Source organism: Vanellus vanellus (assembly GCF_965231255.1).
Source record: "Vanellus vanellus genome assembly, chromosome: 10".
In the NCBI taxonomy this organism is placed as follows: Eukaryota; Metazoa; Chordata; class Aves; order Charadriiformes; family Charadriidae; genus Vanellus; species Vanellus vanellus.
In genome coordinates this window covers 14,386,792-14,525,883 of record NC_138915.1, presented here as the reverse complement: position 1 = coordinate 14,525,883, position 139,092 = coordinate 14,386,792, and the positions used below count along the sequence as shown (strand labels likewise).

The 139,092-nt window shown below is 57.1% G+C and overlaps 1 protein-coding gene across 1 annotated transcript; it reads left to right on the top strand.

The window, feature by feature from the left end:
- Window positions 1-41,730: 41,730 nt before the first annotated feature.
- Window positions 41,731-92,944, top strand: EFNB1 (ephrin B1). The gene is made up of 5 exons (XM_082488166.1): window positions 41,731-41,903; window positions 72,387-72,664; window positions 89,615-89,707; window positions 90,399-90,527; window positions 91,535-92,944. The coding sequence occupies exons 1-5, from the start codon at window positions 41,788-41,790 to the stop codon at window positions 91,921-91,923; spliced, it is 1,005 nt and encodes a 334-aa protein (XP_082344292.1). The 5' UTR covers window positions 41,731-41,787; the 3' UTR covers window positions 91,924-92,944.
- The last annotated feature ends 46,148 nt before the right edge of the window (window positions 92,945-139,092 follow it).

The following is a 139,092-nucleotide window of genomic DNA, read 5'->3' as shown; positions in this document are numbered from 1 at the left end:
ATTTGGTACTTCTGCTTGTGTGTGTGGGTTTAGAGTTCCTTACTTTTTATTTGAATCCAGAACCAGAAGCATTGCTTCAGGGGAAGCTGTTGTGAAGGTTCACACTCACAGCTCTGCCCTGGAGCTGATGCGGTTGCATAGTAAGTATGGGAAATGTTTCCTTTCTCCTCACTTTCAGGTCAGGTGGGGTGGGGACCACTGTGGGGTGGGGAGCTGCAGCAGGCCTTGCTGCCAGGAGCTGCTGCTTGCATTAAAATTAAGGAAGAAGAAGAAAAGGGTATGGGAAATCCCCAGCCGTGGTGGTGTGGCAGGCACACAGCCCACACCGGGTGTCCCCCCAGGCAGCCCCCTGCTAAGCCACAGCCTGTCCCCACAGAGGTGGCTTACAGCTCTCCCCGGGAGCCGGCTCTGCTGCCCAGATCCCAGCTACAGCCAGAAAGTGCTTCCTGATGTTTAACCTCCACTTCACCCCATCCTCCACGTGGACGTGGGCAGCCACATCCTCCTGCACCAGCACGAGCCCATCCTCTTCCCGCACACACATCACATCCTCCCTCCTCTGCTGCTCTTGTCCCCAGGCTGCGCAGGTGACGGGTCCCTTGCCCCACTCACACTGTCCTACCGAGCATCTCCTTCCAGGGAAATCTGCTCATCCCCTCCTTCCGGCAAGGAAAGAGCCGAGGCTGGACCCACTGGATGGGCACCTCTTTAGGATGGCTCCTCGGGGCTGGGACATGCCTTCCTGTGCAGTCGGTCCCCTCTCCGGGGCAGGCAGCACCGCCCCAGCGCCTGCGTCCATCACACAGTGTGGGAAGCTGGGTGTCCCCTGCCCACGCTGCCACGCACTCTGGGGCTCAGGACTCCTGTGGGGTCTGGTCTGAGGCCCCCCTGTCCGGCCACTGCCCCGCACAGGCCCACGGGCATGTGGCCGCCCAGGCAGCACGTCCTCGCCAGCTCGGCATGGGGACCACCACGGGGCGGGCAGGGCGGGGGGCCGGGATGTGCGGACGCTGCTCGGGGTGAGCAGAGCAGCTGTGTTTACTTTCCATCTGCTGAAGGCAAAAACACGGGATTATTTTTTTTTTTTATTCCATTTTATTTTTTTGAGGCTTTGTGTGTCCTTCACTGGCCAGAAACCATCATGTAAACATCCTGCTGCTTCGCCAGGAGGAGAGACCGTGGTGATGGAGGAGGTGTCCTGCCTCCTGCTGGGCAAGGCTGTGCCTTTTGCACCTCCACACACACACGCACATACTCGCACACCCACCCACCATAGGGCCAGATAGCACAGGGGGGTGCTGACATCCCTCTCCTCAGGTCAGTGTGGTCCCTGTGGCAGTGGGGCCAGGCTGGTGAAGGGTGCGCAGGTGACCCCATAGGTCCCCAGGAAAGCATAAGACACCAGGGCAGCAGCCTGGTGATGCCGGTGCTAGCATCCCACAGCCAAATACTCTGCAAAAAGAGGTTCATGCTCTCCCTGCAGGCAGGGAAAGGGGTTTCTGGCCCTGCGCGACCTGAGGAAGGAGTTTGGAGGTCAAAAGGAACAAAATCCCCCCCCCCCGCCAAGCCTTGTTGCACAGGTCTGCCTCCCTCCATCCATCAGGAACACAGCCCTTGGCTGTGCAGGGCTGCTACCTCCTTGCTGCGCTCCCCACACCCCACTAACCTCCCCTCCACAGTGGAGCCAGGGCAGTGGCTCGCCATCACCCCCTGCGTGCCCTGTCCCTGTTGCTCCCGGGGCATGGGGGGACACGGGGGATGTGGGGGGACACAGGGCAGACAGCCGCAGCGCTGGTGGCAGACGGCTCCGTAAGAATGCAGTTAATCGCTTCAGAAAGATTTCTGAACCCCCGTGCTGTGCCCGTGCAGGAGGCAAAGGGAAGGCCCTGAGCACACACTGCCGCCTCTGCCAAGGCTTAATCAGCAGGTTTGTTCCGAGTTGTGGCCAGCCTGATTAATCCAGGCTGTCTCTGCTGGGATGCTGATTTCAGAGCCTGCCACTGAAAGCACATTTCTGGCTATTATGCACAGAAAATTGTTCAGGTTCTGGCTGAATTATTGGTGTCCAGGGAAACGGAGCAATACCTCGATGGGACTGATGCTAATGGCTTGCAGTGGTGCCAGTGCCCCTCTGCGGGTGTCAGAAGGGCTCAGGGGGCCTGGGACAAACCCTGAGGCTCAGAGGCACAACAGTCCTGCCCTGCCTGGGAGACAGGACACACTGATGGCCCAGAGCGTCATTGTCTCGAGTGAGGAGGAGAGGAAGCATCTGACTCTGAAGAAAACATTACCCTCCCGACCCCAGCGCTCGGGCCAACTGTTGACTCATTTAACATCATCCCCTCCTTGGCCAAGGAAACTTGGGAGAGTGCGGTCAGGCAATGCTGCAGCCCAGCTGCCTTCTCTCCTCGCAGCCTGGAGAGGGGCAGAGGCCGTGCGTGCCGCCCTGGGGCTGGGCAAGGATGCAGCTTTGCTGGATCCGGTGTCTGCTGCTGAGCCCATGCCCCGGGAGCGGTACCTTCCAGAGCATGCACAGCAATGCCAGCGCTGGGGGTGACACCGTAGCCATGGCAGCAGAGCATCACCGGTTAGGGCAGGTGGCATGTGGGAACACCTTTGGCGAGCACCCAGGGGCAGACCCGCAGCTGGGGGCCAGGACGATGGCTGTGGGACTGTCCAGCCACCGGTGGGACCGTTCAGCTGCCGGCGGGACCATCCAGCTGCTGGCGGGACCAGGAGCGCAGCCCCGGTGCCCGGGTGAGGCTTGGCGGCAGCGGCGGCTTTGCTTTGTTTACTCTGCAACTTTGGCTATGGCTGGAGTTTGTTAAGGGGTCAGGCTGATTGGGTTGTTTTCCTGTACTTTACAATTTCCTATGTGGTACTTTAATAGACGTTAGGGCGCCTACAGCTACAGAGAGGTACTTTAGTTTAGTTTAGAAATGGAAGTAAATAAAGAAATAAATGCACCCAGGCATTGCCTCCCCCTCCCCGTCCTCCTCGCTCACTTGCTATCTCTCCGCAGTCCCTCACCGGCTTCCTCTGGCTTGGGGGAACCTTGTTTAAACTAACCACAATATATTTTTAATGAGGACTGTTAATTAGCCCCGGCCCCAGCCCGCTGCGCATGGCTTCCTCGAAGTCGGGCTGGGGCTCTTTGGAGCAGCACAGATGCTCAGAGGTGGCTCTTTCCTTGGTGCAAACATCAAGATCTCGATAAGCACCAAGCAAGCGTCTTTAAGCTCTTCTCTAGAGGAGGCTCCTCTGGGAAATGTTTTCCTGGGATCGAGTGGAGGAGCCGATCGAGCGGATCGAGCGGAGGGATGGGGAGGACCCCAGCATGATGCTGGTGCATGGGATGCTCTCCCCTCTGCCACTGCGTGTTTAATCAGGGATGGCTGTGACCTGGCAGGTGCCAGCCCTGTCCCGTGCCCTGCCACAGTCCCTGGTCCTGCTGCCCGCTGCTTTCCCCTGAGACGAAGCTGTCACTGGGTCTGCAGCTCCAGCAGCACCTCCGAGGCAGTCAGCAATGGTGCTGCTCTGATGGATGGACTGGCCAAGCCTAACTAAAGGCATCGCTGCTCCAGTCACGCTGGTACTAACTGTGGTGATGAGCAGGAGGGAGATGGATCCCAGGGAGCTGCACACCCCACATCACATCACCTGTTGCCACCGCTCGGCTCTGCCACTTCTTCCCCTTCTTCCTCTGGCCAGGCTTAGGCACGGGGCTGCCCTGCACCCAGGGTGGCTGTGCAGTTGGAGGGCATTGCCACTGGGGTGGCATGCCCCCATGGCACAGCAGGTGCCCATGGAGTTGGTGGCAGTGCTGCACCCGCTGGCATCCTGCTGCGAGTGCGGGCAGCTGCTGCCCCAGGGACCTGTCGCTGGCACTCGCTTTTGCACAAACAGTGGGGCTGGTGTGTTGATAAGGTGCCAGCGGTGCCTTTCTCTGGGCCTTTCCCTGCTCTCCCAGGCCCTGAGGGCAAACATTCCTGGCATATTTGTCATGTTCGGCTCAATACAGCATCCTTCAGAAGAGAAAAAATACAAATAAAAGAAAATCCGGTTCTTCCACTGCTCCCTTTAGAGTTCTTTTACACTTAAGCTTTTTAATTCTAGCTCTGAATAACACTCTTTATAGGGAGGCCCGAAAAGCTGCAGCCTTCCCGCAGCCGGTGCAGGGGTGGAAGGGGAGCACAGCCGGCGGCCAGGCTGCCGAGGTGTGCGGGGGGAGCCCCGGCTCTCACCCCTGCTCCCGGCACCCACAGGGACCCTGCTGCCTCCAGCCCTGCGGCGTGGGGAGGAGGGAGCTGGAGGTGCCACGGGGCTGCTGCGGGGCTGCGGTGGGCAGGTGCCCGTGGAGCTTGCAGGTGGCAGGGACATGGGAAAGGTGGCACTGGGTGGCCTTAAACTAGACCTGGGGAGCAGGTACTGATAAATAAAAGGGCTTCACATGTGCATTTTTTATTGAGGTAAGCCAAAAGGTGCATGGATCCCAAGGATGCCACACGGGGCTGTGGTGGTGGCCCTGGACCTGTCACCCTGTGGACAACCACTCACAGGAGGTGTGTGGCTGTCTCCAACACAGCCACTCTCCTCTTCACCTTACCCCCTTGCCTTTTCACTTTTCTATCCCGTTCCTCTCCCCCCCTCACCTGCCACCATCCATTTGTGCCCTTTCTTCCACCAAAGCCCTAAAACCGCCATCCTGCACATTTATAAATGTTGGGTTTTGAGGCTGGGGCTTTGGCAGCAGGTGAGCCTCCGTGGCTTGGGGCGTCAGACAGTGGCATCACAAAGTTCTGTAGTAAATCACCTTTTCTGGCCACCCGTTCCCCGGCAGCCCGTGCACGCAGCCCACTCGCCCTGCCCTGCCGCGCGGGCGCTCCCCGGTGCTGCCCGTGCCGCGGCTTGCCGGGAGCCGGGGCTGCCTGCTCCCTTTCAAAGGACACCTGGGTACGGGGGCGAGCAACACGCGGCTTCAGAGAGCTCTCGGAGCTTGGGAAAAAGCCTCCGAGGCTCTTCCCCAGCTGTTTGCCTCCCCGAGACTGGTGGATTCGACCACGCCGCTGGCACGCTGCCTCCCTGCCATGCTCAATACCAACTCTGCAGCGGACACGCACAAGCCCGGATGCTGCCGGGAGCTGCCGCGGGGGCAGGCTGGGCTGGGGACCGCGACACATGGGATGGGCTCCGACGTGGCTGCCCCCCGTGCACCGGGGTCTGGGAGAGGGCAACGAGATTAAGCGGGTGATGGGGTGGTGGGAGCAGCCGGGAAGGGGCACGGGCAGAGCCCCCGCTCCCTGTGTGCAGCTGGCCGTGATGCGCTGCCGGGGGCCCAGCGATGCTCACTTCTTTCCCACTCCCTCCTCCTTGCCCCCCACCCCCCCGAGGAAAGTGATGTTTTTGGAGAAGAATGAAAGGAAAGCCGGGGAATGCTCGCTGTGCTAATTCTGTCAGGGAGCCAAGAAATATGAAGCACCTCTTTGTTTTTTTGAGCAATTATCCTCCACAGTTTGGCTTTTTGTATCTCCATGCGTGTAAAACTAGTCATTACATCCTCCCTTATCTGCAGGGAGCGCGCTGCCTCCTCTTCATGCCGCCCTGTGCTCCCACCCCTCTCCTCTCACCCACCTCCCGGGCAGCACCGGCTGCGTCACACGGGGCATGTGAGCCCAGCTCCCCCTGCCCTTGCTGTGCAGCAAGTCAGAAAGATGCAGAGCATCCCTAAAATTGGTCCCGAGCATGGGTGTTAGTTCTAACCTGAGCGTTGCAGACGTTTCCCCATATCCATCACATGCAGCACCCCCGGCAGCTCCCTGGAAGGGGTCCCCCTTGTCCCAGCTCTAGCCCAACCTGACCCTTGGATAACTTGCAGCAGCCTTTGGGCTGGTTTGTCCTACACCGACTGCCTGCGGCTCCATCAGCCTTTCCCCAAAATGCCCACTGCTCTGCTCATCCCAGGTGCAGAGCAACCAAAGGCACCCCTAAAACTGCTCTGCACATGGGGAGGGTGCAGGGGGCTCTGCCATCACCAGCCCCTGTGCAGCGCGGAGCGAGGGGAGCGGGACCGCCCACCCTGTCCTGGGCCAGGGCTGCCCCAGCCGCCCTCTGCCCTCGCTGCTTTAAAAGGAATTTACCCCACCCCAGCTTTTATAGCTGTTTAAACACACGAAGCTGCCACATGCCTCATCCACCCGAGCCGGACGTCATGCAGAGAAAGAGTGGCCATGTCCCACTTCACAATTTTGCCTCCCGAGGCTTTGTTTGATGGGGGATGCTCCCAGCTCCCCCCACCCTGCCGTTTCCCACAGCTGATTTCCCCTGCAACAGCTTCTCCCAGTGAGACTTGCTCCTTCCTTTGGCTTCTTATCAGCCCTTACCTGCCCCTGTCAGAGCCCTGCGGGCAGGTACGGCTGGGTTTGCCTGAGGGAGGCACAGGGGGATGAGGCAGGGGGGGACACCAAAGGGGGGCAGCTGCTTTTTGCCTCTCATCCAACAGCTCCAAATTCAGGACAGGGCTGCGCCATGAGCTGCGATGGCTCAGTGTGTTGTGTGTTTGCGTGTGTGTGTCTGTGCTGCCCTTTGGGTCCCATTCTGGAAACCAGTGATAAAGCAGCAGCCGTACCGCTCTGGGGGGGTCTCTGACGCTCTGGGACTGCCGGGGTCCCTCGATGGCCACAGTCCCACCCAGGGAGCTGCATGGGAGGGTGGCAGGAGCGCGGCTTCGTGCTCCGTGTGCTGTGCTAGATCCCACCATGCAGCTTTCCAAAAGAGCTTCAGAGATGGGGGTGGAGACTGGCAAAGGCTCTGCTGCGGCCCGAGAGCATCCCCCTCCTTTGGCTGCCCCCGCACTTGGCTCTCCATCACAGCGGCTCCCTCCGCAGCACCTTTCCGAGCCAAGGGCTCCCTGAGACACCGCTTATCTCTCTGCAGGGCTGGCAGATTTTACGAGGGGCTTTTCTTTAAGACGCAGAGCAAATCTGTTGCTTATAAATGCAGAGCCCGGTATGTTGCAGGTACAGCGGGTCCTGCAGGCGCCAGCCCTGGCTGGTGGCACAGGTCTGGGGTCCTCTCCACGATGCTACCAGTGTAAAATGTGGCATTGGAAATAGCTGCCAGATGAAACCATGCCTGGGTTTGCAGGCTGAAGGATCCGAGCAATGTTCCTGCCTTTAGCAGCCCTCATGTCCATCATTCTCCTGTGGAAGGGGCTTGAGACATCCACGTGCACAGGGATCACGGCAGCAAGCAAACGGGAGTGCTTTGTGCATCCCCATGCAGAGTTCAGCTGTAGGGTTTTGGCCGGGGAAGCCCCAGTGGGATAAACAAGGCTGCACTCCTCGGGCCGCCCGCACGCCCGGCTGCGGCGAGCATCGCAGAACCCCCCTCCCGCATCCCTCCTCCAGCTGCAGCTGCCTCCGGTTTGCAGAGGGTCCGGGCGGGCCGGTAAACACTGCCGGCGGTCCGTGAACAGGCTGGGGTCTAAACAGGACGTGAGCGATCGCATCCGTCCCTAGGCTGTGCCAGGGCAGGCAACGCCGGTGCACAGATGCGGCACTTCCCGGGGAGCCGGGCTGGGTGCCAGGGGTGCCGGGGGATGCTGAGACCCTGCTGGGTCGCAGGGCAGAGCACCCTGCCATGGCACCCTGCTCCCGCAATCCCGCACCCTCCCATTTCCCCCGCACAGGGGGACATGCCGATGCTCCGCGTTCACTGCACGTGCAGCCGGGACGGTTTGCCTCCGTTTTCTCACAAAGAAAGGCTGGAGAGCAGCAGCTGCAAAAGCTGCTGGTGAAAACCAAGAAACCTGTGGTTTAAATTTGATTTTCGCGTCTGTCCGAAGGTGCTCCGTACGGGCTTGGAGCTGGTGATCCTGTGCGAGCGCCAACGGGAGCTGCTGCGATTCTGGGAGAATTTGGTGGCAGTTATACATGACTTTTTGTCCCAAAGACAACAAGCAGCCAGCTCAGTGCTGACGGACGGACGAGCCCTGTAACTTGCTCTCGGAATACCTGGAGGAAGCAATGAAACCCATTCCGTATTGTGATGGCTGGGAAGAGCCGAAGGCCCTGCCCAAGGCAATGCCGGGCTCGTGCAAAGTCTGGGCAAATATTAGCCCGGTTGTTTAACGAGCTTCCCGCACGATGAGGACATGAGACGAGCTTGAGTTTCCAAGCCATGGAGGGGGAGCCAGCAGCACCGGTGGGTGCGGGGGGGTCCGGGCGCTGACGGGGCAGGGCTGGCCCCAGAAATCAGGCAGGGCTGCGCCCCGCACACCCCGCATCTGCACAAGGCAACTTATTTTCTTATCAGAAACGTCCTGGCAAAGCCCCAAGTGCTGGCGAACTGCTTCAGCTCAAACAAACGAGCTGACAGGTCGGTGAGACAGGGGTCTCCTGGCAGAGGGTGGCGGGGGGACAAGCCAGCCGCTCGAAACGGGTTTTGGCCGTTCCTCGGGAACATCTTTGCCTGAAGGCTTTAATGGCAAACACAAATGTGTGTGACTAGGTGTAAGCCAAGGAGCCTGTGCCAGGTCCTGCTACCTACTTAATACCTGGGGCCTGTTCAATTATGACGACTCCCTCCTGGGTAATGAATATTTTTAGCACTCTGCTATAGTGATTTTAGTGCCCGGAGAGGCCGGTTCCTGGCCGGCCTCAGAAGGCGGTGCTGGGGCTGCTTATGTTATTCCAAGGATGTCTTCCCCCTATACAGATCCCAAGGGACCTACAGAATATCCTGATCTCTTTCTCTTTTGTTGTTTTTTTTTTTTTTTTTTTTTTTTAAACTTTCTCTGATGTAAGCGGAAATAAATCTGCTGCTTTGGAAGCGGGGGAAACTGCCGGTCCCCTCACTGCTTCGGCACTGGGCTCAGAGCTTGGACAAAGGGCAGATCTGTCCCCCCTCACCCCCTCCAGAGCCTGAGGCCGAAGAAAAGGTCCGTGCTGAGAGCAGAGAGGGGGGTTCGCCCCGACCCTTTGCTCTGTGCGAGGGGCTCCATCTGGAAGCACTAAGGATGGAGGGGAAACTGAGTTTCTAATATTGTGTTTGGCTGCAATCTTGTTGTAGCGACTGCTGTTAATGCAAATCCCGTGTTGATTTTCTCCAGCTCACTTAGTTCGGTCGCAAGGCAAAAAGCAGGATTTCTCTCCAGCTGGAGACGGGAGCCAGGGCTGTGGAGGGGAGGGGGGGGAGCAATCAGGCAGGGACGAGGGCATCGGGGCATCGCAGCTGTCCCCAGCTTCACCCACGCGCTACCCCGGGCACTGTGGGGAGCATCCCGATGGGGACATCCCTCCGGTGTATTTCCTGGGCTCGGGAAAGCTTATTCCCAAAATTGCTGGCAGTTGCTCTGTCCAGGGGATAAATACCCACACTGTGCCCTGAAAAAGAGAGGGGATGGCCTGAGCTGCAGGCTGCACCCGAGAAAGGCTTTCTGAGATGTATCCCACCCAGCGGGCTCCTGCTCCCTTCAGAAGGTTCTGCTTTATTTATCACCGTTAAAGGACTATTTTTTCTTGCAGGCTTAAGTGGCAATATGGGATGGTCGATGACTCCTGAAGAGAAGCGTTGAGGATGAGCATGGGCAGCTCACCACGAGCACCCACAGCCATTTGTGGCGGAATCCGCTTTTCCAAAAGCAATCTGTGGCTCAGTCACCTGTTGATTAATACCACGGCTCTGCGAGGTTTCCTCGTGCCTGTGAGCCTCCCGGGCGATATCTCCTTGAGTCGCTTGAGTTACTCTCCTCTAATCCCTCAGCAGAGGTGAGCAGAGCCGATGCCGCTGGCAGCTCAGCGCAGAGGGATGTTTCCTGCTCTCCGGTGTCGGGTGTACGCATTGCTGATAACTTGGAGATGCTTTTGGGTGGGAAGTGGCCGAGTGCACTGAGCATTCATCTGGACTATGCTGAGGAGGGCACACGTGGCAGCCCTGGGGTCACTTCTCGCCTTGGACTGAGCTCTGGAGAGCTTCAACCAGGAATGAGAAAAATTCATCTGACGTGGGGAGTGAGCACCGACACCTCTCTTCAGCCGTGGTCTGGAGCTGCTGATTGCAGGTGAGGGTTTTCCTGCTCTCAGAAGGGACCTGCGCCGTGTGTAGCTGCCCCGCAGCCTCCCCTCCCCGCACTGAGGGTAGGGGCAGGGTCAGCAGGTGACAATTTGAGCAAAAACTGATCCCATTCCAGGTTCTTGAAGTCATTTTGCTTTTGTAATGTGCTAATTCCTGGGCCCAGAGAATAATTGATTCCAGATCCTAGAGCATTTTTGCAGGAGGGCGATGGATCTTGGCAGCCCTTCCCACCTCCAGCGCGAGTGGCGCGGGGAACCTGCAGCTGTGGCAGGACCACGTCACGGCCCTTACTGCGGGAGGGACGGCAGCGGGGAGGGCATCAGCTCCCCGTGCCGCTGCAGTTCTCGGTCCTGCCCGTAGCGGAGTGGCCGTGGGTGCCCATCATGCATGCCATGCCCTCCCGTCTACCCGCTGTGACTGTGGGTACACCCTTCTACTGACCCTACCCAACTCTCCCTGGCTGCTGCACGTGTCCCCTGCCATGGAGGACACCTGCTCGCGCTTTTCTCTCCCCCTCAGCTCTCCAGGCCGGAGGTGCAGCTTCAATCTTTCTGAGAGTTCGAGAAAGTCAAAGGCTTTTTCCAATGGTTCCCATCGGGCTGCATCTTCCCCAGATTGCATCAATGTGAGAAACTCTGCATTATCCGCCGTGTCCGACCCCGCGGTTAGCTCATTTCTTGGCCAGGATGTTCCCATCCCAGTCGGATTTATTCACCCATCTGCTGCTCCCGCAGCACACAGGTGCTGGGGGGCTGCCTTCGGATCTGCCCTCCTGGACACCCCAGGCCAGAGCACCTGCAGTGTGTATGGGAAAGCTCCCCCCATCCCCTGCCCACACGTCAGTGCCGGGGGGTCCCAGCAGCCCCTAAACTCCGGCTCTGTGCCCCCCCCGAGCTGGGCTGCAGAGCCAGTGGAAGCGCCCGGGGCTGCTCGTCCTGCAGCATCGACTGCAGCTCATCCCCTGCCCATCCCCAGGGGTGTCCCGTCCCCCGTGCAGGGGTGGAGGGACCAATGGCCATGGCCGGGAAAAGGGGCATGGGACTGATCGTGTGACAAAACCCATGCCTGCAGCCCCGTGGCTCCTGGGTGGCTGCTGAATTCCACCACGTCTCTTCCCTCTGTGCGACCTGGCAGCAGGGAAGTGGCTTTCCGCAGCTCGCCAGAGCCTGGGGCCAACATCTGGGTGCTCTCCTGGCTCCCAGCCAGGGAGAGGTGGGTGCCCTGCTGCAGCCCCTGCCTGCCATCGGCACCCGCTGCGCATCCTCAAGAGAGGAGGTGCGCACCCACAGCGCATCCTCCCCGGGCTGCAGTCCGTGACCTGGTCCCCGTGCTGTGGTCCCGGGGTGATGGGGGGGAGACTTGGGGTGGGGAAGCAGCCAGGCCCCCAGCGCTCAGAGCCCAAGGGGAGCCGCTGTGCAGCCAGGAGCTTTTCTGGTGAAGACTGTGCTCGAGCAGAGTCAGCTTACGTTTATTTTTTCCTCTAATAAAAAACTAATAAAGGAGAAAATGAAAAAATAATTTTCTGGAATTTGACTGTGTCTGCTCAGTTTCCTTTGTCCGATCAGCAGGGCTGCGGATGCGCCGGCGTGTGAGACGCAGGTCATTGTGGCGTGGGTGCTGCACTGCAGGGCACTGCGTCCTCTTCCACTTTCCCTTCCCCTTTTCCCTTCCCCTTCCCCTTCCCCTTCTCCTTTTCCCCAGTCCCCCTGCCCGGGCCCTCCCTCCTGCAGAGGGACAGGGTCAGCACACGGTGCTGTGCCAGAGCCCAGCGCCGCAGCATCCCCATCCCACCTGCACACCCTCTTCCCCGGCTGCCCGCTCCGGTGCCTCCTGCCTGCGCTGCCCGCTCTGCCTGCCCCGCCGGCACCCCTTCGCAGGGGACAAACCTCCCCTGTGCCTCCTTGTTGTTGTTTTGGGCTTTGTCTCTCTTTCTAAGAAAACCGCCCAGTGTAAATCTCTGCAAAGGGCCCATCCTGCATTATTTATGCTCGCAGCGGGACCCTTCGCGCTCTTTTATCCTGCCTCTTTAATACGAACCAGAGATTTTTTTGGCTTAAAAAAGTCTGCTGTGTTCCCGCTCCTTCCCCCGCCCAGCCCCGCTCCTTGGAAGTTCAGATAAGGGGAAGATTTATACCGGCGAGGAGGGAGGCGGTGAGCAGGGGGTTAAGAGAGAGTCGCTTTTGGGGGTTCTTTGAAGATAAATTTAACTTGTTCTTATCTGAGCTTCATGCACTCAAGAAAATGCTAGGGCTGGGGAGGGTGGCTGGGGCTGGGGAAGGTGGGGGCTGGTTTTAATCTTTAGCCTGTTCCATTTTGGGTTCATCACAGTGACATTCATCACTCTGGCCAGGTAAATAACTCGGGTCCTCGCTATCGCCCAGCATGGCAGCGGGGGCGCTCGGGGATGCGGGCAGACAAACGTGGGCTCTCCTGCCCTGGGTGGTTAATGGGGTGGTGCCGGAGAAGCCATAAGCACTCGCAGGATGCGTTTTTATTTCACATGTCATCTATTAGGGGGATGGTGGGCAGGAATGGGAGGCAGAGGGGTCCCGGCCCCGTGGGGCGCTAATCGAACACACACCCCCGTGTCCGCTGACAGCGGGCGGGAGCGCCGCCCCGGCCCCGCAGCTGGGGCTAATGAGCACCGGGGCTCATTAGTGACCCACGCGCTTACAGCGCAGGACGGCCAGGCTCGGCCGAGCTTGGCGCCAGGGGTTATTAACGCGCTGCCAGCCGGGGTGACGAGGGGATCCAGTCGGCAGGAGGGGGTTTTTACAGACCGGCTTGCCGGGAGCTTTCCACTTGCCTTCTCCGAAGCCGTGCCGCTGCCTTTGCCTGCAGGGTCTCTGCCCGCACCTCGGGGCTTCTCCCGGTGCAGATGTGCCCCAACACCTCCAGGGGAGCACACGCTTGTGGGGTGACCTGAGCAGCCCCAGGCGATACCCCGGGCGATACCCGGGGCGAGCTGTGCTCCAGCCTGGGCAGCCAGCAGCATGTCTGGGCAGAGGCTGTAAATGCTTTTTTGGGGTTGGTTGTTTGGTTTTTTATTTCACGCAGTTTCTTGTGGTGGGAAATTTCTGGTTAGAAGGTTGAAGGTTTCAGCAAAGAAGGGACACGTGTGAGCAAGGAAGGGACAAGGAAAAGAGTGTATATATGTCCATAGAAAACATTTACCTCTTTGCTGCCCAGCCTGTAGGAACAGGCAGACACGGGCTTGCCTTTCTCCAGTTCCCCGCAGGTTGCATCCCTTCCCAGGAGCCTGCCTGGCACCCAGGGACCACCCCGAGCCCGACGCCAGGGGGGTCCCGGGGCCCCAGCCCGGGCAGTCCCCCTCCTCCCCCCGAGCATGGCAGTGGTGCCTCGGGCGGCTGCGTGTCACTGCAAAGGCCACTTCCCCCAGCTCGGCGGGACGGTTTGGTGCCTGACCTGTGACCTCGGTGTCAGCAGGTATTAACGATCCCCTCATGCCTGGTGGGGGAGCGGGCGCCCAGCCTGCCGAGGAATTCGCTGTCTTTGGGGAGGCAAAGAGCATCCCCGCGCTGCCTCACCGGGGACGGGCACCCGCAGCATCCCGGAGCACTCCGCTCCTGGCCCCTCCGAGCCAAGGGCTGGCTCCTATCTCTGATTTCCATCACTAATTTATGTCCCCAGGGTTCAGCTGCCAGGGCTGCTTTAATTCACCCGAGGAGGGAGGGCAGGTCCCTTCAGCCCAGCCGTATATCTGCCTGGGGCTATCTAGGAATTCAGCCCCGCTATCGCGGCCCTATAAAGGGCTGAGCATCGTGGCGGTCATGCCCTCTCCTGCCAGGGACCCTCTCATCGCCCCGATGCACTCCAGGCTCGTCACTTCCCTCCCCGGGGTCGCTGGTTGTTAACCTGGCGCAGGGGTGTGGGGCACAGCTTTTGGGGCAGCAGCACATGCTTCTGCATGGGGACACGGGGAGAGAAAAGGTCCCAACAATGCCAGGGCTGGGCGAGGGTACTGGTGGTTTTGCTTTCTAACTGGTGTTTTCTATGGTGTTTCCATTGCATCTGTGGTGTGAAGGCTATTTAATCATGCTCCAACCAGCAACAAATGGTTAAAACCAGCCACAAGAGTTTAAAATCTAAATAGAAAGGACAAATGGTGAAAACAAAGGCTGAGGTAGAAAAGGATGAAATAAATGACTTTCCTAAGACCATACCAGCAGGTCTAGAAGGCGAATCAGTATCTTATCCGCAAAGCAATGATGTTTTCCATGTGCTTTGTGCTCCCTCCGTGCAGAGGGCTGGGTGGAAAGCACATAGGAAGCCATTTCCTCTCCTTTTCACTCCCCCTCAAAGGTAAATGCCACGCAGAGCAGAAGCGATTCATCAGGCTGAGGACCTGTATTTATGTTTCAATCAACTGGAAATGAGTAAGTACCTGGGTAACAGGAGTGGGTATTTTGCATCTGGCTGTTGAAAGGTCGGGGACCCTGGGGGTCTCTTTGCTTCTCCTGGTATACAGAGGCTGCGTGTTCAGATGCTGTCCATTGTCAGCTCCTCTCCACCTGGGAAAGAGATGGGGGCACCTTCCTGGAGCTGGCGCCGGGTCACCAGAGCATCACCCTGCGTGCATGAGAAGGGAGAGCGAAGGCATCCCCCTGCTGCTGCTCTCAGCAACCCCTCATTAAGGCAGCACCTGTGCTTAGGAGTCAAATCCCTGGTGAGGCAGGAAAAGTGCCGTGTCCCTACACCTAACGTGCTCACCAGCGACCTTGTTTTCCAAATCCTTTGCCACAGTGCTGGAGGCTGATGCCCTGCCTGAGCCCTGCTGCCTGAGCAGGCTGGGGTCCTGGGGAGCCCCGATGGGGGCTGAGGGTCTCGGCCCCGCAGCGATGAAGGACAGGCTGTTCTGTGGGAGCCCTCTCCCACTCACCAGCATCCTCCAAGCGTGACCCCGTGCTTTAACTGGTATGAGCCGTGACCACCCTGGTGTGCAGAAATGCCCCAGGCGGGATCTCGACAGCAGATTTTGGTGGTGGTGGCAGCGCTCGGGCAGGGTGCAGGCAGGAATGCTGAGAGCCACAACACTTTGGGAAAGGCAGAGTTCTTGAGCACCAGAGGGGTGGACGCGGGAAGCCCAAGACCAACTGGAGAGCAGGAGCTCCGCCGGCAGAGAGGGGATGCGAGCAGCAAAGGGAAAGGCAAGGAAGAGCCCAGGACCCCACAGGGATGTGAGCTAAAAAGGCTCCTTTCAGCATCGAGGAACCCAGCTTGCCTGAAGGCACGAGAAAGGAGCAGAAAATATGGTAGGTCAGTTGTAAGATGTGGCTTAGGGGGGGGGATACAGTGAGACTGGGGCAAGGGTAGGGAAAAAAGTGCTCCAGCACATCAGAGGGAGAAGGGCTGCAAGGGAATTCGTGCATCCACGAGAAACCCACAGGCAATAAAATAAAAAATGAAGGAGGCAAGGACATAGCAGAGGAGAGAGCGGATTTCTCTGCACCGGACTCCTTCAGAGCGAACACACATGCGACAGCGACGCCAGCCAGCCCAGCCACGGGCAGGGGCGAGGGAGCTGCCGCCAAAGAGGGCTCCCGAAATCACTGGCACATCAGGGAGCACCAAGGACGGCCAGCCTGCTCCAAGACTCCAGAAGGATGAAGCAGCTCAGCTGCTAGACTAGCTCAGGCTGGGAGCTGGCCAAGGAAAAAAAATTGCTATTAAAAATGCCGATTCATCAACTTTGTCATGAACAGATCAGCATTGTTTTCTTTTTTCACTGCAAAGAAGAGGAAAAACTCTCCAAATTACCGAATGTTTAGTTCTATTCTGTTTCAAAAATCCTGAAATTGAAGTTAATGATAGGAAAACACATTTAAAAATAAATGGCTATCATGACTGAAACAAAAGCTTATGAAAATATGGGGAGAGCACGTTTTGATTGTCCCGAGTTCTTCTTTGCAATTACTTTCCCTTGCTCCACTCCTTTTTTCTTTCTTTCTTTTTTTTTTTTTTTTTGAGATCTGATGTCCTCGCTGCCCAGCTCTGCAGCTGTGTGTGGATTCGGATGGAGATGGGTGAGAGGAGCGCTAGCCCTGGGAAGCAGCTGAGCCTCTGAGGATGGTAAGGATGGGGCCGGGGGGGCTGGGGATGCTCCTGCGAGGAGCTGCAGAGGGAAGCTCTGCCCCACCAGTGCTGCTGAAGCAGTGGCAGCAGCAAAGTGCCGCAAGGACGGAGGGCGGCAGGCACTCACGAAGGATGGACGCTGGCATGTTGGGTTGGGTGGATGGAGCTGCGAGCTGATAATTTTAGCTGCACCTCTTGACTAGTTTCAAGCCAACACTGAAGCCGTTTGGTATTCTGCCCCCACGACTTTTCAGAGAGGGATTACAAAGTCTTTGAGGCGTTACTAGGCGCTAAAGTTATAATTAATAATGTTTTAATTAAACTTGTGGTCCCTAAAAAAATACCTCAGTGAAAGATTGGAGAAAATACTGCAGCGGAAATATCTCCTGTACAAAGAGCAAGGCTGTGTGAAACCAGTAATGGGTCTAGCAGAAGTCCTCTCCGCTGGATATAGAGTGAGAAAAGATGTCTTAATTGCTAATCCAGAGAAATTTGGAGCAAAAGCCGAAATGTCCCCTCCCCAGCGCGAAGCGGATCTGCAGAGGATTCTCGGAAAGATTAATCATGGGACAAATTCATTATAAACATATAGATGAACCCAAAGACTTGAGGCACTTCTCAAGGCTCCTCTGGAAAAGGGATTTTTAGTGGAGGAGAGGAAGCTGAAGGAGCCGTTTGCACAGCTCCGAGCAGCAATTGCTCCCGGTGACCACGCTGGTGGCTGCGCAGGGCTGGCCGGAAGGAAGGGCAATGGTGGCATTTCCCGGCTGTCGCGGCACTGCTGTTGAGACTTGAGGACCATGCTGCTCCGAAGGGAAAATCCCTGCTGCAGCTCACCCATCCTGGGGCAGCAGGGATCGGGACTTGGGGGGCGGGTGGGTGCACAGCCGGCTGTGCCACTGCTCAGGAGAAGACCGCAGGGTGACTGCAGGGCTGTGAAACATCCCTTACAGCCAGACAGAAGTCCTTCATCTCTGCTGTCCCATGCAAGGGAGGGCATGTCCCTGAAGGACCCAGCTGTTGGGATGGCAGCATGCCACACACGCGCACCTCGGCTGGGTGCAGCACCCGCCTCCACTGGGGATGCTGGGGAAGGGGGCTGTGTCGGGGGGGAGAGGGCTGCAGGCAGAGGGGCAGGGAAACTCCAGTGGGGAACCTATCAGGGCTGAGGGACACAAGCCCAGAGGTCCCGTGCAGCATTGAGAGGCATTTCTGTGGCAGTGGTAGTGGCCAGTGACAAGCTGCAGTCCCTGTGGGAGTGTGGTGGATCCTAGCAGTTCCCTCCTCCCCAAAACGGCGTGCTCCCTCCCACAGCACCCCATCCTTTCCGCTGGGATGTCAGCCTCTCCGGGGAGCTGGCGGTGCTGCCGCTGGTGCCTGGCAGCACTTGCAACCCGGGCTTGCAGCACAGGGACCCCCAATCGCTGGGAGCCTGCAGCAGGGCGCGGACACTGCAGGCAGCATCCTGCCTCGCCAACCCACTCGCGCAGTGGCGATGACCCGACACTGAAGCACAGCCGGGTCAGGGGCTTGATTTCCCATCTCCGCAGCTGCCGGTGGGGAGCCAGGGAAGCCCCCCCGTGCCCTGAACTGTGTCTGGAAGCACTTGCACAGCCCCGGCTGGGAGGGGGCAGCCGGGTGCCCGAGAGGATGCGCGGGGCTGGGGAGGGAAGGGGCGATGAGCGGAGCAGCATGTGTGGTGGGGACGCACGATTTAGCGCAGCCGTCCTTCCCGCGCCGCTGCTGACAGGGCCCCGACCCGCGGGGGAGACCCGATGTTGGGGAGATTCATGCAGCTGTAAAGGTGATTAAACCACCCCACGCGGCCGTGTGCGCTCGGTGAGTGGGGAAGCGGCCATGCCCCGGCCCCAGGAACCACGCAGGGCTCATGTGGGACTGGGCTTCTTTTGGCACAGGGCTGTAGGACATTTGCACCATTGGACTTTGCTCCTGAACCAGGTGGATGCAGCTGGGGAGGATGCGGCCCCTCCTGCAGCTCCTGGGACTGCAGTGCCCTGGAAAAACGCCCCTTGCTCAGGCACCGGTGCTGACCCTGACACAGCCCTCGTACCGCCCGACAGGCGAAGCGTGAAACCAGGATCCGGCCCCTCCAGGGCAACTGATGAGCTTTGCGGGTTTGCACTTGTCCAGCACGAGCCCCACGCCATCGCCCGGTGCCGAACAAGGCGGGAGCCACAGCCCCGGCAGCCCCTCACCACAGGGCAGCAATGGGGAGAGCGCCAGAAACCTCACCCAGGAGCTGTGTAAATGCGGGGGGGGCATCCTGCACTCCCCAGCCACAGGCACATGGCAGCAGCCGCTTGCTCTGCCCCCTCAGGGGTCTCAACCATTTTCTTAAGCTGTCGAAATTTGGAAAAGCGGCTTGTTTCATGGGGCTGACATCTACAGCCAAACGCTCAGAGCTGCAGCCGCTGCTCCCAGCAGGACGTGCAAGAGCCCTTTGTGGCCCCATGGGGTGTCCCAGGAGAGGACCCGATTGAAGGGGGGTGGGATACCCCCACGTTTAAGCAGCTCTGGGTGCAGACAGTCCCTGCAGCATTGTGCTGAGCGCTGCCCTTGTGCACTGCCCCAGGGAGGCCGAGAGCCAGGGCCAGGAGGAGCAGGCAAAGGTCTTGATCAAAGATAGGTCACTCTTGTGAACACATCTGAAGCCACCCCACCGCTCCCCACCCCACAGAGCATCTGCTGGGTAATGTCTTTCAGGTGTCCCAGACGTGCATCTTGGGGGGGGGGGATGTTCAAAGGGAGGGCTCAGGCTCCACGTGCGAAGGGTGTAGGGGTGCAGTGGGGCTGGCAGTGGGGGGACACACGGGATGTTGCAGCATCTGGATGGGAAAAAGGGTGATGTTAAACATGACCATCCTCTGTGGGACTGCTGCACACACTCCTCCCCGCCTTGTACCAGACAGATGTTGAAACCTCTTTTTTGTCCGTCCTGACACAGAAGAGTTTGGGTTGAGAAAGAGAAAGTCTGAAAATGAGAATTTTGGGAGGAGTTTTTTCTTTTCCCTATTTCACTCCAAGAAACAAATTTCTGTTTGCTGTCTCCCTCAATTTCTATGAAAGACTGAAAAGACACTTTTTATTTTTTTCTTTCTTACATGTGGGGGAGGTGTTGGCTGTTTTACAACCAGTCCCACCCCCCCTGTTTTACCTCACCCTTTTTATTTGACTGAGTCACGAGTGCCCGTGGAAGCCCTGCCAGCGCCGAGGCGGAAACGGTGCGATGGCGTTATCATCACTTAACGAGTTACCCCACATCAGCAGGGCCGCGGCAAGGCCGTGAGCCGGCAGAGCCTGCGGCAAGCACGAGGTAAAGGAGGAGATGAAAGAGATTTCATCGCCCAGGATGGAAGCGAACATGTTTCGCCCCATGTTCGCCCTGGCCACAGATGCTGTGGCTGGTCGGGTCTGGGGTAAACACAAGGAAAGAGCCCATGGCAACGGGCACTCAGCACTGCCAAGGGAATGATGTGGATAAGCAGGATGGAGCTGTGGATGCCATTGGCCATTGTGGTCCTGCTTGGCCCGTGGAGACTTTGGCTGCTCCGGCATCCCCGGGGTGATGGGGCTGATCTCCGAGCAAACACCTGCAGGGCTCGGCACAAGGAAAACAAAGGCGATGTGTGGGTTGGAGGGAGAGGGGCTTGGCGGGTCACCCGGCCTCCTTATCTCCAGGGACTGTTTGCTCCAAGATTAAGTCAGAGCCTGCAAGATACAAAAGTCCAAGGAAAGCCAGCCTGGAGGAGGCCGGGTTGGGATGATCAGGGGACTCTCCCCCCCCTTCCCACCATAGGATTGCTGGGCACCTCCACCAAGGGCTGGCGTTTAAAGTCCAGGCAGATTGCTGGCGTGATTTACAACTCATTATTCTTTGGTGCAAGAGTTGGTTAATGAGCAATGAAGGGTTGGGCAGGCTGCGGGGGCCATGTGAGGAGGGGGCAGGCTGGGCGCACCCATGGGAGCCGCAGGGAAAGGGCTTCTCCCCCAGGCAAACACCGGCAGCTGCCCGGGCAGGGGGAGCAGGTGGGGGTAAGGCCATCCCCAGCTGCCACCCTCAGCCCAGGGACAGGGCTCTGGCACAGCAGCAGGGGGGCAGGCTGGCCAGAGACCCTCCCCTCCCCTAACCTGGCCAAAACCAGCTGGGCTATGGTTAAAACCTGGGTAAGAGGTACCCAGCTGTGCTCAATCAGCACAGTCAGCAAATCTGCCTGGTGGGGGGGCCTCACCCCAAACTTGGGTGCCCCGGGGGGGGGGGGGGGCAAAGGTTGGGGTGAGGAGGCTCCCTGCACCCCCCAGCCCTGGGGCTCCCGTGCCAGGAGTTGCCTCTGACCTGCCCTTCCCAACTTGGGCACAGAGCAGCATAAACATTAAGAGATAACAAAAATAATATATGTATATATAAAACTAACCCCCTGCTGAAACTAAAGCACTCCCCAGGGGGAGGGAAGGGAGAGCAAAGGTGAGCAAGGTCTGTCTCCAGGCACTGCCTCGGCAGGGTGCTGCAGGGCACCGCTGTGCCTGCACACTGCTCCCCCGCCTCGGGGCACGCACCCACACTGCTTCTCGCGCAGCGCCCGCATCCCGCGGCCATGCCCATCCCCAGGAGAGGCAGCCAGGCAGCCCCTGCCCGACCCCCAGCCATCCTACAGGACCGTGTATCTGACCGCCTGCATAGCCAGGGGACCCTGGGGCTCCCCCCACCCCCTCCATGGGTTTCTCTTAGGGCATTTCTGAAGGTTTGATTCATGCCTTCCAGCCTGCCTGGAAACAGCCCCTCACCCCAGCCCTGTCCCAGCAGGGTGGCGAGGTGGGACCGGGCTCTGCAAGCGGTCGGGCAGATGGTCTCTGCCTGCTCAAGGCAGAGAAGATCATAAATCATTGCCCGAGGAGGGATCTGGAGCCCAGAGCTCTCCGCAAAGCCGGGGCCGCTACGATGTGCTGCCCACAGGTCACTGGCTGCGGGCAAAGGGCACTGCCCGGGGTCTTCGTGTTTGCTCTGGGAAGTGGCTCTGCAATAACAACTTCTGCTTGACTCACACCACGTGTGCCTCCGCACCCCCCAGCATCTCACCCGCCAGGGAGACAGGCAGCGTAGCTGCGTATACAGCACAGAAGTGATGACAGCCCCAAATCTCCCATCCCACGCAGGATGGTTGTCACTCCTGCCGTGAAGTGCTTCACCCCTGGGTGCAGATGCTGTAGCTCTGTTCTACCCGTTGCAGGAGCCGAGCACCGGCCGGGGGAGAGCTTCCCCGCCTGGAGAGCTGCCCGCGTGGGATGCTCCCCTGCCTGCTGAGCCAGGGCCCGCAGGGAGCGGGGCTGTTTGTAGAGCGGCTGAGCGAGCGCTCCCGCCTTTCCCTTGAAACTGCGATTTCATTAAAGTGGTATTCAGCTGAAAGGTCAGCACAAAACCCTCGGCTGAGCTCACTGCTCCCTGCCCCCCCCCTCACGAGCCACCCCTGCAGAGCATCATCACTGTGGGGTGTGCACAGCCCATCTCCTTCTCGCCCCTGCCCACTGGCAAGGTGTCCTCTGCTCAGGGTGGGACAGGCAGGACAGCCTGCACAGCCCCGCACCAAGCCAGGGCTGGAGGCACATCTGCACCACAGCTCTGAAGCCCTCAGGAGCAAAGCCAAGGCTGGAAACGAACTGTGATGGGCATCCACTGCCCACCCCAGAGACACCCTACCTCTGCTTCACGGCTGAGGTCCACGCTGGAGGCAGGGCCAGAGATGGGCACGCCTGCAGTGAGGTGAGGAAGGGGCTGATGGCTCCAGGCTGAGCTTAAATAGATCCGTGGGTGGGTGTGGGGAGCCCCAGGTGAGGCTGCTCAGAGTGTGACAGCCCCGCAGTGCCCCCATGGCTCTGGCAACAGCTGGAGCTGTTGTGTCTGGGCTATAGCATCCTCAGCCCTGCAGGACTGCAGCCAAGGACCAAAAAGCCCATCCAAGCCACGGGGTGACCATGGTGACACCAGAGCTGCATCCACCCACTCTCACACTCTTCTGCAGGCAGCAAGTGACTGGTCCTGGGAGAGTGACCCCCAGCAAAGCCCGTTTCCCACAGTCTAAGTGAGCTGGAGAAAGCAGTCAACTCTGTCTCTCCAAATCCCTTCTGTTTTCTCTGTGATGCATATTTAGGGAAATGAGAAGAAGGTGGTGGAGAAGGGATGGAGGGTCCAAATCTAATTTCAGGCAGCACGTCAGGCCAGGGGCTTATTTAGCCCAAGGGCTGTTGGCTGCAAATGGGACCTCAGGGAAGGCACTTGGCATGGGGCGTCGGGAAGAGCTGCCGTTCCCGAGGCCTGGGTACAATATGCTGTAATTAATATCTGCGAGGAATTAGGGGGGATTTGGAGAGAAAATGGCCTTAGCTTAAGTTAAACAGCAACGTGATCTCAGCTTCATTAGACTAAATGGACGGGTGATTCCTTGCAGCAGTGGGGTGTGGTGGCCGGCAGCAACTGTCCCCTCTGTCCCTGTTTACCTGGGCAGCATCAGGGGAGACGACCCTAATCCTGCACCCGCAGCCCGAGGCATCATCCGCAGCATCAGGCCTCTGGGAAAGGCTCAGAGCTCTCACTTGGATGCTTCAGCCCTACTTAGTCGCTGGTCTTAAGTCCACTCTGAGGGGGGCAAAGGAATCCTCTCTTTCTCCCCAGGGATCGGATAGCAGGGGAATTAAGCAAGAAACAGGATCCAAATCCTCCAGTTCCTCTCTAAGCCGCTTCTTGTGCAAGCAGGTGCCTCCAGGTGGGTCCCGTGGGTGCAGCACCCCTCCGCCTGACCTGGCCCGGCCCCAGCCATGGCTGTCACCCCTCACCCGTGTCCCCCCGTGGGCTGGCAGCTTGAGCGAAACGCCCGGGTGCGGGAGAGTGGCTCTTCTCAGGGGTCAGAGAGCCAGTGCTGCTTTTGGGGTCCTTTGGGCCATTTTGCAATCAGGAGGGTTATTGTCAGCAGAAAGCCCAGACTGCGGGTCCAGCAGTGGGAGGGGAGGAGGAAGGTGGGCGCTGGGGCTGCTTCACTCAGAGAAAGCACCGTGTTTGCCCCTCATCCACCCCCGACCCCGCTGCCCTTTGGGGATTGCTGCAAACCACTTGGCTGCAGAATTAGCCCCGGGGAGGGAGGAGAGGCTCTTTCTGCTGCTCCAGCCCTTGGTCCCGCTTGTGCTCCCCGGGGCATCACCGCCTCAGTTCCCGCAAAATGAGGCAGCGGGACCTGTTTCCCCATCTCGCCCCTTACTCGTGCCCGCGTGCTCTCCCTGCAGCCCCTCTCCCAGGAGACCCAGAGCCAGCTCTCCCTCCCCTCCATGCTGCGGCTCTGCCCGCTTCTCCCTCGCCTCCTCTTCCTCGCCACACGCCGCTGCATGCAGCGGCAGCGCTGTGCATTCCACCCCGCGCAGGTTGGCCTGAGCTCTCCTTCCCTCTGCCAAAGTCAACACGGCACCGGCGACGCGCTCAGCCCAGTCCCGGTGCTGACGGTCCCCCAGCCTCCAGTCGACAGGTAGGAAATAAATAATGTCAGAAAGATAAACAGAGTAAATACAGCCTGGGCTATTTCATTTCAGAAAATATTTGCAGAAGAGGCGTGCCCATCCCGCCCGGCGTGAGTCAGCGGCCGGGCACGGTGCGGCTGGTGGGGGGACGGCGGCAGGACCCTGCCCGTGCCCATGGGGGGTCTCCAAAGCCGGTCCTGGGGGTGCAGCACCCACTTTGCCCTGGCACTTCTCCTCTGTGCCCTTAAAGGGACACCCGGTGCTTTCTGCCCCGTGGGCTGTTCATTTGCCCCAAAGCTCTTGGGCGGGGGGGGTGGTGGGCACCCATGGGTCCGTGAGAGGGGAGAGCTGCCCGCTCCTGCAGACCCTGCTCCTCCTCTCTGTGGGTCACCCCACACCAGAGTGGGTGTCAGCACCCTTGGGTGGCCCCCCAGCTCCCCGAGGAGTCCCTGGGAGACGCTTGCTCTGCAGCCCCCGGTGCAAAGCTGCAAAGAGAGGGGATGCTTGGTTTGGTGGTTGCTGAGTTTGTCGAACCAGGAACATGGAGCCCAGCTCCCAGGCCATCTGGGGGGGCTTGTGAAGAGCACTGCCCAGGACCACAGCGGGGGCTGACCACAGCAGATGGCATCAGGAGCAGCCAGAGCAGCTGGCATGGCCAGGAGATGTTCTGCAGTAATCCGGGTGCTTAGCACCGTGATTTATCTTGCCTTGCTCACAACTTTGCTTTTTCCTTCTCTCCTCGCCACATGTGCCCTGTGACGGCGCTGGCTGCCGCAGCACCCCCGTGCCTGCAGCCCATGTGCGCCCCGCTAATTGGCGGTGATGAATGAGGGAAGGAGCGGAAGTGTGGCTCGCATCTCAGAATACAGCTCTCGGCGTGACAGTGACAGATTGGCCTCCTCGGACCCGACGAGGAGCTCAGGCTGCGCTGCTTGCTCGGGCACAGCCTCTGGGGACTGGCAGAGGAGGTTCCAGGAGAGCACCGACCTGCCCCATGGCCCTGCTCGGGGCACACTGGGGAGGAATCCGATTTGCAAGGGCAGGTTGTGGATGCTGCAGAGATGCTTCCCCTGCTCCCTCCCAGCTCTGCGGAGCTTGTGGGTTTAACCCCTCCTTGTGCCACCGACACATGCATCGGGCAGAGCTGATGCAAGCTGGTGGGGCTGCACTGACACCCATGGAACGAGTCTGCTCTGCCGCAGCCTTTACTCTCCAACCAGAGGTCGGGATGGCTCAAGGGGGTGGGATAGCGAAGGGAGACTTCCCTTCCTCCTTGCTGACTTGGGCTGTCCGGGGAGGCTGGCACTCCAGCGGGCACGCTGCAGAAATCAGAGGGCTTGGGAAAAGTCCCACAAAGCAGGGGTGAATTCCTAAGAAAGCATTTGGGAAGTTGCTTGAAACATCGGGGGCGTTCCTGAAGCGCAGATGAAAAAATCCTGGAAAGCACGAAGATAATTTTTAGAAATCACCAGGAAAATTGCTAGAAAGGTCCTCATCTGAGGCATTTCTAGAAAGCAGTGGAAAAGTCTGAGAAAAGTCCTAGGCTGAGTTTTTCCTAGATGGGGAAGCTTCTGAAAAGCATTTGGAGAATTTCATAAAAAGATTCTAGAATGAGAAATTTCTTGAGAGCCCTTATGGGATTCTTGAAATGCATTGGGATACTCCTAGATAGGTTGTAGATAGGGAAATACCAGAAAACTCCTGAACAGCAGAGAACTCCCAGGAAAACTGGAAAATTCCTGGGAAGTTTCTAGATGGAGGAAGGTCAATGAAGCTCTTGGACATTCCTTGAAATGTTCCAGATTGAAGAAGTCCTATGAAGCCCTTGAATGTTCCCGGAAATGCTCTAGACACAAGTCATAGAAAAACCTGTGAAAAATGTAGAAAGGCTTTAGACTGAGGATTTCCTAGGAAGATATGGAATACTCCTAGAAAACAGTGGGGCATTGCAAGAAGGGAGCCAGATGAAGGATTTAAGAGGAACACCCCCTCCTCAAATTCATAGCCCTAAAAAAAAAAACTTCTAGAAACTGTTGACATGTGGATCTGTAGAAAGCTCCAGAAATTTTCTGGGAAGCTCCAGGTGAAGGACTCAAACATAGTTCTCAGCTTGACCCTCTTCACTTTTCTTTTCCTCACCCATAAGCTCTTCATCTTTCATGGAAAACTGTACAGAACTCGTGGGACATGACTTTCTTGTGTCACAGACCTCGACGTGTTGTTTGATTGCGATGGTCAAACAGACATGGCACATCAAAGGGCTCTGCCGGGGGAGGGAAGAGCTGCTGCTTGCAAGGGCCGGGCAAACCGTTGGGCCAGGTTCATCGCTCGGTGGAAGCACCAGCACGGATGGAGCCCCAGCAGGTTTTATTTGGAGATCATCCTGCGTTTGCTTGCTGCCCATTCTTGGGCTGCCGAGCTGACCCCAGGGAGCCATCAGGGTGGTGAGGGGTCTCTTCTGGTGATGAGTCCCACAGTTTGAAGAAGCCACTTCATGGGAAAAATATTTCTACTCCTTCGGATGAAAGCTTTTGTTTAAGGAGTGTGCTGTCAATTTTTCCATTCAATTTTCCATTTTGTAAACCTCCATAATTTTCCGTTATTTGTCTCTTCATCCTCTTTTCCAGGCTGTGAGGTCCTGGTCCATTTTAATGCTCTCCGTACAGGTGCTATACCAAACCTTTGATCTATGTTTCGATGCTTTTCTGTACCTCCTCTTCTGTTTATGGCGTGGGTCAGTTGGAGCGGAGCTGCAGGAGCTCCACAGCTCCAGATGAAGGAAAAATGACATTTTCTCTTTTGTTCTCTCTTCTGGCTCTAAGAGTTCTTAATATTCTACTTGCCTTTTTTGACTCTTACTAATGGTTGAAAGGATGTCTTCAAAGAGCTCTCTGCAATGTCTCCAAGATCTCTTTAAAGACCAGTAATTGCTGATATGGAGCCCGTCGCTGTGCGTGTACGGTGGGGGTAATGCTTTTCATGTTCATTACTTTGCAATTATGAATAGTGAAGTTCATCTGCCATTTTATTGCCCTGTTCTGCATGATCATTACATTTCTCTGCAATTCTTCAGTGTCAGCATTAGATTTGGCTGCCTGAATAATTTGGTGCCACGTACGAGCTCGCTGCTTCGCTGCGCTCTCCCCTCTCCCAGATCATTTCTGGGAGGGGACCAGCGGAGGTCCCTGGCCAGGTTCCTGCAGGACCTTGCTGCAAGTCCTCTCCGCGGCAGAAACAGGCTGTTCATGCTGAATCCTTGCCTGCTGTCTTTAACCAGTGATTAATCTGTAAGACCTTCTCATTTAACCCGGGGCAGCTCTCTTTCCTCACCAGCCTCTGCCGAGTGACCTTGTAGAAAGCTTTTAGAAAACCCAACTATTGCACAGCAACCTCTCTGCTCAGAATGTCTTCCAAGAGCTGAGCTCAATTACTCTAATTGCACTCACATTACAGCACGGTCGGACGCAGACAGACCTGCCCCGGCCCTGTGAGCTGCCGCGGGGCAGCCAGGCTCACCCAGGGGCCACCTCGCAGGGAGCAGAGCTGCTCGGGGACAACGCCATCCCTGCCAGGACTCAGTGTTCACCCCGCTTTCCTCCCAGAGTATCTAAAGCTGGAGACTTTGCAGGTCTCTGTCCGCAATGGTGCATGAGCTAAGTGGCCTGGAAATTCAGGGGATGGGTGCTGTGCTCCTCGGGGCTCTGCTAGCCCGGCCAGGGAGGAGCTGGGCTGGCCAAGAGGGATGCTCCTTCTTTAACAGCTTCCAGGAAGAGCAGCACAAGAGTAGCAGAAGGTAGAGAAAGGTAGAGGGGGCTTTTGGAGAAGCTCCTTGGGCTTGACAAAAGCTCGTGAGATGCTTCCCCTGCTGTCAATGGTACCCGCTCTTTCGGCCAACACCCCGCCGAGGTCAGACAGCTGGGAGGAAAGGGGTGGCTGAAGGGCCTCTTTTTTCCAATTTTTCTCTCTTCTTGAGTGAGGAGTTTGACAGGAATTGGCTTAAAGTAAACAGAGGAGTCCCTGGGGCGGGATGGCCAGCGCTTCAGAAGAGCTGGCAGAATTTGCTGAGGTTGGTGCTGCCATGGACAGGGAGGATTAAGCGTGGGATAGTTAGCTGGGCTTTCCCAGCATCCATAGGATGTTAGTTTTCGGACTTCATCAATAAGGCTCTTCTCCTGCGACTCCCAAAGATGTTTATGAAAGAGATACAGGAAGGGAGGAAGATCAAACCTGCTTTAGCGAGGCCTTTCTGGCTTTATCTGTGGTTTATGAGGTGACCAGACCTTGGCGGCTCTGTTTTAACTTGTTTTGATCTGGCTATGCTTTATGACTGTTATTCTGAAATGTTTTGACAGGAGCGAGCCTCACCCGTCTGGGCTCCTCCGCGGGAGCCGCATCTCCCCGCTGCGGGGAGTCTCGGGGCCACGCTCCCCGGCTGCGGCCGGGAAAGCGCTCTGACAGCCCGGCTTTTCCCTAAAAAAAGGCAAAATGCAGAGGGAGTCGCCGGGCAGATGATGCCAGCTCTGGCGATGCTGCAACCCGGGTCTGGTTTTGCCAGGGAGGACTCAGGTTGCTCGTGGCACTTCGCTTCCCCTCCTCGCTTGTGCAGAAGAGCAGAGGGTGCATCAGGCTTGTGCCAAATATCCGCTTTTAGGTTAGTTTAGCTTTTCTTCTCGGCTGCACTGGCAGTGGGGTGACTGCAGTTAGCGGGATTGAGTGATGCGGGAACGGCACCGAAGGGACTCGGGAGTCCTGGGTGCAGCAGCTCGGTGTTAGGGGTGAGCCCACCGTGGGTGCTGGGGGCCCTGGGGAAGGGACACGGGCAGGCTGCTGCTGCCCCGGCCCCTCTGCCCGGAGGCCACTCTGCCAGCAGTGAGTGTGCATGCCCTAACCCAGGGGTTTGGCAGCCTTTTGCTTCATGGTGCTTGTTGTTAGAGGGGCTTTCTGAACTTCCCAGCAATGAGTTTCCAACAGATATTTGGGCTTTCAAGTTGGGTCTTTTTTTTCCCCCAAATTGTTTTTTGTTTGCAGACATTGCATCCTTTTTTTTTTTTTTCAGTTGAAAAAATCTCCAGCTGCAAACCACATTTCTGTGAAGAAAAATCCTTTTTATTTTCAGTGAAAATTGGAATTTATTTTCAATAAATCTTTCTTGTTTTTATTTAATTCTTTTGCGGACAATACTCAAAGATGGCATCAGAGCTCCTGGCTGGCTCTGGAGAAAAGTCAGATTCACCCATCGGCAGAGGCAGCGGGGTGAGCTGTGCTGGGGTCTGCTGAGGCCGAGGGAGCTGCAGGGAAATGCCAGCGGCTTCCAGGGACCGTTGAGGTGACTTTAGTGGCAGACACCTTCCCCACCTCCTGTTTACAGTCGTCAAAGCACAGGCAGCCCAGCACAAACAACCGTATGCCACGCACAGCCAGTCGGCCAGCGCGCACCCCAGCTGTGTGTTGCACACCCGAGTGATGCGATGAATCCTCGTGGGTATCGAGCGGGTCCCCAGCTCAGAGGATGGGGTCCCTGGGGGATGGAGCCACAGGGGAAATAAAGTCCATCGTGCTTGCCCGTCAGCAAAGGCTGCTTATGGCAGCAGGCGGCATCCCGGCACGGGATGGAGGCAGGCAGCAGCGATGCTGGGGCAGCGGGGACCAGGCTGCAGAAGGGAGGCAGCCCGGACCAGCATCGTCCGAAGAAGCCGGGCCAAGGGAGGGCTGCGGGTGCGAGGGGGAGGGCAAGCTCCGGCACCGGGCGCTTGGCAGCGTGCTGCGGGGCTGGTCCTGCCCGGGGTGCGCACAGTCCTGTTACTAGAAAGCTGGCATTGGCTTATCCGGATCAAGTACCGGCTCCCTGGTAATTAAGGATGTGTTGACATTAAAAGCCCGATATCTCTATTTTGTTTAAGCATGCTTATGGACTAAAACCGCCCTGCTTTGTTATTAGCTTTGTGGAGCGGCGTGTGCAGCGGGTGATTAGAAGATGAGTGTAAAATTGCCTCCTGCTAATTTATGCAGATTTCCTCCCCTCTTTCTGGGCGCTGCCGCCTGCTCCCCTCCTGGCCGTGCTCGCTGCTGGCCCCCTCCAGCCCCCTGCCCACATGTGGCAACACCCTGCTTGGGGGATGCCTTGCTCTCCAGTGTCAGCCGCGGGCATAAGACCCACGACACGCGATTTGCAGTGACCTTTCTACATGGCGGGCACCCGTAGCAGCCGGCAGCCCCGCCGCCGGGGCGCTGCGTGCGGCTGCAGCGGGGCGGTTAGCCGCATCCCTGCATGAGGCAAGGTGGAAGGAAGATCGTCAGGCAGCAAGCTGCAGCTGCCGTTTACATCTCAGCGGGTGTTTTCTTCATTAAAATGCTGCGGGAAGAGGTTACCTCGCCTGCCTCGGTGTTTATTACCGCTGAGATGGAAGCAGAAGCCCTTTGTCAGAGAGAATGTAAAGTAGTTTTGGCTGCAAGGGCTTTCTGCGTGCCGGCGAGGGCACTCGGGCATCTGGCCGTGTGCGTGTCGGTGCCCGTGACAATACAAAGGCTTCCCCCTTCGGCAGGGGGAGGGCAGGGAAGGGGACCCTTCCAGCCCCCCATCCTGCCCACCCTCCCGGGGGCAGAGCCGGCTCCCTGCCCGCTGCCCTGGTCCCTGAGGTCTGCGCTGCTTCGCGCTTTTCTGCAGGTTTGGCTTTTGGACAGTCTGGTTTGAAGTGGGCTGCCCTGTATGAGAAGCTGAATGTCTCTTTTGATGGCCGAACCCCTGTCCCGTGTCTGTCACTTGTGTTTCTGAGCCACTCTCTCCAAGGACCCCTTCAGCCCCCCAATATCTCCCTCAGCATCGCTCCCCCGGCAGTGGCTGCAGGTAGATTATTGCCAGCAATTATCGTCTGCCTCGCAGATGCAGTTGCTTTTGATCTGCTGCTTCATTGGAAAAAAAACAACAACCAAACAACAAGATCTCTCTCTCTCTCTCTCTTTATTTTGTTTCAAGCATCGTTTATCGGAGGAGCAGCACCTTGTGGCGCAGGGGTGTGCGGGCAGGGTGCCGGGGCCGTGCCCCCCACCAGCCATCCACCCTCCCAGCAAAGGGCTTGGGGGCACCTGGGGGGGTGGGAGGGCTCGGGCCGGGGACAGCAGGGACCCCCCCCCCCGTTCCCCCCATGGTGTGGGGCTCTGCACAGCCTGGCACCCACCCGGGCTCCCCCTGCCCTCCTGCTGCCTTCCAGGCACAGCTTATCTGGGCTGGACATGCTTTAGAGGCACCGCTGAAATGGATGCTGCTCACTGAACTCCTTAATTGCTTTTAGTTGTCGAGTTATTAAGGAACAAGATTTAAATAATGTCAGAGGGGGGAAAAAAAAAGCGATATAAATGAGCTGAAGGAGCTAGCAGAGAAGCTTCCCGTAGTGCCGAGATGAGTCTTAGCAGCAGCAGAGAGTTACGGCGAGGAGTCTTCGGCAACCCCCCCCCCCTTTCAGAGGGCTGCAGCTTTCCTATTTTTCCTCCAAATCTGCTTCACGTTTAGGCAAATGCTCTGAAGATTGTCCATGAATAGTCATGCAAGAACTGCCTGCGCTTGTGAGCTGCCTGTGCATCGGCTGCCTTCGCTTCCCACAGGTATCCCAAAAAATGAGCTTCCTGACAGAAAGGAGATGAGAAAAAGTACAAGATTTTCCTTGAATATTCCTTATTATTCACCGAAGACTTGTAGACACTAGTCCGTGCTTGCGCTGAAGATCTGATAGGAAGAGCAGCGTTTGCCCAATTATGGAGTGGAAACGATACTGGGGGGTTCGCAGCCAACTGGAGCCAGCTCCCGCGGTTCAAACGGCAGAGCCTGGTAGAAAACACCCCGCCAGGCAGGGAGAAACCGCTGTCGGGCGCGGGACTGCCCTCGCTCTGCTCTTGGCAGCTCCTTTCTTCTGGTGTGTGTGTGGGTGTCTAAATCGGGCCTGGGGTGGGGGGGGATAAAATAAAAATCATGATTATCTGGGGGAAATCCAAGAGCAAAAAGAAGCCAAAATCCTTCGGAAAAACTTCCCTTGATCACAACTCGGCGCGCTCAGAGGGTCGGAGAATAGGAGATGAATTGCGGGTGTGCCTTGACTGATGGAGACAGATCATAAGATTCATACTAAGCAAACATGCTGAAAAGGGCATTAGAAGAAGCACTCATTATCTGCTTCTCTGGAGTGCTAATTGGGGTCACGGCGTGATTTTTGGAAGGTTGGTGCTGCGAAACCCGGCGCAAGACAATTGCTCTTTGCATAGCGAACAGTTGTGTCTGGGTGACGGGGGCTCTCCAGTGAGATGATAGATTTACCCAGGGCTTCAAATTCTTGCCGAAAATTGTCTCTCCCAGCAGAAAGGCGCTTGGTAGAACAGACATTTCCCCGCCCTGAGGTTTCTAGAAGTTTCTCTGGAGCTGGATGTCAATATTTCAAATATCAAGTGAACTCAAAGCAGTTGGCTGCACATTTCTGCCCACTGCATCCACCGGTCCTGCCAGCCATCCCGTTTCTGTGGCTCGCTTGATTAAAGTAAGGAACTCGATTCTTTTGGTGGAAACACAGGAAGAAAATGTCTCAAAGAGGAGGGAAATGGGAAAGAAATGGGAGAAGAGTGGGATGCTCGCAGGGCAGGAGCTCACAGGCCCTCGGTGTCTCGCCCATTTAGGAGCCAAATGTTCTGGGCTTGGGCCCCCCTTCCCCTGTGCTGAATAAACCCATCGCTGAACCAGAAACCGCCTGGCCTGATCCCAGAAATGCTGTCGCCCATCTTTGAAGCTGGGGAAAAACACCAACAGCAACAAAGACATGAGATCCCTGGAGAGAAAAACAAAACAAAACAAAACAAAACATCAACAGCTCTGCTGTTTCCTAAGATTATCTTTGCGTTTCCAGCAGCAGCCCAGCAAAATGTCCTCTATCCCTGGGCCCGCTGCCGCGGTTGGCAGGGCAGATGCAGCACCCCATGGCACCCCGGCGGCTCACAGCCCCCTGGCAAGGCTGCATCGGGGAAAGCCGTGGAGAGAGAGGAGCTGAGCACCGGGGGAGGGGGGGGGCAGCGGGGGTGTCCCCGGCTCACGGAGAGGCAGCGCCGGCGGGGTGCCGGCCATGGGAACCGCTGCCGGAGGCTGGCGGGGAAGGGGCTCCTCTGAACCGGGCTGGTACCTGCCATAGATGCAGCTCGTTAAACGACTGGCTGGAGGCGAGACAGACAGATCGCTTGATAAAGATGTAAAGCGAAATAGAGGGTAAATACAGTAATCTCCAGAACTTCCCACCAGGGTGTTAGCGTTGAGGTTGTAAATACACCGAAATCAAAGACTCATAAAACATGCAAATTGCTCTCTGTGTGTTTGTCTGTCTCCTTCCCATGTCTTTGCCCCTCAACCCTTTCCTCTGAATTTCTATCTTTCTATCTCTCTTCTTTCCATGTTCTCTTCTCCGCTCCTGATGAGCCTGTTAGGGCGAGGGAGGGAGTCTTTAAAAGACATTTTTGTGGTTCTGGGCAGCAAGTCAAAAAAAATCTGCCTTTTTTTTTTTTTTTCCCGCCACCCTGCCCCCTTTCCCGTTCCATACTCAGGGACACGTCACCCCAAACCTACACAGCCATCAAAATAAACATTAATTAAGATATTTTCAGTGATGTTCACTGTCACAAATTACCAGCCCCACAAAAGAAACGCTGCTGTGCAACTACTCATGATGTCAGTTTATTCCTTTTGCGATTGCTGAGATAAAGCATCATTTCTCCGCTTTCCTCTTCTGCCTTTCACCCTGTCCTGCTCTGTGCCGGGAGCCAGCATCTCAGCGTGGCTGGAAAAGCAACGCTACCACCACGAACTCCCCGGACTGCATCGGCAAAACCTGCAGCGGTGCACGGAATGATGGTCCAAGAAGGCAGCACGACACCATGAACTGCCTAAATGGAAGGATTTTATAGCCTTGGTGCCCTGTGGGAAACTGGGGTCCCCTCCAGCCTCCCAGGGTGTGTGGGGATGGGCTGTGGGGTGCAGGGGTGCCAGGGTGCAGGGATGCAGGGGTACGGGGATACAGGGGTACGGGGATGCAGGGATGTGGGGATGCAGGGATGCAGGGATGCAGGTGTACAGGGGTGCAGGAATGCAGAGATGCAGAGATACAGGGGTGTAGGGTGTGAGGATGCAGGGTTGCTGGGATGTGAGCATGCAGGAATGCAAGGATGCAGGGGTGCAGGGGTGCAAGACGCTGGAGCTCGCTGGCCTGGCGCAGTGGCGACGGTACTGGTGGGGCCGCGCAGCCGCTCGGGGAGGCAGCGTGGGCCGCCCGGCGCAGGATGGCTGCCAGCGAGCTGGAGCTGGCGGGGCAGGGTGGGGAAGCAGGAAAGGGAGCCCCGCTCCTCCTCCCCTCGGGGAGAGCTGTGGCTCTCGGCGGGAGGGTTGTGAGTACACACAGACTCTCTGGAGCCTCCCATGTAAATCCTGGCAGGACCCAGCCAGCTCTTAGCTCATGCACGTGAGATCACCGTCTTGTTCGGGGCACTTGCGCGGGTAGGTACGTGCTGGGATTTCTGTGGGGACCCTGCCCTGGGGGGCTGCCCATGAGTTGGGAGCTGGGAGAAGAGTTCAGCCCATCCAGTCCCTCTCCCTCCTGGTTCCTCCTGCAGCAGCACTGTGACTACGTGGCCACGCACAGCAGTCCCCCAGCCTCTTCCAGCCAGCTAGCAGGAACCCAATCTCGTGCCGAGACACAGGCTCTGACCCTGGGGACAGCAGGTCTGACACTAGGAACAGCAGATCTGGCCCTGGGGACAGCAGATCTGACCCTGGGGACAGCAGATCTGGTCCTGGGGACAGCAATGCTTTTATTTGCTGCCTCAGCCGAGGGGCAGAGGCTGCGGCAAGCGGGAGAGCAGCCCTGGGAGCAGCTGAGGTGTGATGCCCCGGGCACCTCCGCCGGCAGCCGCATGCCCCGGTGCGACGCCGGCGTGGTGTGAAACACGGCCTCCGGGTTCCCAGCAGTATCCCCTTGGGTAGGATACGGCCTGAGGTCACCTTCTGTTCTTCTGCCACCCTCAATCATTTTTCCTTTGGTGTTAAAACCTTGTGGGATATTTGCATGCAGTTGTGACTTCCCCTAGCCGCTACCAGTCCAAAGAAAACAGATCCATGTGTTCTAAAATCTCGGCTTACATACCATTCCTGCAGCTTCTTCTCCTTTTGGGGGCTTTTCCTTCTTTTGGTGGATCTGTGACCTGAAAATGCACTTTATGTTTTCCCTGAGAGAAGCAGATGAGGAGAGCTCCGGCATAGCTGCATATTAAACCCGACCTGCCGCCGCTGCCGTCCCCAGCAGCCTTTGCTGAGCTGCCGCCTGCCGCTCTCCTCTCTCCGACAAGTTTTTAATCACTCACCCCAGATAGATTCGATTAGATTTTTTTCCCCTAACAAAATCATTAAGTTTCCTGTGCGTGTTTCCAGCCATTTAGGCCCCTTTCATGTTTCTCTGACTGTGGAAGCATGCACAGCCCCGCACATCGGGGTATCCGCGGGAATTTCATTGACAAGCTGCTTATCTTCTCTGCCAGGTCATTAACATGCTGTTTACGTGTTCTGCCAGGTCGTTAAGGAAGATGTTAATGAATGACCTCTGCAGTACCCCATTAGATACTCCACCTCCTGCCTCCTCCAGCAAGCTCTGCCCAAGTGGGTAGGCTGCTACCTTATACATATATATGTATTCCCACCATATTGCTGTTGGGATGTATTTCCGTGCAGTTTAGGGCTGCTCACGCTCCAGCCAATTTGAGTCATTTTCATTATGTTTTCGACAATATTGTTCAAAGAGCTAAAAATAGGTCCCTGCCGCTTCTCACCCATTGCCATTACTCTTTAGGAGAGCAAGGCAATCTACTTCTGGCGGGGACTTTTAGCATGCATTGCCTGGCTTTCGGTAACCTCTGGATGCTCGGGAGCTTTCTCCCTCTGGTTTTCCTCCTTTTGTGTTTTAGGGCCATGCCAGCCACCTGCCAGGGATGCAGTTTTCGGCATCGCTGCCCTCTCCCCGTTGGCAGCCCACCAGCTCCGCTCCTCTGCTCTCCCCCTTGTCCAGGGCACAGCCAAAGAAACGGATTTGCCCCCGACATGGCGAGGTGGGGAAATGATTTGTCCTGCCCTGGGGAGGAGCGTGAGGGGTGTGCGGGCCACAGCCTGCCCGCATCGTGCCGGCCCGGCCGGCTGCGGAACTGGCAGCTGCCGCTTCTCTGCTCCGCTCGTTCCTCGCAGAAGGCAGCGTAAAGCGGTGAGTTCAGTCTCTCTCACCCATTTCTGAGGCCTCATTAATTTAAGCCAATATTCTTTCCTCCCCAGAGGTCCTGATGAAAGAGAGCAACTCCATTGAAGATGCTTAAGCATTAAGCCTGTGCTCAAGTTCCATTAAAGCGCCTGATTAAAGCGGTGAATGGCTGCGCTCAGGACAACGCTAAGTGCTTTCCTGAGTCAGGTTCCCTGACTTCCCAGTGCCTGTGGCTGCACACCCAGCTCCTGCTTTCTGCCACTCTTCTTCCCCGCAGACCCTGGCCGGACCCTTGTTCAGCTGCTTTGTACATTTTCCTTCTTGCAGGGATTCTTTTTTTCTCCCCCCCCCCCCCCCCTCTTTTTTTTTTAAACCTCAAATCCATGAGTGGCCACTTCTGAAGTGATAAAAATCTTATTCCTTGCCTTTGTTTTTTTTCCAGGCAATTGTAGCTTACAACACCTTAATTATCGCGTCTCTGAAAACTGGTTAAAGATTTTAATACTTCCTTCCCCGGACCATTATGCAGTAGACTTCTCAGCCCCATAAAATGTGCCTTCTGGAACCCGATCGCCTTGTGCTGCTGCATTTCCCTGCTCGGTCCTTGCCCTGGCAGTTCAAGTGCCCCCAGCTCCCCCCTTTCCTCTCCCCCCGGCTCCTCCCCGGCACCCCGGGCAGGTGGGAAGCGCCAGAGGCAGTGGCAGGGCTGCAGGCAGCCGTAGCAGATTTTCAGTCGGAATATGGGCTTTTAATTTAAATCATATTACACAGCAAGCGAATACGTTGCATCATTTTAATCAGCCAGCACATCTGCAGAAGGTGCAAGTTTCCAGGAGTCGGAGCGCAGGAATGATGGTATAAATCACGGCGAAGGCAAATCCTTGACATCACCTTCATTTCTGAATGTGATCCTCTGATTTAGCAGCGCGACGCTGGCTTTCTGGCACCCGTTTTGCCTAGCTGTTTGCTATTTAATAGGTACAAGGCTTGTCAGACATCAACACGCATCCGATGTCCTGGTGTTTCAAAAATCCCTCTGGTTTTTTTTTTGGTTTTTTGTTTTTTTTTTTTTAAAGGAGGGCTGGATTAGTCATGAATTTTGGCCCCAGTCTGCGCGGGCCTGTCTCCCTGGAAAGGCTCTGCTCAGGGAGAGGGGCTGCGCCTCTCCGCAAAGCCGTTTGGGACACACGTGCTGCGCTAGTTCAGCCCGGTGAGACCTCATCCGTTTCATCCCAGAAAATAGTTAGGGGGAAAATCTACCAGGTCCCACGGTGCCCATGCCTTTGGGATGAGCGAAGTTTATTCCCCACCGATTTTTATTTAGGTGAGTTTTAAATAACTCAAAGACTTCCCTGGAGGAACCATCCCACAGCCGAACAGATTTCAGCACTAAGCAGTTTTTCCTGGTGTTCAGCCTAAATTTTCTTTTGCTCTGTTTTATCCCATTACTCTTTCGCTATAAAATTTCTCAGGTAATTTAAATATGAAGTGGCTGTGGAATACATTTTGGGATGCAGATCATCATTTGATGAGGGTGTGATTGTGCACGGTAAGAAACCGCAAGCCACGGCTGCTCTGGAGGAGGGTGGGGGGCGATGGTGTGCTGCCGGAGAGCCGCAGAGATTGGGGGTGATACCAAAGGGGGTACAGTAACGGCTTTCTCGCCTTGCCCCTTTAGAACGAAGCAGGTGGGGGTGAAGCCCCCAGATCACCCCCCAAAATTGCATTATCATTTTAAATTAAGTTTCAAGGGCGGTGGAAGAGGAAGGAGATGGAAGCCAAGAGACCAGAGTACACACGTACCGACGGCGTGGGAAGGGGACAGCGTGATGTACGGGCAGGGAAAGCACTAAGGCACACGTGCATGTGGCCCAAGGCAACTCCTGCGCCCCCAAAAATATGAAGAACGTGGGAATTAAGTGACGCCCGTTCTTCTCCTGCAGCCCCCCGCCCCCTCCAGGCTGTAGGCAAGGATTCTGGGGGAGCGCCAGGTCTGTGGGCTGCTGGAGGCCCCGGCACCCCTCCTGGAGAGGGAGCCCGGCACAGCCTTACCCTCCTGCGAGCCGGGAGGGAGCCTGCGTGGCAGCCGAGTCCCCTGAAACTCGTGACACCCGCAGTCATTTAATACGTCGGGCAGCTGTTCCTGCCCGGGACATCAAAGGCAGCCGGAGCCGCCCTTCGCTGCCGGAGCGGGGAGCGGGGGCCAAGTCCCGCATCGCCTCTTCTGCATCCAGAGCTGCATCGCACTGCGCCTGCGGCTCGCTCTGCTGCCCCGGGGCTTCGGGTGGCTGTGCCGCGGGAGAACGCCCCGCGCAGCTGGTGTGGGGCTGCGCTGCCTGGGTACTTATATTCGCCCCCCGCGCCTGGGCGCGCATACGTGCCCTCGGTATGGGATCATATAAGCACTGCTTCCCCTGATGTATGGCACGCGAGTCCTCCGGACAGGTGGGAGGGCTGTGGCCGGCGCAGCGGGAGCCCTCTGATCTCTGAACTTTACCCAGGGCTGCTGGCAGGTGCGCCCCAGCCGTGCGCGCTCGCGCCGCGCACACCCTCCACGTGTGCTCTGTCCGGGCACGCTCGCTCCGTGCGCCCTGCCTGTGTGTGCTCTCTCCGGGCACACTCTCCCTGCGCGCGCTCCGTGCACGCTGGCGCCATGCGCGCTCTCCCTGCGTGCTCCCCTGCCTCTCCCGGGAAGGGGCCGTGGCCGTGGCGGGGTGCAGCGCGCAGGGATGTCCGTGCCCACCCTGGGAGCGCGCAAGGGAAGGACAATTGTGGAAAAAAGGACAGGAGATGTGAATCCCGGGCGGGCATGGGCAGGGCGGCGGCTTCCCGGCCACTTCTGTCCTTCGTCCTGCTCCTCGTGAGGGCACGAGGGTGTCTCACAAGGCCTGAGATTCCTGGAGGACAGGGTGTTGTTGCCCCCCTGCCCCATGACTGCTTAGAGATCCCGGCCTCGGCCCTCCAGCACAGCGACCCCTTTCCGCTGCTGCCCGTGCTGCTCCCGCCCAGAGCTCAGCCCAGTTCCCCAGTGTCACTGGTGCGGCTGAGGCCGGGAACCATTTTCCAATTGATTTATTGTTTTTTTGGGTTTTTTTACCCAGAACCATTGAAGGAATCGCCCTGGTTCGGCACCGCCAATTTCCTTCCCGGGGCTAGGTAGGAAAAGCAGGATTTTATCCCTGAGTGACTTTACTGGGCGGGTGTTCCCTGCCATAGGAGCGACACCGGGGAGGGTTGGGAACGGGTTTTGCCGTTCTCCCAGAGCGGTGCCCACCTCTCCGAGATGCACGCTGCCATGAATGAGACCTCTCCCCATGCCATGGTGCCTTTCCCACCTTAGGAGTGTTTGGTTTGGTGTCCGTGGAGACGTTCCCACATGGGCCGCAGCAGTACACGGACTGTTTTCCAGCACCCAGCCCTCCCGGCGTGCCGGGGGCGGCCGTGCCGTTTGAACCCACAATAACGTGGCACGGGGTGACCTTTGGATGCTCGTTGGTGACTCTGCCTGTCTGTGCTGGTTACCCTCATCCCTGGGATGCGCCAGCACCAAACTGGTCTCCACCGGTTGGAGGCAAGGGGGTCCAGTCCCAAAGTGATCCCAAAGCGATCCTGCCTCCTGCTCCTCCTGCCCGTGGGGGCGGTTTGGGCACAGGGGGGACACGGGCACAGCATCCTCCTCCTGAAGGATTCCTGGGCTCTGGATCCCCACCTGAGCCTGTGCTGGGAGAGCCGGCATCGCCATGGCAACTGGTCGTGATGTCATCGGCAGAGATGATGGGGCAGGGATAGCAAGAAACGGGCAGGCAGCAGGCAGGGCAGGCAGGGCAGGTACCGCTTGCCCACCTCTCAGCCCCAGGACCCAGCGGGGCCAGGGGGGGTCACCTTCTCAATCCGCACTCCAAAAAAGGAGAATAATGCTTTTTTTTTTCCCTCCTTCCTCAAGTCTTTTCATTGCTGTTGGATTTGGGCGTCATCAGAGCAGCGCCCGGGGAACCTCTGCTCCGCTGCAGGTCAGCAGCACCCGACACCCCACGTTGGGATTTCATTTTAAAATGCGGAAACCTGACAAATCTCCACCCAAATTTGACGGCAGCGTTTTGCCATGTAAGGCGCCGGAGGAGAAATGCGGAAATAGATAAATAAAAAAAGCAATGGAGGCAAATGTGTCTCGGGGATGTTGCAAAATGAGGGCGTTTAACATTTTCTTAGTTGAAAGTGAACCAATTCCAGAGGTTTTTTTTTTTCAATTTTTGTGACAGAGAACAAACTGACTTGGTTCTTTTTAATAATTTCTTAATAAAAAGTGAACTGACTCCAGAGTTAGGGTTTTTTTTGTTTTTCTTTGTTTGTTTGGGGTTTTTTTTTGTTTTTTTTTTTTTTTTAAATTTTCATAATAGAAAGCAAACTGACTCTAGAGGGTCTTTTTAATTTTCTTAATAGAAATTGAACTCATTCCGATGTGTTTTTTTTTTTTAATTTTTTGTAACAGCAAGTGAACTGACTCAAGCTTTAATTAAATTTTGTTAATAGAAAGAGATCTGACTCCAGAGTTTTTTTATTTATTTTTGTAATAGAAAGTGAAGTGACTCCAGAGTTGTTTATTTTTAAATTTCCTTAATACATATTAAACTGACTCCAAAGGTTTCCTTTTTTTATTTCTGTATTTCAGCAAACCAACTCAAGGGTTTTGTTGGTTTTTTTTTTTGAATTTTCTTAAGAAAAAGTGATCTGACTCTGGAGTTGGTGGATTTTTTTGGTTGCTTTTTTTTAATTGCGCTTTTTTTTTTATTATTTTATTAATAGAAACTGAACTAACTCCAGATACGTTTTTTATTATTTTTGTGTTAGGAAGTAAACTGATTCCAGAGGTGTTTAAAAAAATTTCTTAATAGAATCTGAACTGATTCTGGAATTTGCTTTATTTCTCCCCACCCCCCTCTTAAAAATCTCAAAAAAACTTAAAAAAATGTCTCAACAAAAAACCTCAAAAAACCTCTCAAAAAAACTTTTAAAAACCGCCAAAAAACCTCCAAAAAATCTTTAAAAAAACTCTCAAAATACTTAAAAAAACTCAAAAACTCAGAAAAACTTAAAAAAAACTCCATAAACCTCAAAAAAACCTCAGGAAAACTCAAAAACGTTAAATTTTTTTGAGACAAATTCCCAAAGACTCCGAAGAACGTAAAGAAAAAAAAAAACCTAAAATAAAAACTCCCCCCAAAAGTGAATTTATTTCGTATTTAACGGTAAAGCAGCCCAACCCGCAGCCGTTCCGCCCCCCCACCTCCCCGGTCTCTACCCGCTCCCCCCGAGCGCTGCCTGCCGTTTGCGGGCAGGGGCGGTGCCACCGGCGTCCGCTGGGGGGCGCTGTTGGATCGCGGCTGAATAACGGGCGAGGCGGGAGGGGGAACGGCGATGGGGACGGGCCGGCGGGGCGCCGGGGCCCCGGCGCCCCGCCGGCCCGTCCCCATCGCCGTTCCCCCTCCCGCCTCGCCCGGTCACCGCCTGGAGGTGGGGGGGGTGGGGGAGGGTGGGGAGCGGGGAGGGGGCGAAGGGGGGTGGTGGTGGAAAAAGGTACGCGCGCCCTTTAAGAAGAGAAAGTGGGCGTGTCCCCGCACCGCAAGGCCCCCCCCGCTCCGCTCAGCGATTGGCCGCCCCGCTCGGGGCTGCCCGTGGCGTTGCCTGCGCGGAGGAGTAGAGCCGTCGTCGCGGCGGGCGGCGCCGCTGTGAGGGAGGGGACGGCGGCGGCAGCGGCGGCGGCGGCGGGACGGGGAGACGGAGGAGGGCGGCGGGGAAGCGGCATGGGCGCCTGACGCCCGTCCCGTCCCGCCGCCGAGGGACGATGGCGCGGCCCCGCGGCGGGCGGTGGTTGCTGGGCGTCCTCCTCGCCCTGTGCCGCTTGGCCGCGCCGCTCGCCAAGAGCCTGGAACCGGTCTCCTGGAGCTCCGGGAACCCCAAGTACGTGCGGCGGAGGGGCGCGGGGGAACGTTTTTGTGGTGGTGGTGGGGGGAAACCTGCCTCGCACCCACCCCCTGGCAGAAATAACTAAACCCGGGAGAATTTGGAAAAAAAAAATAATTTACCCAAAACCGCAGGATTTTTGAGGAAAAAAAAAAAAATCTCGCCCCGAGCACCGCGAGGAGCGGCTGGAGGCTGCGGTGGACGGACGGAGAGGAGCGACCCCCGGCTGGAGTACGGACCCCTCGCCGAGCCCCGGCTGCTGCCTGCGGGGCGCGGGTGGCTGCTGCGGGCTTTTACCTTTTCTTAAGCAAAAAAAAAAAAAATAAAAAAAAAGTACTTTTTTTTTTTTCCCCAATTTTTAAAGATTCTTTTGTCTTCTAAAGGTTTTTCTTATCTTTAGATTTTTTTAAAATCTTTTTAAAAATGTGGGTTTTTTTTAATTTTAATTTTCTAAATTTTTTCACCTTTAAATTTTTTTTTTTTTTTCTTTTTCCCCGGGATGTGGGGAGGAGGGTGCCGGGGAGCCGCCACCGGGCCGGATCGCCGCTCCCCTGTACCACGCCGACGCTAGAGTTGGATTTATTACATTTTTATTATTTTGTGTTTTTTTTTTTTTTTTTTTTTCCCCTGGCTTTTCTCTTCTAAAATCAGGTCGCGGAGGAAGGCGGCGGGGGGGGGGGCCGGTCGGCGGTGGGACACCCACCACCCCCCCTTCCCCGGTCCGGGTCCGAACAAAGCCGTCGGCGGGGCTGCGGCGCTCCTCATAGCCCCGCTCCGGCTATATATACAGCTAAATTATATAGATGTGTGTGTGTGTTGTACGGATGCGTACGTGTCCGTGCCCCGAACAATGAGCCAGGGGCTCTTCCAGCGCGCCGGGATGAAGGGCGAGGAGGAGGAGAAGGAGTGGAAGGTGCTCGGCCGCGGTCGCTGCTGGCCGGGGGTGGCGGTGTCAGGGTGATTTTGGTAGCCCACTTACTGGGCTTTATCTTGTCGATCGCAGAGTGTTTGTTTATCTTAGCCCTTTCTCGGATTTAAAAAAAAATAAATCCTGCTCTTAGCCTGTTCTTCCCCCCCCCCCCCTCCCCTTTTTTTCCCCCAGAAAATCAATTAAAAAAAACGAAAAAGAGTTTTTGAGGATTGGAGAGGAGAGACCCAAAACAATTTGGACAACCTTCCTGCTTGGAAGCTTTTATTCCAACCAAACACTTCTTTCTTTCTTTTTTTTGGGAGGGGTGGGGGAGGAACTTTGCTGGGACAAGGGCTCCCGTACGGGAATTTTCCTCCTTGGTGTGTTTTTCCTTCCCTTCTTTTTGGATCTGGGTCTGTTGGCTGGGAGCAGAAAAAAAGCCTGCACCCTCGGGAATCCATCCGTTGCGTTTGTGAGCCTGCCGTGTCCGTGAATGGGAGGCAAATCGCTTCTAGAAAACCCCTTTTGGGTTGAAAAAGGGTGGCTGGGGGTAGAAGTGGCTGTGGTGGCTTGGTGGTGTTGGGGGACGCTATGTCACCCCGACCCGCTTTATTAGCGTTGGCTTTTATTAAATCGCCGAGGCCCCGAGTCGGGTGGAGGCAGTGGCGATGGATGCCGGGGATGGCACACCGGTGAGTTTCCCCACCCAGCCCCGGCTGCGGTGGGCTCGGAGGCACCCGTCCCTGGCAGGGCATCTGGGGTTTCTTGGTTTCCCCCAGTTTGAAGCTCAGTGGTTGTCTGCCCTCAGCGTGGCTTTCTGGTTGTGTGGGGATGGCTCCCATGGGTGCCTCGGGTGGGGTGGCAGCCCCAGGTCCCCACTGGGATGGGAGAATATGGGAAGTGCCCAAAATGTCGGCGTTCCAATCCAGAAACGGCTCTGCCGGGGTGGGACGGGCGCTGGGGAGGGATCCCAGGAGCCGTGGTGTGGTTTTGCCATGGAAGGGGCTGTGGGTGCCCGGCCGTGCTCCCACTCGCGCCCCATCTGTCTGTGCCCGTGTGGCCTGACCCTGGACCCTCTGCGTCTTTGGGGTCGGTCTTTGGTCTCTCACTCTGTTTTATCCCTTCGCGCTCCTGCCTCCCATCTTCGCAGGTTGCGTGGCGTTGGGCAGAGCCTCTTCATGGCCGCTCCTGCCTGTGAACGCAGTCGAGCAAGCCCGGCTGGGGAGCCGCCTGCTCTACAAAGTCCGGTTCCAGGTTGAGGAGAAGCCGCGCTCTTTGTTAGGCTGGGCTCACTCCTGGAGAGATGCATTAAAATCCCCCGCCCCCGCTCCCCGCCGTACTTTGGGCTTTCAGGCCCCTTCTCCAGTGCTCCGCGGGCGATGCCGTGTCTGTACCAGCCCTCCACCCCACTCCGCCAAGCTTTAACTCTTGTTTTTAGAGTAAAGAGAGCTAAAGCCTTTAAAAATAACATGGCTAAGTGGAATTTTCCAACAGATAGAAGGAGAAAGTGTCGTGCATTGGGCCGTCTGGCCTTGGCGGTGTCACTGTAAATAATGAAAATATTTTTTCTGCCCTTTCCTCCCCTGGGCAGCTCGGGGCTGTGCTTACAAAGTGTGGGCTTGTAACTTGGCTGGGACGTCACCGGCAGGTTCCTCACCTCGTGGTGGTTATCGGAGGGATGCTGATAACGCACCCGATGGAAGGAACGATTTCCTAATTGAGTTAAGACTAGCTTAAGCTGCATTTCCCCTCGGCCCCTAGGTGCGCGTCTGAAAGCCAGCAGTGAAATCGTCACCGTCTCCTTATTGTGAATAATTCTGTGTCTTTTAAGGGGGGAAAAACAGGCCTAAAAATACTTTGGGTGGGTAAAAAGTGATAGTAGTCGCAAACCTGCGTTTGGGACAAGCTCAGGCTAAATTAGATACCCCTTGAGTGAGCTTTCCCTGGGATGTGCGCGGTGCCCCGTGGAAGGGATCTCGGGGAACTGGTGTGGTTTTAAGTTTATTCCGTCGTGTCCGAAGGTGGGGTTTCATGGGAGGGGGGTGGAGGGTGCTTTTGGGATTTAATCGGCCCTTTTGCCACTCAGCCGGGGGTTGGTGGGAGCGTGCTCGGGTTGGACAGCCGGGAATTGCAGGAGAAATTCTGGCTAAATCCTTTCTGAACTCCCTTGGCTGTAATTTTGGAGAAATATTGACCCTGGTGGGCTCCTGTGCCGACTGTTAAAAGGAAGCATTTCTAATAAAATATGGTTTGGAAAATTCATTTCAGGCTGGAATTCGCCTCTCCAGAAAGTATTTTAATAAGGAGGTGGGGGAAATGGGACACATCATCCGTGCAGCTCTGAAGAACGGGTCGTTTCGGCTCTGCTTTTCTCTCTTTCCCTTATATAAAGTTTTCCTGAGCTCCACTCGCTTGCTAGCTCTGCGGAGCAGCCCAGCAACTTTCTAAAAACAAAACATGCGTATTATTTAAAAAAAAAAAAAAAAGCATGGAGGAAGGGGGGAAAAAAAAAAACAACCAGACAAAAATCTAATCCTTTGTGGTATTTTTATTTTGTCTTTAATGACATTATGGTGTCCTATTGAATTCTGTAAGCGCTGAGTTTGAAGCCTGGTGTACCTTAGACTTTTTAAATGCCTTTTACGAGGGACAAAGTGCTTGCGGGAAGGCTGTTTCCGAGGGGAATGGCTGGCCTGGAGCTCTGCATCGGTGGGCTCACACTTGTCGGAGCAGATGTAATTTAATTACCGTACCAGTGGGCACATGAGGCGCTTTGCAGTATAAGGAGTTGGGAAAGAGTGAAAACATGCTGCTTATTTTTAATTAAAAGCCACATTTGGCTCACGGAGCCTTCAGGGACTCCCTCCTCCTGGGGAGTGCATGGGGCTGGGAGGTGGGGATTCCCTGGGGGTGGGGGGCACAGAGGGTCCCGCCAGTGATCTGGTGGCCACCAGGCCTTTACTTTAGCTCCAAAGGCTGGTTTGGATTAAATGAGCCCGGACGGTCTGCATCCCGGTTGGAGTTTCCCCGTGGAATGGAGGAGCCCTTTCCAAGCTCGCTGGGTGGGTGCTGCGCGCTCTGGTGCTGGGGGGGACCCTTTGCTGGGAGCTGTGGGATTGTGCTGGTGGAGGGAGCCTGGTGTGGGGCTGTTGTGCCCTCTCGGCATAGGGGGGCTCTTGCTCTCGCTCCCCCCAAGGCAGAAACTCCCTGTGCCCGGCCCACATTGCAGCATCGGGGTTAACCTTCTTGTTGGGCCTGGGGGAAAGCAGCACCCAGGGCTCCTTGCGTGTCATTTGGGAATGACTTCATTAACTTAAATTAAAAAAAAAAAAAAGTGAAGGCAGGGCTGCGGCTATTGCAGTAGCTGGGTAAATACCACTGGATTCTATAAAATGGATTTAACTGCTTCCTTTAAAAGAAAAAAAGAGCCGTGATGGGGTGGCTGATTGATTGTAAAAGGAGCCGTAGCTCTCTCCAGAGCAAAGCAGCTGCTGCAGGTCCTGGGAGCAGGGATGGGACGGGACGTGGTGTTGGTGGCATTGCAGACCGTGGAGGCTGCGAAGGGGCTGCTTCCCTCCATCACCCTACCTGAGCGACTTCAGCACTTGGGGTTTGAAGCTGCTCCTCGGATGCCGGGCCCAAAGAGGCTGCGTGCGGCTGGCTGGGACGTGCCCGTGCTCTCGCACGATGCGACCCCGGCTGGGTGGGCAGGGGACCCCTCTGAGCAGCTTTTGTGGGTGCGCAGGGGTCCCCCCGAGCCCTGCACGTGCCTGTACAGGTCATGGACATTGCGGAGAGCCGCTGTACACATGCAGCCCCTCACACGGCACACGTCGGGAGGCGTTTGGGTTGTCCCCTGGAAACTGGGGGCTTGGCAGTAGGGATGGCCCCTTCTTTCCAAGTGGGATTTCTGGGTCCTGCCTGCCCCACAGCTTCCCCTTGGCTCTCCGGTCCCTGCCCTGCTGGCAGGGCACCCCATCATCAGCGGAGCGGTGGCAGTGCTGCTGGGAAGCTGCTCTGCCCGAGGAGCGCTGGGGTCCGGTGGGAAAACATCTTGTACCGATCAGTAGCACATGCTACTTGGAGTCTGGCAGCTGAAACGGGGTGGGGAGAAACAAAGCTGAAATCCATTCTGTGTCTAATTAATGATTGCTTGTATCGGGGGAGCAAGAGGAGGACTCTGGGCTTGGCGCTATCACGGCGTCACATCTGGGCAGGAATGCGGCGGCGGTGCTGCGGGGCTTTTGTTGTGCTCGCCTGGAAAGAGACGGGGTCCTTTACTGCTTTTTGTGCTTTTCTCCTTCCCGTCCCTCGTGCTGGGGCAGGTGGCATGGCAGAGAACCCTCCTCCAGCGAGCGGGAGGAGTGGTGGTGGTGGTATTTCATCTGCTCGCAGAGAGGTTAGGTGCCCCTCGGTGCACACCCGGCGTCCTTCAGGGAGGGTTTTCTTGCCTCTTGTGTGTCGTCTCCAGTTGGAACACCCGTGCTCTGCTCATGGCTGTGCAGGAGCCTCGGGATCCCAGCGCTCCCGGCTGCGACGGCCTGTCTGGGTTTGTCCCAGATGAGTTGGACAAGCCAGGGCTAAATGTCCCACTTGGTTGGGCTGGGTTTGTGCCCAGGGTGGGGTTTGCGTGGCCCTTGCACTTTCGGGAGCAGGGTCCTTCCTGTGGGGCTGGAGCCAAACCCCATGGAGGCTGTGGGCGATGGCTGGAGGGGAGGGGGAGATGAGGGGGCCTCCAGCACCCTTCTCCTTGGGGAGGGCCAGAGGATGGGGGGCAGGTCTGGGGGGTTTACTCGTGGTGTTCCAGCAAGCGGTGGCCTCTCCTTGAGCTCTCCCCACCGGCGCCCCCAGGCAGGATCTGACCCAGCTCAGGTGCCGGCGTGGCAGTGCCGTCCCGGCCGAGCGGAGCAGCTGCACTTCAAAAATGCCAGCTATTTATAACCCTGGCTCGGCTGCTCTGGAATAACCTTTTCCTACCCGCAGCCGGCCCTTCCCAGGTGGGCTGCTCCCCCTTTCCCAGGCCGTGGGACCTGGCTTTGCCAGCGGGGCTGCACGGAGAGCTGGAGCAGGGGGGCTTGAGACTGTCCGACCACGAGCTTCCTTCGGTGTTTTCCAAGGGCTCCATCCCGCCGTGATGCTGCTCCTGCACCGATGTCCGCGTGTGCCGTGTCTGCTGGGCCAGCTGTCAGCAGGTTGGGCTGCGGTGAAGGCTTCGTGTTAACCCAGTTTGACATGGGTTGGCTCTTGCTGGTGCCAACGCGGAGGTGGTGGGGGCGGGATGCCCAGGGGACACTGCATGAGCTCTCTGTCCCTGCCCCTTCAGGCTGGAGTTTCAGAAGCGCCTTCCTTGTGATGCCGGGTCCCCTTCTCCTGTGAAGGCCGGGGGTGGGTGGCACTGCCTGGTTTTGGTGGCACCCAAGCCTGCCTCATGGCTCCATGTAGGGTGATGGGACACGAATGTCCCTTTTCCCAGCAGTCCCTTTCCTCGTGCAGGGGTGACCCGCAGCTCCCCGGCTGGTGGGGTGAGCCTGGCCTCGGGGACCCTCTGCCCTGCCTGGCTTTCGGCATCCGACAGCTTCTGAGTAGGTACTTCAGAAAAAAACAAAGTGCGTTTTCACAGTTTATCAGCTATAAATACCCATACACCATTAATATTGATCACTGAGTGTTTGCATGTTTTCCTTCTCATTAAGGCTGGGAAACGTCTGTGGTTACACATGCATTAGTGGCAAGGCTGAGGCTTGACTCTTTCTTCTCTTTGCTACCGATTTTAACGTTTTAATGGATTTCTGAAATGTGCGAGCACAGTCCGGCGTGTAGGTTTGTGCACAGGGACGGCAGCCTCGGGTCTGGCGGCAGTGCGAGGCGATGCTCGGGGATGTGGCAGTGCTCGGGGATGTGATGGTGCTGGGCTCCGGCGTTCTTTGTCTGGGCTTGCTGTAGTATCGTGGCTGAACGCGAGGGGGAGGTCCGCAGTCCCCCAGCTCCCACCGGGTTTTCGGGGGTCACATTGCTGATGTGCGTTGGAAAGGGGGAATGGGTGCAAAGGTGCTTCCCGCCCTTAAAGCAGGGGTGGCCGGGTTTTGCCCAGGCAGGGGGTCGGGGCAGGCTCCCCCCCCGTGCTGGCGGGGATGCCGGCATACCCTGCCTGCAGCCGGGCGGACAGCATATGGAAAGGATCTGGGTGTAATATCCCGGGCTGCAGCGCGGCTTTGCTGAAGAGGCCACTTCAGCAGGGGACGCGGCGTGGTTAGTCCTCCCGGCTGACACATCCCAGGCCTTCCTCAGACTTGAAAGAGCTTGAGTTCGCCTTTGAATCTGAGGATTTATAGCCCTTTTAGGCCTCTCCAATAAAAGCACGGCTCCCTCCTCAGACAGAGCCCACCGTCTCCCTCCTCCGGGCTCATTATCCTGGGGATTTGTGTTGCTCGCTCTCGCGCGCTCTCGGTCTGTTGTTCGCTACCGCCGCTTTCTTCAGATGTGTGGCCGAGAACTTCAGAGCATAAAAGCAGAGCTGGAGGAGCTGTGGGTCCCGGCCGCCCTGCCAGGATGCTGCCCCTGCCATGGTCTTGAGCAAATGTGGTTCCAGAGACAGCGCTGTGCCAGGGAGAGGACCCTTCGTTTGATGATGCTGGGGGTACACCAGCATATCCCCTTGCCCCGTGTGTTCCCAAGGATCCCCCTGCCATCCCTCGAGGGCCGCGAGCAAACCAGGATGAGCTCTTGTCCCTCTGGACAAGCGCGCAGAGAGCGCTGGGTGCGTGGCGTGCGTCCCCCCCCCGCCTGCCTTGCCTCGGCACATGTGGGCACTTAAGCATCCTCAGCCCTACAGATCATCTCTGCTTTATGCAGGCACGTCAGGCCTCTAACTGTTTAAAGAGAGGCTTAGGAAAGAGTCCAGAGAAACGACATAATAATTATTGTATTACAAATTGTTTCCTTTAATGGGCCCTGTCGGATCGCTCAGTCTGCTAAACACATTGTGCCCTTCCCCAGCCCCCAGCCCTGCGCTGCTGCGGCCCCTTTCCACCGCTCCAGCCTCACCTCGCAAACCCAGCCCTGCTGGAAAATTCCTCCCGTCGAAGAGCTGGGGTGGTGGGGCGAGGGATGGGGCTGCCTGGGGACCCCCGGGGGCTCCGCAAGGCCAGGGGAGGATGGGGTCCCCTCCCTGCGGGTGGGTAGTGGTCCCTGCCCCTTCCGTTGCTCCAGAGCATCGCAGTGCCCTGGACTTTGCACATCCTGAGAGCTTTCGGGCAAGTGTCACCCCCAGCTGATGCTTGGGGCTCGAGGGCACTTACTCACCAGTGAAAAAACTTCTTGCCCTGCCTGCACTGGTGCTGCAGGCAGGGCAGGATGGGCAGAGTGAGGTTCCTGCCCTTCCCCAGCGTTTTGGTGCTTGCGTGGTGGTGGTGGACGGCTCCCAGGCAGCTTTTTGGCAGCTCCCACCCTGAGGGCTGTGGGGTGTAAGGAGAGGAGGCAGTGCGAATTTTTTCGTTGCCCCCAAAGAATAAACGTGTTGGAATTAAGCAGCAGGTTACGTTTCTCCAAGGCCGAGCAGCAAATATGTTTTAAATTTGGCAGCCGGCAGCGGAGAGCGGGTGGGAGAAATTTTCCAGGTATTGCGTTACACTTTCCCCTAAAAGGGCTCTGCTTTGGGGCTGGGGATTAAAGGGAGGAGAGGAGGGGGCAGCCCCGGGCGTGGGGACAGGGGCTGCGTCCCCTGGGGCATCGGACCCCCTCCCTTGGACGTGCTCACAGCCCCGTGTGCTCCCGGGGGTGCGGGGGCCGTGATGCTCGCCCCGGCTGACTCAGGCCCTGCCCCGGGCAGGGATGCGCTGCGGGGGACGGCTGGGATTAATTTTTGGGCTTCCTCCCTCTGGGCGCGATGGGAAATTTCCACCTGGCTGTGGGCACCGCCCCGCTCCCCCGGCCTGCCGGGCTCTGCCTTGCCCTCCTCTCCTTCTCTGATGTCTTTAATAACCGCTTCATGCAAGAGCGAACCTGGGATCCACTCCCAGCACGGAACTGGGGCTCAGCCAATTAGTCAATTATTTTAGAAGAAACTTTAAAAAAAAAAAATTTTTTTTTTTTTTATGGGAAGGTCTGGCCAATGCATCAGGCAGCAGCCAGTCTCCTGCAGGGGCCATCCCCCTCCAGCATGTCCCTTGTCCCTGGGCAGCCAGGTGGGTGGTCTGTGAGCATCCCCTCCAGAGCTGGCACTGCTGCATCCCATTGTTCCCAGCTTCCTGCACAGTGTGAAGAGGAGATGCTTCCCCAGGAGGTGGGGAAGGGCTGTCCCAGTGCTGTAGGGGGTGCAGAGCCACAGTGCCCCATAGTCCCCACTGCCTGGGGAGCGGGGGACCCAGCCAGGCTGGGGCTTCAAGAAGGTGCTCGGAGATGCAAAGGGCTGGAGGTGGCTGGAATGTCCACTTCAGCTGTGTTTGGTTTTAAATTTGTATTATTTTTTCGTGTAAATTTTGCGAGGATGCAGCCTGGTTGCATGCCTCTGCCTGCGCACCCATGCCAGCGTGCTCTCTGGTGGCACTGCTCCCCTCCCCTGTGCCCCCGTTAGCCGTGCCTCGGCTGCAGCTAATTGCTGAAATAATTGGGGCAGCAACAGCCTGGCAAGGCAGCAGTGCTGGGCCAGGGTCGGCGGAGGGAGAGGAGAGGAGGGTCCATTCCGTGGCCATGCCTCCTGACCCCCCTAGCCCTCTGCCACCCCTCGGTCCTGCACCAGCATGGCTTCGTGCCCAGTGATGTTGCTGCAGTAGAAGAACTTCTTCCTGTTTTCTTATTTTTTCACTTGCCTGAGCTACATGAAAACTGGTTAGGGGCAGGGGATGGAGGAAAGCTTGTGGGATGCTGGGAACGATGGCACTGGCTTGGCTTGGCGTTCCCTCCCCACGAGCGATGAGTGCTGGGGCGTGGGGAGAGGCTCAGCAGGGCCACCCTGGTGAAGGTGGTGGTGGTGGGGTTCGATGGCTGAGATCGCTTGGGATGGCATGTAAAACCCCCTGTGCAGAAGCCAGCCTGCCACCTTCTTGTCTTGGGCTTTTCCCCTCGTTTTTCTTTGCAAAATTAAACTTTGTTCCCAAAAGGGCTGGGGAGGGGGCAGCACCCACCCTGGGGGAACAGCGGGGAGCAGCCGGTCCTCTCCCAGGGACGGGCTCTGGTGACCATCCTGTGTGGCCGTGGTGAGGGAGTCCCATGCGAGCCCCTTCCCAGGAGCGGTTCCTAATCCCAGGGAGGTTTAGCGCTTGACGATGCTTTTGATCTCTGCCCTGACTTGGTTAGCGATGGGCGCTGCTTCCCTAATTACCCCCTTCATGTGGGGCTGCGCTGGTTGTTTGTGCTTACCCCGTCTCTCTCTCAAGAAAAAAAGAATACCCTGCAAGGGTGTGTGCGGGGTGGGGGAGCGCAGCGTGCTTTCCCATAGCACGCAGGAATCCTACAGCACTCTTCATATAGCCCTGGGTGCTCCCACCCACGGCAGGCAGTTTCATGCTCCTTGGCTGGTTTCATAACATCCAGGAGAGGCACGAAAGTCTTCCAAAACCACCTCCCTTTGCTGCGCGGGGAGTCCGTGGGTTCGGGAAGGCGGGTGTGGGTGCCCCCTTTAGGCTGCCGAACCAGAGCTGGGGGATTGCTGGTGGTGCTGCCTGGTTGGGAGACCACCAGTGCCCACCTAGCATCGCTTCTTGGCTGAGTTTTACTCCTTTTGGGGTGCAGGCTGCATGTTGTGCCTAGGCGTGTTGTGGGATGTGGAAGGGAGAGTGTGGGGACTCCTGCTGCTGTCCCCAGCCTGGGGTGGGGGCGCCCAGGGGTGGGCGAGAGCTGTGGCGTTCCTCCTGGTTTCCAGCTCTCCCAGGCAAAGCCCTTTCCTCCCTCTTTTACCTCGTTGAGGATGGCGATGCATGGGTTGAGGATAGCAATGCGTGGGTTGAGGATGGCGGCACATGGACCATCTTGCAGAGCTCCCAGGAGCTTCTCCATGCCCGTAAAAGCAGTTGGAGGCTTGTAGGACATCGAACTTGCAAGTAATGCACTAAAGTGCTGCAGCATTGTACCAGTGCGCAGACAGAGCAGAGAAACTTTTGTGTTTCTTATCCGAATGCTCTTTCTTCTTAAGGAACCTACAGGTGCCCATCCCTGGTGCACCCGATTCACCCCGTGTGCCTGCGACCTGGCAGGAGGCACCTTGCCCGCCCTGTGCCCTCTGTTGGGAAAGCCTCCACTGCCTACTTCTTGTTGGGGAGGGGAGTGAGAATCCCTTTCCTGGTGTATTAAAGATGAAGAGATTTGTTGATAGTACAAATGGTTTCCTTACACAAGGACGGGGAGCGGGTGACAGATACAAGAGCGGTGGGATAATTGTTTCCAGATGCTGCCGGTGCTGTGTGTGTTCCAGCACCCTGCCAGCTCCGAGCAAAACCCGGGAGTCAGCCCGAAAACCGGGGGCTGGCCTGAGCAGTTTCAAACAGCTCAACCCGCCATGGCTCTTGATTTCACCACATCTTCTGGTGGCCGGAGCGGTCCTGTGTGGACATGGGGGCAGGCAGGCGCGGGAGCTGCGGCTGGGGCTCTCCCGGTTCTGCCAGCCCCCAAGCTGGGGCTTTGTGAGGAATGCCGAGTGCCGTGAGATTGGGGCTGCGATCCGGAATTGGCAGCACCGGCCGTATTGTGCGCGGCAGGCGGCTCTCCCGGATCCGCACCAGAGGAGGCTGCCTCCGCTGTGCCGGGCTTCCCCGCGGCTCGCGCTGCCTCGGGATGCTTGTGCCGCAAACACCGTGTTTTTTGGCATCCAGGCTTTCTTGCAAAAGAGCATCATTTCTAGCAATAGTATTAATGATTATTTATTGGTTCTTAATGCCAAATAATGTAAACATCTGGCTGACGCAGCTCACATGTGGCTCATGCGGTGGCATGTCGCCGTGTGTTTGGCGTTGGGTTTACGTACTTGGTGAATTACAGGAGGCAGTAGCCATTGCCCTGCAAATGGTGGGTTGTTTTGATAAACTCCCCTGAAGGTAGAGATTCTTGAAGGGCTTCGCTGCTGACCTTCTTGTTAATTACTGCTCTGCAGCGCCGGGAGGACCAGCTGAAAGGGAGTAATGAAGCGTTGTCATCCGGCGCGCTCAGCCCGGCCAGGGCCCCGCGAGGAAGACGCCTCCTCCCTTTTGCACCGGGGCTGTGTGCCTCTCTCTGCATACTTATGGAGCTGGTTCCCCGTGCCTGGTAGATCGGAGCCTCGACTCGCAAGACCTATTTTAAGGTTACGGTTCCGACCTTCATTTACACCGGCAATGGGTGTCGATGCAGGATTTTTCCCGTGGTAACCTCAATAGAGGTAAATTTAGCTGATATTAAAGGTGCTGGGGAAGAAAAGGGAGCAAAATGGCTTGCAGTCGTGTTGCTTGCTCATGGACACGGGTTTTACTTCCTCACAATTTTCCCTGCTTTTAGCCTCAGACAAAGCTTGGTGGGGGAAGGAGAAAGGCAAATGTGAACGGAGGAAAATTTACTACTCGTGTGATTTTTGTAGCGCTGAAGGTGAGAGTTGAGTCAGTTTGCCCGGTACCAGCTCAGCAATTCCACCTCATCCCCAGAGAGTGTCTGAAGTCACGCAGGGAGAAATAATGCCGGGGGTTAAAAATAGATGCTGACAGTAGGAAGGGAGGACTGGAAAAGCTCCATGTCAAGGGAGGTGGACAGAGCCTGGCAACAGGCATCGGGGCTGCGCTGCACTGCACTGCACTGCTGGGTTTGGCTTTAGTGGGTTAGACCGGAGTTAAACCTCATTTGTACTTGTCATAACCTGGAGTGGGCTTTGCTCTTCGGCTTGGATGTCAATCGGTCAGCCCAGGGAAAGTGCCTCTGTTTTTAACAGTCTTGCAAAAGTTTGTTAGTGAGGATGCGGTGCTGTTGGGGCCAGGGCTGGGAGAAGCAAGCAGCTCATTAAATCCTAATTGTTTGTGGAGGGCAGGTGGGACGTGGATTTGGCAGAGGAGAGCCTGGCACGGGATGGAAATTTTCCAGCTCCCCTGGCATTTTTTAGGACTGATCTGGAGAGGGAGGGACTTAAATTCGATCCACTTTATTGCCAGCTGGGAGTTGCGCCGTGCCTAAAGTGCTTTGCCAGGCTGTCCCAGTGCCACCAGTAGCTGCCTTGCTGGGAGCAGGGTGTGTGGGGTGCTGCTCAGCTGGGGACGGCGGTGGTGCCGAGAGGAGGGTGCTGAGCAGTTCAGGACTGCTAATTCTGCAACTCTTGCCCGAGGCTTTTGTTAAAGCTCATTAAAACCATCTGTGGGTACCGGAGCCTGACCAGAAAGCCCAGGCAGCAGCGGAGGCTGGGGCAGCCTGAGTCCCTGTCCCCGTGGCGGGGACGCAGCCAGCGCTGTCCCCTCGGGGTGGCTGCCAAGCAGTGGAGGGGAGGAGAGGGGGTCACAGCTCCCGCTGGAGCGGGACCAGGAGCGATTCCGGCTTCTCCCTTAGTTTAAAGCTTTTTTTCTTTCTCTCCTGTTTCTTTCACCCTGGCAGCCCTCTCGGCCGCGCGAGATGCTGCGAGTACAATAGGGCTGTGAGGTGGGGCGGGAGGGTGGAAGGAGATGAAAGGGGAAAAGTAAAATTGAAGCATGTCTGGAAGGGCATTTTGATGTAAATGGGACTTTTTGATAGACTTTGAGAGACACCGGCAGAAAGGGCACTGGCCCCCTTCGGTGCGCTGAGCTGCGGGCTCGGCTCTTTCATTTGCTGTGGAAAAGGCCATTTTTTCATCTCCTGTTGGGTGCACCCACAGTTCCTACTGGTCCTCCCCATCCTCATAACCACTTGTGTCTTGGTGTGGGGCAGCCCCGTGGGCATGTCTTAACAAAATCCAATGAGCGGAGAGTCCTGTTCAAAATGTGAAAGCGGGGACTGAACCTCGGGAAAGGGAGATGGCTTCTTGCAGGCCAAGCAGGCAAACCATGGGCAGCCAGGAGGGCATGGCTCCATCCCACCTTCCTCCCCTGGCAACTCCTGCGAACCTTTCCCCTCCCTGGGGAGGGTGTGTGTTTGATCTGCTCTTGTCCTTTTGATCCCAGCCCTCGTCCTTGGCACCGTCTTGGCAGCTCTCCTGTGTTCACGGAGATGTGGCCTTGCCGTGAGTCATACTCCTTCCTTTCTGCTGCTTTTTTATTTTTTCCCTTTTCCCTCTCCTAAGAGAGCACTTATTAAAAGGAAGCAGCATATTCATCCAGGAAACAAGAGCACAATAAACGCGCGGCGTTTATACTTTAAAAGGCATCTCCATCATGGTTGTTGCTGCTGCTTTGACAAGCTGAGGATGCGAGGCGGCTGCTGGTGGCGGGGGGCTGGGGATGCTCCCCGTGCGCATTGGCCCTGGGGTCCCTGGTCCTGCGCGGCGGTGGGGAGCCCTTGGGGGGTCACCGGTCTCCTGTCGCCTTCCCATGTGCTTGCGTGCTGCTGCTTGGCAGCTCCTGACCCTGCCAGGGCGAGAGGAGGAGAAATGAGGACAGTGCTGCTTCCCGGAGAGAAGTCTGACAGGTCGGGGGGCTGGGAGGGGAGAAGCGGGAAGGTCGGTCGGAGCTGGCGTCCACGTCCCTGTGCTGTCGCAGGCGATGGTTAGCCCAGGAGGAGACCTGTCACTTCTCATCTGTGCGTTGTCGGCTGAGCCCGTGGCTGGGCTCGCGTCCTCCCTGTGCCTCCCCGCTGCTGCGTTCGCCTTCCTTGGGTTGTTGTCGTTGCACACCGAGCTGTCAGCAGTCTGAAAATTTACTGCCGGTATAAAACCATCAAAAAGCCCAAGTGTTAGTCGGTAAAAATGGCAAGGCGATTGCAGGGAAACTTGTTTCGTCCTCTGACAAACTTCTGAGTCAGTTCTTTAATCTCTAATCTAGGTTTATGGTCATCTTTATTGAAATGCTGGGCCCTGTGAAGAGTTGACATGTATGACCATCATAAACCAGGAGTTATGGGAGCCCAGAATTGCCTTGATCGTCCAAGTGTCTGCAGGAAGCATTTTTAAAATCCGTAATCGGGATTTATTGGCCATTGTGGCAGAAACTGTCAGTAGAAAATAAAATAATCAGCCCAGGACTTTTTTTTTCCCTCTTTGGCATTTGACTCCTTCCACATATTCTTGAATCGTTTCGTGTCTTGCCTACATGCTTAATGCCTTTCTAACTGGGGGGCTGTGGGTGTGAGAGGAGGGGTGTCCAGCTCGGTTGGTGCCAGGTTATCTCCCTGGTCCTATCCCATCCCTGCGTGCTCTCCTGCCTCCCTGTCCTCCCCATCCTGGGCAGGCTGAGCATCTTCTATTTGGTGTACCAGTGTGTGGTGTTCAGAGGCACATCTGTGGCAGCCCTGTTGCTGTGGAGGAGATGGACACGGGGGACGAGGAGTACCGTGCGTGCCCGGAGGAGGCATCTCAGCTGGTTTGTCGCCCTGGGGTTGAATGTTGTGTGCTTTTTGAGTTTATTTTGTTGTTGTTGAAAATGTATGTAACAGGAAACTTAAGTTGTGGAAAGGCATCCTCCTTGGGTCAGTCAGGGAAGGGAGCAAAGTGGCTCCTTGTGTCCACCCTGGTCTCCACCGCTGGCCTGGCAGTGGGTGTGGAGGCTGTCCCGCTCCTCCTCACTGCTTCTGGGAAATGGAGACTGCCAGGACCTTTATCACTCAAACTATCAATCTCCATCGAGTTACAGCAGTACTGAGACCAGTGCACGAGGCCAACAACGCATTTTTCTGCAAGACAACTAATCAGTGCCAGAGCCGCAGAGGAGCCTGCGCTCTCCCTGGGTGGTGTGGGCGATGCCGAGCCGCCGTCCCTCCACTACGGCTGCGTTAGCAGCCCCAGCGTGCCCGCAGCACTGCGCGGTGTCGAAACAAACCTCAGTGCCCCATAGCTTCTCCTTGCGAAGGGCTTTGGTGTTAAATCTCTGTGGTTTTTTTATACTTTTTGCATAGGCTAAACTGACCCACCATTCTCCCCCCCCCCCCGCACTTTTTTGCCAGTCTTTGCATCACTTCTGTGCTTTGCAGTTGTTCAGCATCTGATGGAGGCCGTCCAGGCTATGGGTGCACAGTATGGCTCTTGCCGGTGCCTGGCGGTTCCCTGCTTGAGGCTGCAGGACAAGTCCAGAGCTCCCGGCATCCAGAGGCAAAACTCTGCTCCAGCCCTGAGCATCCTCCTGGCCTGTCCCCATTGTCTCCGATGCCCCTTTTGCTCTCCGCTAACCTGCGACCATCAGCAACACCCCACAGCGCCGGCTCCTGAGTTAGCCTAAAATAGTCTGCTGGGGTTGATAAAGATCTCTGTTTCCATTTTGTTTAACAAATATGTTCTTTAATGGCAAAGCTTTTTGTTAAGCTTTCTCATATTATCATCACGCTTAATCATGCAGGGTGACTTCTAAAAGTACTTTTTTTAAATGCCAGTTTTTATCCAGGTTTTAAAATTGAAATTCATTTTTTATCCAGAGGCAGGATATAAATGACTCTACTAAAATTAGATTAATCCTAATAAGAATGTCAGTTATCATTTCTGAATACATTAAATTTTTTTTTTAATTTTACATGCCTCTTTAGCTATAATTGCTAGTGTAATTTCTTACATAGACATGGTGTGTCCTCACGGTTGACAGAAATACTTAATGCAATGTCGACACCGCAGTAAGTTCCAAATTAGTGCGTCTCAGTCACTGCAAACGTTTTGAACTTTCTCCTTAATAAGTTAAAAGAAAAAAAAAAAGGCACCTTAAACGTAAAGCGAGACTAAAATGCATTTAGCTTGTCGCAGTAAAGCAGGACGGTTGGAGGCTGGAGCCCTTCAGAAGGGCCTTTTGTGAGCTGGGAGAGGGAGGCAGAAAGGGAAGGGGGAGCTGAGGGTCCGGGGCGGGGGGGGGCAGGGTGGGGAGGCGATTTGGGGTCCGGTGCGTGAGGGCGGGTTGTGGGGTTTGTGTGGAGGGGGAGTGAGTCCTGCCGGGACGGGGGTGGTTCTGCAGCAGGGATTTTTTTTTTTTTTTAGGGCACGGTAAATAAACCCGCTCTCCTGGCGGATGCCCCGATGCCTGCCTGCGCGGTGGGTGTTTGAGCTCTGTTCGCTTCCGCAGCTCCGGAGGCTTTGAGCGCTTGTGCTGCGCGCTGGGGAGCGGGTTGGAAGCGAGCACGCCACCCAGGCTGCAGCCCTCCGCAAACATCTGCCGGCAGCGTGCGTCCCCTCGGCACCCTCACCCCCCCGGCTCTGCGTGGTGTGCGGCTGGGGGTGGCCGGGGGCACCCTGGGGTGTCAGCCACGTGCCCAGAGCCGGCAGACCCCACTGCTGGCAGTGTCCCCGTGCACGCAGCGGGCACGTTGCAATAAACTCGCCGTTGCAATAAAAGGGTTGGCAGCGTCAGCTTTCTCTGGCTCCTGGCATGGTGGCACCGTGAGGATGTGTCCCCAGCCTGGTGGCACAGCGTGTGGTGGGGCGAGGACCGCAGCCGGGAATGCCTGAGCTAGCCGGATTTGGGGGGAAGGATCTGGGGAATTGCATCTGGCAGCGAAGTTAGGGGCGGGGGGGGGGAGGAAGTGGTTGAGGGGAGACTTTGGTCTCTCCAGCGGCATCTTGTCAGCTTTCTTCCATGTGCGTGGGTGGCAAGTCAGAGGTTTTGGTCTCAGGGGGGAGGACTGTGTACGCTCCCCATCCGCGGGCAATTGGGAACTGCTGCGTGTTGGGCCGGCGGTGGAGCAGCAGCGAGGGCGGCCGGGGAGCGGGGCGGCAGGCTGGCTGCTCTGCCCTCCTCCTCCTCCTCCTCCCCAGGCCCGAGGGCTGGTTTACTTTTAGGTTTAAATCCCAAGCTTTCCTTAGCACGTTGTTAAAGCTCCCACTGGGAGCAGGGGTCGTGTGTCCCGGCGGTGTCTGGGGACGTCCCTGGGGAAGGGGCCGGAGAGGAGCACTGGTCCCGAGATCTCCGTGCCTGGCAGCATCCGTGACACCCGAGACAGCAGTGGGCTTTCTGGTTCCTCTCCTTCTCCTGTTCCCAGCAGGAGGTTGTACATTTTATTAAAGTTCAGCCGTACGTGTATCTGGCCTAAAAATAAAAGCAAGTAAGAGCCAGATCTCTTTCAGCAGGAGGAGAGGTTTAAACCCGACACTCCTAGGTTGTGCTGGCCTCTTTCCCAGCCCCTCTCTCAGCTGCTGCTGTGCTGACCAGCCCTGAACTGGGTAAACTGGGAGCAGCGGAGAGGCAGGCGGGAGGAGCGCAGGGAGTCCCAACCCCTTCCAGTGGTGAAGCCTTTAGGAGGGTCTTTCTCTTTGCTGTAGATACATAGAAAATGAGGGCTTTTGCACATGAACGAGACCTCTCAGTAAAGAGGGAATGTGGGCAACACCAGGAAGAGGTTTTGGGGAGAAAGGGGCAGTTTTCTTCCCTACCGAGTGACATCCATGAGCGCGGTCTGAGGTAGAGTCTGGATTCATGCTTTATTGCGGAGCTTGCTCATCAGGCTTTGGTGATCGCTCACGGTATGTGTGCAGGAGGAAGAGTGGGGAGGAGAATCTTTTGAGGTCCTATGACTCATCTTTAGCTTTTTCTCCTCGACCTAAACCAGACCCATCCACCCCCGTGGTGTGGGGCTGAAGGTCCTGTCCAGCCAAGTGCAGCGTGGCAATGATAGGGCTGACTCAGGGATGAGGAATACTGTGTGACCTGGTTACCGGGGCAGTTGTTGCATGGCTGTAGTGGACGGCTGTTGGGGTGGTTGTATGCATGCACTTCGTTATAATGGGGCGGTTAAGAAGACCTTAATAAGTTACAAGGCGGGCTGCAGTCGAGCGAGTTCCTGGTAATGACATGAGGGCTGAGGGATGGTGATTTTCAGCTGCCTGGGAAGATGGCACTTCCAGACTGAGCCAGAATGACAGAACTCGTTTTGCCACATCTGGAAGCCGGGAGATCAAAGGGCCCGGCGGTGAGTCAGGGCGGCGCGGCGAGGGGTGACGCTGCTCCCTGGGGACACAGGGGCTGGCCAAACCCGGGAGACCTGTTGGTGCAGGGCAGGGCATCCCGCAGCTGGGCTGTGGGTAACCATCCACAGGGTTCGCTCCTCTCCCTGCCCAGTTCCTAATATTGGGATTAATCCTTCAAACCACAGCATCGCTTCCCCAGAACGAGCCTGAGCCCCAGCCCTCCTGGGGACCTGCTCTCTGGTGGAATCGATGCACGGGGGCCATCGGTGGGATCTCTGGGGATGGAGGCGCAAGCCGTGGCAGGCTGGGGGTGGGTCTCGGGTGTCAGGGGAACGGGTTTCCTAAGGGACCTGGCTGAAGCCAGGAGACCCCCACTGCTGCTGATCCCCAGGGCACGCACGGGCTTTATTTTTGTGGAAGTCCTCAGAAAAATGGGTGAAGCTAGTTGTCCCTCTCCCTTGCTTCGGAGACGGCTGTATCGCCGGTGCAGTGGGGAACTGGGGAGCCGAGGGGTTTGGAGACTCCTCCTGTACCCCTGGGGGTGCAGCAGCAGCAACTTGCAGCACTGGGTGTTTGCGGGATCAGGCTGCGGGAGCATGCCCAGCCGTGGTCCCACAGGGAGGTACGTGGTTTTGGGGCTCCCAGCTGCAAACTGGGTTTGTGGGGCGCAGGGTTAGCCAGGGTGTCAGGTCCTGGGGTGCAGAGATGGGGCGCACAGGAGGGAAGGGGCTTCCTCTCTCCCAAGGGCTAACCGCAGGCTGTAACTTCATCTCTTGGCTGTTTGCTTTCAGTTCTTCATTTTTCCAACCGAGTTGGAAAACTGAGAAGTGGGAAGGGGGGAAACGCCGGGACTGGTGTCGGGGCTGGTGGGCTGAGCACCCCCTTCCCCTGCACCCCCCCAGCCCCACATTGTGGAGGGCTGCAGTTTGCCTCCTTTCTGTCCTGGCTGGGGATTAATCTGCATGACAATTAACCGGGCTTGGCGGGGAGGTCTTGCTCTTGGGTTCCTTGGGCATATTCCTGCCGCTTTCCTTTCCAAGTGGGCGCCCGGCCGCCGCCATGTCCCCTGCCAAAGTAATTCTTTGCTTTGGAACCGAGAGATGAAATCTCCTCCGTCTTACTTCAGAGGGGTCAGGGAAGGAGTGGGAACCCCGCTGATCCAACCTTGTTCCCTTTTAACCTGCCTCTCCCTCTCTCCCCTCCCCGGCCCCCCGTCCTCCGGATGAGCGGGGCTGCAGCCAGAGCACGGGTGTCCACACCGAAGCAAAGCCGAAAAACACACGGGGCCGAGCAGGGGACCCTGATCTGCTTCCGCCCGATCATTTAATATCTGCAGCATCCCGCGCTCGGGGTTTGGGTTTGTGCCGCTTCTGGGGCTGTCTGGCTTTTGCGATGCCTGCTGGGGTGCTGGGCTCCACTCCTTACTGCTTCTGTTCCCTTGGGCTTTTGCGTGGGGTTTTTTGGGGGGATGGTGGTCGTGGCTACAGCATCCAGCTTGCAGCATCCAGCTGCCAACCTCTGGAGGGGCAGCCAGGGTGCGGGCAGGCGGAAGGTGAGCGCTCGCTGCCTGCGCCTCGGCCCCCGCTGCCGCTGCCTGCGCCTCATTGTCTCACTTCTCTCTCCATTCCTACGCCAATTAAAGAGCCGTGTTGCCATTCATGGCCCTTATGGTTTTGTTCAGTTGTCTGTCAGCTCTTGTCAAGCCCTGTCCCCTTCCCCTCCCCCGTTTTCAAAAACAAAACCCCTGACAAACCCCCCTTTGAATCCCCTCTTACCTCACTCCCAGCGTGGGGCCCCATTGACGGGAGATGCCGGCGGCGGCGGCGGGGAGACCGCTCCCCACGCCGTCTTTGTGGGCCACTGGCAGCCCCCCGGCCCCCGGCCTCCCCGCTTCTTGACAGCATTAATTAGATAACTCGGCTCGTCTTTATTTCTCTGAGGGGAGGTGCGGGACGATATTACTTGAGGGAGAAAATATGGCTTCCCCCCCCCCCCCTTGATTTTTTGGCTAAGCCCCTCAGTTGCATCACTGGCAGAGTTGCTTATTGTGCTGAAAAATAATGAGATTGCGGGGTGGGGGGTGGGTGGGAGGGGAGCCCGAGGGACCCCCGATGCTCCTTATTCTGCCCAAATGGTGTCTGCACCCCGGGCTGGTGCTGGTGGGAGCCTGGGGTCCCCGGAGCCGCATGCCACCGGCTGTGGAGAGCGCTGCAGGTGGCAGCAGCAGCCTGCGCCAGTGCTTGGGCCCCAATTAAATCTCCTCCAAACTCCCTCAATTACCAGCTCTTTTCTGTTTTCTTAAACCCGCCCCTCACAGGGTTTGGATTAATATCCTTTGTTTGCATGGTTTGGGTGCAACATCTGGATGCACAGGGTGCTGCACGGAGGTTGGAAGATGGAGCAGGACGTGGCTGCTCACATCAGCGCCTGGTTCCTGCAAGGGCTGAGAGCCTTCCTCTTCCTCCTCCTCCTCGGGGCATTGGGGTGGTCGACAGCCACGCTCTTAATTATCCGTCCAGCTTGGGAAGAAAGCCCTTCCCGCAGCCCTGCCGTGGTGCAGGAGGGCTCTGAGTCACCAGGGCCAGCCCTGGCTGCTGGTGGCTGTAGGGCTGGGGATGTCACTGGATGTGGTGGCAGCCACCAGCCATGGGCACCAAGGTGTGGCTGGCACCCTGCGGCATCTGTGCCAGCTTTCCCGAAGCCTGGCTGCTGACCCGTGTTTCTGCAGCATCCTTGGTGGTGGCTGGAGCCCTCTTCTGCTGGGTTTCTTTTGCTGGTGATAACTATGGTAGAACCGCTGCTGGAACTGCCTGGTCCAAAGGCACATGGGCATAGAGCAGCTCCTGAGCTGGCACAGAGCACTGAGCAGGCCTGTGGGGCTCATCCTTTTTGCCTGGTGACCTCTGCTAGTTGTCCCTCATCTGGACTTCCCCTGCCGTGGCATCTGGTGCAGGGACAGTAAAAGCAGAATCTGTAAGGAGGGACTTCCTTGCTGCTTGGTGGGTGGCTTTTTTGGCTGAAGAGCATCTCCACGAGTGGATACGTGCTGTGGGCGGTGGTAGCAGGTGAAGTTTTGAGTCAACTCTTGTCTGGTATTGCTGTGGATTCCATCTCCCCTAGGAGAGGAGTCTGCACTGCGGCAGGGGAGACCAGACCCTTCAAGCTGCAGGTTTGCAGTGGGAACCTGGGTCCTCCTCCTGGCTTCCCACTGTGGAAAGACACCACAGTTGCGTGTGTTTTCATGGTAAAATAGGTTCTCTCTGGTCTTTCTCCATTTGCTAATCAGGTACAACTGGGCCACCTGCCTTTAAATTTTGTAAGGGCTTGGTCTTCAGAGTTACAGCAGTGATGGTGCAACTTCTGAACAAAGCTCCGAGAGCCACGATGAGATCTCTCCTGCTTCCCAGCTGGGGTGGGCAGCTCTGCACAGGGTAGGCAAGATGCTCACTTGGCCACTGGTTAAGGAGAGTTAGGGTACGAGACTTTGAATATGAGGCTTATGGTTACTGCTGCTGTCTGTGAAGCATTGGAGTGGCCTCCTGCCATCACCAAAGCCACCGGCTTCCCTGCAGAGAGATGCGGGCAGCTGAGTCGGCTGGGGCTTGAGCATGGACTTGCCTGCACCTTCTTGAGCATCACACCTCTTTCTGGGCAGAGGCGGGTATTTTTGGTTTCATTTTTTCTCTGCAGCTGGTGTTTCCTGGCCTTCTGCTTAATTTGAACCCTGACTTGACTGTGACCTGGAGTCGGTCACAGTGCAGAGCTTACCAGGTTGCCTGTGCCGGGGGGGACACTGGCTTGAGCATCTTTTAACTTCATCTCAAAACCCAGCATCCCTGGCAACTGGGAAGGGTCACTTTGGGGAGGGGTGGGGAGGTGTTTTTACCAGCCTGTGCTGAGCCTTACAGCTGGTAGCAAAGCAACTGGGGGGTTTTGGGGAGCAGTGGAGCTAGAAAATGGCATTCCCATGCAGGGGGGGGTGTGTGTCGGGGTGTGGGTTGCCATGGTGACCCGTTTATGCCTCACTGATGCATCGTGTAAATCCGTTTGGAAACGAGAAGGGCCTTTTGTCTTTGGGAGGGTTGAATGGACCTCATTAAACCCGAGATGTGGAAAAAGAGCCTTAGAGTGCGTCTGGGAGGGGGATGTGATGGGACAGCCCCGTGGGGCAGCTGCGGGGGCTCGGCAGAGGCGGTTCCCCCTGCCCGGGGGTGGAAGCTGGGAGGACTGGAAGGTGCTGTTGTGAATAACTGAAAAATGTCTCTCTGAGCAGGAGAAGCCAAAGGTCTGAAGGAAATATGAGGCTGTTTTCAGAAAGGGTTACCTGAAATTACTGGGTTCTGCGCTGGCCACCTCGGCTCCAAAAGGATGCAGGCAAAATAGAAGAGGTCTACAGAAGGGCAGTGAGAATAATTATATATAGATTAGTGGGAGAAAAAAAAGATCGAAGGCTCTTTTTAAAAGAGACTAATAATAGAAGAGCACATAAAAGAAGTGGGATATAAAAGTGTGGGGATTCGTGTGCTCCTATTTACCCTCTCTCGTGGTGACGAATAATTCGACTGAACAAGCGAGAAGGCGAAAGATACAGATGGGAGGCAGAGGAGAGTGGGGAAACATTTTATTTAAGTTTTAATTAACTTCCTTCCGTGGGATGTCTTTGTTCACAAGAATTTAATGGGAGTCAAAAAGGAGAAAGGGTCCTGTGTGGCGGCACTGCTACTGGAAAGGGCTGTAGATGCTGCTGGTGTACTGGGACAGTGTGCTGGGATGAGGTGAGCTGTTGGGTTAAGTATGTAATTCCTGTGTTTTAATTGTTCTCTGCTCTTGAGAGGTGAAGTGAGTTGGCTGGTGGGCTGCGGTGCCCCACGGGACTGGCTGGGGACCTCCACTGATATGCCTGTGTCTGTGGGCAGCCCAGCCCTGCCTGGGGTATCTCTGGGAAAACTTGTCCCGATCCCAATGAAACGGGATATCTGATGCTCTTGGTGCCAGTGTACAGGGGGGCGTGCGGTTGTCCATGTGTGGTTTGCTCTGACGATGCTGTTTGACTTCAGTCATGGCAGCGGTGCTATGAAGGTACCACTGTGATGGTCCCAGTATTTGCTGCCAACCCCTTGATGTCTCTTGCTTGGTGAAAATACAGGTTTTGGTGAACGCAGTGGTGGCTGGGCATCACCGGAGGAGCTCTGGAGCGATGGCTGGAGCATGAGCTCCGGAGGGACCCTCTGATGGCTGGAGCGTGACCTGGCTGTGTGGCTTTGGGGGGTCTGGACATCTCCTCCAGGGACAGGATTGATTTCTTCTAGGTGGTAGCCGAGTGTCCTGGGCACAGTCCCCTGTGCCTGGGCAGCTGCTGTGAAACATTGGTGCTGAGTCCCAGAAAAGCAAGTAAGAATGAGGCAGAGAGAGTCAGGCCTTTAATTCTGCATGTAGTTGGGCATCGGCAAAGCTCTTGCGAGTTTCAGGGTGTTTTCCAGGAGAGCACACCCAGTTTGTACATAGAGTTTTGTCTTTTTTACTGGATTTTATTAGCTTGCAGAGCTGTTTCCCGTCCCTTTTCGGAGGTGGTTCCCAGCTGGTGTGAGCTGCGGTGGCTTGTGGGAGCTATGGCCCTGCTGGGAGGACCCATATGCTGTGTTGGTATGAAGAGCTGTGCCAACGTGTTCTCCAGCTGCCCAGACACCAGGAGAATGCCCAGCTCCTGCATGCTAGAAAATGCCCTATGTACCTCAGTTATTGCTGCCCTCTTCTTGCAGCACCTCGCTCTGCCGGGCACCAGCAGCCTTCCTGCAGCCTTCACTGCCAGAAGTAGATGTCCTCCTTGTAAGATCCAGTTATTTTTGGATTTCTTTGAAGAAAACAGCATTTAGCATATGTCATCTTGTATGTATGTCAGCATTAATGCTTTAGAGCATCTTCTCCAAGGAGGAGATTGTTGTTAAATGTTGTTCTGTTTTCTGCAAAGCCTGAAATAAGGTGAGGCACATCGTGTTTCTTGAAAATGGGAAAAGGTGATGCTGCCCCAAAGATTTTGTTATTCGCGTTGTGCAAGGAGTGCCTGGGCTCGGGGACAGAGAGGTTGGTGGAAAGCTTGTCAACCCGTTCTTTTAAAAAAGTGTGTTTTCAAGCAATTTACTGGTCATGTTCTCCCAAAGGAAGAGCTGAAGGACTGCTAACATGTTTGTAAAGGTGCCGGATACCTTATCTGCAGGACAGTTGTGTTTGCAGCTATTGCTGTGAACGTGTTAGCTCGTCCGTGTTTAACCATGACCCGGTCGGCTAGCCTGTGCATGCCCACGCGGAGAAGAGGAGCCTGCATGGTGGGTGTGTGTGGAGGAGGAGGGGAGGTATCATGCCCAACACAAGTCCTGAGCTTGCTCTGGCCAAACTTGCATGGTTTTCCCTCTGACCCTGTGTTCCTGGGCTTGTTGAGCCTCTGGCAGCGGTGGGATGGAGCAGGTCATCCCTGTGATGCCGGTTTGAGGTCTGCTGGTTGCAGGAACCCTGGTGCTGCTGGAGCTTCTCAGCATGGCTGGTGTCCCATGGGCCAGCCCGGGAAGCCACGGGCTTGTGATCTGGCAGGAGGCTTGCAGGGAGCCTCACCAGCCAGTGGTTGCTCCTCCTCAAAGCCGAGCTGTGAGCTTCTCTGCTGCCGGTGGAAGGACAGCGTTCTGTGCCTGTGGTTGCACCAGTTTCCCAGTCATTCACGGCGTGCGGAGCCATCAGATGGGTCTGTGCCCGGCCTTGTCGGCGTTGAACTGAAGGGTTGGAGGCAGCTGGCACCACGGGGCTGGTCTGTGCTCACCCGGGGACACGCCAGTGCCGTGGTGTGGCTTCAGCTTCTGTCTGGGCACAGTGTGGGGACGCGAGGGCTGAGATCCATCCCTGGACCCTGGGCAGTGCCACTGTGTATTTCAAGGGATTATCGTCTCCTATTGCCCCATTCCTCTTCCTCTCCCAACAAATCGTCTCCGTGATGCCAGGACGGCTGCCTCTGACACCAGGCACTGGCTGAGCCCATGGCCCTTCCAGCAGGTTCCACTTGTAGCCCCTGGGTCACTCCATCAAGTCCCACTGGAGGTTTTTGGAGCCCTGAGTGGGGACTAGCCCTCCGTGCTGGTGAGAGGGGGGGCTGCCTGGTGTGCAGGGGATTGGGGGTCCCCGCCAGCGGCCCCCCAGCTCGGGGCAGGGGAGAGGCTGCTCTTTAATCCCGTCTCTGCTCCGGCATCCCGCTGCCAACAGAGCTCCCCTTGTTTACCCAACTCGGAGGAATCGGTTTACAAGGCTCACAAATACCCTTTTCACCTTTCCCATCAGAAAACACCTCCCGAAACAATGAGGAAATTGGACGCTGCCACCTGATCGCTCCCAAGGAACCTGCGGGGCTGGGAGCTGGGGGCTGGGGGGCTGGGAGCTAGGGGCCATGGGCCGGGAACGCCTGGCCGGGATGCTCCTTGGCGGCTGGCACAGCTCTGCGGGTGGGCAGCCGCAGGTGCCCACCCAAAAACCACCTTGAGGGGGCTTTAGGTGATGAAGCTGGTGATAACCAGCGTGGAGGTCAGCGTTCCCCGCCTCGCTCGCTCTGCTCACCTGGGTGCAGTTTGCAGCACCCACAAAAAATTTTTGTTAAAACTTTAATGGCTGTAGTTAATCTTTCCCACCACCTTTGGCACCAGGAGAGAGGATGCTGAGATGTTATCTGTGAGCTGCTGACTGGTGATAGTAGCAATGCTAAATTAATAAAGCCAGAGCCGCCATCCTCCTCCCGGGTGATGGGAGAGGTAGAGGAGGGTGGTTCACTGGGAAAAAGGTGGGAAGGTGTGTGCATGGAGGGACCCCACCGGGTGCTGTGGGTGGTTGGGGTGCTGGGTTGGGGTGCTGGGTGCCTGCTCGTGGCCTTCCACAGCAGGGCTCCAGCACACGCCGTGCAGGATTAGCTCCAAAAGCGCTGGGTGCTCACTGGTGGGGCACTGGTGGTGGGCAGATGGTGGGCAGCGGTCTGCTTGTGTCCCAGGAGTGGGAGATCAGAAACTGGGTCTTCGGGAGGTTATGGCTTCGAGCAGCAGCTGTCCTCCCTCTCGGTGCCCTGCCATTCTGCTGGACCCTAATTCAAGTTGTCTAATAAATGTCTGGGGCTGCGTCCCGTAGCGTGTTATTGTGCATGCAGATGTCAATCTTAGTTTCAGCGTTAAGGTTGAGTTGGATTTTGATTTTTCTTTTTTTTTTCTCTCCCCACCTTAAAACAGGGAAATCAAAATGTAATGTAGGGAGGATACAGCAGATCCCCTCCCCCTTCCCCTGAAATTACTGTGCGTGCTCTGAGGGCATGATGAATTTCCCTATTAATTTAAAAGATCTGTTCATTCTTCCCAGTTAAGATAAATTTGAAGATGTGTCCTTGTTAAGACAAGTCATGAGTATAATTCTTTTTTGCCTTCAATGGTCCTTCTGAAGTAAAATTTCTCATACTCTTTGCTGTAATACTACGTACCGGCGACTTGTGACAATTTTTGGGCACTTTTTTCTCTGCTGTTCTTGTAACAAATATTGCTTTTCATGTTCTGTATTGTAAAGGAGAATTTCCTGGAGAACTGGCCTCTTGCACGATGGGAACCGTTGTCACTCTGCCCTAGGATGCTGTCACAAGCCGTTGCTCGCGACCAAAAAAACCCACATTTTGGGGGGGAAAAAAAGTCTCAATGTACAGTTAAGAGCTCAAAGAGCAATGAGAGAGGTGTTACACTTCAGGGGTTTCTGATCACTGCTTGTGCTGCCTGGCCTCTCGTCTGGGAAACAGCCCTGCTTTTAGAGAAGAGAGGGAGGACACTAAGGGGGAAATGGAGGAGAAAAATCAGGGAAATTGGAGGACAAAGGGTGAAACGTGTGTGTATGGGCAGGAATGCGGCTGGCAGGGAGCAGTGGTCGGAGGGAGCACCCCCAAAAGCCCCTCACAGTGCTGCCATTGCATGTGGTGAAGGGCTGCCTGCTTTGGCTGGTAGCTCTTGTCTTGCTCGATGTTCCTGTAGGAGATGTGGAAAATGTTCCTGGGCTAATTCCCAGCCAGAAGCTATGTGCTTCTGCAGCTGAGACTGAGCGTTCATAGAAGAAATATGGCTCGTAATTTTATCCTTAAAACTAATAAAACAAACATAGGTCGTCTTTCTGAATTTTCTGGGATGAAGAAGTGCCAGCAAGATGTGGTGCTGGGATGTTCTCAGCTCCCTTGATTGCTTTTTGGCCTCTCCCCTGCTTAAAAATCAGCTTGACCTGGTCCCAGACAGCCGTGCCGTCACCGCGGGCTGGTGTCGCGTGGACCGGTCGGTTTGCAGGTGTTGGCCAAGGCTTTGGCCAAGGAGGTGTGATAGTTCCTCCTGGTACGGAGATGGGGGACGGATAGGAGCCTTCTCCTCCTGCTCCGGCGTTGCAAGACATCTGCTTGACTTGTTTGTGGCTTCCTGTTTGGCATCTTCTGGGCAGGAGGGAGCTGGCAGGGGCCGGAGGAGGGAATTTGAGTCACTTGGGAGTCCTGTGCCAGAAAGCCTCTGACTCAGCCCAGCCGTGGAGAAACGAGTGTGGGATGCAGCTGCCTCTCGGGGTGGGAACCCGTGAGCGAGCGTGCAAGTGTTCACTTGCGCGGCATGTCTGCGGCCTGGCGCGGGGCGGGGAGGGAGGGGCGGGGGCTCCTCTGCATCTCCTGCTGCTGCGCGGCTCCTGGGATTGCGTCAGGGCTGCGGCCGTGGGTGGGGGAAGCCTTTATCGCTCCCGAGGCTTTGGAAGCGGCGTGCTGGCCGGGGGCCAGCTGACCTACTTGGTAGTGTGCAGGCGAAGCGCGGCTCACCTGCCGGCAGCGCTGGGGATGGAGCCGGGCTCTGCCGTGGCAGCGGCGCGGTGCAGCATCCCACCTGCGCAAGGCCTTCAGGGGTGAAGTTTCCTGCTCTTTCATGAGGCTGCCGCGTCGTCGCCTTCTTCCAGAAGTCATGACTTTTACAAAACTTAATTGCTCCCTGCAAGCTTGCACGGCAAAGGCGCAGCCACTGTACCGGTGGGGCCAGGGTTGGGATGATCCCGACTGTCCCCTGTGCCTGATGCCCCGTGGCCATGGTGCTGCTTTGGGTACCGCTGGAGCCGGCGCGGTGAAGGCAGAGCCGCAGCCGGGCAGGGAGGTGGGGGCAGATAACCCGCTTGAATTCAGCTCCCACATTCGGAGCAGCGTGGGTGAAGGGGGCCGTACCCGCTGTCCCTGTGCCTTGCCTCTGCTCCTGGGCTTGGGTGGGCGCTGGGGCTGCCCCCTCTGACCCGGTGAGCTGGTGGAGAGGTGCAGCTTATGTCTGTCAATCTGTCCCGGCCGTCCCGCCTGCTGCTGCAGCTGGCACCGAGCTCCGGAGCCCTTGCCAAGGGCATCGGGGCGTGCGTGGGCTCGGGCTCCGCCTGCCTCCTCCGAGCCCGGTCGGTCGGGCAGATCTGCTGGGGCTCCTGGAGCCCGGGCTGCTCGGGCGCTGGTTTCAGCTCCATGGCTTCTTGCTAAGACTTGTACCAGAGCCACGGAGCAGGTTGGTCTTGTGTGTTTGATCTTCCTTCCGTGGTGCCTGCAGCCCCAGCCGGTGCAGCTGGCTGCGGGGAGAAGGTCCCATCTCCCCATCCATCTGTTGGGGTGGGATGGAGCAGGGACTGGCCATGTCCAGGAGAGGAAGGGAAAGCCACGGACATGCAGCCTGCCAAAGCACGCGCTTCAGTTTTTGCCATGCCCAAATTACACGAGGGAGTTGCAGCAGAGATAACTTTGCAGGAACATCCATTCGTGCCTTATCTTCCATCAAGAACACCTTATGTTGCCTACATCAAAGTAGATGCTCTGCTGCTTCCCTCCTTGTTGCTCTAATCCTCTACTTCATGCTGGAAAAAAAAAAATCAAGACTATTGCTTCACAATAATGAAATCTGAATGCTAATTATCAGTATATTGCCTTCCTTCCCTTCGCAGTGCCCTGCCTTCCAGCCCCAAATAGCTTTCCTCCCTCCTTGCTCCTCTCCATCCGGTCCTCCCACGCTCCTGGGCACGCCGTTGAGCCTGGCTTGGTAGAAGTTGTCCTGCAGGATGCTTCCCTCCCTTCCATTTAAGGACAGGAATTCCTCGGGGAGCCAGGGTGTGGAAGGGATCCCTCCCCATGCCCCATTGTCAGGACTTCTCCCCATACCTAATTATCGCCTGTCCCTGCAGGAAGCTCCTTGCCTGGCCGTCGGGCAGAGCCACGGCGTCTCCAGCCTGCCCGCTCCACGGCTCTTTGTGGGAAGACTCCACTCTGTGTTGGGTGCCAGGCTTGGGTCTGGGAAGAGTGCTCGCCCTCGTCGTGGCAGGAGGGCTGGGGAGCGTGACTCAACCAAGCGAGCCCCTGGTTTTGGTGGTGGGAGCCTGCGCTGGCTCCTTGCACGTGCAGTGATGTGAAGGAAGAGGAGAGCTTTATTTTGGTGTCAAAAAACATCTTGTGGGGAGAAAGCAGCAGAGTTTAAGCACAAAAAAAATGTGAAAGCTGGGCTTTGCGGGGCGTGGGATGGGCTGACGCAGCCCCTGCTGCCTGCCCTTGAGCATGTGGCTAACCTCTCGCCCTCTTCTCTTCCAGGTTCATGACTGGGAAGGGGCTGGTCATCTACCCGGAGATTGGGGATAAACTGGACATTATCTGCCCCAAGGCGGAGCCATCCAAGCCTTATGAGTACTACAAGCTGTACCTGGTGAAGAAGGACCAGGCAGATGCCTGCAGCACCGTCATGGACCCCAATGTGCTGGTGACGTGCAACCGGCCCGAGCAGGAGATCCGCTTCACCATCAAGTTTCAGGAATTCAGCCCCAACTACATGGGCCTGGAGTTCAAGCGGCAGCAGGATTACTTCATCACATGTGAGTCGTCATCCTCTTCCTCGCCGCCGGCCCCAGCTCAGGGAGGCCATGGGGGCCTGGAGAGTGTCGCCAGGCGCTTGTTTGCAACTTGGCTGGTGCAAAGAGCTGACACGTACGGAAAATATTTCCCGCTGGATGGGAGAAGAGGGAGGAATGTGTCATTGGCCAAGAGGGTCACCAGCCCGTATCTGGCTGCTGTGCTGTGCCTTGTGCCCCCTGCCCTGCTCACGGGTGGGAGCAGGAGCACGTCCCCCCGCTGGGGTCAGCCCTGGCATGGAGGGGCAGCGCGTGTCTGAAGCTTATTTTTTTGCAGCTACCTTCCTCCGAGGCTGGAGGTGTTGCAGGGCATTTTCTTGTAAGGCTTGCCCTGGGGAGCTCCTGGTGGGGCAGTCAGGATTGGGAGGAACAGGGACCAAGGAGATGCTCATCCTCCTCCCTGGGCGCTGCCTCCAAGAGCAGCCCTGGTGGCGGGAACCTGCCGGTGGTACCCAGTCCTTGCTGTGGTCTAAATGGCTGTAAAATCCTATATACTGGCCTGTTCCTGTTGTTTCTTGGTATAACATGGCGTTTCAGAGGGGAGAGGGAAGGAAGGCTGAATTTTCTTGGAGCCCGTGGTCTGTGTGTGCAGGGGGCCATTGCACAAGGATGTATCCGCCTGTGCCAACTCCGGTGTGGATGGAGGGGAGGACTCTGGGGGGGATTTGTCCCCCGCCTTGGTTTGGTGGCGCTGGGCTCGGCGGTGTCTGCCAGCTCACTCTTCCCTGCTCGGCTTCTCCTCATCCTCACTGTTTCCGCCTGGTGCAGCGCATCACGTGCAAACCTGCGGCGGAGCCGCCGACAAAGGGCACGGTGGCCACGGGGCTCATCTCTCCCCTTGCCATCACGTGCCGCCGGCTCGCCGGCAAGCAGCCCGGCGCAGAGGTCAGCCGCCTGCGTGGGAGGTGAGCGCCGAGCCGTGGGAGCTGGTGCTTTCTAGTCGGTAAACAAATGTATTTTTAGCCTGAAATCTTTGCCTCGGAGGGGGTGGTGAGGATGTTGCAGGCAGCGGGGGGCAGGAGGTGCTCTGCCGCAGCGCAGTGCCGTGGTGATGCTGCCAGCCTGGATTTCCCCAGCGAGCCCTACCTGGGGCTGGGGCTGCCTGTGCTTCTGCTGCAGAATAATTTGAGTAAACCCGGGGCGCGCAAAGCAGCTGGGATGGGTTCTGGCAGGTCAGCCCCAAGCCCACCCTCACGTCCTGTGTGGGAAATTTTGCTTAGTGCTTCCTAACGCGTGGCTGAGCATGAGGTGGTGACGAAGGGGCTCGCAGGGGTTTCTAGTGACCTGTGCCTGGCACCACATGGCTGTAGGAGGGGCAACAGCAGGGAGGACCTGGTGCAACAACCCGCTCAGCCTGCTCGGCACAGCGGCAGTGCCGGCAGAGACAGAGGGCTGTGCAGGACTGAGTCACTGTTTGGCGGGGCCGGTCTCTCCCAAGAGCTGCCATCTCTCTGTCACCATCGCTGGCTGGTGCGGGGGCCATCTGCCTGGTGTCACTCGGGGGGCACAGGTGGGATGACCAGCTTTGCAGCCATCAGGGGCGCAGGCGACCCTGGCTGCAAGCCCAGGTGCCCCGGGGATGCCAAGAGTCCTGGCACAGGTCCCCCACAGGCTCCCATCTCCCTTACCATGAGTAACCAGGGCTGTGTCCAGCCTAGTGGCTCTGGAACCCTGAAAGGTCAGCCCTTCTGCTGTCCCTCAGCTGATGCAAGGCTTAACTCAACAGCAAGCTTTCCCTGCGGTGAGCAAAGAGGAGGGAGAGGAGCTAAATGCACAGCCATGAGTCTGCCTTTTGTATGTTGGGCAAACATCTTGAAGCACTTGGTCAGCGGCTCCTCTGTGCGTGGGGGTCAAGTTCAAGCAGCAGCACGGTTGTCAAGCTAATGAGAGCTGAAAGCGGGGTCCTGCCTCAAGCCCTGCCGCTACGTCCCCTGGGACCCTTGGGCTGCAAAAAGCCCCCAAAGACAAATAACGTTGCCCAGAATGAGCTCGGGAGCCTAACAAAGCGCTGGGGAGGAGAAACGCAGGGGGTCCCTCGCATTGCAAGGCAGTCCGGCAGGAAGGTGCAGGCAGGGGGATTTACCAGGCTCTGAATTGCACAAGTTTTAAGGAGCTGCTTTGCATTTCACACGAAAGCTCTTGCTTAAGTTAAATCAGCCTCCCTTAGCTTTCAGTGGCGTTTTCACAAGTGGCCGACGGCACGCTGCCGACTACAAACGCGGCTCCCCAAGGGCCCCCGTGACTTTGAGCCGGTGCCAGCTCCCCTCCAATGCTGCCAGCACACCTGGGTCACCATCGCTCCGGCTTGCTGCACCTCCGACGGGATGCACAGCCGGGATTTTGCAAGCTGTGCTGTGTCGGCAAAGCCGACACAGCACAGCTTGCAAAATCCCGGCTGTGCATCCCGTCGGAGGTTTGGCTGAGGCTTTTAAACTCATTGCATTTTTGCCCAATTTTTTTTTTTTCTTGATATGGTTCTGCTACCAGCAATAGGAATCTCCTCCCATATCTAGAATTTTTTTTCTATATTTGTAATGCAGTCCCGCTTTCATCCCAAGGCAGGGGGGAATCTCCCAAGAGACTGCCATAAACTCCTATTTATCCTTTATTTTTCCAGTCTCCCGTTGCAGCGTCTCGGAGCGTGTGTAGGGATGTGGCGAGCTGGGTGCTCGGAGCATCTCTGTGGGGTCCCGCCGTCTCTCCTCAGGGGCCGGCGATGCCCTCTGCACCCTCTCTTCGGACCGTTTCTGACTTTAATTTCTCTTGACTCCTCTGCGCTTTGATGCGAGCCCCCTCGGCGCTGGGAGCGAGCGGCCGCTGCCAGCTGAACTTTGGCCCCTGGGTGGGCTGAGGATGCTCCTGTGATCTGGTCGTACCCTCTGCCGAGCAGCCCCAGGAGCTCTTTCTGCCAAGAAATGAAATAGCCGAAAAAACAAAGTCAAAAGTCTCCTGAGCAGACCACCCACGTGTTGTCTTTTTCTTTTTTTTTTTTAAATCTTTTTTTTTTCTTTTTTTTTTTCCCCCTTCCCCTCCCCTTCCCTCTCCCCAAGCTTTGCCTTGACACACAAAAGGTTTTTTTTTTTTCTTCCTTTTCATTTGCTGGCCGCCCTAAGCCGGGGGAAGCGATGCTGAAGCGGAGGGGAGCGGGGCAGCAGCGGGACGTGTGCTGCTTGTCCCCCACCTTCCCCAGGCGGCTGGAAAACCTCCCGGCTGGAGCCAGGGGGCTTCCCCGGGTCCCTCCCCATTCAGGGCTGCTCCCCCCGCCTTGCCCTCGCCTTGGATATGCCAAGCCTTGTTTAGGGCCACTTTTATCACGGAGGGACGTGGCCCCAGCCCTCAGCTTAGCAATGAAAAAGGCTTTTGAAAGCGAACGTAACCTCTCCCTGTCCTCTCCGAAGCCTTGCACTGAGCCCCTCCGTGCCAGCCTCAGGCTTCGTTAAAAGCATCTTTTCTCCCAGGGCTGATGCTTCTTCCTAAGCCTTTTGATAAAGAACAAGATGCGGCAGGTCCATGCTGGAGACAGAAGCTTGGTGAAGGATGTGGGGATCCAGCAGGACATGGGACAGTGTCCCCAGGACAGGGCCCTGAGAGGGCAGGGAAGCTGGGAATTTGGGAATTGGGTGTTTTGCTACATGGCAGGCTTTGGGTTCAGGGCAGCCCGTGATTTCTTCTGTCCTTGGTCTCCTGTGGCTGCCTCTGTCCCTGTCTTTGGTGTCTGGGTGGGAGTCTCCTGCCCCCGGCATTCTGCCCCCTCCCTGCAAAACCATGGTACGCTGTGGGCAGATGGAGGGAAGCGTGCAATGGTGTCTCTGCTGGGTGGTTCCTCCTGCTGTGCTTGCGTGGGAGGTAGGAAGGTGAGGTCCAACAGGAATGAATTCTTGCTTTTTGCCCCAAAAGAAAGTCCTTTTGGGGGGTTCTAGGCCAAGCACAAAGCTGTGGATGGGCTGCTGGAAAGGTCAATAGGGACTCCAGTGCAGCTTGTACGTGCAGACTTCTGTGCAGATGTGAGTGCTGGTGCCCTTTCACAGCCCTGTGGTGAGGTTTGGATCCTTCACACTGTCCTCATCAAGGCAGAAGGTACTTCTGGCTCATTAGCAGGCATGTGGTTACTCTTCCTTTCGTCCCTGCCGAGCTGGTAGAGAAGCTGGGTTGCTTGTGAATGGCTGAAATGGGAGGGAAGAATGTGTTTGCATGCTTAAAAATAATCCATCCAATTGCTTTTGGGGCTAGCAGGAGTAAAAAAGGCTGTAGGAAGATGAAAACTGAAGGCTGTCTCATGAAGGTGCTGTCCTAGAGGTAGAGTAGGGGTCCTGCTTTGCGCCTGTGAGTCATTTGCCCCAGATCCGAGAGCCTGGCTGTACCAACATTTCTCCTTAGCCACATTCTTTGTCAATTTCTGATAATTTTGTCTGTTTCCTTGGTTGCCTGTGTCCCTCTCCAGTAGCCTTCCTCCCCGCCCCCCCCGGTGTCTGTGCTCTTGGGATGCTCGTGGGCAGCTCCGGTCCCCCCCCACGGCTTAGCCAGCCATGCAGGTTTGGCTCTCTCCACCTCCCCTCCTAATTCACTCCAGCTCTTAATTGCGTTTGCTGCTACTCTTTGAACTTGCTCCAGTTTTACTATCTCTGGTAATGAGGTGCCTAGATAGAGATGCATTAATCCCGATGTCCTGGCAGCGGGGCAGCGTAAGGAGGAGCTCCCGGGGCGGCTTCCCACCATGCAGGATCTCTGGATGTGGCCCAGCAGTGCCCTGCCTGCCCCCCTGCCTGCCCCCCTGCCTGCTGCTGGTGCCGCTGTGCTCTGGCAGGGAGCTGCCGTGGGTGACGTGTTCTTCAGCCTAGCGCTTGCTTCATCCTTGGGCGTGGTGGTGGTCCCTGGGGCCCTTTCTGTGTTTGATGGGGTGCAGGAGAGCGAAGACCCCCAAGCAATGCCTTGCTCAGCCTTTCGATGCTCTCCAGGCAGCTGTTTGCAGATGTGATGGGCAGCACCTTGGCCAACGAGCACTGTGATGTTTTTCCAGGTGGGGTCTCTTGCCTGTCCCTCTGCCAAGTCCCCGGGCATGGCTGCAGTGTCCCACCTCCTCTGTGAGCCAGTTTAGGGCAAGGAGACCTTGTCTGATGAAAACGCTAAAGCGAAAGCGAGGCCCCGGTAGATGTTTGCCCAATAAATCTATGCTGGTTATTGTTAGTCTTTAAGCCCTTCAATCCATTTTTGATGTAATAATGTTTGTAATCCAATCTAACACTTTTTGGCAGCAGGATTCAGCGAGACCAGATATATTACCCTGAGTGTTTCTTTAAACCCCTTGTCTTGCATTTCTGTTTTTAGATGCAATTAGACTTAACCTGGCAAGAATTATTTGTTGTAAACCATCACTGCCTCTGCGATGTGGGCTTTGTTCCTGGGCCTTTCTACATCAGCATTTTTCCATAGCTTGCAGTTCAGCGTGGAGAAGGGGGTCACCTATATATTGCCAACTGTTGGAATCCTCCTTCCTTCCTTTTTTTTTTTTTTTTTTTTTTGGGGGGGGGGATGGGTTGCCATACTTGCTTTTCTGGCTGTACTCCTCCAGCTTCCGAAATAGCTGCTGTTGGTTTGGGAAGCCTTTAGCCCATGCCAGCATGTGTGTGAGAATGTCTGCGGAGCCGCTCGAAGCTCCTTTCTGCAGCCCTTGGTATTTAATAATTTCCTTCCTGGTTCCGTCTGCCCTGGCAAGTGCCGCGCTGGCTGCCCGTCTCTGATGGGTGCCGTGCTGGGGGGGGCGGGTGCAGCCCCCCGGGCGGTTTGTCAGCCCGCCAGCTCTTTGCTGGTTTTCTATGCTGATTGCATTTGAATGTGGCCACTTTCATGTGCTCCTCATCTTCCGTCCCACAACTTGTTTGGTGAAGATGAGTTGAAAGCAAAAGTGCCGTTTGATGCCGTGATGAGAGCTATGAACTTCTGCTGATAAAAACCCAATTAACCGGCTTCCTCATTCTTCACCCAAATGGGCCGGCGCTGTCCTCGTCCCACCAGCTTGCGACATACCTGCGGCAACGTGGAAAGCTTGGGCGAAGCAAAGCCGTCCTGGTGTCACAACCGTCTGGTTTTGGGGAACCGGCTTTCCTCCTCCATCCCCGTCCCACTGGGAGCTGGTGGCAGAGGGTGGATGAGACCCTCTCCCCGCGGGAGATGCTGCGTGGGAGCTGGTGGGCTTCTGTCGGAGACAAACGGGTCTCTAACGGTGTCCCACTCCCAACTTCAAAGCCTGGGTGCTGGACATGTCAAACCCAAATAATGGCCCTTAGACAACATGCGGTTCCTTGTCTTGGAGGCTTGTCTGAAGACCGTGACCACAGTAAATGCGATTTTGTTGAGCCCTGTCCCTTAAGCCTCTGCCTCTTTTCTCTTCTCCTCCTCCCTCCTGACCTTTTCGGCTCAGCGCTGTCCCCGGACAGCCCCTGGCAGCTGATCTCATAGCTCAGCCTTTCACGGCCCTAATAGGGATGAAAAGCCCTATCAGAAAGGGCCAGTGTCCTGCACCCAGCCAGGAGGTAAATACCCCGCGCTTTGATCTGCTCCTGGGCCGGGGAGAGGGGGGGCCCTGCCTGCAACAAAGACCCCGGCCAGGGGTGCCGGTGCCCGCTTAACTCTCTGGCTGCTGGGCAGCCCAGCCCCTGCCTGCGCCCAGCCGGCAGCTGCCCGCGGCTCTTGCACGACCAAGGGCTCTCCGCCCCCGAGGGAGCGGGCACCAGGCTGTGTCTGCCCAGGGAGTCGGGCCGCCTGCCTCCCGGGATGCTCTTTACCGCTGGGGAAAAGATTTCTGAGAGCATCTCTTTAACACTCACATGACCCATTAGTAGAAAATAAAATGTGTTGAACTTCTCAGTGCTCCTGAAAACCGGGGTGATGTGCAGAAGTGATGTGTGGCCCCAGCAATGGCAGCAAGGAGGTGACATCCAGCTGGTACCCGTACATCGCCTGCCTGATCCTACTCTGCAGCCCGTGATGCTGCTGGAGCAGTGTGGCTCTGCCTGCCCCCCCCCCGCCAAGGTGCCCCCTTTGCAGCTGTGGTGGAGGGCCAACACCAAAGCAGTCTCTTTGGTTTTGTGGTACATGCCGTGGCCATGCTTCTGCCCTCGTCCTCTTCCTCCCCATCCAGCCCCTGCTCTCCTCGGCAGGTCTGCAGCAACAGGGCATGGGGACCGCAAGGAATCTTCTGGAGCTGCAGGTGCATGGGCCCTGGGGGACCCTGCTCTTCAGTGATGGTCACCTCTGAGGGCTTCCTCCGTAATGCTGGAAGAGTTTAAAACTTGCCTCTTTTTGGACTAAACTTCCATTAAGAGACTCAAAAGGCAGAAGCAGCCTTCAGCTTGACGAAGACTTGAAAAAAATCCCAGCATACAGGAGCAGCTGAGAAGGGAGCGCAGCAGATAAGTGCAGGCAACTACTTCCTTGGAATATTTTTTTAAATAACCACTTCTTCATTAAGACCAGCTTTTCCCCTGGGATCCCCGTTGCACTCTACTGTTCCTGTACCTAGGGTGCTTTCTTGGTGCTGGGAAGAGGCTTGTAGGTACCACCGCGGCTCCGACCTGGTCTTGAAAGGCTGCGTGTTGTAGCTTCAGCTGCAAGCCGGGCTGCTGAGCGATCGCCTGGGACGTGCGTGGTGTGACCACGGGTGCTGGGGTGAGCACTGGCTGTCAGACCGAGGGCATGCTGGGGGCTCCAAGAAGCGATGGCATGCTTCGACCATGAGACATGCAGAGTGCGGGCAGGTTTGGCATTAATGAATTGCAACGCGCAACCCTTTTCCGTCTCTTAATTTCTGATAATCTGTGTTTTGAGCGCCTCTTGACCAGGCTGGCTGTGCTGGGGAGGGCTGCCCAGGTTGCATGCGGCACCTTTAAAAGCTTCCCTTTTCAGGGAGAATTGGTTTTTCTTGCTATTTGAAGTTTCTTTGCCCTAGGAATGATAGTTTTGCTGCTGCTGCTGTGTAATGACGGTGCTCTTTGATCCCGCCTGGCAGCGCGGAGCGGGTGTTAACTCAGCTAATTGCGAGCCGGCTGTGGCAGGCTGGTGAGGAGCAGCGGGGTCGGGGGGGCGGCTGCTCACCCCTCTGCAGTGGGGGTCAGCCCTAACTTGGGGGGCAGAGAGAGGGCTTCACTCAGCGCGGGGTCCTCGTCTGGATACTCAGGGGCTTATTTAGTATATATTGGAAATCTTCAGATTCTATAACTCGGGGTATTGCTGGAGGCCGTTAGGTCCATGTGCTGGCATCTTTCTGGAGCAGAGGGCTAAGACCATCTCCGGGGTCCTGCTGGGACCTGAGGGCGATGTGTGGGCTCTGTGGCATCTGGCTGGGGCAGTGCGGGTGCTGCCATGCTTGCTCCCCAGGAAGCCATGGGCGCTGCTGTGCAGAGGTGTCGGGGAGCTCCTGCTCCCAGCCGGGCTCCGGTCCCCGCACGGGTGCGACACTGATGGGTGCCCGGCAGCAGTGGCTGCTCCCCCTGTGGAAGCAGGGCTGGCTCCTGTCCCGGCTGCGGGGTTATTTGCAACTCTGGGCCAGGAGTTGCACCAATGTAAACTTCCCCACTGCCAGCGGATTCCTGATGCTTATGCAAAGTTTACCTTTAATTGCAGTGGGGTTTCCTCCCGGCTGTCCCACAGCGCACCCTGAGCTCCTGTCCCTCCCTGCTGCCCTGCCACCTCCTCGGCTCCCTATGCTCTCCCAGGCAGAAGATTTGCACATGAATCAGCCTCTCCAGTCCCTGATAATTTTTTTTTCTGAGCCGCCTCCAGCCCAGCACCCGGGCAGCGATGGAGCTGGTGTTGGAATCGGCCTCACTGGCGGCGAGGTGTCACTGTCCCCATGCGAGTCCCTCTCCATCCCCTTCCCAACGGATTTCTCAGTCAGAGTCGCTGATGTTTTGCTACCTAACTGAAGAGATTTACACCCGGTTAAAACGCAATAAGTGCTTTCCTCCTCTCCTGCTCCCAGTGGGGCCCACAAATGACTCTGGCAGAGCATCAGGTGGAGAATTACGTGGCACTTTTTTCCTGACCTATAACCAGCTGCTTGGGGCTACCGCAGAGACTGTGCAAATAACCTTTGTCTTCCACTGATGGACTCTTTTTTTGGAAGGGGGTGGATAGACCTGAAGACCAAGGCTTTATTTAGTGCCCTGGTTCCCCTGAGCAGTGCAGGGAGCGAGGCTGTGTGTGCTCCCTGGCACGGGACGGGGACGCAGGGAGCTCACGAGGCTTTTCTACGTGGACGTCTCAGCAGCACTGGTGCAAAAGAGCTTGCAAGTATGTAAGCAAGTGGTGGTCTTGTGACTAAGAAGTGCTTTCTGGCCTTGATGGGGTTACCTGCGATGTAGCTGTGACTCTTAATTATGATGCTAATTGGGTTTTGTTATAATTTTTTCCATCAGAAAGCTATTTCAATGGGAAATTAAGTTTTCACTTAAGCGTTGCTTGTGTTACAGTGTTGTTGTCCATGCAGTACTTCGGTGTTTGCCTGTTCTCCCTTCGCTCCAGGAAAGCACCCTAGACAGTCCCAAACCAGTGCTTAGGTCTGGCAGCAGTGCTGTGGCACAGGGGATGAGTGTGGGTCCATGGTGTCCTCCCTTCTTACCCCCTTCACCCAGCTGGTACTGCTGGACCTGTGCTTTGCAAATATATCTGCCACTCTTTATAAGGGATGGGGCTGATGTAACGTTCTTATTTATCTTTGTGAGGGGCTGAGGTGGTGAACTCCATCCCAGCCAGACCCAGTACTATCATTTTCATTCCTATTTCCAGAACTGTGTTTGAACCTGGTGATTTTCCCATGGCAGTGTGTTTGCTGGAGCAAGAAGCGCAGGCTGGGATGTCTGGGTTCCCCAGGGCACGTGGTGAGCAGCCTGTCCTCTGCAGTCACACCGGCTGTCCCCTGCTTGCCATGTGTGTGGGGAGGATGGAGGTAAAGCTCCAGGTTCCTACACTGTGCCTTGGCCCCAGCTGGCAGGAGCGGACCAGAGCAGCACACCAGGCTCTCCCTTTGGCGGGACTGTTTGATTACTATAGCCAATTTAGCCCAAGTCAGCTCCGTTGGGTTGTTTCTTCATGCCTTGCTTGGAGACCCACCAGCGCTTGGCCATACCTGCTTGCTCCCCCTCGGTGGGAGGACTCAGTCTAAGGTTGCAGTGGGGAGGTTAGCATTTCCCTCCCCAGTGCAGGGAGAGTCATGTGTTTTCATATATAAAATCTATTTATTTAGCCAGACAATTCCAGTGCTGGGTGTGCGATGCTGGTGGGTGTTAGCATCCCCCTCCCCTCCAGCTGCACTTGGGTGCTCCAGGGCTTCCTAGGAGGATGCAGCACTTCGGAGAGCCGAAATCCCTGGCAAACACCATGGCCATAAATGGGACCTTTGTATTGGCCAGCAACGGGATTTGCCCTGTGCCCCTCCAGCTCCTCGCCCTGCTTGGCGTGGGCGTATGCCGACAGATGGGATGTTGGGTTGGGAGCATGCTGCTCCGCTGTGGCTTCCATCGTGTTGGCTGAGCCCTAAGAGCCGCCTCTGCTCGCAGCTCCCGGCTGCTCCGGGGGGTTGATGCTGTCAGCAAAACCGGAGCCACAGGCTGGAGGGAGCTGTGTGGGCAGACTGTGTGTCCACACCAGACGATCTGGCAGTGGGAGCCTTCGTGGCTATGCTGGAGGAGCAGCATGGTCATGAACATCGGCACGCCATTGCCCAGCGCACACTGCTGTGGGTCCCACCACTGCTTCTCCAGCAGCCTGTGGTGGTCAGCCCTGGGTTCAGTGGGTGTAACCTGCCGGGACCCCTGTTTATCCCCTGCAGAAGCAGAGGGGACGATGCGAGCTCCATGTCCCTTAGGTGGTGTTTCCCTGACCCCAAGAGTTTCTGTGCTGCGGGCAGAGGGAACCTGGAACCAACTGCTGGGGCAAGAGAAGGCTTCACCATTCAGAGCTTTGAAACCTCAGCTCCAATGCTCCTGGGATGGGCTGTTTGCTAGAAAATGCCCGTGTTTTTTTGAGCTGTTTGTGTTTGTGAGATGCTGAGACCATAAATCTTGAGGAGCAAAGAGGAGGATGCAAATAACGAACAGGGATGGTGTTGCTTGTGAAACTCAGGCTTGGGGTTTAGGGTGCTTTGGAAGCTGGCAGGGCAGAGCAGGAGGTTGTGGTGGATGTCCCCAGCTCTGAGGATCTCTGTGTGTTTCCCACCCCGTGGGATCAGCCATCGCCAGGCACAGAGCAGCCTGAGCAGAGCTTTTTCCTGCCAGAAGGTTTGGGTTTTTTTTGTAACAGGGAGTAGGTGATGGTGGCAGCTGCCGGGTGGGCAGGCTGAGTATCCCTGCCTGTGGTGGTCATCTCCCAGTGCCCACTGGGAACAGTGGGGAGAAGGGTCCGGGGGCTGCGTGGGCTTTCTGCAGGCTGATCCATGGTCAGTCTCGCGTGCCCAGCATGAGTGGGAGATGTAGCAATCCCATTTGGCACCGTGACATCGGTCCTGGCCAGCTGCGTGGACCTGGCAGTGCCCTCTGCTAGCGTGGCATGGCTGGGGAGGGGACAGCCCCTGGGTCCCCAGGGCACCCTCGGGGTTAGGGGCGCGGGGGGAGCAGGCTGCTCGGCTCTTCTCTTTCCGTGGCAGACCAGGAGGCTGGAGCAGCTCCTGAGCTGCCGGGAGGGTGTGTGAAACCCTAGCCTCGCACCTCCTGCGGCCGTTCGGGGACGGGACGGGGCTGGGCTGGCTTGCGCACATATTTCTGGGGCTTTAGGGCCCCTTCCCGGTGCAGCTGCCTCTGGGCTGGAAGGCTGCTGCCGGCCACGCTGGCAGCGTGACAGCGTGGGGCTCGGCTCCCCCCGCGCAGCCTCTGCCCTTGCTCCGGCAGCCGAATGTGCCGGAGCTGATGGAAGGGGCTTGGGGGGGGGGGGGGATGTGTGCGGGGAGGGGGTGGTGGGCTTGCCTCCCTTCAGCAGGGCCTGGTAAGGAAATAATAGTAATAATGGTGACAGCGTGAGCGTGGGCTGCCTCCCCCTGCTGCCTCCCCCTGCTGCCTCCCCCTGCTGCCTCCCCCTGCTGCCTCCCCCTGCTGCCTCCCCCTGCTGCCTCCCCCTGCTGCCTCCCAGCTCAGCGGGGAGGAGGAGAAGGGGCTGCAGCCAAGCCACGCTCTCTGGGCAGCCCCGGGGTGTTGGTGTGCAGTGGAGCAGGCGGGTGTCTGTGCTCGGTGGCCTGGAAGTAGCTCTGCAGGTCCACCAGCCCTAGCCGGGATGGGGGGAGGAAGGAGCCCGGTGCCCGTGATAGGGACCGGTGCAGCTCCTCTGCTGTTGGAACACCTGTACGGGTGCAACACCTCTACCAATGCAACACCCACGCCTCGGTACTGAGGGTGCGTGAAACACCTTGAAAGTCTGGGAGGAGAGGGAAGGTGTCATGAATTAGATTTTTGTTTTAAATGGAGTCTGCTTGCGGATTTGTGCAAGGGTCTGCTGGCACAATGTCTGAGCACACCAGAGATGTGTGAGGCACATCTTCAGAGCCACCCATAAGGTCTTTACCCACACCAAGAGGGGCTTTCAGCCTGGTAAGGGTGTCCTGCCTGATCTGAGCCTGTTCTATACCAGCCACCCCTCTGCAGGGTCGGTCAGTGCCTTCCCACTGCCCCGTCTGCTGCGGTGGGATCGGGGTCAGGCTGCGGGGGCACCCCAAAGCCCTGACAGCGAGCAGCAGTGGTGCCGGTGGGATGCTGCCGCCTCCGCCTCAGGCTGTGCGATGGAAACGTGAATCCTGGACAGGTCTGGGAGCGAGGGGGGGATCACGGGGAGGGCGTCCGGGCTGCGTCCGTGCAGTGCCTGGCTGGGTTTGGAGCAGGGCTGTGGTGCACAGATGGAAGAGTAATTAAGAATAATAAAAGGAAAGAGACTTGGATTCGCTACAGTCTCAGCACATTAATTGTGCTTTGGGGCCCAAATCATAACGGAGTCCTGCCAGAGGGAATCCAGAAGAGAAACCAAACGTCTCGCTCTGTCCAAAGCTGACCATTTAAGAGACCCTTGCCTTCATCTGCTGCCAGGTATTACTTCCAGAGTCTCCCATCTGCCAAAACCCAAGTTCTCATTTGAAATATTTTTAGGGGAGGAAGAAAAGCTTCGGTGACACTCTGAGTGCTGGTGTGGGCAGTCAGTGTGATGCACCAGGGCCAGCACGTGGTGCCGCTTGCTGTTGGAGGTGGAAACGCGGGGTTATTGGGGCTCTCCTCCCCACAGAGGTGTCTGTCCCGGCTGGCTGGCGTGTGTCACCAGGCTGGGACTTGGCGTTTCACTGGTCTCGTGCCCGAGGACCAGGGTGAGTTGTGCCAGCAAGCAGGGGTCCTGCCTGTGCTTCCATGCAGGCTGAGCATCTCTTCTAAATTGACAAGCAATTACATGGTTAATGGTATCAATGTTAAATCCTCATCACTCAGCAGCCTGAGGCTTAATGCTTCATTAAGGCAAAGGCATCTAATAGCTCTCCGGGCTGGGAGCTGCCTTTTCTTTAAGCCTGAGTAGAAGTCATCTGTCCAGAGGCTGCTTTTGCTTTCCCGGTCCTACAGCCAAACTGTAAGTCCCTCCAAAATGGAAGGGGGAGAGGAAAATGCTCCTGCACACTCAGTGCTGCGGGGGCTGGCCGGATCAAGCCCTGCTGATGTGACAGAGCTACGCATTGCCAATGCAGCGTGTGAAAAGCACGGCCGATGTTTGAGACCTGCCATTTCCTATTCCCCGTGGGATCCCCAGCTCCCTGCCTGTCTTCGTTTGTCGTTTTATAGTTCTGCCTCGTGCTACCACCCTGCATCCACCTCTCCCCGGGCTCAGGGCTGCCTCTCGGCTCTCCTGGCAGCCCGCTCTTGTGTCCATGGATTTAACCTTTTTCGTCCCAGCATTACTCTGCATTTGTTGATGATAACTTTCATCCACCGTTGAGGATCGGTGGTGCCTCTGCTTCTCTTCCGCGGGCGCAGCAGCAGGTATCACAGACGCTTTGGGCTTCCATCTTGCTGCTCGCCCGGTGCCTCCTGGATTGCGCGTCTCTGCTGAAGCGGTGCCTGCCTCAGGCCTGATCCTGTGGCCTTCTGCTGGTAAATCTTCCACTGTGAAAACGAGAAAGAGTATGAGGATCAGCTCTCATCTCAGCTTTGCAGTGAAGCACAACGGAGGAGCCGGCAGTGCTGCCGCTGCAGCCCCCCACCCATGGGGTCGGTGGGGACCCCCCGGCCGCAGCCCCCTGCCCGCCTGCGGACCTGCTGCTCAGCACCACATCAGTCTATCCTACATGTTTATATAAAACTCTCCAGAAACTGTACTCTTCTGGCCGTTTGGATGGGATTTTGACTTTGGGAAGCTCGACTGGCTGTGTTGGAGCATCTTGCTTTGCTTTGGTTTGGCCCATTTTGGATCTGTACAGAACATGGCAGCGTGTGTCCTTGTTTCAAGAGGCTGTACCGGAGATGATCACCATGGTTTTTGCAAGTGTTTCACCCTTTTAGCTGCCCTTTTTATGTTTCCTCAAGTAGCTACTTCATTTTTTTCATGCAGTTCCCTTTCAAAGGTACTTTCTCCCCTCATCATTATGATGATCAGAACAAGAAGAGGCTTCTTGAACAAAGTCCTGTGCACAGTGTGGGAGGAAGGATGCTCAGCTGCGTACCCTCATCTGTCCCTGTGGCTCTAGCTGCCATTCCTCTGTCTTGTTTGGATGTTTAATGTTTTTGTCTTATCTGAATGCAACATTTCCGTAGTTATTTTGGAGGAAATTATGTCTCACGTTACTGCTGCGTGCTCTACTTCTGCAGGATCTTCTAGTTCCCCACACTCGAGTCATACTCACTCTGTAGATTGTTTTGATATAATTATGTTATTACCTTATAAGTAAGACCTTATTGAGGTCTCGCAGAGGCTGATTTTTACAGACTGCTCTGTTTTCTGCTGCCTCTCTGTGTTGCAGTGTGAATGGGTAAAGTCTGTTTGAGATGGAGTAACCCATGGCACGGTGCTGGGAAGTTGTTCGTGGAATTGCTTCAGGGCTGTGAGCTGGGATGTTATTGGCTTATTTCATCCCCAAACCAGTGCCTCTGGCCTCAGAGAACTGGGCTGCTCTGCCTTCTGCCAGACTTAGCTCCCCGAGTTGTTTTTATGGGGAGTTTTAGCACAGGCCCCTGACTCCGGCTTGTGTTGGGAAGAGCTTCTGCATGCTGTAGGGGAGTGTTTCTCCAGTTTCCCAGGCGTTTGCGTTGGGATTTGTGCTGACAGTGCTCCTGACAAAACGCCCGCCAGCGAATCCCAGATGCGTGGATGCACGGCTCTGTCCAGGGAGCTGCTGGCAGGCACAACCCCGCCGCAGGAGAGGCGATAACTCAGCAAACAGCTCAACCACTTTCTGATTAATAAAACATTTGCTGGTGTTTCACACGAGAGCCTTGATTGCGCAGAGACATTTGGACAGAGGTGAGGGACTTTGTGCCTGCATCCCGGCATGATCCAGGTCCGCTTTCCAGCGTGGCCCAGCATCGAGTCCTCATTGAGGCACCTGAGGGTCCTGCTGTGGGAAAAGGAGCGCAGAAGAAAAAGAAAGACCTTGCTCTGTAAGCCAGCCTCTTCCCATCGCCTCCTCGCCAACACCCAGCAGGGTCTAATGGATTTGTCCCCACTGGCCATCAGGCACCCGCCCTCCCCAAACCCGAGTTTTTGTGGGGTGGAGGCAGGAATTGGGCTGCACAGGCAACCTGAAACCCCGGGGCTGAGTTCTGTCATTGAGGCTCGGGGTAGGTGTTGGCTGCGCTGTGCTGGCCGAATCCTGCTTTGCTCCACTGCTTCGTCTCTGTAAAATTATCCCTGTAGCTTTGGGATTCTCACTGCATCGCCTTTCCTAAGTCCTGCTCGTGCTGTGTGCCGTCACCGTGCTTCTGCCAGGTGAATAAATCCCCGCTCCTGGACTTGGTGGAACACCGGGATGATTTGTGTTTGCAGTGATGGATGGGGGTGCTGTACCGGCTTGAGAAGTGGGGAGAGCAGGCTGCGTGCCAGAGCCGCCCTGCACCCACTGCATCACCCGACTGCTTGGCACAGCATCCCCCGGGTGCTGCTGCTGCTGGTGACGAGGGCCCTTTTGGGGTCAGAAGCCAGTTTTTTGAGTATGTTCAGCAGAATCTGCCATTTAGGTGATTAATCCTGTCATCCTCTGGTCTGGGTTTTTTGTCTCTTGTGTACCCCCTGGCCCGAGCCATCCCTGCCGTGGCAGAGGGCTGGCGGGTGCGTGGGTGAGTGTCCTTTCCTATGTGGTGGCAGCGGGAGACGTGTGGCTTCCTGCGCTCCCGCAGGATTGAAAGGCTTAAAAATCTGTGCCGGCTAAAGCAAAAAGTTAATGTGAATTTAACTGACTTCTGCCCTGCAATTAAAGCCACTCAACCCCACTGGGGCTCTGAGTTTACATTCTTTACTGAGGCACACTGTGTAATTATATATGTATAATTTAAACTGTGCATATGCATGTGTTCCTATTATACACCAAGGAGCAAAGGAAATTATCCAGGAATTAAAGGGGGAGGAGGGTGCAGGCACGGAGAATGGCTCGCTTGTGTAGATGTGGCAGCGAGGGGAAGCTGGAGGGATCACATCCTCACCACTGCAAACATCTTTGGAAGGTGCAGAAAATGAGAACTCGGTGTATTAAACGCTTGCGGTGGGCTCTGGACTGGGACATGAAGTAATGGCTGCAGCGGGGGTCAGGAGTGAGCCCCGGCATTTGGAGGTGCCAGCCTCCGGCCAGGTCCCTCGTGGTGCCTGGGGACAGCGGGGACCTGCCCAGCAGAGACCTTCCAGCTTCCAGGAACCCTGCCTAATGCTCCCTCTCTTTGAACCCTGCCTAACGCTCCCTCTCTCTTCTTACAGCCACTTCCAACGGGACACTGGATGGCCTGGAGAACCGGGAAGGAGGAGTCTGCCAGACACGCTCCATGAAGATTGTCATGAAAGTGGGGCAGGGTGAGTCCTCCTGTGCCCTGGGGTCTCCCGTTGCCAAAATGCCTTTGCCCAACAAAGCATTGGCCCCTGTCCTGCTGGGGTGGTGGGGTTCTGAATTTGGAGGAAACTGAGGCCTCTCAGTAGAGGTGGCCGCTGCGCTGTGGGGACCACCTCAGCTGGTGGTGGCAGAAGGACAGTGAGGGTATCACTGATGGTATCACTGATGGTGGTGCTGTGGCACTAGGAGAAGTGTGTGCTCTTCTCCTGGAGGGAGCTCCCCAACACCTCCTGTCCTGAGCTGCTGGGTGCCTCCCAGCCCCAGCGATGCCCCCAATGCACAGCTCCTGGTGGCTGCTTTTCATTATTGTGTTTTCACTTTGGGGCCAATATTTATAATAAACAGAAGAAGCAGCGCTGCAGCCTTGGCAGGCTCCCTTCCCATTCCTCCCGCTGCCCATGCGAGAAACTCGCCCCAACCCGCGCACGGGAGCTCAGGAAACATAAAAGCAGGGGGGGTTAGGGTGGGGAAGCTGCTTCCTACAAGCCCTGTAGCAGCTAAGCCTTGCTCACGTCGCTCCCGCTTCTCCCTTGTGCCCTGTGGGGTGAGTCCAGCTGGGATGTTGGGAACAGTTGTTCTTTAGGTGGGGGAACGAGCTATTGCCATTCAGGTTGAATCGAGGTTTCTCATCTGTCCCTTCCCTTTCCTCCCCAGATCCAAATGCGGTGATCCCAGAGCAGCTGACGACGAGTCGGCCGAGCAAGGAGTCTGACAACACCGTGAAAATTGTCACACAGAGCCCACGCAGCAAGATCCCTGCGGTGGAGGAGCCCGGCAAGCCGGGTGGGTTTTGCTGGGGACACCCCAGGAGAAGGATGGGGGCTCTGCTTGCTGGTGGGGCCGGAGGTTGGCCAGCAGCTGCTGCCAGCGAAGCAGCTCCCAGCCGGGCTTGTTGCATGGATCCCAGGGATACCGGGCGCTCTGGAACAGAGATGCAGATGGGTTTCCCATAAGCTTTTGCCCATCTCTGCCATCCCTGCTGCTTGCAGCATCTCCTCACTCCAGCCCTCTGCTTTCTGGCCGGGAACTGCTCGGGGCCCAGCACACGCAGCCAGGCTGCGGTACGGAGCAGCTCAGGTTTGTTTTCCCAGCTCCGGTATGTCCTGGCAGGAGCTTTGCAGGGAAGTGCTGTTTCAGCACTCTCCTCCTCCTCCTCCTCGATGCCCATCTGTTCCTTGCAGAACATCTGAGAGAGTTTGGAGGAGGTGAGGTCCTCGGGTTTTTGAGCTGAGCCAGTGTGAAAGCCCTTTGAAGGCGGTTTCCTGAGTTCCTGACCCTGCTGAGAGAAAAGTGAAATCAGATGAAGTGGGGAAGAGTTGCTCTTTTCTTCTCGCCTGTTACGGCCAAGCAGAGCGCTCTCCCCTCGGGGGCTGGGGCTGCCCTGGCCCAGGGGTCAGGAGGAGGTGGGGGGTCAGTAATCAGATATCGTGGGGCTCCAGGTATCAGAGCCCACTTTCACCAGAGCATCCAGGTCTGTTGTGGAGAGCAAAGTCTCCTGGGGTCCGGACTGGTGGTCACCTGGACACAGGCAGTGCTCTGCTCCATCAGCTGGGAGATGGAAAAGGGAAGCAGTGATGTGGGGTGGGGGAGAGGGCACGTGGTCCCTCCTCTGTGGGTGCCCAGGGCTTCTGCTGGCCCTGCCCAGAGTCTGCTTTGATCCAGGGCTCGCCCACCCACAGGGTGCGATCCGTGCACGGATGGAGTGTGGAACCAGCTGTGTGGAGCCTATCGCAGAGGTGGGGCGCAGGCTGCCCTCCGGGCTCTGACACCCCTCTCCCCTTGGCTTGCAGGCTCCGTCAACCAGGATGGCCAGGAGACCCAAGGTCCCAGCGACGGCTTCTTGAGCTCCAAGGTGGCCGTCTTCGCAGCAATCGGCGCCGGCTGCGTCATCTTCATCCTCATCATCATCTTCCTCGTCGTCCTCCTGATCAAGATCCGCAAGCGGCACCGGAAGCACACACAGCAGCGAGCCGCAGCCTTGTCCCTCAGCACCTTGGCCAGCCCGAAATGCAGCGGGAACGCGGGCTCTGAGCCCAGCGACATCATCATCCCCTTACGGACTACAGAGAACAACTACTGCCCGCACTACGAGAAGGTGAGCGGGGACTACGGGCACCCCGTCTACATTGTCCAGGAGATGCCCCCCCAGAGCCCAGCCAACATTTACTACAAGGTGTGAGGAGCAGCCTGGGCAAGCCGCCGATGCAGGAGCACGGGAGCGCCGAGTGCGGGGGGCAGCTGCCCCCCGGGTCTCCCCACGGGCGGTCTGGCGCCGGGAGGGAGGAAGCGAAACGAACCCCACGGCACGGCGCAGGGAGCGCCAGGGTCCGGCGCCGGAGAGCAGATGGCTCGCTCACGTGCTGGTTCTCCCCTTTGTATTTAGTTTTGTAGTTCTCAGCTTTTGTAATCCCGAGACTTGAGGGTGAGCCTTCAGCATCCTCCTCTTCTTCTCCAGACTGCGGCTGGCCAGGGGGCGGGCGCCGTGCCTTTCCGTGCTCGCTCAGACACCGCCGGCAAACCCGGAGACTCCACCTCCCCGTTTTGTTTTGGGATTTCCGTGTGTCACCCCTACGTCCTTGCGTGAAGTGCCCGTGTGCCTGGCGCCGCATCGGCCGCCGCTTGGGTCCGGGAGCCTGGACCGACGCCGGGGCCGTGGCGAGGAGCCTCGGTCCGAGGAGGAGCAAGCAGCCGCAGAGGGAGGAGGAGGATGATGCTTTGCCTAGGTGCCAAGATGCAGACAACTGTGCAGGGAGGAAGCTGGCAAACCCGATTTACTACTACTACTATTATTATTATTATAATTATTTTAATTTTTTTGTAACATTTTTATTTTTGTGAATTCTGGGTGGGACTCTGGCCCGCCACCTTCGGGCACATGCCGTCGCTTCCTTCCAGCACGCCATCCCCCCGGCCGCGGGGCAGACCCCGCTGCTCCCGCTGCTGCCCTTTTAAACTTTTGTGTTCGTAGCTGTTGACTCTTGTTTTAGTCTCTTTATAAAAAGAAAGAAAGAAAAAAAAAAATATATCTATACCATGTCTCAAACATTCAGTGCGTGAGAGTCCGGGTGCTCCTCCTGCTCCATGCGGAGCAGCAGCCTCGGCCCGGCAGCTCTCCCCGACCCCCCGGGGGTGTCCTGCTGCAGAGAAAAGCCCTTGCTGAAGGTTTCCATCGGGCTGGGGCTGACCCTGCTGGAAGCGAAGCCTGGGGGGGCGGGAGGGGGAGGGCAGGGGGTAGCTGCAGCCCACTGTCCCATCCCCCAGCCGGTGATGCTGTGGGTGGCTGTCCTTGGAAAGGAAAACTGGAAAACAAATGTTCCCGACCTGCAGCCTGTGCTGGGGGGAGCCAGGGGCTGGAAGCCCCCCCGGGAGGAATCCCTCGGGCCGGCTGTAGCACTGGGCTTGGCTTGGTTGGGAGCTTTGCCAAAGGCTTCTCCCCCCACCTGGTTTACCAGGGTGATCCTGTGCCCCTCTGTGGGACCTGCCTTTGGGGACTGGCGCCAGCAGCACCTGCCCTCACCCGCCATACTCCCGGCACGGGAGCATCACCCAGCCGTGCCACCTCCCGGGGCTCCCACAGCCTGGGCTTGCTCTGCTCTTGCCTTGCCCATCTGCTGCCCAAAACTGGAAGTGGTTGAGCCTTGGGCTCTTCTGGTGGGATCATTCCCGGGAGGACGCGCCAGCACCATAGCTGATGCCGGTGAGCACGGCGGGGCTGGCAGTGTCCACAGCGGTGCCCTGCCACCTGCCTGTCCTCGGGCTGCCCCAGCCTGGGGCTCGGCAGCCACCCCTTCCTTCCTCGCTTTCTTTTCCTTCCAGAAGTAGCTGCTTTTGCTCAGGGAGCAAGCGTGGGACGGGCGGTGTTGCTCCGCTGCGGTGGCTCGCTGCGCTGCCGGGCGGTGGGTTTGCGGTGGCATGGGGCTGCCTGGGCCTGATTTGTCCTTGCCTGTCCCCAGGTCCCCAAAACCCGCGTTAGGAAGTGCCCAAAGAGCGAGAGAGCTGCTCTGCAAAAGTGCCTTGATGAGGAGCGGGCAGGGGTGGCAGGAAGGGCAGAGCAGGGGACGGTGAAACCCGGTGGCTCGGATGCTGTGCTGGGGGTTTGGCTTCGGTTCTGAGCGGGACAGGAGCATCCCTTGGTGTCGCATTGTTTTTTTTGTTTGTTTGTTTGTTTTTAAAGGCAGGAGAAGGCAGGAGTTCGGGCTGGAGCTGAGCAGGCTGCCCCAGCTCTCCTCCTGCCCTTGGCATCCCGTGGTGAGGATGGCTTCCAGGGCCCTAAACCAGCTACCACGTTCAGGGGAGAAGAGCCTCAACAGATGCTCCCCCCTGCCCAGCCCTTCTTCCCACTCTTGCGGCCCCCCCGGGTAGCACCTTTTGGCCCGCTGGCCTCCATGGCACCCGTGCCAGCACTGCGCACCCTGGGCTGCTGCTGAAGGGTCGGGAGCCTCCCCAGCCGGGACCCCCCGTTCCCCATCGGGGAACAGGGTGATCTGCTCTCAGAAATCATGAAATTACGTCTTAAAGAAAATTCCCCTTTTCCCTCACCCTCTTCCATCTGCAAAATCACATCCTGCAGTTCCTGAGGGGGGCGGAATCCCGGCTGGGCAGTGGTGGCAGCGGTGACGGTGATGGTGGCGGTGGAGGATGCTTTATTGATGGGGAGTTTCTCACCGCAGCCTGGGGAGCAGCGGCTGGCGTGGAGGATGCAGCTGGGGGATGATTTAGTTTTGGTTTGGTTTTGGAGGGGAAGGGAAGGAGTCTGGCCACAGGTCGTACCAAAAGCAAACTGATGGCACCAGGTGGCTTCCCGCGGTGGCTCTTCCCTGGCAGCGTGGTGGCTGTCCCCAGCCAGGCTGCAGCTCAGTGGCCCCCATCGGCTCCACTCCTGTTGCTGGGGGCAGCTGAGAAACCTTGTAAATATGTGAAGAAAGGGTGATATCTGAACTCTTGGTTTTTGCTGAGCACCTCAGTCTGCTGGGTCCTGAAATGGAGTGTGTCCCTTCCGTTCTTTTCATTGAAAGCATTGAAGTTTGGTTGGTTTTTTCTTTTTTTTTGTTTTTTTTTTTTTTTCCTGTTTTGTTTGTGTAAATACTAGTCTTTTTTGGAAGAAATAATGTAAAGATGTTTTGTATAAACTCTGAATTATTTTCTGGTTGCTTTTTCTTAGAAAAACAAATGAGAACAAAAAAAAAAAAAAGAAAAAAAAAAAAAGAAATTTTAACCACAAGAACGGGTGTAAAACATTGTCATACTGCGCTCAGCCCCGGAGCTGCCCCGCGGGGCTGTGCTGGTGTGCGGGCGCTGCCGGGCAGAATGGCTGTAGGGGGGGCTCGGTCGCCCCTGGGGAGGTCGGGATGGGGTGGTGGGCTGTGGCCTCGGTATAATGCAGGATCCACCGGGCCCCAAGCAGAGAGCGAGGTGCCGCAGGGCTGCTCATGCCCCTTGCGGTGGGCACAGCCCTGGCGCTCGTGGCAAGGTCGGACCTGGCTCATTCCCGAGAGTTTCTGGCCATCCTGGGTCTGGGCAGAGCTTTCAGCCCCGGCCTGAGCACAGGCAAGAGACTTGGTAATACAAGGTGAACTCAAGGAGCATCAAATTTATCTCCTTTTTTATCTTAAACCAAAAAAACCCCAAACCTTGGGATGTGTAACTCAATGCAGCATCCTGAGATCCTGATCTGCTTTTCCAGACATATGGAACTGTTCCTTTTGCAGATCCCTTTTCTCAACTATCCCTGTTTTCCACTTGCCAACTGCAAACACACAGTAGCCCGATCTCTGCTTGGTGCCCAGGCTGGGGGTGACTTGCTCCTCTTCAGCAGCGCCCACGTTTCGTACAGGGCAGTGCCAGGGGTCCCTGCCCTCGAGGAGGTGGCTGTGCCCACTAAAGCCATCTCTGGTGTCAGCAGCATGCCTGGCACTTCCCCGGGAGCTCCTTGTAGTCCCAGTTGCTCTCAGGAGCAGGGCAGTTGCCTGTGAATCCGCATTATACTGGCAGAGGGTGAGGGGGGCTGCCACAGCCTCCGCTGCCCCGGGGGGGGTTGGAGGTGCTGGAGCAGGGTTGGTCTCCCTCCCGGCTGCACCGCACACCAGCACACCCGCACCGCGCACTCCCACATTTCAGAGCTGTGACCACGTCCACATCCCACGGCGTCGCATCCGCACCCTCACCACAGTCCCGAGTCCCCAGGGGGAGAAAGTCCCCATGTTCCCCAGGCAGCCCCACGTCGCACGATCAACCAGCCGCGGGGCTGCTGACCCGACCCCGTGCCCGGCTGCCCTTGCCACGGTGCCGGCACTGCTGGAGCATCCGGGCTGCCAGATTTTCCCTGTCCATCCTTCCACTGCCGTTAGCCGAGAGGTGGATTTGGACTTGGAGCCTGGATGCGGCCGGTCCCGCTGCCAGTGCAGGGCACATGGGATGGGGGCTTTGGCTGAGGGCTGGGAATTGCCGCTGGCGAGCAGCAGGAGCGGTTTGGGCACCGCGCAGCTCGGCAGTTCAGGGGGATGCCGGGGCTTCGGCCATGGCCCCGAGGGAACGAGGGACCCTCTGTGCCAGCACCTCCTCGGGGGACGGCCGGTCCCCGGACTGCTGCAGGGGCACGTCCCGGAGTGGGGCTCGGCAATCCCGCACTGGTTGATCGTCCTTGGCTCCTGGTGGGGCTCCAGTGGTGCCGGGCACCGGGGTCCCCTCGGCCGCGCTCCCTGGCGCCACAGACTTTTGTTTCTTTGTGTCATGTTCCTCTTTTTGATTCCTTTCACCTTCTCCCCAGCTCTCCCGCCCAGTAGCATATCATCGGCATCGGTAACCAGCTCTGTGGCATCTGAACTCCATGGAGCCGTGATGGAACCTGATATATTGTTAAATAAAAGGGTTTTTTTCCTATGGAAACCCGGCTGTCTCCTGTGTGCTTTTTTGCTGTCCCAGGTTGTCTTTTGAAATTGCAACCTGGTCTGAAGAGATCTGGGACGAGTTAGCACTCTCAGTTCATTGCCGGCTTTTCCCGCTGGTGTTGGAGGGAGCTGGTTTGGTTTGGTCAGCATTAAAAATTTGGGGATTTTTGTCTAACACTTGCAGCATCTCATGTGGCCTCAGTGAGACTCGATGGACTTAGGGTTGATACAGATGGATACAGTTGGATACTCAATAGGTACGGTTGGACTCCATGATCTTAAAGGTCTTCTCCAACCTAAATGATTCTATGACTCTGTCCCTGCAGCTGGAGGCTCCTTGGAGGCCACCAGCTCCCCCTGGGCGAATGCCTGCCCGCCTCGCTCCCGAGAGCAGAGCTGCCTGCCCAGCCGCCGTGCTGGCATGGCCCCGGGCTCGCGGTGCATCTGGTAGCCCCCGTTCCCCTGGAGCTCCGGGCTGCCCCTGCACTCGGGAGCAGGCAGAGCTTCACAGGAGCCGTTTGTGGATGGTGCAGGACAGCGATATTCATCCTGTCTAGTGACTGATATTTATTTAGTCATTCCTCAATGTACCTTCGTTTGATAAGTTATTAAAAAGTCATTTTAGGAAATGGGATGGTAATAAATCCTTAACAGATGGTGCTTTACCCGGCTCCAAAATGGGCTCCAGCACAGTCATAGCTCTTGCTTTTTATAACCGCTTTCATAGGGCACTTTGCATTGCTGTAAAGTACCACGCAACACAATAAATTATGGATGAGAATGGGGTGTGGATGGGAAGCACTCGGTGAGTTTGTTCGGCCGCGTTGCTCAGCCTGGAGCCCGTATTTCTGATTTTGCTGGACTTTGGACGCCTCCAGTGCAGGTACAGGGCGCTTTCCTGCCCTCTCTGCCTGCTCCACTGGCGAGTGCAGCCCCATGGCTACAGCTGATGCCTTGTCCCAGGATTGCCGCTCCCGGGGGCAGCAGTCCGGTAGCATGGGATATTGGGGAGCATGGAAGTAACTCAGGGAGTTTGGGACATCTGAAGAAGAAAGGTCCCGGGGAAGGGCAGTGCTGTAGTGGTCACATGTCGTCATCATTGCTAGTGTGGATCTGGGATGTGGAATGTGGGATACGGGGTGTAGGATGTGGGACGGGGGATGCTGGATGGGGGATGCAGGATGCCAGACATGGGAGGTGGGATGAGAGCTGGGGACGGAGCAGGAAGATGGGGAAGGGGTTGTGTCCTGACCAGGCTGGGCTCAAGATGATGCAGGAGTGTGAGTGATGACCACTGAGGTCCTTGGCAGAGGCTGCAGCCTCCAGGTGCCCCCTCCCGGCAGGTCCCAGGGGACTGGCATGGCGGTGTGGAGGCTGGGGCACCACGGCCTCGCCAGTCTCCAGCCCAGAGGGAGGCTCTTGGCGACCTGATGGTAGGAATAAGCCTTCTCCACAAACAGGCAAAGAAAAAACCAGGGTGCACCAGGGCGCCCAGAGGAGGGGAGCAAGGTCAGCTTCCCTCTAGCTTGCCCAGCACTTGCTCTACGAGAAGACAGAGGAGTCAAAGCTCTGCCTGCCTGGTGTAAACCATGTCTGTATCAATCCAGGTTGCCCCATCGTGGGTTGTGGGTGCTGGAATGCATGGTTACTGCAGGGACGCATGAAGGGATGGTCGATTTATGGGGTCTCAGAGGAAAAATGAGGCCGAGGCAGCAAGAGAGGGTGGAGGATGAACTTCTTCTTGGCCAAGGTTTGAGGGGTGAGAAACAAGGTGGGCCGAGGAGATCAAACACAGCAGGCTGTTTCAGAGGCGCTTGGGGCGCATCCCAAGCTGCCGGGACCTTGCCAAGACGTCTGTAGGAGCGAGCAGGGGCTGCTTGGGAGCGGGGTCAGGGTGGGGGGAGTGGGCCTTTGGGTGTGACAGACGTGCTTATATGTGGTTTGCTGGTTTGAAAATCCTTCTTCTCTGCATGCTTTGATCCCAGTGTGAATTAAATAATGCTTTTAATTTTAAACAGCTTTGCTGGTCCCTGATGCCCAAAGGGTAAAACTGTAAGCGCCAAACTTGCTCGGACCTGCCAGAGAAGGAGAAAAGCACTTTAACAGGTTCCTGTAACCCAGCACCCGGCCGGGGAGCGGGAGCGCGGCAGGTTCCTCCCGGCTCCAGGGCTGCTCCGAGTGGGCCCAGCCGGGGACCCAGCATGGATCTGGTGGGGCAGACCCTGTCCTACCTGCAGGATCTGCCCCGCTGCCCCTACCTGTATGTGTCCCGAGGCTGCTGCAGAGGGGGGTCCCATGGGGCACGGGTATGATGGAACTACATCGTCCTCGTTGCACAGGGCTTGAGGGAGCCACCACGCTCCCCTCCTGCGTGCGCCCGGACACAAGGACCTGCAAAAGCACCTGGGCTGGGAAGGGCTTTGCTTGGGAGCATCCTCCCCCCTGGCTGTGTTGGGGAGAGGACATTAAGCCGTGGGGGCTGATGCCCGCGGGAAGACAGGAGCCGAGGGCACGTGAGTGTGAGCAGCTCTGCTCCCCAGGGCGGGCTGGGAGCGAGGGGGATCAGCAGAACCTCGCTCGGGAGCCTCCCGATCTGGAAAGTTCATTAAAACTGCAAAGCTGCTGATGTTTTTGGACGTCCATCAGGACTGGATAAGTTATTTTAATTATTTAACATAAAGGAGCTTTCTGTCAAGTTTATTAACTTGCCCTTGGCCAGATCCCGCTCAGGTCTGAAGCGGCTGCCAGGTCAGCAGAGCCGGAGCGTTGGCAGCGGCAGGATGCTGGGGTGCACCACGGCCCCGGCGCAGGAGCCGGCCCGCGGGGAGCATGGCCGGGGTGGCACCCCATGTGTCCTTGCTGTGCTCCCGGGAGCGGGGAGCCCGTACGGGAAGCACCTGCGCAGCTTGGTTAAGTGGTGGGAAGCCTCGGTGGTGGGTGATCAGGGAATAACAGCTCTGCAGCTCTTCCAGCTCTGGTTTGAGAGCGCGCTTGATGGCAGACGGGGCATCGGGCCGGGCTGCTGTGGGGCTCGGCTGAGCCCTGGCATGGGGAGGGCAGAGCAGGAGCACCCTTGGCACGCACAGACCGTGCAGCCCCCGGGATGCTCAGGACTCCGTTTGAGGCTGCCAGAGGTGCTGCCAGATGTGAGGTGGATGTGTGCTCGGGGTGCAGCTCCCTGCGCTGGGGCTACAGCATCACCTCTCATGCTGCACACCCCACAGCGTCCCTGTGCTGCAGGGGAGGGTCAGGCGGTTACGGACGGGGAGATCAGAGCAAAGGCTTCTCGGGCCACCTCTGGCCTCGTGGCCACAGACTCGCATACCAGCGGGTCCATGTAACCTGGCAGCAACCTCCCCGAATGGAAAGCAGACCGCAGAGAGAGACTTGATGCTTTTCAGATGTTTTTGGTGTATTCTGATCTCTCCGTTTATGTAGGCGCCTCTCGAGGATCGCCCGGTTTGTCCCGGAGTGCCGGGGGGTGCGAGCAGGGGAGGCCGCAGCGCTGGGGGGGCAGCAGCGGCTCCATGCTGTGCCGGTGGCACTGATGCTCTGCAGGGTGCTCTCACAACTGCGCCCACCCTCTCCGCCGCTCCTCGCCCTTCTATTTCCAGCGCTGCTGAGGCACTGCCTCCCCTGGAGCTTCCATCTCCCCGCGAGGCCCCGAGCAGTGGTTGCTGCTGCACATCCCCGGGATCAGTTGGCCCTGGGAGGCATCAGGGATGGAGCCAGTGCTCCAGTGCCTTCAGCCCCCTGCTCACCCCAACCTTGGCTGCATTGCCCTGGGTCTTGACTGCACCAAGGGTAAGCAGGGCAAGGGAGCCCCAGTCCTCATGGCAGCTCCGAGTTCCCACTCCGTTATCACACCCCCACTTGCTGCGGCCCTTTCCTGGACACAGCCGCCCTTCCCGGCCTGTCCAGCCTCCTCCCCCGGTGTTTCCACATCCATTCCAAGGGGAGCATCTGAAAGAACCCCAGCCTGTAAGAGGCTGTATAACAGCAATCCCTTTTAATAAACCTTGGCTGGCCCAGCTGCTGCAACGAGGATCGGGAAGTTTATCCTTGTTTTCCCTGTAGTACATCCAAAATAACTAACAGGTTCCCCTGGTCGAGGCGATGGGCTTTTCCCACAGCCAGGGTTTCTGCGGCATCCACCGACTCGGCTGCACCTGGTTTCCACGCTCGCACGGAGAGGAGCCTGGAAGATCCATTAGGCTGTCGTGGTATGCAACGAGTCCCGCGGGCTCCGTAATGAGAGCAATAACAGCAATGCACCGGAGGGCCGTTTGTCACCGGCCCATCGTGTGGGCAGCGGGGACGGTGCCAGGGCGTGCGGGACGTCTGTCCCTGCCCCAGGGCCGGCCACTGCTGCTGGCTCGCTCTGCACTAGGCGCTGCGTGGGAGAGGAGGAGGAGGAGGAGGAGGAGGAGGAGGAGGAGGAGGAAGAAGGGGAGGAAGAGAGCGTGGCTCTTGCTGGCAAGGCAGTGGGTCAGGACCCAGCGCTTGCTCTGTGTTTCTGTGCAGCGACCGGCAAGCAGCGCCGTCCTTCCTTCGTGATAGCGAAGCCATCTGTGCCCCACGGCAGAGCGAATCTGGGACGAGTAAAAGCCCAGCCCAGGCTCGACACAAAGGACCGGCAGTTTTCTGTAGCTAAAACCAGCTGATCTCAAGTGCTCGAAGAAAGGCGTCACGTGCCGCCAAGGTTTTTTTCTCCACAGGCAGGCCTGAGGCCAGGGTGATGGTTACAGGCTTGTTCCCCTGGCAGGGCTTCCAGCATCCCGAAACAGCTCTCCCGTGGAGGAGCCTGTGCGTAGGGAGGGGAGAACACACGCAGCCACGCAGGGGCACCCGTGCACGACCCCCCCCCGAGGTCGCCAGCATCCTGGTAGGGCAACCAGGAGGAAAGGTCTGGGCTGCAGGGGCAGCAGGGCTGGGGGAGGGGAAGCACCTTTGGGAGGGGGCTGGAAAGCTGGGGAGGGAGGAGGGAGGGAGCTTTCTTCCAGCAGGGTGAGGCCCGGCAGAACAGGGAGCTTCGGGACAAATCCAGTAGTTTTTCATTCGTTAAAAAGGAATGAATACAAGTATTGCTCTACAGCAAACGTAAATTAATTATGTGCAAGGTTTTAATGTTGCTGAAACACAACCCTTGGAGAGGGTCCCCCGGCTGCTGGAACAGGGTCTGAAGGAAACACAGAGCTTTTCCTTTTTCTTGTCTTGACGGAGGATGAGAGGTAAATGTGAAATGTCGGCGCTGCGGCCACCCCGTGAGCGGGGGGGGGGGGTGAGGGGGGGGGAATCCTGCCCCTCAGCCAGCCTGGGACCCCACCGGGGGGGTTACCCCATTTGGTTGCTCAGTGCTTCTGTCTGTATAGCAGTGACCTGTCCCCAGGAGGGGGGGAGATAAGAGCACTGTGACCGCAGGGTGGATGTGTCCTGGGGGGTGGTGTTAGCCATGCATCCATCGCTTCATCCCGTCCCAAGGAGAGATGACGGAGAGCCTTTCCCGCCACATCCTGCTCCTCGAGGCCAGCACCCAGCACACGGGGGTGCAATCCGGGGAGAGCCATGACAAAGAGCTGTGCGTTGGGGCGATGCCTGGTGGGTCTCCTGCAGCCCCCATCCCCGACCCAGCGATTACCTCCAGCCTTGGACCCGCACTCCCTGCCCCGGCTGGGAAGAGCCGAGTGAGGCTTTGGTTTCAGCCGGGCTTCCCCCCCTCCTAATTCCTGCAGCCTGGTGTAATCCTCCCGAGTGAGCCCAGCGCCAGGTTCCTGCTGGAAATTGGCTCTTGCTGTGGCTCTGGGGTCTTTGTAAGTTAACTGAGCCAGAAAGTAAAGAGAGCCGGCGATTCAAAAGGACAGGGGCTGGGGACGCTTTGCTGTCTTCCACCCGGGCTGGGGGGACTGGGATGGGGGACCTCAGGTGGGGACGTGGCCCAGCTGGTGTCTGGCATGGGGTGGAAAAAGCCCCGAATCCTGCCGGGGGCTCAGGTGGGGCCAGCCCCGAGGTGTGGGGCAGGGGATGGGGTGCCGGGGGGGTGCCAGCCCTGCCCCGCAGCAGGAGGCAAAGGGCTTCTCTCTGCCCTGGGACATGCCCCGGCTGGCGGTGGGCTTCTCCTCCTCTCCACGGGGTCTTCATCCTTCCCCTCTTACAGCAAAGCAAAGCCGCCGCGGCGTGGATGGAGCCGGGGGGATACAGGGAACAATCCGAGGAGATGAACCGGCGGGTAAAATGGCAGCACGTCAACCGGCGCCAGGAGCACAAAGGCAGCTGCCTGCAGCGTTTATTTTCCTTTGCATTAATGAGAGGAAAGGGCCAGGAGCCTTCCTGCCGCCCCGGCCCCGCGGTGGGGGCTGCCCGGGCTGCCGGCAGGTGGGTTGTGCCCAGTGCTGCCCACTGTCCTGCCGGCGGCTCGGCCCTTCGGAGCTGGGGTCTGGCTGCTCCTGTCCCCTGGGGACCCCTGGCCTGTCCCTCTGGGACAGAAGGTGACCCTGGCGCTGCTCATCTCGGATAGGAAAACCTGGGCACAGGCTTCCTCCTGAGAAAGAAGGCGCCGTTTCCCGGGCTGCCCCTGGGACGATGCTCTCGCAAGAGCAGCCATGGTCCTGGCGCTCAGCCACAGGCGCTGGAGCTGGCCGCTGGTGGCCGCGCTTTCCCGCCACCAAACCAGCAGCTCCTGGGCAGTGGTGCCCAGCTCCGTGCCCGCAGCATCCCAAAAGGCTGACCCTCAGAGCTGCCTGTGCATGCTGCAGGCCAAGCGCTGCATCACCCACAAACACCGGAGCTTCCCCTTGGGCAACCTTCCTCACAGCCTTGGGGCCACCGAGACATCAGTGAAGGAATGCCGGACGGTGCCTGGCAGCAGCTGCAGCCCCGAGCAGTGATGGGGAGCGGAGGGCACGGCACAGGGCAGGGCAGTGGAGGGACCCGCATGGCACGCTCTGCCAAGAAGAGCTGTCTCAGTGCGTGCCAGCAGCAGCCTGGCCGGGGGTTTTGGGGGATCACCTGCGGGCAGCCCCCTTTCACCTTTCGTGTGACCTTGGCCGATGCCCAGCACGCTCCACGTGCCGGTGCTGTGCGGGACCTTCCAAGGATGATAGCTCCCATCCCTCTGCTTTGCTTTTGACTGGGTCTAAATGAAAAAACAGCCCATAAGAAAGATGCCTGATGAACTTTGGCATCCTGCTGCTTAATGTAATAAGGTGTCGGCCATTAATTACATGGTTAACAGGCCAGCCTGGGGAGGAACCTCGAGGAGTGAGTGGCTGGGTCAGGAAGAGGGCTGAGCCATAAAGCCGGAGCCATGCTACGAAGAAAGAGAGGAAGGATGGATGGGGAGAGCTGAGCTTCACCCCAGAGGAAGAAGGCAGCTCTGGGGAGGCAGAGGAGAGTGTGTGGGTCCCGCTGCTGTCCCCCAGCTCTGCCTGTCCCCCTCCCCACACCGCCCGCTCCCACCTCCCACCGGCGAGGTCCCTCCCACGAACCCACGGCCGCAGCCTTGCCAAAGCCTGACGCCTCTCCTCACCCTCCCCGGACTTCCAATAATAATCCCGGTGCCTGCTGGGCTTTGCTGCTCTTGGACGCCGGGAGTGGGGCTGGAGCGTTCGACACGTAAGGCGATACTCCATCAACAGCCGCAGCCTGCGCGGCCGAACAAAGCCCCACTGTCTGCGGGCCGGCCGCGCTCCCCCTGGGCACGCATCACCCAGCACGGGGTCAGCAGGAAATTAATCCCAGGCTGGGGTGAAAGGGTTAATGAATGCTGATTTTACAAACATCGCCGCTATCCTTCCCCAAACTAATAGAGGGATAATTAGCTCTTAATAAAAGGGAAAGATGAGCCTGGCCATCCTTGGCGGGGATGCTGAGTGGTGCGAAGGGATGGGTGTCCGTGGGGTGTGTGGTGCCTGGGAGCTGTGGGGCAGCCGAGGGCTGGGGGGCTCATCCTGCACCCCGATGAACCGCCCGGGCAGTGAGCATCTCGCTTGCAGCCCAAGCAAAGGCAGCGAAGCCTGGGGGTTGGGGAGATATGTTTGTTCCACGTCCTGCAGGGTTTATGTGTTGCCAGATTTGGTTTTGCACCTCCCTGGGCGGCCCCAGCTGCTGGAGGGGGCTTTGCAGGAGCAGGACCCCCGTGCGGGCTGAGAGGGGCTGTGGGGCTTTGCTCCCACGCATGAGCCCAGTTGGGGTGTTGGCAACCCCATCATTTGGCTGGGGCTGGGGCAGGGGGCTCGGCAGTGGCCAAAAAGGCTTCGCAGGAGCGGCGGTGGGTTTCCCGGCGTGCCCTGCCTCGGTGAGATGCTCCGGCTTTTCCTGCACCCGGTGCTCCTCCTGCTCTTCCCCGCGGCACTGCTGGCTTGCGTGCAAGCCTGGATGCGTGCGCGGTGGGGAGGGCCGGCGTGCGGCGGTGACCGGGCAAATCCTGCCGTGGCCGGCGTGAATGGGAGAGAAAAGGCCTTTCAGGGAGTGCAGCCATGCACGCCGTGTGGCCGGGGCCCGCGGGGAGGCCCCCGTGCCCTGAGCGGTGCGGGCAGGGAGGTGGGCGCTGGCCCGTGCCCACGCCGTCCTGCTGCACCATGGCTGGATGCACAGAGGGGGGTTTGTGAGCCCCAGGGAGAGTAAAATTTGCAGGGCAAGGGAAGATGGAGGCCCGTGACTTGCAGCCGGTGTGGGTTAGCTGGATCACAGAATCACAAGATGGTCAGGGTTGGAAGGGACCTCTGGAGATCATCTAGTCCAGAGCAGGGTCACCCACAGCAGTTGCACAGGAGGGCATCCAGGCGGGTTTTGAATGTCTCCAGAGTGGGAGACTCCACCACCTCTCTGGGCAGCCTGTGCCTGTGCTCTGCCACCCTCAAAGTAAAGAAGTTCCTCCTCGTGTTTAGATGGAACTTCCTATGTTCAAGTTTGTGCCCGTTACCTCTTGTCCTATCACTCGGCACCACTGAAAAAAGACCATTCCCATCCCCCTGGCACCCTCCCTTTAAGTATTTATAAGCATTGATAAGATCCCCCCTCAGCCTTCTTTTTACTAGACTAAAAAGCCCCAAGTCCCTCAGCCTTTCCTTGAAAGAAAGACGCTCCAATCCCCCAATCATCTTTGTAGCCCTATTGTTTTGCAGCACCAGGGCTGTTCCCACTGCAGATGGGGTGGCCCTGCTCCATCCTCCAGCAGCAGCGCAATGTCACGGTCATCACTTGGCCCTGGTCGCCCTCTGGCTTGGGCAGTGGCATAGCAAAGGCCAGCCAGGTATTTTGGGAGGTTGTGGCAGCCTGTGGAGCCCTGGTCCCCCCGGCGCTGTGGCATCACGTGCTGCGGGTGGGATGCTGGTGGGAGTGAGCAGGGTATTCGGCCACGCAGGCTTCGTCTTACCGGAGCTTCGGAGCAGGACTGGGCAGCCAGGGCTGCTCCCAGCATCACCGCGATGGCTGGGAGGTGCTGGGGTGGTGGCAATGGGGGGGTGTCTGCGGGGCACTGGCTCTCACCGGCTCTCACGCTCTGCACCAGCGAATCAACCCGCTGTCGGCGAAGAAATCCCTCTGCCTCCCGCCTCCCTCCCCCGCCAGCAGGTTTTTAAAGAAATGCTTTGGCCATATAAATCACATATATTAAAATGTCCCACCAGCCCCCTTTACTGTGTCCTTACCCACCTCGTGGCTCAGGGAAGCATAAGGGGCTGTAAACAGCCAATTTACCCCCCCAGCCCTGGGGCTCCCTGCCCAGCTCCCCCCCCTCACAGCGTGGACGATGGAAGCGGCTTCGCTGCGGCCGCTTTTGTTTCTAGCAGAGCAGGGTGAAACATTTCCGATGAATGCTTTGCTCGACAAAAATATGCAGTTTTGGACTGGCCTAAACTATTCATACATTCTGGGTTCACGGCCAAAATAATGGATTTTTAAAAATATAAAAATGTCTCACTTTGACATTTTTTAAATAAAATATTTTGGCTTTGCCTTTGGAGTCAAAACTGGGAGATCAGGTTAAGCTATATGGAACCTTTTTAAGAAGATAGCACTCCCTTCCCCAAATAAGCTTTGCTTTTTCTTTGTCTGTATTTAATGTGTGTTTGTTTGTTTACCCTCGTGGAGACAACAGCGTTCGCTTTTGCGGTGTTTCTTGTTTGCTCCGGGTTGCTCAAAATGATTTGGTTTTTATTATTATTTGGTTGCTGAAGGAAACCCCAAATCAGTTATTTTCACAGTTATTGTTGCAGTGGGTTTTTCTCCCGCATTGTCCCACCATGGTGCCCCATCAGGAAGGAAAAGGGGTTCAGAGCATCGCTTCCCACGGACGGCTCCTTTTGGGTTGGTTGGTTGGTTTTTGGAGGGCAGAGGGATGCATGTCCTCTGTGGCGGAGGAGCTCCCAGCTGGCAGCGCTCAGCCCCCCGGGGTGGGGGCCGGGATAGGGGTCCCTAGGGATGTGCTCCACTCTGCCACCGACTCACCCTCTCTCCTTGGGGGGGTTCCCCGTTGCCCCCCTTCCACACCAGGGCCCAGGAGGGCAGGGTGGCCGGTGGGTGATGCTCCATGGGGAGCAAACGAGGGGCTCCCGTGCGAGCCGAGCCAGACCCCCATCTCCCCGCTCTGCCCTGCTCTGCCCCGGCCCGCACCCTCCCTGCCTCGGCGGGTGCAGGCAGCGCTGCCTAATGCGTGCTGGCAGCTGCTGCCGCCGGCTCCCCGGGGACGAGCAGCCGCATGGGCTGACGAGATGCGGCCTGACGGCCCGGCCATGTTATACAATGGGCTGCGGCGGGGACCGGGGGGGGCCCCCCTCCATGGACAGCCCTGCACAGGTCGTGCTGGGGCCTGTGCTGCGTGCACGCTGCGTGGCGGAGGGGATGCGGGAGGGCTTCCCGCACCCAGGTGGCAAACCGGTGTGCATCGTCCTGGACGGCTGCTTTGCTTTCTGCTCTCTCTGTGGGGTTTTCCATGAGGATGCTGTGATGGGCACTGAGGATGCTCTGATGGTCACTGGCCTTATGGGCTGGGAGCAGCTGAGCCGTGGCTGATGGAGAGGATGGTGGAAGAGGAAGCTCTGCCTGTGCCTGGGTTACATGAGTCCCTTTGCACCCAGTCCTGATGGCTGCCCAGGCCCTGGCCCTGCCGGACCAGACCTCTCTGGCACTCCCCAGCATCTCCTGGCGAGCTGCATCTCCCAGGACCGGCTCCGCTGGTGTGACAGGCGTGAACGCTGCAGCAGTGACATGGCTACATGCCCTCATTCTTCACAGTGGCCTCTGTGTGCAACTTTTAATTGCTTTTGTGCCGTGGGTGGTGAGCTGGGCTGCCCAGGATTCGCGGCGCCAGCGGGAGCCAGCTCTTCCTCGCTATTGTTAGCAGTGACAGCGCACTGGGTCCCAGCGAGCCCAGGCACCATCCCCCTCTGCCAGCTAGGATGGTCCAAAGGGGCCCTGGAGCCAGGCAGAGAGGAGAGGGAGCAGCACCCTGGATTGCGGTGCCTGAGCACAGGACACAGAGGTGCCTCTGAGTTATTCCAGCTGCAGGAGAGCATCTACAGCTCTTTCCATCCTCCCTGTCCCCACATCTACTCTCCTCCAGCCCCAGGCTGATGGCAGGAGTCGAGCGGGTGATGCAGGGAGCTGCAGCAGTGGGGGAGATGCTCGTGGCCAGCTGAAGATCTCTCTCTTGAATGCCTGGTTGGACTTGGCTGAGCCGCAGGCATAAAATGTTAATTGAAGGCAGCAGCACAGCTCTGTCCCGCTGGCCAAGGGACAAGCCATCAGCTGGCAAGGGACAGAAACGCCGGTGGGAAGGGGCTGCGTCCTTCGCTGCAGGGATGAGGGGACGGCACCGGGTGCTGCAGACATGGCAAACCCCCACGGCTCTCGTCCTCCCCGGTCTCCAAATGCTCGCACCTGGTGTGAAACTGTGGCTTCTTTCCGGGAGGAGCAGAAGGGTCCTGCAGCTCTCAGCATCCTCCTTGGCTGGCAGCTCGGCCACCTGGAAGGCGACGGGAGTCAGCCTGGTTTGGAGCGGGTTGGACCCCTTCTACCCACTCGGTCCGTCTTCTTCACGTGCAGCGGGGCAGAGGGGGGGCCGGGTCCTGCTTGCCACTGCCCGGGGGGGAAACTGAGGATGATCATGCCCCAGGACAGGGTCACCCTGCCTTTGCTGTAGGGTCGAGCCGCTCCTCCCTGCTCAGACCCCTCTCTTGAGGGAGTTAGAAGTGGGGGGCAGTGCGGGAAGGATGCAGCCCTGCCTGCAGCCCTGCTCATTATCCCCTTGGCAGAGGACTCCGGCAGCTGCGGGGACACTGCTGTCCCATGTCCCCAGCAGTATGGGACCTCAACAAGCTTGTGAGCATGGAGACATCCCCCGCCAACATCCCTTAAGTGAAGTGATGAGCAGGATGCTCCTGTGCGGATGTTTCATGACACGGTCCCTGTCCTTCTGACTGTCATCTGTGCCTCTAGGACCAGCCACCCCCATGAGGCGCTGAGCCCCCGGGGACCCCCAGCAGCTCCAGCCGGGGACTTTCACGGCAAACCTCCAAGCTCACTGACAGCCTGAGGCGAGAGCACGCTGTGGCGTGCGGCGAGGAGGCTGAGAGACCTGGAGGAGCCCCTGGAAGTCTGTGACAGCTCCTGAGCCCCATGCAGCTTCGTGCTTGGTGTAATTAGTGTTACTGGGGATTTCAACCTCTCCTCCACTCCCTGCTGCTCCACGAAGCGTGTCTGGGCTCCGTGATCTGCAGCTGATGGCTTCCAACTTGTACTTCCTTTTAAGGCTGAGGCAAACAGGTCTTTTACTATTATTTATAGCAGAGAGCTGGGGCCGACCCCCCTGGCTCTCCTCTCCCTTCGGGGCTTTGTGCGATGGTTGCTCGTCTCTGGAAAAGCGGAGCTCCAGCACGCTCTGCCCCCGGCCCTGTGCTCCGGTCTCGGGCAACCATGTGTGGGGAAGGTGCCATTCCCTATCACCAGGTCCATGGGAAATATATTCCCTCTTGGCTTTTTCAAGCTGCAAAAGTGTCGCAGTCCTTCCCAGAGCCCTGAGCACAAAAGCTCAGGTGGCAATAATGAATGTGGTACAGCCACACACTGCTCTATTGCCACCCTCTAACCCTTCCCGCCAGCCGGCACCGGGCACGCTGCTCCAAGGATGGATGGTGCCGGAGCAGGGTGCCGGCACGGGTCCCTCCTTGGCTGCAGGGGGGCAGCAGCCCCGTACGCTCAGGGCAGGATGGATGCAGGCAAATCGTAGGAGAGGATGCACAGAGCTGGAAGAGAGCGATGGGGCAGCTGCGGGCAGGGAAGCTCTGCTCCCTCAGCACTTTTGGGGGCAGAAGAGGGGGTTTCAGCCAAGATTCTGCCTTTGCTGTGGCGCTGTTGAGCCTTGGGTTCGGGTGCTGCTGGCCCTGGTGATGGCCTGCCTGCCCTGCAGCACCAAAGCCGAATAGCAGGAGCTAATTTGACCTGGAAATCGTTAAGAGGCATTGCCAGGCACCCTGCTGAGGAGAGTCGCAAGTTTCTCACCGCACTCATCCCCTCCTGCAATTCTCCGTAGCAGCTTTTGTCTGAGCAGCACTGAGCTTCCCAAGGCAGCATGGGCTCCTGGTGGCATGAGTGATGGCGAACAAATGAAACCTTCCTTTCCCCAGGGCCATGGTAGACGATGGCGCACAGGGAGGGAGAGAGCAGGGAGAGATGTGTCAAGAGCTGAAGAGAGCGGAGGAGGCACGGGGAGATCTTGGTCTCTGGAGGCAGGGATGTGGAGGACCAGGCTCTCACAGATCAGGGGTGCAGGAGGATGGAGGGCCTTTCCTGAATGTCCCCCAGCCCAGTTGTGCACAGGGCGTGGGAGGCAGAGGGACCTTCCCCTTCCCCAGGGGATGCTGGTGGTCGCCCAGGGAGGACCATGTCCAGCAGAGAGGCTGTCAGCAGATGTTTGGACCAAGCTTGATGTCTGCCTCCGTGCCTGTCCTTGCTGTGGCTCCCGTCTGTTCTGGCCCGGCCCTCGGCTGCCGTGTGAAGGAATGTTAATAAGTGCCGAAATGAGAGAATAAAAATATAATTGTTCCCCTCTCTAGCACACGTCGGCTGCTGAGTTGATGTAAGGGCTTCTTTGTGCTGAGTCGGGAGCAACACGAGCTCTGCTGTCCTCTGCGCTCGGAGCCGCTTTGCCTGGTAATTGCAGGTGTATCGCGCTCGCCGGCTCTCCGGAGATGGTAATTGGAAACACTTGCCGGACCGCGGCAGAGAGGGTGCCAGGACGCTCTGTGCTCCGGGAGCACCGGCGCGTTCGCCACCGCTCTCCTCCCGCGCCGCTGGGGAAGCTCCGGTTCCCGCTCTGCGGATGGGAGCAGAACCCTCCGCTGCTTCGCAGACTCGGCTGCTTCCCTGTGCTTATATACACCTGAGTGCGGCAGGTTTTTATTCCCGCCGCCTCTGATTTGCACAAATCAGCAAAATAATGAAATAAAAGAAGCAAAGTTCACAGGTGGATTCGTGGGGGGGAGGTCTTGCATTGCCCTGGTGCGCCACGGCCCCTGGGCAGGAGCGGTGTCGGAGCAGGAGGTGTGAAGCCAGCAGTGACCCTGGCTCTCTCCGGAGCCCTGCCGTCAATTCAGTCCTCAAAACCAGGTCCCCCGGTCGGTGTCCTTTTCCTGCTTCCCTCGCTCAAAGCCGCCCGATTCCTGCGTCTCCCCATCCTCCTCCCGCCCCATCCGCCGCAGTGGGTGCCGGCAGCAGGCAGCTCTCCCCGCAGGGACGGCAGCTCTGGCCACACCGTGCTGCGCCTGCTCTGCCCCGTGTCCCGGGGCTGGGTGCCGCTGCCTCTCGCACCCGGCTGCAATTTCGGCTGTGTTCCAGGCAGCGCGAGCCTCCGCCGGGGCTGGGGGCCGTGATTTACCATCACTTAATCGACACGAGCAGTGCTACCCTCACCCCCTTCCCTGCAGCTGCTTTAATGACCTACTTTTAATCCGGGGACTGGGATAAATTGGAGGCAGAAAAGGCCTGGGAGAGGTTTTGTTTGGCTTTTCTGTTTTCTCTTTTTTCTTTTTTTTTTTTTTTTCCAGCTTGGACAGTGCATCTGGGAGCCCCCTTCACTCTCGGGGACTCTTTAAACTCTGCTCCTTGAAAGACTCCCCCAGAACAGCTTCTCTCCCGGTCTCTTTACTGCTGTGATTAAGCTCCTCTCCCCACCCCTGTATCAAATCCAGCTGCAGAGCTGAAGAGATTCTTGGCAGGAGACTGAAGACAGAAACAATACTTCAAGTGGAGAAGGGGGGGCGAGGGCCAGAGCTCTTCCTAAAGCCCTGGAGAGCTGTGGGGCTTCATTAAGGGGATTTTTGCAGCCTGTGGTCAGAAAATCCTTCAACTTTGTAGCTATAAAAAGTAAATTTCTATAATCTGTTTTGCCCAGGCAAATTAACATGAGCATTTCATGGCTGGCGCCTGGGCTGTATTGATCTGTGCATCACCTGAATGATGGAGCCCTGCTCCCACAGCACGCTCGCTCCCGGCGTGCCCAGCCAGTGCCCGTCCCTGGAGACCCCCCTGTGTCCTGGCTCGGTCCCTGCTGGGCTCTGCCGGGCAGGACGCTTGGCATGAGAAAACACTTTGAGTGGGGGCTCAGTGGAGCTGGGCAGAGGGTGGGAGGTGGGGGGAGCATGCTGAGCACCCACCAAGGACACGGTCCTCCCCCCTCTACTCATCCCTGAGGTATTCCCCAGGGATTTGCTCCATGCGTGTCTCTGCTGCTAAATGCCTCCAGGATGCTGAAAGCACCCAAGGACCCAGGAGATGCTCTGGTTTGGGGGAGCAAGGACTCCCCTGGCTGCCGAGGTGAGGTCCTTACCCACGTGCTGGGCTCTGCCGAGGGCTCCTACGCCAGGAGCGGCAGCTCGGATCGCTGCAGGGTGCTGAGGGACGGGTGACACACTCTGCACGTCGTGGCGAGGAGAAGCCTTGGGCTGCCTGGGGAGATGGTGCCTACAGGAGCCTTCCAGGCCTTGGGGCTGCAAATGGGAAGTCATTAGTAGTTGGGTGGGGGGGCAGGAGGAGGTAATTAAAAGCCATCAGCAGGCTTGGCTAGGAGGGAGAGGGGTAGGTCCCTGCTGGCTGTTGCCCATCGTTGCAAGACCCAGCGGGGGATGGGAGGAGCGGGGCTGCCGCGCTGTGCGGAGAGCTGTGCTTGGTGGGACCTGCAGCTGCCGAGGAGCCCAGGATCGAAAGGCGACTGGAGAGCATCGTGTGAGATAAAAAGTGGGAAGGTTTATAAGTCCAGTGACAGAAATATTGGCCAGCCAGGACAGCAAGTCCTTCTCGAGGTGCCCATGTACTCGTGCGAAGCCCCTCTCTGCCTGCAGAAGGGCTTCCCGCGGCGCTGGAGGGAAGGGGAGCCGGGGAGTGAGGATCAGGGGCATCTGCTGCCTTTTGGGAGGTGAGGCCGCCTGGGGCAAGAGGCAAGAGCAGGCCCAGTGCAGGAATGAATGTGAGAAAAGCAGACTTTGCTCTGGGTGGGGAATCACCGAGGGATTAAAGGTTTAATAAGATCAGAGGGACAAAGCAATAATTAGCCTAAATTATGCTGTAATTTAGGAAATTAAAAACAAAGCCTCTAATGTCAGAGTAGTAACTATGCCAGCAAACAGGGGGAAGAGATGACGAGCAAAGGGGGGGACGTGACAACTCGGGGCGAGGCAATCGGAGGAGCGGCCGCCGCTCAGACCCGGGAGGGGCGACGGAGGAGCAACAGGAGGGAGGAAAAGCACAGCTCGGCCGGGGCGGGGGGCGGGAGGGGGGGGCTCAGCTCCGGGCCCCCCGGGGCGGCGTGCCGGGCGCGCAGGCCGGGGCAGGCGCGGAGGTGCGGCCCTCGCCTTCGCCTCCCTGCCCGCGGGCAGCGCGCGGCGGGGCTGCAGCTCAGCCCCGGGTCCTGGCGGGGGGCTGCGGCGAGGGGCGGGCGCCGCTTTCGGGGCTGCCGGCAGCGTGGAGCCCGGAGCCCAGCGCTGTATCTCTGCTCCCCGCTGCCATCAGCTGGGCACGGCGTGTCCCCTCTGCAGCCTTGTCCTGGGGGTCTGCCGGCCGCCCAAAGCCCTCGCCGTGCCTGGGAAGACCAACCATCGCCCCCCCCCCCCGCCCCCAGCCAGCAGCTCGCCCGAGGTCCCAGCGGTGCTCAGCACCAGTGTTCGCCAGTGTCCCGCAGCAAGGGCTGCCCGGGGACACCGCGGGACCCCCGCTCCCCCCGCACGGCCAGGCGGGGAGCTGGGGAAGCCGCCCTTGGCCGGGAGCAGCATTTTCACTGGTACTCAAGAATTTGCCTGGAGAGACAATCAGCTCAGACCCCAAGACTTAGCTCATTACAATAACATCAAGATTAAATGGGATATAGAAACAGCTGTCCTAAAGCTCCTTAAAGGATCTGAACAGATGTAACAAAAATAGATTTACATTTAATTTATTAAGTTTTTCCTCCCTTAACAGTTAGATCATTTGGTTTTTTTAATAGTGTTTTATCTTTGCCTGGGCCTCCCCAGCTACTGCTGTCTCCACTGTTAACCCGAGACCCTCATTCTGCAACACAGTCACGAGGAAAAGACCCGTTTCAGGAGACTGGGGACACTGAACTGGCTGGTTTGGGTATGTTCACATTTGGATCGGATGCCCAGTTGCAAATGAGATAAATGTGAAGAGAAGAACTAGGGCAGCGTGATGCTCAGAGCAGCTTTGGACCTGACCTTGCTCAGACTGGGCTGCTGAAGGCAGCTGCCTGTGGCTGAAATCGCTGATTTCAAGCTCTGTATCTACTGTATCTGCTGTAAAACGAGAGATGAAGAGAGGGTGGTTTGTTCAGCTCTGCCAAATGGAGGTTGAGAGAGGATATAATGACTCTTCATAAACATATTTGGGGGAGCAAACACCAAGGAGGGAGACAAACCGTTTACCTTAAGTGATAGTATCAGCACAAAATTAATTGGTTGTAAATTAGTCATGAATTAATTTGGGCTGGAAATTAGGAAAAGGTTTCTGACCAGCTGAGGGGTGAAAGTCTGGAGCAGCCTCTGGCGAGAGGGATGTGCTAGCTGGGGACGAGGGCCCTGGCTGGGTCCAGGAGGGAGCTCGGGGGGCTTATGGAGGCGTTTGTGCAGCTGAACATTAAGCTCACCAAACACAGGGAAGTTTAACATGAATTTGAGTGTCTGATCTCTTAGACTGAAGGATCTGGCGATCTGCTGTTTGCGTGAATTACATTTTTATTGTATCAGCCCCACACTGCACCCGTAGTCATGCACGGAGCTCAGCATCTGGGGCTGGAGCTGGGGTTCGCTGGCTTTGGGGCTGTGGCTGTATGGGACTGCAGCCATGGGAACCAGTGCCAGCACAGATGCCCGGGTCTGCCCAGGAGCTGATCCCAGCATTGCCGGCCGGTTCCAACCCTGGAGTCCAGACTGACGCAAACAGCCTCACCGTGCAGCATGGCAAAACCGCCTCCCCTGCTTCTGTTCAGCAACGGATAAAGGATTGGGCATGTGAAAAGCATTTTGAGATTCTGAAGGGGACGGTGTCAAGGTGAAGCCAGATGCTATTTTTAAATAATGTTTCCCCTCTACTCACCTTCGAAGGTGTGCTGCTGCTGGGGCGCCTGCACCACGCAGCGTCTTGCAGAGCTCGCAGGTGTCAATAAACTCATCCTGCCCTACAAAACCCCGGTCTGAGGGTGGTTGAGAAGCAGAGCATTCAGCTGGGCCCTGGCCAAACTTGATCCCCCTGACCTCTGCACAGCATCGGGTGTTTGGCTGTCAGTGTGAGCGCAGCCGGGCTGGGAGGCTGGGCAGGAGCTGCGCACCTCTCGCTTCTCCGAAACGCTGCTTCCCTCCTCGGGAGCTGTTTCAGGGAATGCCACCCGCAGCCCTCAGCCACAGGGAGCGGAGCAGCGGCGTTCCTGGGCAGCCAGCGCTGGCTGCGGGCTCCTGGGTTCCCTTTTTGCTCTCCCAGGGACCCTGGCGATGCTCCCCATCCCTCACCCAGCACACGCTTCTGCTGCAGAGCAGGATGTTTTCCTTTGGGTTCCCCTGTTTGTGTTTTGATACCGTTTGTAGCTCGCTGGTTGCTGGTGTTTCTACAGGCACATGTGTTTACTAGGATGCTGTTTTGGACTGTATTTGCTAAGGTGCTGGAGGGTTTGGGCACAGGGAACAGGCAGAACAACATCTGTTAAAACCTCTCCTGCTTTCTCTTTCCTTCACTACCTAGGCTGCTTTTTTCCCTTTCTTTGTCTCTTCCTTCCCCCCTTCCACTTGCTCTCCAGCCTTTTTCCTTATCTGTACTTTCGCTTCCCCCCCTTGAGCAGCTAATTTTGCTCAGATGTCCTACGCATCCATCACAGGCACAGCCGTTCTCCCAGGCCCTTCAGTGGGACTCCGCTTTCGCTGGAGGATCTGCCGAGTAAATTGCTTAGATGGGAAATGAGCACCTGGGCTCATTACGGCTGAGTCTGGGAGATGGTAATTATCTGCCTGCGAGGGGACAGGGCACAGGACTTGCCAGGGAAGTGGCACCACCAACGTGCTGCCGTGATATTAAGAGCCAGGCGGCGCTGAGCGGGTACCTGTGCCTGTGACCGGGGATGCTCGCAGGGACGGGCGGCTTAGTGACAGGCCAGCGTAGAGTGAGACTGTGCGGGACTGGCAAAGGGGGAAATTCACCATCTGACCAGCATCCCAGCATGCTGAAAACTTGCAGCCTGTGCTGGGTGGACAGTTGGGATTTTCACCCGCCCCAGTGCAGAGCTCTGCAGAAAGGAGGTTTTCCAGCTGGCACAGCCCCGGAGTGGGTTGTCTGTCCCGTCTCTCCCCTGGTTCTTCCCCTGTGCCTCCCAGGCAGCTTTTCTCAGCCCCTGGAGAGGAGGATGGCTGGGGCGTGCTGCCCAGCCTGGGGCACTGCCTGGACACAGGCTTTTGTCCTTCCTGGTCCTGCGGCCAGCCACGGGGAAACAGGAGGAGGCTATCATCTCTTGTGGTCGTTATCAAATGACAGGCTTTTCTGCTGAGCATTTCTTTCTCCCCTTGATGATGGCTGCTAAACGGCTGCCAGGCTGGGGCAGTGGCTGCCTGCCCTCTCCTGCTCCTTTATGAGGGGTTTCAGGAGCGTGTCCTGCGGCTGGGCTGGGCTGGAGCAGACCCTCCTCTCCTCCGGCTGGGGAAAGCAGCAGCACAACGCACCGCCGGGCCGGCTCGGGGCCAGCTCCTCCCCAGGACAGATTCTAGCCCAATTTCCAGCCCCTCCGCCACAGACACCATCTGCCAAGCCCACCCCGGCATGTCTCACAGTCCCCGCTCAGCCTCCGGTCCCGCGTCCTCTCCAAGCACAGACTCTCGGCGGTTATTGGAGCCCGCTTTCCCAGAGCTGCTGGGCACATGCCGCACGCTCAGTGTGTGCACGAGCCTCCATCTGTCCCCCGGTAATAACTTTGAGTCCACTGGCTAATTTTAACCAAATCTGACAGGTCTCTCGAGCACGTCATTCCAGCAAGTTTCCAGCGAGACAGATGCACCGTAGCAAGGCAGCTACCCGGTGGGAAGCTCCAGTGCCCAGGCTCAGGGAAACGCTACGAGGGGTTTGGGGCTAGAGCTGCTTCTTCAAGGCAGGGGAAGGAGCTGTGTGGAGATGGACCCCCTGCGCCCCGCAGCCAGGCTGCTCCAGGGCCCCCCACGGGGCAGCAACTTAAAAGGGGTCTTTGGATAAAGACAAAGGATCTCGGCTTTCCCGCAGCCCCCCGCCCTCCCCGCTTTCCCAGCCCCCTGCCCGTCTGTCAGCTCCTCTCGCCTGGCCAAGGCGTTCTTCAGCACCAGCCTATTCCTCGGTGATGAAACGGCCACTCAGCCGCTGCCGGGCGAGAGACAGTGACCTTGTGTCTCCCCTCTCAGTCTCCTGAAACAGCAGCTGAAAGATGGGGACAAGGTCAGTGACTCCTGCCGGCAGGTTTATTGCCGAGGAGGGTGAGAGCTCGTCTCCAGGCTTGGCTGTCAGTGCTGGCGGGGATGCTCCCTGAGATGCTACCAGCACGTGCAGAAGCGTGCCTGCACCTCCCTGGCTTGTGGGGTGCTGGTAGGACAAGGGGGAGCAGTGTTTCATTGCAAGATGTTGGGGCCGGTTTGGGATGGAGGGCTGGATAAGTGTTTACTCCTCTCTATCCCTCTACCTTTCCGTGCTTTTCTCCATCCTCGCTGGCTGCTGCTGCTTTTGTAGCTGTGGGGCCATGGGAGACGCGTCAGAGAGGTGGGACACCGTGGTAATGGCAGAAAGCGTCCATCACCTGCCTGTGGGTCAGTGGGGGCTCTGTGAGGTAGTGCAGCAGGCACGGCAAGGTCTGCGACCCACCCCTGTGGGTCCCTCCCCATCCCTCTCCCTCTTGCCTTGCCTTCCTCCACCTTACGCCAACATGATCTCAGTCCTTCCTCCCCCGCGGGCACTTGCGCCGTCTGCAGCGCGATGGCCGGGCGGGATAATCTCACCGGCTTTCACATGTGAAGCGGGAACTGGGTCAGCCGCGCCGCGATGGGCGCCGGGGCAGGGGAGCCGGCGCTCGCGGGCACCGGGCGGGTGACTCAGAGGGTGGCGGTTGCTTCCGCTGAGCCAGGGCTGATTCAGCCGTGCCAGGGGTGCTGCGCTGCTGCAGGCCTGCTCTTTTGGCCATTCCCTTTTTGTTGGAAACAAAGGTGGGTTGGTTTTTTTCCGGTAATTATACCCATTTAAAGCAAACTGGTTGCATTGCTGGTAGAAAGAGGGTGCGGATCCCAGTGTGGCAGCCAGGCATCCAGCGCATCCCCTGTGAGTACCGCGCAGCTCCCTGCGCCGGCGCTGCATCCCACCAAGCCCAGAGCATCGCCCGTCTCCCTGGGGAGCGGGCACGGCACGAGGCCCCAGGCAGAGCAAAGCCCTTGCAGCGATGCTTTCGCTGGCGTGCACACCCGGGCGCCACCGCGCACCCTCCGTATGTCACGGCACAGGAATGTCTCCTGCCAGATGTCCCCTCCCCGACCAGGTCCGTCACCCACAGCCAGATATGGACATCGCCGTGGTGAGGCCTCGGGGACAAATATCCTGTTTGCAATAAAATCCTGCTTCAAAGAGTTACCACGACTCCCGTGATAAAAAAAGAACTCGACTGTCTGTAAGAGTTTTAAATCCATCACCGGGAGATTAAATTCTAAAGGGATTTTAGCTTTCAATATAAACAGCAGATTCTTAAGTACCTCTTCATTTTCTGCGTTTGGGAAAGACACAGACAGGCCTAAAATCCTCCCAAATCCCTTAGCGTTATTGCAGCCCTGAGCAGAGCCGGGCCAGGCGTTGGGCGATGGTCTTGCGCCCGCGGCAGGGTGCTCCCCGGGGAGCTGGTTCGTGACTGCACTTGAGGCCGCGATGACGGGGCTGCGTTTCCTGACTAACCGCATGGGGAACGGGAGAACTGGAAGGTCCCCAGCTCCCTCGGGGCAAAGACACATCAGAAATACCAGGAGTATTACGGCTGCATGAGGGAGCTGCCTGTCTGGAGCCGGGGAGAGAGGAAAGGTGTTGGGAAAGCTGCTGGTGAGGAGGCAGCGAGGAGGCAGCGGCCAGTGTGGAGCATCCTGGGGGGCGAGGGAGGTGTGGAGCAGCTACCCCCCCCCCCCGGGCAGGAAGGTGCCGGGTGCCTCCGGTGATCTGGCTGGCGATTTCCCATGAGCTGTGCACATCCCAGACGAGGCCGGCATGACGATGCCTTGATGAGACACCAGCCTGCAGTCAAATTCCTGCTCAGGCTCTTTGTCTTCACCTGGGTGCGGACCCGAGTCGGAAACCAAGCCACCGGGTGTGTCGGCATCCCGCTGTCTGCGGGTGCCTTCCACCGCCCCACTTTCATCTCCTCCACCCCCCCGCTACGCTCTCATGGCGGGTGGTTGGTGGGTTGATGGGCTCGACGCCTCCCACCGCAGCCTCGGAGGAGGGGAGATGCCAGACATTCCCCCCGGGGCCAAGGTGAGCCGGAGTCTTGCATCGCCTGAGTCACCCCTGGGCTCACCCCGCTGCCGGCCCGGGACTGGCAGCAGCGAGGGCAGAGCCGGCACCGCCACCACGGCTGGCACCGGCACCGCGCCGGCACCGGCTGGTCCTGCCGACGGGGAAGTGTCAGGCAGCGGGAAACGAGGGATGCTGTCCTGTGACTGGGCCACGGCAGAGGTTTCCTCCAAGGCCAACGGCTATTTTGGTTCCTCTTCTGGCTTTTCAAAAGTGTCCTTGCTGAGTTTTTAAATTGTTTTTCTTTACTTTTACCTTGCAAAACTTAAAACTAATAATAAAACTGTAGCAGCTCCCCACAGGGGCTCCCATGGTGCCTACCTCAGCTTGTGTGGCCAAGCCTCCTACTGTCCACATCTCGGATGCCCCAGCAGTGCCCTGGCAGCAGAAGCCAGCGTGGAGGCTTAGGGGGTTCCCTTGAATTTCAGGGACGTGGGGGACTTCTGGTCTCCTCACTTATCTTTGCCTGTCGAAAGCCACCACCGCTGGCCTCTTGCCTTGCTGCACTCTACAACTACCTGCTGCACTAGGACTCACAGACAGCGAGGGGTTAACGGAAATGCTGCTTTGAAGGTGATTTCTCTTTTATTAAAAAAAAAAAACAAAAACAAAAAACAACCAACAAACAAAGCAATGTATTTCTGTATGAAAATAACCCAACCAATGAAAGAGAAACCACCTGAATGCTAAAAGCTCCCTCTGAACTCCTTCCCCCCTCCACCGCCTAGCTTGTTCTGCATATTTGCCATGAACCCAGCCACAAAGAAGAACTGTTTGGTCTTGTAAAATCCTGCACCAGTGGCCAGAACCAAACTCAGAGATGCCCCCGAGCAATGTTACCCCAGATACCTCGGCTTCCCGGGGCATGTCGCAGGCTGGACCCGCCTGGCAGTTTCGCCTGAGCCCAAAGCTGCCCGGAGGGATGGGGAGCGGGCTGGAGGAGCCGGACCCTGCGGCTCATTGCTCCTTCGACCTCCCGGCCGCTGGGTAAGTGGGACCTGTCCATGGAGGCAGTGAAAAGGCTCCTTCTCATGGAAAAGCTGAACTCAGTGCAGCTGGAATGGGGATTTGCAATTGAAGTCGGGTCTGTGGCCATCACGCTGGTGGGAAGATTGAGCCCCGTCCTCCCTCCAACGTGCTGAGGCTGCCGGGTGAACCCGGGCTCTGCTCCCTTTGCCTTGCACCGGGGGCGAAACGGGGCTGAAGCAGCAATCCCGAGGCTGGAAGCAACAAAAATAGCGACTGGATGTCTTGGAAGCTGTTTGCAATCAGCCCGTGCACTGGAGTCAATGCACATGAAACGTATTTTGAGCAATTATGAAGAGCGAACAAATTAGTAAAGAATCAGGGACTGTTCATGAACAATTCACAAGCAGGAAGAAAGAAAAAAGGGCGAAATGCTTTGAATAAGTTGTTTGCTATAAATAGTTTGCTCAGTTCGAAGAGCGAGTGACAAACACAGTCAAGGGAAGGCAAGGATAATACATCACAAAATGTACTTTGTTCATTTATTTGACAAGTGTAGCTAAGTTTTAATTATTTATGATTATACTTCTTAATGTGCTAGCACATGTTCTGAAGAATATTTTAGTCTTAGTAATCTGAGACCTCGCTCCAGCACTGTCCGGGCTGTTAAATCCCCGCGGCTCAGCAGGGAGCGGAGGACCTTCCACGCATGTGGAGCCCAGAGCGTGGGAATTAGCGAGGAGCAGATAAAGTCCCACTGTGTTTGTAACCCAGGTAAGGAACCGCATTGTTTGAAAACACCGAATTGTGAACCTGACAATATGCCTTTAATCTTTGTCACTTCACATGCCAAATCCCAGAAGTGCTGAATTATTAAGTCTAAAGTTCCAAAATAAACTCTCACTCAGAAGATTATTTCCATATCATTTGAAATTTCCTGCTCTAATAACTCCTGCGCTCGGTCTGTCTCTTGCCCTAATCCTGTTTCGAAAGGCTGAGCCCAGCCCTGGGCCGGAGCGGAGCCCCTGGGGTGGGCTCACCTTCCCCTTCCCTCCCCAGATAAACCTCCATCCCCCAAACTGCTGACGGCTTAATTATTGCACGGGATAATTAGCACGAGGAACCAGACTGAGTCCTCTCCAAACTCGTTTCACTGAGGAAATCAATCTGATCCCTCCCAAAGGGCTCCGCTGCCAAACTTAATTCCAAATAATTTAACAAAAAAGTTCTTTAATGTTTCAGAGGGGTAAATGCAATGAGATGGTGACCGGCTCGTGGCACTTTGCAGCTGCCTCTGGCTGGATGCCTGCGCCCACCTGGGTCAGGCAGCCCCTCGCAGGGACCACCGCACGCCGGGGGCTGTGGCCTCGACGGGCAGCGGCTGCTCGGAGAGGTGCGAGCACCTGGCTCTCCCCCCTCCGGTAACCCAAATCCCGCCCGGGGATGCTCCAAAGGCCGCGGTGCAGCTGCGGGGCCGGGGTCCCCTGGCAGGCGAGGTGCCGGAGGGGATGGGATGGGCAGCACCGCTCGCAGGCAGGGAGCAGGCAGGAGGTGGGTGCTGCGGGACGTGGGTGGGCGCAGGCAAGGATTGGACCCAGACAACACTATTTTTTGCCATGAAAAGGAAAACTACGCCTTTGCTCCCTGGATTTTATATATGTATGTTTTTCCCCCTGCAGTAACTGGAGAATAGAAATAAAATACAGAATTATTAACTCTAATTACCCCCAGAATTACTTCAATAACAGTGCAATTTCACAGACGGCTGCTGCGAAGACAATATGCAGGGATAAAAGGAGGCAGAGAATCCACTTCCACCACAGGAATGTTTGCAATTTATTATTTTCACATTAGCCCTTTTTTTCTTTTTCAGTTTCCTCATCTTTTCCTTAGCGGTGGTCAAATTTCAAACGCTCCAAAGCATCATCCCGATGTGTGGCCGCATCTCGGGAGTATCCCGGCCCCTCTGAGCTGCGGAGCTGAGCTGGAGACTGCTCAGGAAACAGCTCGCTTGAGAACGGCGGGGATGGAACGGCAGGGATGGAGGGGAAAGGATGGGGCGGCTGGGATAGAGTGGCAGGGATGGAGCGGCAGGGATGGAGTGGCAGAGATGCTCCTGCTCTGCATCCTGCCCTGCCCTGCCGCCCGCCCATCCTGGCAGCACCAGTGGGTCCGGGGAGTCCCAGCTGCAGGGGGACCCGGCCCTTTGCAGACCAGCCACAGCCTCAGCAAGGTGGGGGACACACTCAGAGCAGCATTTCTGGGCCTGAAACTTCAGCTTTCCTGGGTTTTGTTACAAATCCGGAACTGATCCTGTTTAATACCATTTTGCATATGTTATAAAGGAAATTGTGTTATACAGTAGTCGGTCCCCTCCTCCTTCTCTGCAGGTGTAGCTGATTTTATTTTTATTGGCTTTCTGCATTTGCATGGGCTCTATGAAGTTTTTCAGCAACCAGAAAACTTTGGGAACTTGAAAAGATTAGATGTGAAACGGGAAAGATGTCCCCTGGCACTTGCGGTCCAGCCTCAACAGCAGCAACGGGGCCGGGAGAGCCTTTCTACTTACCGGGCTTGGGGGGACCCTCACACAGCCTTCGCCAGCACCTTTGCCCACACCGCTCACCGGCACTTGGGTGTCCGACCCCTGTCCGGGGGGGAAGTTGGAGCGGGTGCTTTTGCTCCCAGCCCAGTTTGCCTTCGGGTACCAGGGCACAAGCAGGACTTGGCATGGCAGGGATGTTAGCGCCCCACTTCCACAGGCAGGTTAATCCAGAGCAATTTGTGCTCTGCTCCGCTGCTCTGTACCTGAACCGCAGCTCAGGGCCGTGTCCTGCAGCTTTTCACAAGCACTAAATCAAAGGAGGCTCCTGAAAGGGGGATGGGGGGGAAGGGGAAGAGGGAGAAAAAAATGCACTTTACACTGGAATGTGACCAGCCTGGGTAACTCAAACCAGAAGGCAGCCAGTGGCAAGCAGGCAGCTGGCAAGCGGCTCGCCGTGCTGGCATGGCCGCAGAACTGACCTGCCAAAAGCCTCTCAGTACTGTATAAAAAAAAAAAAAAGAAACCCAGACCAAAAAACACGCTGACTTGGAGAGCAACATTGCTCTCTTCTTTCTGCTCTGTGCTGGCGGCGCGGGGATGGGAGCTCTGCATCGCTACGGTGGAGTGAGCGGTTTCAGTGTGCGTCCCAGTGACAGGGGCGCAGAGGCAGCTCGGGGGGGGATTTCGGGGTGGAAAGGTGATGGGCGTGCTGTGTGAGGGTCACAGGGTGGGCGATGAGTGCTGCAGAGGGCCGAGCCGGCTCCTCAGCCCCGAGCTGCCCACACAGGGCCCTGGCAGGGCTCGGGAAGAGAGCTGTGCTTCCAGGGACCCCCACCAGCTGTGGGGCCACAGGGATGGGGGGGTGGGATGGAGCATGGGATTCCATCCTTTCCCCTCCATCCCTGCACGCCTACCCCGAGCTGCCGGAGAGTGGTCCGGTGTCACAGTGCTGTCTTGGTCCCCGTGGCTGGGATGATAACGGCAGTGCTGCTGAATCCAAAGCAGTTCATACTGCGCCACAGCCAGGGGCTGCTGCCATCTAACCACTGTGTGTGTCCCCACTCAGGAGCAGGGTCCCAGCCTGGCACCGGCCATCCTCTCCAGAGCTGCCCTCTCTCCCCTCCCCTCCGTCTCTTTTACCTCTCCAGCTCCTGTTCTGGCTCCCGACAGGTCTGAGGGCCTCCGGAGGCTGAAGGAGCCACTGGGAACAGGGCAGATACTGCACAAATGCGAGTGCCAGCAGCTCTGATGACTCCATCCCTGGCTCCCTCCTCTTTGTGCTACTGGTCCCAGTAACGAATGGGAAGAGAGCCGGCAGGTCTCCCCCCCTCCACGTGCGCTGCCCTTGCCGTGCCGTGCATCCCTCTTGCCAACAAGCACTTAAGTGGAGTACATCCAGCTTTCCCCAGGGAGCAGACGTTTCGGCGGGGATCAGCTATTTGAGTAGCTGGCTTTGAAATGGGAAGGGAAATCCCCAGACTCTGGCAGGCTGCTGCGGATGCTGCCGAAATGCTGTGAACTCTGCACTCCAGGGCTTTCATATATTTTTCTCTTCTTTCCACATTTTCCTCTTCATTTGCTGGTGAGCAGCCGCTGCTCCAGAGGACACAGCTGGTTCCGGGAACCCTTCTGCGTTGAGGAAGGCTATTTTCCTTCCATGAAGAGAGCAGGTCTCCCTCTCTGCCCGCATCTCCCCTTCCCAAATGGAAGACCTAATTCACGCCACTGCATCCCCTGGTGTTTCCCTCCCAAAAGCTGGCCCAGCCCCTCCTGCAGCATCCGTCCCCATGGGTCTTCCCAAGGCAGCTACCGATGCCCTGGGGCTGCTCCAGCCGCTCCGGCCGCACCGCTGCCTCTCAGGGGACGCTGCATGCTGCCTTCCCGCAAGCCCTGACGGCTTCACTCCATCATCCTTTTGCCACTAGGAAATCATTTTGCTTGATAATGCATTAAAGTGATTGTTATTTTAGTGATCGTGCTCATATTTCCCCCTCTTTGTTTTCCTGCCAGGCTTTAAGGGAAACCTAAGTAGATAAATCATTGCTGCGAGCAGGTGTGGGAGATAGCTTTTCCCATGCTGCTGGGAGCCAGAGGGATGCTTTGAAGCACAGACCACTGGATCCAGCAACACCTGCAGAGACCCTTGGAGGGACAGGCATTCCCTCTGCCCGCCAGCCACCTTTGTCACCCTGAGAGATGTTTTCCTGCAGCTCTGCCCTGCCGCACAACGGCGAGCGCGTGCTCTGAGCTGCCCCGCTCTGCCCCACCGCCTGTGTGGGGCAGGCGATGGGGCTGAGCTCCTGCCATGGTGCTGGGCAGGCGTCTGTCCCATCGGCTGCCTGTCCCTCTCCGGGATCCATAGTGGGAACGTGGTGGTCCTGTGGTGGGTGGGAGCGGTGGTGTCTGCCCCCAGGGGTGCTGTGAGATGCTACATGGTCTGGACGCCATTCTGCTGGGAAAATGCAGCTGGCTGGGGTGGTAAGTAGCCCTCCAGCCCGGGAGGGAGCCAGCCTGGGAACTGCCGGGGCAAGGACACGCACAAAGCACCCAGACGAGCCGGTGGTTCCCCACGGCCAAGCGCTGTCCCAGAGTCAGCCCGCTCAATGGGAGCTTTCAGTCCTTCCTTCGCCTTCCCTTCTCGCTGTGCCCCGCAGCCAAGTCAGAACCCCGCCTTTGTTCGCATTTTTTAAAATAAATCATTTTTGGGGTGAATTTCATGCCATCGAACAATGCCAGCCGGGATGTGGCAGGGACTATAAGGGCTCCGTTATTCACGGCAGACACCCAGTGCTGCTGAAGGCCAGCCACAGGCAGAGCAGCTCCTTGGGATGCTGAGCATCCTGCCCTGCCCCGGCGGTGGGGAAAGGCTTATGTCCCCCCCAGAGGCTGCTGTCACCTCCCCTGTGCTGCTGGGGGGAGCCCAGGCTGTGCCCCTGGGGCTGGGACCCCGGCAGGTCCTGTCAGCCGGGGCTCGGCATCGCTGGTGCTTTACCGGGAAGGACTGGGATACACTGGAGGAAGGACTGGGACCGCAAGGCAGGGTGGAGTGGGGGAAGGGGCCTCAGTGGGGCTCATTCCCAAAACACAGATAGCTTTGATAATTAGCCAGGACTGTGAAGGGAAATGATGAAAGGTAGAAAGGATTTGTTTAAGCACGGCATGTTTTATTGCTTTCCTCTCTCAAAGTCTCTCTTTAAAGTGGTTGGAAGATTTTTGCTCTTATTTTGCCTCAGATGTTGAACTTTAATTACAGCCAACGCACTGAAATACCTGTAATATGAATAAATCATGTAAAAGATTTTCCCAGGGATTCCCGCTGTCCCCGAGCTCTCCCCACCTCGCTACTGCACACCGGGGTCCCGGCGGGGACCCCAGCTCAGCCCTGCGGAGTGCCATCCGGTGCTGCCACGGAGCTCTTGCCCGTAAGCCGGAGCCGAGGCTGGGCAGATCCCGGCAGCCGGGCACTGCCTGCGGTGTCACGGGGCTGCCATCACCCGCAGGGTGCCTGCGGTGCCGAGCTGCCTTTGTTAGGGAGGACCTCAGGGAAAACTTGCCACCCTTTCCCAGCCCAGAAACACCGCGAAGTGATGCTTCACATGCCTTTGCTTCTCGATTGTGCCCGGAGGCGGTGGCAGGACTGAAGGCAATCTGTTTTCTGGAAGCCAGAGCTCCCCTTTGAGCCCCGCCATCCCCTCCAGCTGCTGCCACCCAGGGCTGGTGGAACAAACCCCTCTGGCACGGGGCAGCCCCCCCAGCCTGGCGCTCTCAGCACCTACCTTCACACACCTCTCTCCTGCCCGCAATTATTGCAAGGGATCATTAGAGTCTGTGTGTGCTAATTGCTGCAACAGTTCCTTTCCTGGGAGGAAATCGGAGCAATAGTCCATGGTTTGCTTCTCTTCCCCTCGCGGTCGGTGCGGATGCGGTTGAGCTTTCCCAGTCAGGGCAGCGATGCTGCTCACTGGGGTTAAGGCTCTCTGGTCCCACCAGGGATGACCAGAGCTGGCAGCAGAGCAGCAGGTCTGCTGGGACAGCCACTGATTGCCGGGCTGGTGAGGGGCTGCTCGGCTCAGCCGGTCCCAGAAGGGGGCCGGGGGGACAGAGGGGCTGGGGGGGGGTCTGGGCTCTGGCACGGGGACGGCTGCAAACAGACACCGGGTGGTGAAGCAGTGTCAGCTCCGCTGTGGACGGCGAGGCAATGTCCTGCCTTGACTCGGTGGGAGAAAGGCATGGAGAGGAGGAGAGGCGTGATGCTGTCGCATGCCCCCGGCAGCCCTGCCCTAGTTATTCTCCTCTTATCGATTACTATGTATTTATTATTCATACTACACCATAAGCGCTCAGGGTTTTTTACAGGCCGGTGGGTGATGCCCCGAGGTGCTGCGCTCCCACAAGTGACTCCGATAGCTCCCAGTGCTTTCCAGGGCTGCCCCGCCACCCTCCTCGCTGCCCCGCATCGGGGTGCGCACAGACACGGGGTGACACCAGCAGCCAGGGGACCGCGGCTCAGCGCCGCTCCCTCAAAACCAGCGAGATGCTGTAGAAGGCTGGATAGGAAAGAGCCCAATTAAGATAAAATCACAGGGAATTGATTAATAATTAGTGGGTAATTAGTTATCTCTCTGCCATCTGGAGGGCTGAATCTGCTTGTGAGGCAAGCGGCTGTCTGCTGGGTGTCCCCCGCCACCCGGGCTGCCTGTGCCATCCCCACGGCTCTTCTGCCCTGTGCTGCTGGTGGAAGGCCCTCACCAGAGCCCAGATCTCCTCCGGCATCTCTGCTTTGGGCACCTCTCACTTTCCTGGTTGCAGGAGAAGTCATGGAGGAGCACCTACTTGCTGCTACTTGCTGCTTCAGCTCTTATTTTCCAGGTTTATTCTGCCAGGCTGGAAAGGGAGAGCTTTTCCATGGACTCATCCTTGATGTAAGGTGGCTTGGGTTATTGAAGAGCACATGTGCATCTTCTGCTCGAAGCTGGAACAGCCGATGCTCAGCCTCTTCCCCGAAGAAGTGTTCATCTATGCCGGAGACAGTGTTTTGAATTTTCAGCTTCCTCTGTTTGAACCAGCAAGTTTCTTTCTTTATTAGGGGGGTGGCTGGGGAGGAAAGCAAAGACGCCGAAGCCGGGAGCCCTCCCCTTTGCTGCCCGAGGTTTGCAGGGGCTCAGCAGCCTTGCCGGCTCCTCTGCTGTCATGCCATGTATTTTGAATGTGATCATTTCTACACGGCTGCCTCTCTATCCTGCCTGCGCTCCAGAAATGCCATCAGGCACGTGACTTGCCCGGCCCCAGCCTCTCCGTCCTCTCTCCTCGGGCTGGGAGAGGGTCCCACCTCCCCGCAGCCTCCTGGGAGCGCTCTGGGAGGCTGGGCTCGCCTCTGATGTGGGCTGTGTTGTTTCCACACACATGAGCAATTGATGGCACGCCTGAGAGCACCCGGGGAGCGGGGAGGTGAGCCAGCAATGAGAGAGTCTGATTTCCCTTACAGAACTTCTCTGGAGGGGATTTGTCTGACAAACAGCACCAGTACAAAAACCTGAAAGCTTTCCTTTTAGCAGGAGGAATAAAAGGGCTTTGAAGACACAATGAAGACAAACACCATCTGCAAGCATCCAGAGGGTCTATGAGTTATGGGGTGCAGCCTGTATCCCAACCTCCAGCAGTGGGGCTGGAGATGTGACCCATGAGCGTGGGCACTGTGCAGGGCTGGTGGGGCAGGAGGGGGTCACCCCCAGCCGGGGAGCAAGCATGAGGGCTGAGGGAAAGCTGTCATCTGTCTGGCTGGCTCTGTCATTCAGAGACTGGATACCGAGAGCATCGTTTCATCCTTCCCCGGCTTTGGTAGATGTCAGGGAGGTCGTGCTATGGGTGGCTCATCCTTCATGGGTGTCTCACCCATGGGGGCAGGACTTGATGCTGGCAGAGCTGTGGATTTCTGCAGCGCCGGGGAGCTCCAGCCCTCCCTGCCCGGTTTCAAGGCCAGCTGCGAGAAAGACAGTCCTGAATTGGGGCCAGGGAGTTTTCTTTAGCTCTCCCTGCGGTAAGAGCACGCTGGAGAACTTGAGGGCTTTTCAAGACCTTCCCGGGGCTTTGCTAATGAACCCCTCCCTGTGCCACATATTTCATCACAAACCCAGAATGAAACCACAGAAGTCCACGGAGAGGCATTTCTGCTGCTCCAGAGACAGCAAAAATGTTCACATGCAAATGTGTCTGGCTTTTGCTTCCATTTTGGAGCCCAAAAGTAGCTTCGTGCCTCCTATTTTCTGGTTAGCAGAGCTGCCCTGGGCAGAGGCTTGAAATCTGAAGACATGTATTGTCTTTCTTCTGGGAAGAAAACAGAAGGGAGCAGCTGACTTGTAATTTGGAGGAAATCAAAGCCCTACCCGAAGGGAAGGGGTGAGCTGTGCCGTCTTTCTATCAGTCTCTGCATTATCTCTGTGTCTCTTATCCCCTGGATCAGAGGCCCTGCGGACACCCCTGAACGAGACATGGGATTTTTCCACCACCACTGCCAGTCCCCCGCAGCGAGGCGCACGTTGGCTAGCTGATTATGGACTCCGTGTCCTTGGAGATCTGGTGCCCCAGTTTGAGAAAGAGCCTTTCGGAGTAACTTCAGTGGCATAATGCGGCATGTCCTTGGGCAGGCAGAGCCACCCCCTGTCCTCCTGCTGATGGGCACTCTCACAGATTTGCATCAGTCTTCCCAAACTTCCCAGGCCATTCGGTATCCCGTCGTCATCAATCCATGGGATCCCTCCCTCCCTGCTCTTCTCCATCTTGCACAGCATGCCATGGTACCCTGCTTTCTGCAGCACACTCCAGAAACTGAGGTCCACCTGGGATGTCCCTCATGGGGTGAGGGCGCACAGAGAATGCTCAGGGAGTCACCTGCGTCTTCTCTCTTGCTTGTGCTAAAGGAGTAATGGAAACCTTAAGTTGCATCTGCGTCTCATTGAATAACAATTTAATATTGTATATTAGTTACCATTCCTCCATCTCCTCTACTCCACGGCTGATTGCTGCTTTGCTAATTGTTCAGCACCTTCTTCCCGTCCGCTGGAGAGGGAACAGTCTGTGAGATGAAGTCCATGGACCATGAAGACACACAGCGATGTAGTGCTTTGGTCCCAGAGGGAGAGCGAGGCGGTCGTTTCCTGTCACTCCCTGGCTGCTGGGCTCAGGAACGTCCTTGTTGCCCATTTGTCGGCCTCCAGAGAGGGGCAGCCGGCTGAAGGAATGCGGCAGAAGAGAGGAGGGAGGGAGCCACGGTGCTGGTGGTGTGGGGATGCCGGTGTTAACCTGCCTCTCCCACAGCCCCTGCCTTGATCAGCAGCGCCATCAGCCGCTTTCTGCTCTGCCCTTAATTTCTGCCATTTGTAAAATCTGAGTCGTGCCAAAGTGGTCGCGAGACTTAATTCGTATTTATTACTCCTTTTGAAGGAGAAAAATGGCTCCATGAATACTGAATGTTAGCAGCTTGGAGAGATGGACTGATGCCACCAGAAATCCCTCGGCTGGCAAGGATGGGGTTTGTGAATACTGGGTTGCGTTCTGCCCCACCACCACTCCAACTGGTCCAGAATGGCTGAATTTCTGTGCTCATGTGGGTTTGCTTCTATTTTTTTGGCTATTACTTCACCCCTGACTAAGTTTTGCCCTCTGCAAACAGAGCAGGGCAGAGCCAAGAGCAGGTGGCAGGGCATCGGCTAAATCCATCAAATAAATGGGAAATTTCCTGCGAACACCAGTGAGCCTGGGCTGGAGCCAGGTTCTTCTGTTGATATTTTAATGACGATAAACGCAATTAAGGATGAGAGAGAGGAGCATTAAATTAAATAAAGTATCAAAAGCTTGAAGATTCTTAGCTGATGGGGTCATAACCGTCTCTTGGGTTTCCGTAAGCAAGTGGCAGGTGTTGCTGGATTGCCTTCCACCCGTAGGGCTGTCAGCCCGTCTGCTGCCTGCCGTGGTGTAGATTGACTAATCCTGACCTTGTGGCACATCTACACCCGAGCACAGAGGCGCAGCACCAGGGAACCCCATGTCCCCCAGCATCCCACCCCATCCGGGAGGGGTATTTCAATGTGTGCTGTCTTGCTGCTGTCCCCGCCAGGCTGAGCCCGGGGTCAGCTGGTGATGGGACATCCAGTAACGAGCCGCAGGCACCATCCTACAACTGGGAAGCTCCAGTGGTGGGGTTGATGGGGTTTTAATAGCTCATCTCCACCAGTCCCCAGGGCTGTGGTGGTACCAATGGCCAAACGCACTCAGCTCCTGGAGGAGCGGGAAGAGCCAAGGAAACCCAGCGCCCAGTTGGAGCTGTGATGGACCAGTGGTAGCATCGTGTAAGGGAAACACTGGTGGTCCCCAACAGCTGTGGGCTTGGCAGCTCAGTGTTTGCTGGATGCCGCTGGGGCCGGGCAGCTGCCGAGCACAGGACGTCTGCCTTCAGGCGTGGTGGCTCTGTGTCTGCCCGCGCCGCATCGCCTGTATCTGCTCCTTGAGCCTTACCAGGGGGCAAGGACGGGAATAAGGGTTTTTTCGGTGGGCCTGTACTAATTGCCAGGCTTTGCTCACGCTGGCACACGAGGCGTGCTGAGCGGCGGGCTTATGATCAGCATTAGCGTTCCTAACGAAGTCCCGTGGGCTTCCCACCTTCCCTTGCCCCTTTTATAACAGTCACCGCTCCTAGAGACTTTAAAGCTCCTTTTGTTAGGGACTAAAAGCGGCCTTAAAATAATCATTAAAAATGGAATTAAATTAATTTAAAAGGCAGCCATTCAAAGCTGGCTTTCTTCTAGCCCTGACAGGTTTTCCATTTGGGTTTGCCTCACCTTAGGCGGGCCAGGCACGAGCCTGCATCTCTCAGACCTGCCCGGGGGCGGTTCCTTTGCCCACCCCTTGCAGAACATGGTGCGTGGGGATGTCTGTCTGGAGGGATGGTGGCTGTCCCCCATCCCGAGCACTTCTCATGGCTGCTGGCCACGGGGACACAGCGGATTAGAAGAGAACTGCCATGGTGGCCTGGGAGCATTGCGCCAGCCAGCAGCACCAGTTGCTCCAGCCCTGGCTCGTCCTCACCTTCCCAGCGTGGGCAGCTCTGCCCTGGGCAGCAGGACTGAGCTCCAGCTCTGAGGCTCTGTGCGCAAAACCCAACGCACAGGGCGATAAATGCACCAGCCTGGTCCTGGGTTATTTTTTGCCCATTTCAGAAAATTATAGCACAACTGATGGATTTTCAGGCCAGAAGGGACCACTGTGACCAGCCAGGCTGACCTCCTGCATTCCTCAGCCCGCTGCCTTGGCAGAAAACTCATCCCTTTTGCTCAAGCTGAAACATATTTTTTAGAAAGATACTCAGTCTCCATTAAAAGACTTCGAGTGATGGAGATCCCACTCTGTCCCTGGGGATTCGTTCCAACGCTTAATTGCTCTGACTGCTAAAAATGTGCTTCTTATTTCTAATCTGGATTTGTCTTGTTTCGGCTTCCAACTAGGGATGTTGTAATGCCTTTTCCTGCTAGATTAAAGAGTCGTCTGCTATCAGAAATCTCTTCCCCATGCATATGCTTGTAGACCGTGAGCAAGCCACCTCTTGGTCTCCTCAATAAACTAAACAGCCGGAGCTTCTTCGCTCTGTCACTGTAATGCATATTTTCCACTGCCTTGACTCATTCCCAGCTCTTTTCTGAACCCGTTCCAAGTTCTCCTGCTCTGGTTGGAAGCGCAGACGACAGCACTGAAGGCAGCATCCTTGCAGCGGGCTCCTCGTGCCATGTGGCCGGGTAACAACGTTTCTCCCTCCTCCTTTTTGGATGCAGCCAAGGATGACGCTCATCTCCTGAGCCCCCGTGCGTGCTGCTCGGGCTGCGGGGCCGCGCTGCCGCTCAGCGGCGTTGCCTGCCAGGGTAGCCACGAGCAGGACAGGGCGGCTTGTCTGTGGATGCACGTGCACCTGCCAGCTTTGCAGGACCTGACTATTTCGGGTCCACCGAGCTGGAGGCAGGGATGCTCGGGACAGGCTGAGCAGCGCCGCCAGCTCTGCTCAAGGCTTGGCTGCGTGGAGGGCTTCCCAAGAGGGGGAAAGGAGAGGGAACCAAACCACCAGTGTCCACCCCCATAACTCCCTCCTAATCCTGTCCTCTTTCACCCAGTTTCCCAAGTTTGGTGCTGGAACAAGGTGGGATTTATAAGGGCCAGGCACAGCTCGGTGGGGTTTGGTAGGGGTGGCTGTGAGAACAGGCAGGGGGAGAGGAAGGGCTGGCTGTCCTCCAGCCCGTCGTTAAAAGTCAGCGTGGTGGGATTCACCCGCCGGCTCATTAGCGCGGGGACCCTTGTAGCTGTTGGAGCTGTGAGAGCGGCTCCCTGCGAGATTAATCATCTGTGACCCATCCGGGCTGTGTTTTGGTCTCCTTTCCGAAGCCCATCCTGTTCCTGTTCCCTACCCACCAAGCAGGCTTGGCTCTGACGCCGGCCAGAGGTCGGTATTTCTCTTCCCTTCAGAACAATGGAGCACTGGGCTGCAGCAGCCGACACATAGCAGCGTGCTGATGGTTGCCAGCTGCGTTGCCTTAACATCTTCCCATTATCTCTGTACTGCTGGCTAACCCTATCTTGGGGGGAAGCTTCGTCCTGACTTTGGCAGAGGAAGGAGTCTCCCTCCCAGCATGGAAAGTTGGCCGGGTGCTGGCTTGCTCTACCCCGAACATCTGCTGCCGGCTTGGCGGGGAGCGGGGCTGCACGCTGGCGCTGACACGAGGGGTGTGCAGGAACACACACAGCCGTGCCATGCCGTGCCGTGCCGTGCCGTGCCGTGCCGCGCCGCGCCGCACCATGCTGCCTGCCGCCCCCCCGGCCGCAGCCTGAGGCGGAGGGCTCCATCTCCCCACGGCCCCCCGGCAAATCCGCTGCCGGCACCTGTCCCAGCACACGCTCCATGTGCACACACCGACTCGTGCGCATTGCCACCACACAGCCGTCTCTGCCCGTCCCCTGCTGCGGGCACCGCTCACGTGCACACACGCATGCACACACGCGTGCACACATGCGCACCCCTCGCGGGTCTCATACACGCGCTGCTGCGGAGCAGAATTGGTCTCTGGGTGCATGAACTGCTCGACATCAAAGCAGGAGCAGCCGGAGCCTCGGATAAGTGCAAACAAAACCTTTTTTTGAAGCCCTTGGTGGTTACGGCTGCATGTATTTCCTCCTGTTACTTTCTCATGACTTGTTTCACCATGTGCGGACTGGGACCAGACTGAGAAAAGCAGAACTATGCCAAAAAAAGCCCTTTCTGCTTGATGCAAATGTCTGAAATGCAGAGGGGCTGAGCCTGTACACAAATAGCGGGGTGGTCTTTGCCAAGGGCAAGGACGTTCACCTGGGACATCCCCCTTGTCCTGTCTGGAAGGACCCGGGGGGGTTATCGCAGCCCCTTGGCAGGAGCCTGCTTAGTGAGGACCGGTGCTCTCTGGAGGAAAGTGCCAGGGCCTGAATCAGTTAAAGGAGGGATTAAGCCCCCGAGCTGGTCCTGGCCAGCGAGCCGCAGCACGGGGTGGGACACGGAGCGGCCAGACCAGCAGGTCTGGATAAACCAGCAATACCTCCGGGCACGGACCTGTGGATGAGGACCGCCGGGTGCTGGTGGAGCGGGGTGGGAGCGCGAGCAGCGTTATCCCCCCGCGGGAAGCAGGGAGCTGCGGGGATGGGACCGGTGGACATGGGCTGCATGGGGCGGCTCGTTGCTCTCCCCGCTGCGCTGCTCGTGGGGATTTTGTCTGCCAACAATGCAACAAGCTGCACATAGCTGCAACACTCCGAGGGCTTGAAACGCTGTCTTGCAAGGATGCTGCATGCTCTTTGCCCTGTGTTCCAGAGCGGGGCCAGGCTGCGGCAGCCCCGGTGTCCTGCCCCTCTCTGCCAGCACCAGCCTGCTCCCTGCTCGTGATAGGGATGAGAAAGCCCGAGCTCAAGGAGCCAGCCCTGCCTCTGGATGTGGCAGTTTTGCTGGGGCAAAGCAGTAGCCCGGAGCTGCGGAGCGTCTCCGCATGGCTTTCCGAATCCACGGGCTGTGGAGGAGCCGTGCAGCGGGAAGGGGCCGGGGGGAGGCGGAGTGGGGGTGCCCTGCCAAAGTTGTATCACGAGAGGGAAAACGAGACTCCCAAATAATTTGAGAACCTGAATGTCTCTTGCTGTTCAGGTTTTGTGAACATCCTTAACGGAAACACATGTGAAACACGCTCTCTGCGGATCTACCCGAGAAGCCTTTTCCGTTTTTGCTGCGTTAGCAAACTGCAGACGACTCTTTCTCTCCACCGTGAACTACTGAGCAGGGACCCTGGACTCTCTCCTCCATTTTCATTCAGAGCCTCTGCCAGCGTCATAAACCCAGTAAAACGTTATGGCACTTTGCACCCACTGGGAAACCAAATGTATTTTAATGTATATTTAATAGATTTCAGGTCTTTCTGTTATTAAATTTGCTTTTCATTCGCCCCCTCCCCCTCTCTTTGGTGCATGAGACTCAATGGGAAATTTTAAGTGTATTAAACCAGCATCTCACAGAAACAAATCCAGATGGCCTGGTACAAATCAGGAAAAAAATCGCATCAGAATCTATTAGAATCTCAGCCCAAATGCAATGCACATTTCACCAGGCAGAGACCGCCCCGTTACTCAGCTCCTTGCTACATGACAGCCAGGAAACATGTGCTTTCTTGTCTGGGCTTCTTGGGAAGGTGATGGATTTGACAGCCTGGAAGCTGCGGGCCAGATTCCCCTTTGGTGTGCGCTGGTGGAAATAGGCACTGAAGGGGTTGAGGTCAACTGGGGTATTCTGGTTTTCCCTTGCTCTAACTGGGAGCTGAACGTGAACCTCCAGCTCTGGATCCCTCAGAGGAGGGGAAGGGATGGTGCAAACATCCCGGTCCTGCAGCGTGATGCCCCAGGGACTCTTCCCTCTGGATCTGGAGCAGGACCAACCTGCCCACATCAAGTCCTACCTGTTCCCTCCGGCCTGCACCAGCAGACTCCGTTCCCGTTGGTCTTACCCCATCAGTGCTTGGTGTAGGGGAGTCGGGCTCTGGGGTGCTACTTTTGGGGTAGCAGAAATGGCTCAAAGGAGAGGTGAGTTCCAGGCAGGAGCATCGATGCCTTTGGCAGGGGTTCCTCTCCCCTCTGCCTCCCAGTAACACACCACAGTATCATAGAAACATAGAACGGTTTGTGTTGGAAGGGACCTTTAAAGGTCATCTAGTCCAACCCTTCTGCCCTGTGCAGGGACATCTTCAACTAGACCGGGTTTCTCAGAGCCTCGTCCAACCTGACCTTGAATGTTTCCAGGGATGGGGCATCCACCACCTCTCTGGGCAACCTGCTGGAGTTGGAGATGGGTGGGAATTACCATCCTGCCTGGGGCTCTGCTGCCAGCAGAAGATGCTCGGCGGGTCACCCTGGCCATCCCCTGCCAGCACATGTGTCCCAGGAGTGAGGGTCCTCCGGGGCATGAGGGGTGGAGAGGATTGCTCACAGATGCTTTGCAAGGTAAGTACGACCGCCACTCCCCAGTAACTCGTTTTCCATGCTTTAATAGTGTTTCAAACCACAACTCCTTCCATTCTGGTGAGGAAGGACAGCCCAGATCACCTTGTGAACACAGATTGCTTTCCTTTCTTCTGGAGCGAGTGCCGGCAGCCGGTGGGTCGCAGAGGCAGGAGGGAGCAGAAACGAGGGCCCAGAGTGGGCACGATTATTTATTTCATCTGCACTGACATTTCTGAAGCGCTCCTCAGTGGAATTTCCCCCCGGTCTCCGTGCCCGTTCCTCCAGCGCGCTCAGCCAGGCTCCCTGCACGCCGCTGCTCTGTTTGCCTTCAGTTAATATTCAAGCAAACAGAATGAGTTACGAGGAGGAATGTCCATGGAAACAGTGAATTTTAAGGCACTCTTGTAAAATATTCATAGAAAGCAAATTTTGAATTAATACAAAATGTGTGCACTGAAGACCCAGTGCTAAGAGTCATCTACTCAGGGAACGGAAATAATCCCATATGACCTATACGGCCAATAAAGCAGCTTGACTTTTGAATTCTTGCAGTAAACTGCCTGTGAACAAGACACAGGCCAAGAATTATTTGCAGAAATTATTCATTAAGGGTCTAATCCAAAACCCAGCTAAGTCAGTGGAAAGATCCCCCTATGTTAGGCCCCAAATAATTTTGGATAATGAATACATTTGAGAAAACAGTGATCCTTTCCCGAATAACTCAACATCCAGAAAAAAGAAGCAAACTTCACCGAGCAAAGTTACAGGCTGTAAATAACCGGCCGTGCGGCTCTCGCCGCCGATGCATCTGCTCTTCCCCAGCCATGGGGGACGCGCTGGGTGCTGTAGGATGCTTAATATCCCTTTCCCCACGTCCACAGCTCTCATGGGGACAGGGACCAGCATGGGACGCTCCTGTGGGGACAACACCAACCTGGCCCTGCGCATCCCCTTCCACAGGGTCCCATGGGGTTCCTGGGCGAGACAGGCCATGGAAATAGGATAAGGCCAAATCCTGCACCCCTAACACACAGCTCATCCCTTCCCAAGTAAATCAGGCTGAAGCGACGGTTATTTGTTGTGGCTTCTCCAAGTATCTAATTGCAAAGTACCCTGGGAGAATCAGGAGGAATAGTATGGCAAGAAAATATATTATTATTGTTATTGTTGTTATTACTATTATTACTATTCCTATTATAACACGGCAGTAATTCCATCAACAGATCATGGTGACACCATAAAACAGAAGAGCAAGGCTTGAAATCGCCTGAGGCCCTCAGCGCCGGAATGACACAATTAATAGCTGTATATTTTTATTGCCACATTTAATACTATACATTAAGCCCCACAAATCTTGCCATATTATTAAACGCTGCTTTTTATCCTGCTTTGGTTTTGTTTGCATTTGTTTGTTGTTCAGGATGATGGGTGGATGATAATGGCAGCTGGAGAAGTTTGCTTCACCTCCAAAAATTGCGTCCCGTCTCCAATGGTGACGGAGGGGAATACACCCAGGGCAGAAAACAGCCGGACCACGAGAGCTGCCATGGCGTTGAGAGGTGGAGGGAATTGTTCCCAAATGCCCTTGTCCTAGAGGGACAGATCTGGGACCAGCCAGGAACCCTGAGCGGGCAGCGACGGGGAACGGGAGACATGGGAATTGCAGCACCACGGGGACCGGTGGGGGAAATGGCTTAAAAAAACTCACCCGAAACAACACTGTGCTATATTTGTAAGCTATCTATATAAAACATATCTGCATTCAATATCAGTGTAATGGGAAGCCAGTGTCAGGGAGTGTGACCCTGAGTCCATCTGGATGCAATTCTAGCTTAACATCTGAAAATCAAATACATATTTTTGAAGCCTATCAGACAGAAAGGGCTCTTTTTTTTTTCGCTTCTCCCTCGGTGTGTGCACGTCTCTGATGTGCGCGCACGTTAATGGAGTTATTGTCGTAAGGGTGTGACACCACCGTCCGCGGGGGACGGAGCTGCCTTCCCCTGTCTGGGTCAGCCTCGCGCCAGCCGAGCTCTCGGCCGCATGGCGAGGGCTGGAGTCCCCCCGCTCCCCCCGCCGCTGATTCACTTATGGGTTCACAACCAGGGCAAGGCGCCCCTCCGGCTCTTCTTGGGACCCAGGACCGGGGAAGGTTTCCTTTATTTTACTTGAGGTCATGGATACGCAGCAAGAGTGGAAATTCATGTTCGGAGACTCCCTTGTGCTCAGTATAGCTCGGAAAATTGGGAGGAAGAAAGCCGTTCCAGTGTGCGGGGTTGGCAAGTCCTCCCCGGCTCCTCTTCCAGCACTGCCCCCAGATTTTATGGGACTTCATGCATTTGAATGTTCACAGAAATATGATTTCCTTGCTCGCTGCACTGAG

Coding starts and splice junctions, on each gene's coding strand:
- EFNB1 (XM_082488166.1), top strand. CDS start 41,788: ATGGCGCGGCCCCGCGGCGGGCGGTGGTTGCTGGGCGTCCTCCTCGCC. Junction 72,665..89,614: donor GCAGGATTACTTCATCACAT/GTGAGTCGTCAT, acceptor CTCTTCTTACAG/CCACTTCCAACGGGACACTG. Junction 90,528..91,534: donor GGAGGAGCCCGGCAAGCCGG/GTGGGTTTTGCT, acceptor CTTGGCTTGCAG/GCTCCGTCAACCAGGATGGC.